Source organism: Peromyscus eremicus, chromosome 23 (genome assembly GCF_949786415.1).
Source record: "Peromyscus eremicus chromosome 23, PerEre_H2_v1, whole genome shotgun sequence".
NCBI lineage: Eukaryota > Metazoa > Chordata > Mammalia > Rodentia > Cricetidae > Peromyscus > Peromyscus eremicus.
The window spans coordinates 41,755,012-41,899,190 of NC_081438.1; the positions used below are offsets into that span (position 1 = coordinate 41,755,012).

Consider the following 144,179-nt stretch of genomic DNA (forward strand, 5'->3'; position numbering starts at 1 on the left):
TGTATCTTCTGACTTTGCTGGGAGATACAACCTCAGAACAAACTACCTGTTCCTCAGGTTCTTAGATTGTTGCCATTCCCTCTTCTTCAATGATTCTCAAGTTTCAGGTTCAGGAGTTGTATTGTAGATATTACCTTGAGACAGGAATCCGCAACTCTTCATTTGTATTGGTTTTGATTTTCTGTAGCAATCTCTGTCTGTTTCCTTCATTAAGGTTTTCTCTGGGGAAAAGAACAAAGATTTAGAGTATAGGTAGGGATTGTGCTGATTTAGTGAAGTGATGCTTATTGGTTCTCTTCCAACATCTATAAGTTCACCAGCCCTGAGTAGTTACCTAGGTTTACATTACCATTTATGGTTTACCTCTTGTTGATCATGTCTGAAGTCTAATTAGACAATTGTTGGCTATCAGCATGATCTATATGCAATTATTGCATCTTTATGATTATTTTTTGTCATGCTGACATTTTGTGTGGTTCATAGTTGGGTAAGATTCTTGGTGTCTTTACTCCTTTGGAAACTTACATAGCACTGAATATAAAAATATAGACTCTTGGTTTCTTTAAAATTAATAGCAAAAGGAACAATTTACTGTACTCTCTTTGCTGTACTTTTTTTGTATTTTTGCTGTTTATTTTTTCTTTTTTTAAATTGAAAGTAAAGTCCTCTTTTATACAATATATCCAGACCACACTTTCCCCTCTTCAATCCTCTCCCTCATATCTACTCCCCTTCCATTTCCTCTTCAGAAAAGATCAGGCCTGTGAGAGTCGGACATTCCAACAGGACAAAACAAGATACACCTAGACAAGGCAAAAGCTCTCACATGGAAGCAGATATATGCTCAGATTTGGAGCTAGAAACCTCAGAAGAGAGAGAATGTACAAGGTTTGTATTTATGGGTCTAGGTTACCTTGTTCAATATGTATTTTTGTAGTTTTATCCAATTTTCTGCAAATTTCATTTTTTAAACAACTGAATATTTTTTCTTTATTTTTTGAAGTTGTAATATAATTAAATCATTTTCTGCCTTACCTTTCTTCTGTCTAAACTTCCACAAACAGCTTTCCTAGCTTTTTCAAATCTACAGCCTCTTTCTTCATTAAATGTTATACAGGCATATATGTATGTATATACACTACCTATATAACCTGCTCAGTTTTTATCATGTTACTTGTCCAGGGCTGACCATTTGATGTTGGATAACTGATAGGTGTGCTCTTCTCTGGGGAAGAATATTTTTCCCACTCTCAACCTTTTTTCATTCCATGTAGATTTTTGAGTAAGGCTAAGGCCTTACTATCTCTCCTTGGACCACTTTGGCATGTGTATTAGCATTTTCCTTGTTCAGTACATGTTTATGTATTCATATTGGTAAGACTTATGAATATAGCTTCTGACATTATTAGAAGACACAGTCTTAGAAAAACCTCTGATCCTCTGCCTTTCACAATCTTTTAGCCCCCTGTTCTGTGTGTTCTGTGAGCCTTAGATGTGGGAATTGTTTTGTAGATGTGTCAGACGTGACTAGGCTCCAGAATTCTGCCATTTGATTGGTTATGGTTTTATCTCAAGAATTGTTGCAAAGAACATTTTTTTTTTTTGGTGTGAGGTGAACTCTACTTATATGTGGATTTAATGATATCTTGGTAAACATTACCCTCTTTTATTAAAGTGATGGTTTTAAGTTTTCCATTTAAACTGCATTTGTATATTTATACTTGAACTTACATATATTATAGGTATTGTTAGGTAGCTAGTTCATAGATTAATTGCTTATGGTTTTCTCAGATATATTTGCAGTAATTACACCTACTGCCTTCTTTTGAATTGATCTACCCTATTCTTATTTAGAGCAGCACTTTTCCTGTTTCCCCAGTCAGATCCCTTGAACCCTGGTACTTCATTCTCCACTGTCCCCACCCTCTTCCCTGGTCTCTACAGTTAGTCTGAGGTGAATACTCACATCTGAAGATTGGAGCCAGATGCCTGAGAATAGAGAGAACATATGACATTTGTCTTTCTTGGTCTGGGTTACCTAACTCAATATAATTTTTTCTATTTCCATCCATTTGTGTGTACAACATTTTACTATCCCTTTATCAGTTGAAGAGGAGCTAGGTGTTTCCATTTTCTACCTATTGTGACTATGACAGCAATTAGAATGTCTGAGCAAGAATCTCTGGAGTGGGATGTTGATTCCTTTGTGCACATGTCCAGGCATGGTATAATTGTCTCATGTGGCAGATTTATTTTTAGCATTCTGAGAATTCTCCACACTTATTTAGGGATTGGCTAGCCCCCTTTCCCAGAGAGCCAATTCTTTGCCTGTCCCACAGAAGAATCTCAATTACCATACAAAGCCTTCTTATGCTCAAAAAAGTAAAGGATTACAAGAAAAAAATTTAGTTCATGTATTATTATTTTCAGTTACTATCATGTAATTGATTTTTAATATGTCTGTTGGCCACAAATTTGTAAGTAACACGAATAACTAAATAAAATGAATTTTCAGCAGTGGCTTCTATTCTGAAATAGATTGTGAGATACAGTGAGGGGCTCTTTTATTTTTGTTTAAATATACATTTCAGAAAAACTTACTGAAAAGTAGTTAAATAAATTAAATTTTTTAAATTTACTATACTAAAGGATTTTTACTAAGAGAAAGACTTAGCTAATTCATTAATATGATCTTTATTTTCTATATTGTGTTTTGTTCTTAAGACATTTTAAAGAGTTCTTATCAGGTCTTAAAAGAATAATGTAGCATTTTGGGAAAAGGATGTATCCTAGCAGTCCTACACTGGAAGCCAAAATGGAGAAGATTTCTGTTCTCCCTGAGCTGTCCTAGCTAGGTGTTTTTCTTTCATCTGATACTGGCCCCAGATCAGATTCACACCTGCCCCATTAGTATGCACAGAGGGGAGCATCCCTAATACCAAAATTCTCTCTGGGCTTGTTCATTTGCCTCAGCCAGTCAGTGAAAAGGAACAAAAGCACTTAAAGTAGAGCTTTCCTGCAGCTCCTTCAGAGAGACTTTCCCTGAAAGATCTTTATCTAGTCCTGCTGGTTCCTTCCTCCCAGAAGCAGAACTTCAGATGCCTCAGGCTGCAGTTCTGTTCCTCTGTTAGCTGCCTCTGGAGGTAGGAGCTTTACTCTGTTTCTGTTTTCAGGGTCTGTGTGGTTTGTGTTCATAAATCAAGCTTCTGCTTTTTTATCAAGGGAAGTTTTTGTAATCCCTAAACTCACATTAGGACAGGTGTACTTCCCTAATCAGAGCTTTCACCTGGATTAGTTCCCCAGTGGTTTGTGTTCATCTGTCCTTGCAATCTTACTCCCAGAGGCAACAGCCCCTGAGGGCTTCACTCCCTCACCTCACTGGGAGTCAGTGGGGGAAACCAAAAGTGCTTGAAACAAAGCTTTTCTCAGAAAGGTCCTTTCTCTGATAGGAAAGAGCTTTACTCCTGAATAGTTCTTCATTCTGTCCTGGCTCAGCTCTTCCCCACAGATGGAGTTTCTGATGCTGCCACTACTGCCTCTGCAGACAGGGCTCAGCTTTATTGCTCTCTCCAAGCCAGGAGCTTCCTCAAGATGCTATGCACTTTCTCGAGCATCTTTGGTTAGGTTCTAATTGTGGAGAGATTTTTGATCACTTTTTACTGGCTAGAAGAGTCAGAACTTTAGCAGAGAGGATTTGCCCTGTTCTAAGAGGTTTGTTGTTTTTTTTCTTAGAGTGAACCACAGGTGAATTCCTGCACTAATATCTCCAGGTGATTCTTATTTTTTGTCCTTACAGAAAGAGAAACTGAGAAAGTTCTGAAAGCTTTTTACTTTTTGGAGAGAGATTAAGTATTTTAAGAAAGCTTTTAGAGAAAGACCACCAAGTTTTTTCCCAGAAAGTTTTAGTTTTAGAGAAGCCAAATTTTGCCAAGACTTCTAAACTTTGGTTTATTTCAACCATGTTTTTACCTCAGGGAGAATTACTTTCTCCTGCCACTAGAGACCAACAGCTACCCACAGGAATCTTTTTCGCCCAATAAGCTTAAGGAAGAGCTTTTATCTGCCTGTTAAGCTCAAAGAAGAGCTTTTTTCTTCCCAGTTTGTGTTCATAGCCCTAAAATTAGAAAATTATAGACTTTGTTTCTCTGTCTTGTAGCTTAATATATTCTAAGTTTTCCTTATGCTATTTTTCTAAATTTTTTCTACACTGCCTTACTCTAAGTTTCTTCCTGCACTGTATTGCTACACTCTACCTTCCTTATATTTCATACATAGAAATTAAGAGAGAGAGAGAGAGAGAGAGAGAGAGAGAGAGAGAGAGAGAGAGAGAGAAATCTTATTAGAGAAGATTCTATGCTACAGCCTTATACTCGAACATCCTTCTAGTCCATTTTTTCTTTTTCTCTTTAGGATAAAACCCCCACTCTAATTAACTTTTTTTTTTTTTTTTTTACTACAAAACCAGGTCAGACCCTCTTTACCTGGCAGGGCCTAACTCTTTCTTTCACCAAGCACTTTGGATATTTCTGTTTGTCTTAATCCCTGTTCAGTGGTGACATCTGTGGGGGTCCATCCATCACCCCCACATTTCCCCCAGAGTACTCTTGAGTAGGAGCAGCAGGAAATATTAGTTAGAAGGATAGAGAGGAGAGAAACAGAGAGAAATGCAGGATAGTCTCATAGGGCCTGGATCCTAATCCATCAGGCCTTGACTGTCTCTGCCCTAGGATTTTTAAAGGAATGCCAAGGGATGGAGCACAAGACCTCTCCCCAGCACAGCCAAGTGCAGACCATCTCAGACACCTGCACTCAGGCCTATGGTCCAATCATCCTCTCTATACAGACCTGCTGGGTAAAGCCACTAGGAAACCTGAAAGTGGGCTCCAACAACCTTTGCTTTGGGAGCCATTTTCTTTTAAACCATCACATTCTACTCACTGGCCTCAAAAATTGTAACAAATTAATGCAAAAATACTTTCAGTCCAACTTCAAAAGTCCGCATAGTCAGTAACACTACCAAACTCATTTAAAAGTCTGAAGATCAAAGTCTCTTCTGAGATTCATTTAATATCTTAACTCTAATCACCTGTAAAAATCAAAATACAAAATCAGATAATATACTTCCATCATGTAATGATGGCACAGGATTTACATTACCATTCCAAAATGTAGAGAATTGAGCACAATGAGGAAATATTGGACCAAAGCAAGATCAAAAACCAGCTGAGCAAACTCCAAACTCTGCATCTCTATGTTTGATGTCAGAAAGCTCTTCAGATCACCAACCATGTTCAACTTTGGTTTTTTTTGTTTTTTGTTTTTTTTGTTTTGTTTTGTTTTGTTTTGTTTTGTTTTTGGTTTGGTTTTTTTTTTTTTTTTTTTGAGACAGGGTTTCTCTGTGTAGCTTTGCGCCTTTCCTGGAACTTGCTTTGTAGACCAGGCTGGCCTCGAACTCACAGAGATCCGCCTGGCTCTGCCTCCCGAGTGCTGGGATTAAAGGCGTGCGCCACCATCGCCCAGCTATGTTCAACTTTGTTGACTGCAACACACTTCTTTCTCTTGGGCCATTTTCAGTCCCTGTTATCAGCTCCCCTAGGCAGGTCTTGCAAGGCTCTGGCATCCCCAACATCTTGGAGTCTCCAACGCAATCCAGGCTTCAACTTCAAAGCTTCGCACAACCTCTCTAGGGACAACACTGACACATGTCTGGACTCAGTGGCTTTCCTTAGTCACATGGGTAATTTCCATTGCTCCTTTCTTCTATCCTTAACTACAGAACCATATGGATGGAGCTGCCAAGTTCTGCTGCTTCCTGGGACTGAAACATGCACCCCATCATTTAAATACATCTACACCAACTTTCTGTTTTTAATGAGTACCTTCACACCTCAATTTGGGTGTTCTGAAACTTACTCTTTGACCAGGCTGGCCTCAAACTGAGAGTTTTGCTAGCCTCTGCCTTCCAGGTGCTAGGATTAAAGGCATGTACCATCATACCTGGATCTAAGCTTTTCTTTAATTTCTTTTCACAAGTTGGAAACTTAGCTGGGTGCGATCTTGCCCTGAGGTCATCACTCAATTTATACCATTACTAAATCTGTGTATCTCTTTGCTCAGCTTGCTCCTCTTTATTATGAATCTTTATTAGAGTTACCACTAATAACCACAGGACAAGAGTCTATACTAGGCTGTTTTTAGATTTTTTTTCTGCCAATGGAATTAATCCAAATTATTTCATATCTCTTCACTTTAGCCTCAGGCAGACTCTTCTGACAAGGGCAAAAATCAAGCACGTTCTTTGCCAAACTATCAAAAGAATAATCTCTTGGCCATATATTAATATTCTTCTATTCTGTAACCTCTTGAGCAAGGCCCCAGAGGTTCATCAAATCATACTAAGCACCACCATGTTCCATGCTCATATTAGTATGCCTCATTAAGCAGGACTTAAAGTTTTCAACTGCTTTTCTAATCCACTGTTCCAAGGTCCATATTTCATCAAACAAAATCATGGTCAGGTCTATCACAGCATTACCTTAGTCCCTGGTACCAACTTCTGTCTTAGTTACAGTTTCTATTTCTGTGAAGAGACACCATGACCACAGCAAGTATTGTAAAGGAAAACATTTAATTGTGGTTCCTCACAATTCTGAGGTTTAGTTCATTATCATAATGGTGGGAAGCAAGGGAGCATGGAGGCAGACATGGTGCTAGAGCAAGAGCTGATATTTTGACTTCACATTTTGACTCACAGGCAACAGGAAGTGGGTATTATCTTGAGAATATATGAGTCTTCAAAGCCTGCCTCCACAGTGACACACTTCCTCCAATAAGGCCACAACCTACTCCAACAATGCTTTGGCTTCTAATAGTCCAATCCCTTCTTTCAAACCATCACACCCTCTAAATTATTTTTCATGCTCCACTTTCTTGTAATGTCTCCTTCTGTCCTTTTATCCAGTAGTGATATCTATCCTTGATGGTAAAGCATTTTTAATAGATAAAGAAGAAGGATGGATCTTATTTTCTAATCCATTATGTTAATCTGTGTCCTTTTATTGGGGAATTGAATCTTTTTAGTTGAGAGTTTTCCATGAACAATGGCTATTGATTCCTGTTATTTTGTTATAGTAGTGTGTATTTTTCTCCAACTTTTGATTTGTCTCTCTGGTGATATTTATTCCCCTTTTCACCTTAGATGTGGTTAACCTCTTCAGACTGAAGTTTTCCTTCTATTGCCTTCTGTAGAGTTGGAGGTATAGATAAATATTGCTTGCATTTGATTTTATCATGGAATTTTTGTATTTCTTCCTTTTTTTCTGATTGAAAGTACTCCTGAAAGTAGTCTGTGTGTCTTTTTTTTTTTTTTTTTTTTTGGTGTTTTTGGTTTTTTGAGACAGAGTTTCTCTGTGTAGCTTTGCGCCTTTCCTGGAACTCACTTGGTAGCCCAGGCTGGCCTCGAACTCACAGAGATCCGCCTGGCTCTGCCTCCTGAGTGCTGGGATTAAAGGCGTGCCCCACCACCGCCCGGCTAGTCTGTGTCTCTTAATGTTTGTATTACATCTATTTAGGCCCTTCTGGGTTTTAGAGTCTCCCTTTAGAGGACAGGTGTTATTCTAATGGGCCTGAATTTGTATATTATTAGTCTTTTCCCCTTACAGCTTCCAATAATCCTTCATTTTTCTGTACACTTACTGTTTGATTATTATGTGTTAATGGTAATTTCTTTTATGGTCCAGTCTTACTTGGTGTTCTGCATGTTCTTGTAACTTTAAGGCCCTCCTTCTTTAGGATGAGGACATTTTCTTCCATCATTTTGTTGAAAATATTTTTTGACCTTAGCATGACTCTAGTCTTCTTCCTTTATCTCTATTAAGCTTAGATTCTTTTTCACACTGTCTTACTGTTCCTGGAGTTTTTCATATATTTTTTTTCAATTAACATTTCCTTTAACTGAAGAATCCCCAATGATAGGAGTCAGAGAAGTAATACAGGCCCCTACAATAGGATCATTTTTTTCTAATTGAATGTCCATTTTTTTTCATTTTTTTTTCTGGAGTTGAGTCCCTTATCATTGAGTTATTATCAAAAGATGGATACTAATCCTTGATTTTTTTTTGGTTCTATGTGTGAGACTTGGTTTTTCTTAATTGATTAAAATTTATTCCTATTTAACTACAGTCACATAGAGCCATTTAGTCTTGTTTTAAATAGAAAATACAGGCCAACAAAGTACAACAAAGAAACTGTGGTAGTTTGAACAGCCATATCCCATTCGGGCTCATATATTAACTGCTTGGTCATTAGTGAGTGGCCCTGTTTGACAGGAATTAGGAGGTGTGGCCTTTTTGGAACAGGTGTCGCCTTGTTGGAGGAGGAGGGATATTGGGTGTAGGCTCTGTCATTTCAGAAGACCAAGCCAGGCTCAGAGGCGCTCGCTCTCTCTCTCTCTCTCTCTCTCTCTCTCTCTCTCTCTCTCTCTCTTTCTCTCTCTCTCTGTCATCCTGCTATCTACAGGTCTCAATGTGGAACTCCCAGTAACTTTCTAATGCCATGCTTGCCTCCATGCTACCACACTACCTGCCATTCTGTAAATGGACTAAACCTCTGAAACTGTAAGCCAACACTAATTAATTTTTTCCCTTGTAAGTGTTGCCATGTCATGGTGTTTCTTAACCGCAGTAGCATACTCATTAAGACAGTAACCAGTTGATTATATTTTTTCCAATATAATTTCCATTTACTCTTTTGGCTGCAAATATAAACAAAAAAATTTTATTCATAATATTTTTATTATTTACTTTTAGAGATTATAATATAATTACATCATTTCTTCCTTTTTAATTTCTTCCTCTGAATCTTCTAATATACCTACTGCTGATTTTATTCAAATTCATCCATGGCCTGTATGGTGATTAATTTTTGTTACATATATATGTGTTTATACACACACAGTGACACACACAAACACACACACAAGTACCATCTGCTCAGTATGTATATTTTTACTTGAAATTACGTTTTCAGGGCTGATCATTGGTAAATGATCATTTAATAATCAATTGATATGTTCTTCCATGGGGAAAAGTGTCACAGAAAATGACACAGAGACTTATAATTAATTATAAAAGAGCAGCCTACTGCTTAGACTTGTCCCCCTAGCTCCTATAACTGAAATTAACCCATGTCTTTTAATCTAATTGATTTTGTGTGGCTCAATTATCTTTACTCTGTAATGTCCATCCTGCTTTCTCTCCATCTGGCTGGTGACCCTGCCTTTCTTATTCCCAGCACTCTCTCTGTACAGAAATCCCTGCTCTAACTCTTACTAGCTATTGGCCATTGAGCTTTTCATCAAACCACAGTGACACATCTACACACAGTGTAAAGGAATATTCTACAATATCCCCTCCCACTTTTTCTAAATAAAAAAAAAGTTTTAACTCTAACACAGTAAGATTATTTACAATAAGAACAATATCAGGTAAGAATTACATTCACAATGTCCTGTCCATTTGTATTTGTCAAATTTAGAGAAAATACTCAATTATCTGTCCTATCTTTGTCCAGTTTTATACCTAAACCATTTTTGTCATAACCTGTGTTACCATCCTAAAAATATCTTTTTAGACTTTAAAACATCTTTTTGGATAAACAGTTTAAGCTTTTATGTTTCTCAACCTTATAAATTTTATGCCTCTTAGATAAGTTTCTTTTCTGAATTTAGTAACAAAGGAAATTGTAAAACTATAACTATCTATATCATAGACTCAAGAAGGACAGAATATTAATTGACTAAAGAGGAAGTGCAGAGAAATCAACTTCCAAAACTAAGGGAAATGACAGAAACAGCTGGCTGCCTAGTCAGTCACCCAAGTTTCCTCTGTAAAGTTGGGTAATTCATCTTTGGCCTACAGGCCTAGCACATGTGACTTTTCTGTAAAGCAGGAATTTTGGAGGATTCCCCTTCCTTGTCTTGACAAAGTTTGGCAGACACTTTCCTTTGTATACAGCTTATCTAGTTTGGACAGTGCACTGTCAGTAGTTGAGGCAAGGGCAGTTTCTTATCCAAATGGCTAGCTTTGCTACAAAGAAAGCAAACTCCATACGGAGGTTCTTCAATATGCATCATCCTTTCCCGCAGTAAATTGAAACTGACAGGAGCAGACATGTCTCACTGTCAAAAAACATCCTTATGTTTTAAAACATATTAAATGCCATATTTGAAGTGTTTGAAGATCATCTATCTACCTAAAATATATTTCTGTATCAACTTGAAACATACATACCATCATTTTATAAATTTGATTTTTATAGAGTATTATTAACCCATATTACTTTATTATGCTAAATATCTTTCAAGGATAAAAACTTTACATTACTATTACAAATGAGCTGCATATGTACAGTACAAGAATAGAAACATATATACAGTATAACAAAAATAATGTTAATTTGTATCAATAAACAAAAATATCTTAAACAATATAGTAGAAACATAAAGTATACATACAGTATAACAAAAACAACCTTAACTTTTTATTAATATACTAAAATTCATAACAATGTGAAATATTTGAGACTAGACATTTTCAAAAGTAGACTCAACAATCCATTTTTTTCCCATGATTTCTATACTATATTCCCTCTTTCCCTTCAGAACGAGATTCCTGAATCTAATCTCCTTTGTTTAGCTTTTTCCCTGGCCATGTCCAGCAGCAATATGTAACTAACCCCCAAAATGGTGACAAACATCCATAACCCATTGAATGGCAAAAAACACCCACCCTACCTCTTGGGAATGTTGGCATCATATTCTCTATACTGCATCCTGTTGTCTGGGGGTGATGGCCTCTTTGGGGGACCCAAGAAAATTAGGATAAGGTGTAAGTCCTAGTTAGAATAGTCTGTGAGTCTGCACAATCACAGCCAGCAGCCCTGAAGCTGTTCTGGATGCAGAACTCTGAGGAAACCACAAGAGAGGTATTATGAAAGGCTGGATAACCTGGACCACCCATTTTCATTTCAAGATCCCCTTGTTCTGAAAACACACAAACTTTCAAAGGTAACATATATATCTACATTAACAAAAGTATAGAATGTGCAGTGTGTACAAAGCAGGCAAAAAATGATTTTTTGTTTTATATTTGAGCAGGTAAAATATACATCAGTATGTTGGGTTTTTTAGGTTTATTTCCTTATGTCTGTAACCAGGATTTTCAAAGAGTGTCCCCTGATGAAATGTGATCTCTATCAACCTTCAATGAATCCACAGCCTTTTGTTTTCTGTGGAAACAAAAGCATAACCTCTTCTCCAATGCAACATATTTTTTTACTTCCATTTTGAAGTTAACACATTTATAAAATATATAAATTGGTTCAGTTTTGCAGTTTCCATAATCCAGTGTCTCTCAGCAGCTATTGTTCACACCTCAGCAATCAAAAAATTTAAAGTCAACAAAACACTACATAGGATTCAGAATCGCTGTATATTTTCTCTCTGTACATGGTTTATGGTTTTATATTATTTTATTTTATTTTAAAGACTTTATTTTATTATTTATTAACTATTTTTCCTTGACTGTCTATACCCATTTTCTTTTCTTTTGAACCCTTCACAGGTTTTTTAAACACACTGTAACCTGTTTAGAGGTCTTTTCCTTTCTGGATGTGTCTTTATTGAGCATCTTAAACTGCTATGTCATCCAATGGTGTGGCTCATTGCTGGAGACACAACCAAACACAAACTACCTGTTCTTCTGGTTCTTAGAATGTTACCATCCCCTCCCCTGTAATGATCCCTGAGTTTTAGGTTCAGGAGTTGTATTGTAGATGTAACCTTGAGACAGGGATACAAAACTCTTCATTTCTGTTGGTTGTGGTTTTCTGTAGTGGTCTCTGTCTGTTTCCTTCATAAGGGTTGATTGCTTTACATTTCTTTGGTGAAAACAACAAAGATTTAGAGTATAGTTAGGGATTATGCTGATTTAGTAAAGTGATGCTTGTAGGTTCCCTTCCAACATCCATAGGTTCATTAGCCATGGGTAGTAGCTAGGTTTACATTACCAGTTATGGTTTCCTTCTTGTTGATCAGATCTTAAGTCTAAGTAGACAATTGTTGGCTATCAGCATGATCTATATGCCTCTATACTCTCTATATAACTTGTTCAGTCTTTATAATGTTATTTGTATGTATGTTTTCAGTGCTGACCATTTGGTATTGGATAACTGATATGTGTGCTTTTTCCAAGGGAAGACTATTTTTCCCACTTCCAGCCTTTATTCATTCAATGTAGATTTTTTTGTATGAAGTTGGGGCCTTAAAGTCTCTTCCTGAACTACTTTGTAATGTCTATTAGCATTTTCTTTGTTCAGTTTATGTTTATGCATCACATTGGTAAAACTTAAGAGTGTAGCTCCTGATATTGGGATACACAGTCTCAGAGAAAAAACTCTGATCCTCTGCCTTTTACAATCTTTTAGACCCCTGTTCAGCATGTTCTCTGAGCTTTAGATGTGGGAATTGTTTTGTAGATGTATCAGACATGACTAGGCTCCAGATTTCTGCCATTTGATTGGTTATGGTTTTCTCCCATAAATTGTTGCAAAGAAATTTTTCTTTGGTGAGGGAAAAACTATATTTATATGTGGGTATAATGATATTTTTGTTAAACATTAGCCTGTTTTATTAAAGTGATGGATGTAGATTTTCCATTTAAACTGCATTTGTATATTTATACCCAAAGTAACATGTATTATAAGTATTTTTAGATAGATAGTTCATAGTATGGCTGCTTAGTATTCTTTCAGATGTATTTGAGTTAATCTTGTATCCTGCCACATTACTAAAGAAGTTTATCAGCTGTAGGAGTTCCCTGGTAGAATTTTTGGGGTTGCTTATATACACTATCATATCATCTACAAATAGGGAAAGTTTGACTTCTTCCTTTTCAATTTCTATCCCTTTGATCTCCTTTTGTTGTCTTATTACTATAGCTAGAACTTCGAGTACTATATTGAATGAATATGGGGAGAGTGAACAACTTTGTCTTGTTCCTGATTTTAGTGGAATCACTTTGAGTTTCTCTCCATTTAATTGGATGTTGGCTATCAGCTTGTTGTAAAATGCCTTTATTATGTTCAGGTATGTTCCTTGTATTCCTGACCTCTCCAAGACCTTTATCATGAAGGGATGTTAGATTTTGTCAAAGGCTTTTTTGACATCTGAGATGATTTATGGTTTTTTTCTTTCAGTTTGTTTATGTGGTGTATTACATGGACAGATCTGTGTATGTTGAATCATCCTTGCATCTTTGGGGTGAGGCCAACTTGGTCATGGTAGATCATTGTTTTGATGTATTTTTGGATTCTGTTTGCCAATATTTTATTCAGTATTTTTGCATCAGTGTTCATGAGAGAGATTGGTCTGTAATTCTTTTTCTTTGTTGCATCTTTGTGTGGTTTGGGTATCAGGGTAACTGATAAAAAGTGTTTGGTAATGTTCCTTCTGTTTCTATTGTGTAGAACAATTTGAAGAGTACTGGAATTAGCCCTTTTTTGAAATTCTGGTAGAATTCTGTGCTGAAACCATCTGGTCCTGGACTGTGTTTGGTTGGAGACTTTTAATGACTGTTTCTATTTCCTTAGGGGTTATTGGCCCATTTAAATTGTTGATCTGGTCTTGATTTAACTTTGGTATATGGTACCTATTTCCATTTCTTTCAGATTTTCCAATTTTGTGGAGTACAGGTTTTCGAAGTATGACCTGATGATTCTCTGGATTTCCTCATTGTCTGTTGTTATATCTCCCTTCTCATTTCTGATTTTGTTGATTTGGATGCTCTCTCTCTGCCTTTTGGTTAATTTGGATAAGGGCTTATCTTCTTGATTTTTTTCAAAGAACCAACTCTTTGTTTTATTTATTGTTTGTATTTTTCTCTTTGTTTCTACTTCATTGATTTTAGTCCTCAATTTGATTATTTCCTGGCATCAATGCCTGCTGGGTGAGTTTTGGTTCTTTCTGTTCTAGAGCTTCCATGTGTGCTGTTAAGTCATGAGTGTTAGATTTCTCCATCTTCATTATGTCGGTATTTAGTGCTATGAATTTTCCTCTTAGCCCTGCTTTCATAGTGTCCCATAAGTTTGGATATGAAGTACTTTCATTTTCATTGAATTCTAGGAAATCTTAATTTCTTTCTTTATTTCTTCCTTGACTCATTGGTGATTCATTTGGGCACTGTCCAGTTTCCATGAGGCTTTCTGTAAATTTTGTTGTTGTTGAAATCTAACTTTGAGCCATGGTGGTCCAAGAGGATACAGGAGGCTATTCCAATTTTTTTTTTATCCATTGAGATTTGCTTTGTGATTGAGCATGTGGTTGATTATAGAGAAGGTTTCATGGGGTACTGAGAAGAAGGTATATTCTTTTGTGTTTCAGTGAAATGTCCTGTATATATCTATTAAGGCAATTTGAGTCATAACTTCTGTTAGGTCCCTTATTTCTCTGTTAAGTTTCAATCTGGCAGATACACCCAGTGGTAAGTTGCGGTGTTGAAATCTCCCACTATTAATGTGTGGGGCTTGATGTGCAATTTAAGCTTTAGTAATGTTTCTTTTATGTATGTGGATGTTCTTGTATTTGGGGCATAAATGTTCAGAATTAAGACTTCATCTTGGTCAATTTTCCCTGTGATGAGTATGTAATGTCCTTCCTGATCTCTTTTGATTTATTTTAGTTTGAAGTCTATTTTCCTAGATATTAGGATAGCTACCCCAGCTTGCTTCTTAAGTCCATTTTATTGGAAAGTCTTTTCCCTGCCTTTTACTCTGAGGTAGTGTCTATCTTTAAAGATGAGGTATGTTTCTTGTATGCAGCAGAAGAATGGATCCTGTTTTTGTATCCATTCGGTCAGCCTGTGTCTTTTAATAGGTGAATTGAGACCATTGATATTAATGTATATTAATGACCAGTGATTGTTAATTCCTGTTATTTTTGTTGGTAATTGTTGTGTGTTTCTCTTCTTTGGTATTTGTTGGTGTGGGATTATCTATTGCCTGTATTTTCAGGGTTGCATCTAACTTCCTTAGGTAGAATTTGTCCTTCTAGTGCTTTCTGTAGGGCTGGATATGTGGATAAGTATTGTTTAAATCTGGTTTTATCCTGGAATATTTTGTTTGCTCCATCTATAGTGATTGAGAGTTTTGCTGGAAATAATAGTCTGGGTTGGCATCCATGGTCTCTTAGTGTCTGCCTAAGGTCTGGCCAGGACCTTCTGGCTTTCAGAATCTCCATTGAGAAATCAGGTGTTTTTCTGATGGGCCTGACTTTATATGTTACTTGGCCTTTTTCCTTTGCAGCTCTTAATATTTTTCTTTATTCTGTATGTTTAGTGGTTTGATTATTATGTGGCAAGGGATTTTTTTTTTTAGATCCAGTACATTTGGTGTTCTGTAAGCTTCTTGTACTTTCATAGGCATTTCCTTCTTTAAGTTGGGAAAGTTTTCTTCTATGATTTTGTTGAATATATTTTCTACATCTTTGAGTTAGTATTCTTCTACTTCTTCTATCCCTGTTATTCTTAGGTTTGATCTTTTCATGGGGTCCAAGATTTCCTGTACATTTTATGTTATGATTTTTTTTACTTTAGTGTTTTCTTTGACTGATGAATCTATTTCCTCTGTTGTATATTCAATGCCAGAGATTGTCTCTTCCATCTCTTGCATTCTGTTAGCTATGCTTGCATCTGTAGTTCCTGTTTGTTTACTCAGGTATTCCATTTCCAGCCTTCCCTCAGTTTGTGTCTTCTTTATTTCTCTATTTCAGTTTTCAAATTTTGGACTTTTTCATTCACCTGTTTAATTGCTTTTTCTTGGCTTTCTTTAAGGGATTTACTCATATCTTCCAATTATTTGTTTGTCTTTTCTTCAAATTCTTTAAGGGTAGTTTTCATTACATCTTTAAAGGACTCTATTATCTTCTTAAAGCCTTTTTAAAGGCCTATTTCTTCTGATTCTTCTGCTTTGGGATGTTCAGGTCTTGCTGATGTAGCACCACTAGGTTCTGATGGTGCCATATTGGTCTTTATATTTACAGTTGTTGACTGTACTTTTGCACTGGTGTCTACCCATCCCTTCCTCCATTCCATGCAAGTGCTGTCTGTTTCTCAGGGAGACTCTTTTGGCTCCATTGATACTTTTGGTCCAATCGGAGGTCTTGGTCTAATCCAGGCTCTTGGACAAATCTGTGCTGATGGATTCTGTGTCTCAGGGAGCAGTACTTAGATCAATGGGCACCAGTGGGCTCTGTCTCAGGGAGCAGCTATTCCCAATGGGTGCAGGGTGGGACCTGTTTTCTGTTCCCAATTGGTGCAGGGTGGGCTTGTGGTTTTCACTGGTGTTGCAGGGGACTGATCTCTTGGCTGTAATTGAACTTTGAATATGTGTATTACCCACAAATTTATAAGTAATAAGAATACCTAAATAAAGTGAATTTTCAGCAGTAGCTTCTATTTGGAAATAGATTCTCTGTATGTGAGACACAGTGAGGGGCTCTTCTATTTTGTTTAAATATATATTTCAGAAAATCTTACTGAAAAGTTAAGTAAGTTCAATTATTACTATACTAAATTAAAAGATTTTATGAGAAAGACTCAATTCATCAAAACAATCAATTTTTTCTAGATTGTGTTTTGTTCTTAAAATATTTTAAAGAGTTCTCATCAGGTTTAACAAGAATAATGTAGCACTTTGGGAAAAAGATGCATCCTAGCAGCCCTGCACTGGAGGCCAAGATGGAGAAGATCTCCACAGCCACCATGGCCTTGTCCTTGGTGCTGTGGTAGACAGGGAGGAAGGTGACCCAGACACTGCAGAACACCAGCATGCTGAATGTCAGGAACTTGGCTTCATTGAATGTGTCAGGCAGGTTCCTGGCCAGGAAAGCCAGAGTGAAGCTCCCTAGGGCCAGGATCCCCAAGTATCCCAGCACACAGTAGAAAGCAGTAAGTGAGCCCTTGTTGCACACAATGATGATGTGACTATGTTCAGAGTGTGCATCTGCCTCAATATAGGGAGGCGAGGTTCCCAGCCAGACTCCAAGAAGAATAAACTGGATCAGGACACAGATGGGGATGACAGAGTTATGGATGCCTGAGACAAGCAGCCTTCTCATTGTCCTTCCTGGTTTCAGGGCTCTAAAGGCCAGAATTACAGTTATAGTTTTGGCCAAAACAGTGGACAGAGCCAGCGTGAACACAAGTGCAAATGTAATTTGCTGCAATATGCAGGAGGCTGTGCTTGGGTGGCCAATGAAGAGGAAGGAACATAGAAAGCAGAGGAGGAGGGAGATGAGCAGGATGAAGCTGAGCGTCCGGTTATTGGCCTTAACAATGGGTGAGTCTTGGTGTTTGAGAAAGATCCCCAAAACTACAGCTGTGCTCACAGAGAAGCACAGAGCTGTACAGGCCAGAGCCATGCCCAGAGAATCCTCAAAGGACAGGAATATCACTGACTTGGGAAGGCAGTTGTTTCTTTCAGGATTTGAATACTCTTCAAGTGGGCAAGGGATACACTCCTGTTGATCTATGGGAAGAAATGAATCAACATTTAAGCTTCTACAATTATTTACATTTTGTACTTCAGCCATGAAGAGCACTGAGGTTGTGTGTAGCCTTGTTAATTCTGCCTTACTATCATGTCAAGAAGGACACTAACTCTTTAGACATCCCCTTCCTAATGTCTGCCATGAATACCTCATGATACACCATGGGCCGACAAGTTTATTCTTGTTTGTCGAAGGCATTGAAAATAAACTTGTAATCTATTTGTTCAATTGAAGTAAAACTGTCAAGTAATCCTTTAAAGAATTCTAAACTTAAGCCACACCAGCTTGATCAGACTTCAACTACTCAGGTGTCTAGTCAGAAAATTTTTTTGTGCGTGTCCCAGCCTGCTGGTGGTAGGGACAAATCTCTCCCACTTGTGTCCCCCAAGTAAACACACAGAGGCTTATATTAATTATAACTGTATGGCCATTAACTCAGGCCTACCATTGACTAGCTCTTACACTTAAACTCAGCCCATTCTTGTTAATCTACATGTTGCCACATGTTCCGTGGCTTTACCTGTGTGCCATTACATGCGGCTCTCTGGACTGTGGGCTGGCTTCTGCTGACTTAGCCTTCCTCTTCCTAGAATTCTTCTTGTCAGTTTATCCCACCTATACTTCCTGCCTGGCTACTGGCCAATCAGTATTTTATTTATCAACCAATCAGAGCAACACATTGACAGCATACAGAAAGATATTCCCCATCACAGATGCAGGCCAAACCAGTCAGAACAGTGATCCCCTGCTACACCAAAGGCCAAGCTAACAGCCAGAAGGACAACTTCCAACTTGAACAGGGATTCCCAACTAGACCAGAGGTCAGACCAGCTGCCAGAAATCCAGGCCAAAAAGACTAGAAAACTAAAGAGCAAACAGAACCGAGAAAGAAAACACCCAATGAATGAAGAGTAATTCAGAATTCAAGGACTAGAACTAATCATTCCAACCCCAGATGCCTAAATGCCAGTGTAAAAATACAATAAACAACAGCTAAAGCAATATGACCCCACAAATCCATCCATCCTGTGATATCAAGACCTAAATATTTCAACATTGCCAAAGCAAAAGAAAATTACCTTGAAACAACTATATTGAATATGATAGAAGTCCTTAAGGAAGAAATGAAAAACTCCTTTAAATAAATTGATGAAAAGCTAATTGAAAAATAAGATGAAATGAACAAATCCCTTAAAGAATATCAAGAAAGTCAAGAATAATACAAGCAGGTGGAGAAAAGTATCCATGGCATGAAAATTGAAAGAGAAGAAATAGCAAAAACACAAACTTAATAATTTCAAGAAAAAGAACAATCTGAATGAGCAAATGTGAACTACAGATACAAGCAGCACCAACAGAATGCAAGAGATACAAGATGTTGAGTGCAAAAGAAGTAGTTTCATTGGGCAAAGAAAATGCTCAATCTAAAAAATTCTTAACACAAAACGTCAAGGAAATCTTGGACACTGTAAAATGACCAAATCTAGCAATAATCAGAAAAGAAAAAGGAGAAGAATCTCAGCATAAAAACCCAGAAAATACATTTAACAAAATCATGGAAGAAAATCTCCATTACTTAAAGAAGGACATGCCTCTAAAGGTACAGGAAGCTTAGAAAAAACACACAACACCACATAGGTTGGATCAGAAAAGAAAGTCCTCATGTCACATAATAATCAAAACACTACATGTCCAGAACAAAGGAAGACTACTAAAAGCTGCAAGGGGAAAAAGGCCAAGTAAAATATAAAGGGTGGCCTATAACAATCACACACGACTTCTCAAATGAGATTCCAAACCACAGAAGGGCATAAACAGATGTTTTGTAGACGTTAAGAGACAACAGGTGACAGCCCAGATTAATACACCCAGTGAAACTATCAATCACCATAGATATAAAAACCAAAAGTCAAATTTAAACAGTACCTACCCACAAATCCAGTCCTATAGACAGTACTCAAAGGAAAACTCTAACCCAAGGAAGTTAAATAACACCCACAAATACACTAGCAATAGTTAATCTTTCACCAACAAAATCAAAAGAAGAAACACACACACACACACACACACACACACACACACACACACACATTACTATCACCAGCACCAACAACATAATAACAACAATTACAATCACTGGTTATTAATATCTCTCAACATCAATGGACTCCATTCCTCAATAAAAACACGCTGTCTGTGTTTTGTATCCATCCATCAAAATGGATACAAAAGAGGATTCATCCTTCTGTTGTATACAAGAAACATGCCTCAACATTAAAGGTAGATATTACCTCTGAGTAAATGATTGAAAGAAATATTTTTCCAGTCAAATAGACCTAAGAAGCAAGCTAGTGTAACTACCTTAATATGTAACAGCATAGGCTCAAACCGAAGTTAATCAAAAGAGATGGAGAAGGAAGTTCATAATTGGAAAAATCCACCAGGATGACATCTCAATTTTGAATATCTGTGCCTCAAATGCATATTTGTGGCATTTGTGAAAGAAACATTTCTAAAGCTTACATCACACATCGAACCCCACACATTAATAGTGGGAAACTTCAACACCACTCTCTTGCTATTAGATAGGCCATCCAGATAGAAACTAAACAAAGAAATAATGGAATTAACAGACATTATGACTCAAATGGGCCTATCAGGTATCTACAAAACATTTCACCCAAACAGAAAAGAATGTATCTTCTTCTCAGCACCTCGTAGAACCTTCTCCAAAATTGACCATATACTTGGGCACAAGGCAAATCTCCATAGCTATAAAAATATTGAAATAACCCTCCGTATCCTATCAAACCACCATGGATTAAGCAAGATAAAGCCTACAAACTGAGGGAAACTGAACAGTTCGCTAAAGATGACCACTGTGTCAAGGAAGAAAGAAATTAAAGCCTTCCTAGAATTCAATGAAAATGAACACACAACATAGGTAAACTGATGGGACACAATGAAAGCAGTACTAAGAGAAAAATTCATATCACCAAGTGCCTGCATAAAGAAACTAGAGAATTTTCATACCAGGGACTTAACAACACACTTGAAAGCTATAGGACAAAGAGAAGAAGGCCTCCCAAGAGGAGTAGATGGCAAGATACATCCAAATATATAGAAGAAGCACAGAGTACACCAATAGACAAAAGCAGAAAAGAAATCCCTACAGCATATCATTACTAAAACACTAACAAAGAAAAATATTTGAGAATAAATTTTAATTATAACAAAAAACATAATAAAAAGGTATGTTAAAAGCTACAAGAGAAAACAAAACACAAGAAAAATATAAATGAAAATCTAAGAGATTAGAAGCTGATTTCTAAATGGAATCCATGGGAGCCAGAAAAGCCTAGAGTAAAGCATGTCAAGTCCTGAAAGACTATGTTGGCCAGCCTAGAGAAATGTACCCAGCAAATTATCTGCCTTACTGAAGGAAAAATATAAACTTTCTAAGACATAAACAGCCTACAAAATCATATCCATCAAACCAGAACTAAAGAAAACATAGGAAATAATATTTATGACTGAAGAAAGCAATGACCATAGCAGAGAGATGGTAGAAAGAAATAAGAAGACATAATTATTACAACATAAAACACCACTGAGACCACAGAAAACAACAAATTTCAACAGCACAGTGACCACAAATAACACAAGTTTCTACAATATCTTAAATATCAATGGCCTCAATTCTTCATTTAAAAATGTGGACTAGCTGAATGGATCATAAAACAAAATTCATCTGCCTGTTCTCTACAAAAAACATATCTTGATTTTAAAGATAAACATCACCTTAGAATAAAATGAAAGACAAAATACTCCAGTTTCATACATTCAGGAAGCAAGCATGCATGCCTACCATAACATCTGGCAAAGTAGATTTTAATTTAAAACTAATTAGAAAAAGTAAAACAGGAAACTACATTCTAATCAAGGGAAGAGTTTATAAAAAAAAAGATATTACAACTCTACACGTGTATGCATCCAATTCTGGGGCAGCTAATTTTATAAAAGTTGTACTACTCTGTTTAGTGACACAGTAACAACAATCTACTAATAGTGTGTGAATTCAAAAGCCCACTATCTCCAAGAGACAGGGCATCTGGGAAAAATAAAGAGAAATATATCAGAATTAGGTCATATCTCAAATCTCCTGGACTCAACAGATATCTACATAGTATCACACACACACTGCAAAGAAAATTTATTCTACTCTTTAAAATATGGGAGCTCTTCAAAAATAACCCAGATCATGGAACACAAAACAGATACTTACAAGTTCAAAAAGATTGAAATACCTGTCCTATCTTAACCCAATACAAGAAAACTTAAACTTGACAGCAAATATATCTCTAGTAAATACACAGACTCCTTGGAGATAAAACAACTCAGTACTTAATGATGAATGAGTCAAAGAAGAAATCAAGACAAATAAAAAATTTCCTGGAACTAGCTGGGCAGTGGTGGCACACACCTTTAATCCCAGGACTCGAGAGGCAGAGGCAGGTAAATCTCTGTGAGTTCAAGGCCAGCCTGGGCTACAGAGTGAGTTCCAGGAAAGGTGCAAAGCTACATCGAGAAACCCTGTCTCAAAAAACACACAAAAAAAAATTTCCTGGAACTAAATGAAAATGAAAACACAAAACAACAAAACTTCTGGAATACATTGATAGGTGTTTTACAAGGGAAACTTACAGCTCTAAGTGCATACATTAAAAGTTATCAGATGGAACACAAGTGGATGGCTTAATGATGAAACTCAAAAATTGCAAAAACAAAAAAATGCAAACACAAACCAAAATAATGGCAAGAAATAATAAAATCAGAGTAGAAATCAATGAAATAGAAACAAAGAAAACAGTACAAAGAAGCAACCAACCTTAGAACTGACTCTTTGAGGAGATAAACAATAAGGACAGACACTTGGCTCAAGTAACCCAAAGAAAGAGATAGAGAAGTCAGATGAAAAATCAGAAATGACAGGGAAATATTACAACAAACACCAAGAAGTATAGACTATTGTAAATGGTCTAATACTGTTTTTAAAAGGAAAAGAAAACCTGTATTCCAGTGTTCTTGAAAACCTATATGAAATGGATAAGTTTCTAGATTTGGCCAAACCATAAAAATTAAAGCACCAAGTCAACAAGCTAAACAAACACATAATACACAGAAGATTGAAACACCAATAAATGCCTTCCAGCTATAAAAATGTCCAGGTCCAGATGAACTCACAGCAGAATTCCACCAGACATTCGAAGAAGATGTACAGTCAGACCTTCTAAAATATTTAAGAAATAGAAGAGAAGGATCATTTCCAAGATCCCTTAGAAAGCCATTTTCATTCTAACACCAAAACCAGGTAATGCCACAACAAAAACAAGAAAACCACATGCCATTATCCCTGATAAACACAGACTCAATAAAATGGTTGCAAATAGAATACAGACTCACATCAAAACTATTTACACCAGCACTAAGATGGCCTTGTCATTGAAATGCAGGAATAGTTCAACATATTCAACTCAATAAGTGTAAAATCCACATAAATGGTTGTATAGATGAAAGACACATTTACATCTCAATAGATAAAAAAGGTGACAAAATTCAAGTGCCTTTATCATAAATGTTCTAGACAATATAAAGAGGGAACATGCCTCAACACAATAAAAGTAATATATAAGAAACCCACAGGCAATATCATTCTCAATGGAGAAAAGCTTAAAACAATTCCACTGAAGTAAGAAATTAGGCAACTAAGTCCACCACTCCCACTCCATTTCAATATTGTTTTCAAAGCATTAGCTGGAGCAATAAGGCAAAAAAAGTAAATTAAAAGAACACAAATAGAGATAGAAGTCAGATGATATGGTATCATACACTAGAGATCTCCCAAAAATACACCACAAAAATTCTTGAAATGATTAACAAATACAGCCATCTCACAGGATACAGAATCATCTTGCACAAATCAATGTCCTTTATTATACACTAACAACAAACATAGAAAGGAGATCATGAACAGACTCCCATTCACAATTTTCCTAAAGAAAATAAATTATTTAGGAATAAATCTAAGCAAGGAAGCAAAGAGCCTTGACAGTAGAATTTTAAACCTCTGAAGAAACCAGGAAAAGACAGTAGAAAATGAACAAACATACCATCTTGTGTTCACAGATTGATAGAATTAACTTTATGAAAATGAACATTGTACCAAAAAAACTATTTATAAATTCGATGCAAACCCAATCAAAATCTTGATCTAATTCATTGCAGATAGAAAAAGACTGTACCAAAATTCAATACACCAAGGAGACCAAAATAATACTGAATAAAAAATAACTATGAAAGTAGGATTACCATTCTGAATTTTATGATATATTATAGAGGCACAATAAAAAAAAATAATACCAAAATACTATGGCACTGGCAGAAAAATATATCTGTAGACCAATGCATAAATACAAAACCCAAACTTGAGCACATGTTAGATTAGTCATTTAATATTCAATAAAGACACTAAAAACAAGATAGAGAATTGAAAGCATCATGAAGACATGTTCTTCGAAAAACTGGAGTTCCACATGTAGAACAATGAAATTACAGCCATATCTAGCACCTTCACAAATTCTAACTCCAAAAGATCAAAGACCTGAACCTGAAAAAGGAACACTGAAACTGTTAGAAGAAAACATAATCAAAAGTCTCCATGATCCAGGTTTAGGAAAAGACTTTCTGAATAGAACTCCATTTGACGAAGAATTAAGGCTAACAACTGAAAAGTAGGACTTCATGAAATAAAATGCCACTTTACAGGCAAAGAAACAATCAACTGAGTGGGGATAAAGCCTGCAGAATGGGAGAGAATCTTTACCAGGTGTATATCTGACAGTGAATTGATATCCAGAATATACAAAGAAGTGAAAAAAACAAAGTCTTAAAAAACAAATGACCTATTCTATAAGAAATGATCCTCGGGTCTGAAAATAAGATTTCAGTTGGAAATAAAATGACTAAGAAATAATTCATAAAAGTTTGTCATCCTTAGCAATTATGGACACATAAATAAAAACGTTAGATTTCATGTTACCCCAGGAAGAATATAAAGATCCACAGAACAACCGACAAATGCTTTAGTGACACAGAGGAAAAGGAAATCTTCATTCATTTATGGTGGGATTGTAACTGGGGCAGCCACTGTGGAAATCACCGTGGGGAAAAGTAATTCTGCCCCATGACCCAGCAGTACCACTCCTTGTCTCACATCCCTAGGACTCCACATCCTGCTCCACAGGTATCTGCTCTGCATGTGCAATGTGGCTTTGTTTACAGCAGTTAGGAAATAGAAAACCATCTAAATAATCTAGAACTGACTAGTGGATAATAAAACTGTGATACACATAATCCATGGAAAACCATTTGAGTATAAAGAAAAATGAAATCATAAACATTGTGGATATGTGGGTGGAACTAGAAAAGATTATATTGAGTCAAAAAACCCTGACCCACCAAGACGTGTTCTTTCTCATCTGAGACTCTTAGCTCCAAATCTTCAGATGTGAGTACATGTCTTGGAGAAACTGCAGAAGACAGGAAACTGAGCAGGACCACTGTGGGAGCTGGGGAATAACAGAATGGAATAGCAGAGAAGGAATGATCAGAAGGGGAAATGCAAAAGAGGGAGACTCTAATCATGGAGGTAAGAGGGAGATAAATACAGGTGAGGGAGGGAAGAGAGTGAAATAACAGTAAGGATGTCTGGAATAAGTGATGTGATCGAAAAGGAAAAATGGGACGGGGGAGCTTTGGGAAAGAGAAAGGGAAGTAAATACAGATGAAGGAGGGAGGTGGTAAAATATCAGTAAGGATGTCTGAAAAGCCACAAAGACTCATAATATTACTATACCTAGAAAAACTCTATAATACCATTAATTCTCTTTATACTGATACGTATAGTTCTAGTAAACCTTTCTCCTCTGGGCTGATGCTCCTCCCTCCAAGTCCAACACTATGAACACAAGCCCAACACCAGATATGAGAAGCTTCCTTTGGAGTTGTTGTCCAGGGTTGGTGAAGGGGTTCCCAAAGCATACCGCCTATCGTTGTTGCCCTTGTTTATCCTGCAGAGTTGAAAAGTGAGTCCCTACTGCTGACGACACCATGAACTTCAGAAACAGAGCCCAGAGACCCTTGAGGTGGAACTTATATGAATGCCCTTTCCCTGAGGACTGGTTTCACAGTACCAGAAGACATCATGCAAGCTTCCAAATGATGGAGACAACCAACAGTCCTACCCTGCTATGTCCACTGAGAGCCATATCAATGACCAGCATAGCACAAAATCCTAAGGGTGCGGTAGTGGCCTGCATACCTTGACAGTAATCAACAGCTCTTTAAATAGGACTCAAGATCCACTCAACAATAAAGAAACCATTCCTATGCCTGAAACCTAAGTACTCAATGATAGTGAAGTCATGATTATTACTAATTTACTAAACTAGCATAATCTGTAACAACAATCTGTAAATGTTTGTCCTGATACCCACAGATAATGGTAGTCTTCACCACACACACCCCCAGCAAGAAAACTTCTCTTCACAACAGATGAGAACATTATGGACCAATCAAATGCAGATTTGTGGAGGCCATCTCCAGTGGATAAATCTCCAATACCATTCCCAAACCAAGGTTCACAGAACATTTTCAGATTAGGGTGTGGAAAGATGGTAAGAATTGAAAGTTCAGGGATTTTTCTGTGAGATTGTGTCTCCTAGTAACATCATAAGCTAAACCCATAAGTCCTATCAACATGACCACCTAGATATGTGGAACTGACCAGGGACAACAGCAGCAGACATGCCAAAGTATTCAGGAGAATGACCACAATGCCCCAACCCTACCCAAAGAACAAGATGCAACCACAAAATGTTGAGAGGGGGAGAAATGGTCTTCCCCAGAGAAGAGCACAGTTTGTCACTCCATACAAAATGGTCAACTCTAAGAACATATATGCAAGTAATGTCCTACAGAACAATCCAGTTATATTAGTAATTCATATGTATACATACATGATTATAACCCAATCAATGAAAAAGAGGCTGTGAACGTGAAAGAGAGTAATGAGGTATATATAACACCTTTCACATCAAGGAAAAGAAAGAGAAATAACACAATTTCTTTATAATTTCAAAATCAAAAGAAAAGGAAACAAAAAACGAATGCTTGATGTAGAAATTGCTCTAAGAATCAGGGTAGGAGTTAGTATAATATATAACTCTGTAGAGAAAAGGGCTTTACCATGCAAACCTAATAACCTGAATTTGAATTCTAAACACATGCCAAAGTCAAGGAAGATGCCCCAGCTTCACAAAAGTGTCCTGTGTCCTCCACATGTGAGCTGTGGCATATACATGCATGCACACATGCACACACACATCAAAATAATTAGAAAGAGTTATTTTAATAACCTTTTCTTTACCTGAAGACATCCACTAAGGAATTAGATATTTCCAATTATCCTGCCCTTATGATGATGACAATCACATAGCACTCTACCAATAATTTAACCTATGGTAATATTACCTCTTAGAAAAATAAATTCTATTTAATTAATCTCCCTGACTTTCATTTGTTGTGATAACATATTCCATTTATTATACAGTTGTTTAAGTGTTGGTTTTATTGAAGCCAGTAGTTAAATAGTAGATTGTCATCATTATCAGAATTTCATATTTTACTTTCACCAATTTTTCTTTATGTTATCTTTCATTATTTAAATTGTAATATAATTACTTCATTACCTCTCTTCTCATTTTTCCTCTAATCTCTCTCCTAGACTCCACATAGTCTTGTTTTCTATTAAATTTATTCCTCTTTTTCATTAATTGTTGATTTGTGTGTATGCATGCATGCATGTATTCCTAAATACCACCTGTTATATCTATATAATATTAGCTGTATGTATTATCTCAGGGCTGACCACCATCCTAGACAAAGATCTATAGGCAGCTAGACCTTCCTTTACAAAGACTTGTTTTTCATACCATGTTTGATATTCTAAATGAAAACTGTAAGTGTTGAAAAATTAATTCTATGTATGGTACATTTAGGAAACAGCCCCACATGTACTTGTCCAGGACTTATTTTCAGGAAAGAATCATTGGATTCATTTATTCAAGAAATACACATGCATCCTGGACACTTGCACACCTCATATTGCCTGGCAGTACATAGCATGGATCACTGCAAGAGCTGAGATGAAACTACCATGTAATAAAAGGCAGTTTTGTAAGTGGAGATGCAGATGACACAATAACATGAGGGCTGCCACTCAAATGTTCACACATTGTGTGGCATCAGCAGTGATTACTAATGAATATGGGGATGAGTGAAAAAGATATGGAGAACGGTACTGCATCACAACACCAGGTCATGTCTCAGTTTTCTCTTTCTACATTCACAAGCAGATTGAGGAAAATATTAATTCTCTACCTGTCTGGTTGGAAATGTAACTCTCTGGACAAAGCACACAAGAAAAACAGCAGATCGGTCTTCCATCTTCTAGAATTTTCCAGAAACCTGGACTACAGCTCTGTGTACATACAGATTGAGGAGTCTGAGGGCAACACAGAAAAAAATCATCATAATTATGTGCATCAGTCACAGCCTTAAAATATTTTTAAGCTAAACTACTTAAACTGCAAGCAGAATCTGAAAATCGTACATATTTATGAGTCACTGTGAAGTCTCCATGTGGTAGTGTGGAATGTAGAGTTGAAATTATCACACTTTCTGATGCTAAAAGTTCAAAATTTCTTTATGGTGTCCCAACTGTGACTAACTTCTGCTAGCTTTTGTAAAATGTGTAGGACATCTATATATTCTCTCCTGTGAGACAGCATGCCAAAAATCCTTCCTTGTATGAATTATGGAACAGCTGAGTTGTCAGACATAAACCCAGTCAGACTTCTTTATCCATTTCTACCTTTACCTTCCCAGCTTGTAGTCACAATCACTCAGTCTGATTTAGATTTCTCATGAAAGAGTGTATAGCCATTGGTGGATGGCCACAGCTTCTCCTGACACCATCATATATTGATAGTCCATAGACACTGAATTATGATCCATTACTGTGACTTTTATCCTTGACTCCTCATATTCAGAATAGTGCTATGTTTTTTCTTCCAAACATTAGTGACATCATCACTTAGAATTTTCATCAATTGCCTTCTTAGTTAATCAATTAATGACTATACTTCTGAGAGTCTACCAGTGCAGATTAGACTAAGAGGTGAATCTTTGTTCTCATACAGATCACCCCAACCTCTAGGCTTTGGGCCCAGGGGCACATTCCTGCACCCCCACACCACCACTCATTGAAGTCCCAGTTTGAGGCGAGCAGGCAGGTCTCTTGCAGGCAGGTCAGACTACCACTATCCCCCACTAGACCCTATAAGTAAAAGCCCCATCCTGCCTCCTAAACCCAGTCACCCTTTGAAACCACAGCTGTTCCCTGAGACACAGAGTCCATCAGCACCAACTGGACCAAGAGCTCTGATTAGAACAAGAGTTCCCATTGGACCAAGAATATCAACTGAACCAAGAGAGTCTCCCTCAGACACAGACACTACTTGCACCAAGTAGAGGAAGAGATGAGTAGACACCAGTGCAAAAATACAGTCAACAATATAAAGACCAATATGGCAACACCAGAACCTAGTGGTTCTACATCAGCAAGACTTGAACATCCCAATGCAGAAGAAGCAGAATAAATTTACCTTAAAAATGATTTTTAAGAAGATGACAGAGGTCTTTAAAGAGGAAATGAAAATTCCCTTAAAGAAATTGAGGAAAGACAAACAAAAAATTGGAAGAAATCAATAAATCCCTTAGAGAAAACCTATAAAAAGCAATTAAACAGGTGAAGGAAACAGTTCAAGATTTGAAAACTGAAATAAAGACAATAAAGAAGACACAAACTGAGGGAATGCTGGAAATAGAAAATCTGAGTAAATGAACAGGAAACAAAGATGCAAGCATAAACAACAGAATACAAGAGATGGAAGAGAGAATCTCTGCCATTGAAGATATGATAAAGGAAATAGATTCCTCAGTCAAAGACAACATTAAAGCCAACAAAGGCATAACACAAAAATGTCCAGGAAATCTAAAACATCATGAAAAGACCTAACCTAAGAATAATAGGGATAGAAGAAGGAGAAGAATATCAACTCAAAGGCACAGAAAATATATTCAACAAAATCATGAAAGAAAACTTTCCCAACATAAAGAAGCAAATACCTATGAAGATACAAGAAGCTTATAGAACACCAAACAGACTAGACCCACAAAAAGTACCCTCAACACATAATAGTTAAATCACTAAACATTCAGAACAGAGAAAGAATATTAAGAGCAGCAAAGGAAAAAGGCCAAGTGGCTTATAAATGCAAACCCCTCAGAATAACACCTGATTTCTCAATGGAGCCTTTGAAAGCCAGAAGGTCCTGGACAGATGTAATGCAGACACAGAGAGACCATAGATGCCAGCCTAGACTAATATACCAGCAAACTTTCAATCACCATAGACGGAGTGAACAAGGCATTTCAAGACAAAACCAGATTTAAACAATACCTATCCACAAATCCTGTTCTACAGAAAGCACTAGAAGGAAAATGTCAATCTAAGGAAGTCAGATATACCCACAAAAACACAGGCAATGGTTAACCCTGCAGCAGTAAATCCCAAAGAAGAGAAATATACACACACTACCACCAAAAGATCGCAGGAATTAACAATCACTGGTCATTAATATCCCTTAATATCAATGGACTTAATGCAACTATAAAAAGACACAGGATAACACAATGGATATGAAGTCAGGAGCCATCCTTCTGCTACATATAAGAAACACACCTCAACTTCAAAGAAGACACTATCTCAGAATAATAAATAAAATAAAAGGCTGGGAAAAGACTTTCCAGTCAATAGGACTTAAGAAGCAAGCTGGTGTAGCTATTCTAGTATCTATTAAAATAGACTTCAAACTAAAGTCAATTAAAAGAGATCAGGAAAGACATTACATATTTATCACTGGAAAATCCACCAAGATGAAGTCTCAATTCTGAACATTAATGCCCACAATACAAGAGCACACACATTTGTAAAAAAAAAAAAATTACTAAAACATAAATCACACATCAATCCCCACACTCTAGTAATGGGAGAGTGCAACACCCCACTCTCACCAATAGACAGGTCTGCCTGACAGAAACTTAACAGAGAAATAAGGGAATTAACAGATATTATGACTCAAATGGACTTAATAGATCTCTATAGAACATTCCACCCTAACACTAAAGAATATATCTTCTTCTCAGCACACCATGGAACCTTCTCTAAAATCAACCACATGCTTGGTCACAAAGCAAATCTCAACAGACACAAAAAAAATTAGAATAACCTCAGGTATTTTCTCAGACTGCCATGGCTTAAAGCTAGATTTCAATAACAAAAATTACAGAAAGCCTACAATCTCATGGAAACTGAATAATGTCCAACTGAATCACCACTGAGTCAAGGAAGAAATAGGAAAGAAATTAAAGACTTCCTAGAATTCAATGAAAATGAATGTACTACATACCCAAACTTATAGGACACCATTAAAGCAGTGCTAAGAAGAAATTCATAGCACTAGCACTAAATGTTCACATAAAGAAGATAGAGAAATCTCATATTAGTGACTTAACACAATACCTGAAAGCTCTAGAACAAAAGAAGCAAACTCACCCAGGAGGAATAGATGCCAGGAAATAATCAAATTGAGAGCTGAAATTAATAAAATAGAAACAAAGAAAACGATACAAAGAATCAATGAAACACAGAGTTAGTTCTTTGAGAAAATCAACAAGATAGACAAACCCTTATCCAGACTAACCAAAAGGCAGAGAGAGAGAGAGCATCCAAATTAACAAAATCAAAAATGAAAAGGGAGACATAACAACAGATAATGAGGAAACCCAGAGAATCATGAGCACATACTTCAAAAACTTGTACTCTACAAAACTGGAAAATCTAAAAGAAATGGACAATTTTCTGGATAGGCACCACATACCAAAGTTAAATCAAGACCAGACAAACAATTTAAATACCTCTATAACCCCTAAGGATATACAAACAGTCATTGAAAGTATCCCAACCTGGCCGGGTGTGGTGGCACATGCCTTTAATCCCAACATTTGGGAGGCAGAGACAGGCAGATCTCTGTGAGTTCGAGGCCAGCCTGGACTACAGAGTGAGTTCCATGACAGGATCCAAAGCTACACAGAAAAATCCTATCTCCAAAATAAGTTCTCCCAATCAAAAAAAAAAAAATTCCAGGACCAGATGGTTTCAGTGGAGAATTCTACCAGATTTTCAAAGAACATTTAATACCAATACTCTTCAAATTGTTCCACATGATAGAAACAAAAGTAACATTACCAAACTCCTTTTATGAGGCTACAGTTAGCCTGATACTCCAACCACACAAAGATGCAACAAAGAAAAAGAATTACAGAGCAATCTCCCTCATGAACATTGATGAAAAAAATACTCAATAAAATATTGGAAAACTAAAGCCAAGAACACATCAAAAAAGTTATCCACCATGACCAAGTAGGCTTTATACCAGGGATGCAAAGATGGTTCCACATATGAAAATCTGTCAATGTAATATGCCATATAAACCAACTGAAAGAAAAAAAAACCAAATGATCATCTCATTGGATACTAAAAAAGCCTTCTACAAAATCTAACACCAATTCATGATAAAGGTCCTGGAGGGATCAGGAATACAAGGAACATACCTAAACATAATAAAGGCAATTTACAGCATGCTGACAGCCAATATCAAATTAAATGGAGAGAAACTCAAAGTGATTCCACTAAAATCAGGAACAAGACAATGCTGTCCACTCTCCCCATATGTATTCAATATAGTACTCAGTTTTACCTATAGTAATAGGACAACAAAGGATATCAATGGGGATACAAATTGGAAAGGAAGAAGTCAAACTTCCACTATTTGCAGATGATACGATAGTATACATAAGTGAACCCAAAATATCTACCAGGGGAACTCCTACAGCTGATAAACCTTCAGTAATGTGGCAAGATACAAGATTAACTCAAAAAAATCAGGAGCTCTTTTATATACAAATGATAAATGGGCTGAGAAAGAAATCAGAGAAACATCACCCTTTACAATAGTCACAAATAATATAAAATACCTTGGGGTAACTCTAACTAAGCAAGTAAAAGACCTAGATCACAAAAACTTTAAATCTCTGAAAAAAGAAATTGAAGAAGATATCAGAAATTGGAAAGATCTCCCATGCTCATGGATAGATAGGATTAACATAGTAAAAATGACAATCTTCCCAAAAGCAATCTACAAATTCAATGCAATCCTCATCAAAATCTCAACACAATTCTTCACAGACCTAGAAAGGACAATACTCAACTTAATATGGAAAAACAAAAAACCCAGGATAGCTGAAAGAATCCTGTACAATAAAGCAACCTCTGGAGGCATCATGATCCTTGACTTCAAACTCTACTATAGAGCTATATTAATAAAAACAGCTTGGTACTGGCATAAAAATTGACATGTGGATTAATGGAATCGAATTGAAGACCCTGACATTAATCCGCACACCTATGAAAAATCTGATTTTTGACAAAGAAGCCAAAACTGTACAATGGAAAAAAAGAAAGCACCTCCAACAAATGGTGCTGGCATAACTGGATGTCAATATATAGAAGATTACAAATAGATCCATATCTGTCACCATGCATAAAATTCAATTCCAAGTGCATCAAAGACCTCAACATAAATCCAGTTACACTGAACTTGATACAAGAAAAAGTAGGAAGTAGTTGTAGTTGTAAATTTTCCTGTGTCCTGACTGGCTGGCAGTAGGGACAAATCTCTCCTACTCATGTCCCCCAAGTAGACACACAGAGGCTTATATTAATTATAACTGCTTGGCCTATGCTCAGGCTTATTACTGACTAGCTCTTACACTTAAATTAACCTATAATTCTTATCTATGTTTAACCATGTGGCTTGGTAACTTTTCTCAGTTCTGCCTTGTCATCTTGCTTCCTTTGTGTCTGGCTGGCAACTCCTGACTCAGCCCTTCCTCTTTCCAGAATTCTCCTCATCTGATTACACTGCCTATACTTCCTGCCTGGTTACTGGCCAATCAGCATTTTATTAAACCAGTATACAAGGGCATTTTCCCACAACAAGTAGTCTTGAATTCATTGGCACAGGAAACCACTTCCTAAATGTAACACCAGAAGCACAGACACTGAGAGCAACAATTAATAAATGGGACCTCCTGAAACTGAAAAGGTTTTGTAGGGCAAAGGACAAGGTATCTCAAATGAATGAAAGACATTTAAGGAATTGTTCAACATCCTTAGTCATCAGGGAAATGCAAATCAAAACCATCTTACACCTGTCAGAATGGCTAAGATAAAAAACACTGATAATAGCTTATGTTGGAGAGGATATGGAGCGAGGGGAACACTCCTCCACTGCTGGTGGGAATGCCACTTGTATAACCACTGTGGAAATCAGTATGGCAGTTTCTCAGAAAATTGGGAATCAATCTTCCTCAAGACCCAGCTATACCACTCTTGGGCATGTACCCAAGGAATGCTCACACATACCACAAGGACACATGCTCAACTATGTTCACAGCAGCATTATTCATAATAGCCAGAACCTGGAAATAACCTAGATGCCCCTCAACTGAAGAATGGATAAATAAAATGTGGCACATAGACACAATGCAGTACTACACAGCAGTAAAAATCAATTACATCATGAGGTTTGCAGGCAAATCGATGGAACTAGAAAATATTACCCTGAGTGAGGTAACCCAGACTCAGAAGGACAAACATGATATGTACTCACTCATAAGTGGATACTAGATGTAAAGCAATGGATAACCAGACTACAAACCAGAGCTCCAGAGAAGCTAGCTAATAAGGAGGACCCTAAGAGGGATGCATGGATCACCCTGTGAAAGAGAAATAGATGAGATCTCCATGAACAAACTGGGGAACCTTCATCCAGTAACTAATGGATGCAGATGCAGAGATCCACAGCCAAGCACCAGGCCAAGCTCTAGAAGTACAGTTGATGAGAGAGAAGAGGGATTCTATGAGCAAGAAGCATCAAGATCATGACAGGAAAATATACAGAGACAACCAAACTAAACTAGTTTGAACTGTGGACTAATAGCTGTGGAGCCCCCATGGAATCACAGTAGGCCTTCTGCATAGGAGAGATAGTTGAATTAATTGAACTGTTTAAGGGGACCCCTGGCAGTGGGATTAGGATCCATCCCCGGTGCATGGTCAGGCCTTTTGGAGCCCAGTACCTATGATAGAACACCTTACACAACCTTGGTGCAGGGGGAGGGCTTTGGACCTGTCTCTACTGAATGTACCAGGCTCTTCTGACTCCCCATTTGAGGGCTTTCCTTGGAGGAGGCAGGAATGGCGGATGGTTAGGAGGGAAGGCTATGGCGTGAGAGGAGAGAGGAGAGGGGGATCTGTGGTTAGTATGTAAAATGAATAGAAAATTTCTGAATAATAAAAAAAGAAGAAGAAAGAAAGAAAAATATATTTATATTAAAAAACAACTATATTTCTAACACAACATTAATATTAATAGTTTTAGAAATTGTGTATGCAAAGATATATTTCTGTCCTTCCCTTAGACATGCTTCTTGCCATGATTGGAAGTCAGTGTCTGTTTCATAAATATCTACATATTAATAGGTTCATGGGGCTGGAGAACTGGCTCAGTGGTTCAGAGTGCAGGCTGTTCTCACAGAGAAACCTGAGTTCAGCTCCACGTATACAAACTAGGCAGCTCACAATCATCAGTTATAATGAGAAATTGCATAAACATTGGTAATTTATTTCCTCTTTATAAAATCTGTGGGCATGTTTGAGTATGAGTTGTCTTAAATTGAGGGAGAATTAAGCATCAGCATGCATATATATAAGGAAAATATGTATATATGTATACACATGATTGTGTGCATGTATGTGAATACTCACAGAAACACACACTCATATATACAGTCATGAATGCTGATTTATTCATTCACTGTAGCATGAATGAACACATCCAAATTGAATTTCAATTTAAACTAATTCTATCTCCAGCATTATCCATCAATATGTGTGTGCTTGTGTGCATATGTATATGTACTTGCACATGTATATATATCAAAGTCAAAATCAAAAGATTGATTCATTTCTAAATTGAAGATATCAAACAGAACTAATGAGATGGCTCAGTACTTAATGTATTTGCAACATAAGCATGAAGTCCTAAATTCGATCATGCAGAAGGGAAGTATAGAAAAATGAGGTTTAGAACTGTGTTCCTGTATTCCCAATATGGCAGTCATGGAGACAAGAGAGACAATCTGGGTGTCACTGTCCAGTTGAGTACAGCTAAATCAGAAAGCAAGGAGTTCAGAGAGAGACCATGTTTAAAATAAAATGGAGAAAAACTGAGGAAGGTAACCAGTGCTGACTGGGGCCTCAACGGGCACAGGCAGTGACATGCATGAGAATTCACATACAAGCTCACAACAGAAGCTAAGAAATTAGAGTATAAAAATAATTTAAAATTTCAAAGAGACATCACACAATCAGTTCTCATAAATCTTTGCAGATATTTGTCTACATATTAAATGTTGAAATTCAGCCAGACCTGATTGAAGTTGCTTGGCCATTTGATCATAACTTCATTGATGAACAAGCCTTGATCTTGTGGACTCCTGGAGACAAACTCTCCTACTTTAACTAGAAATGAATAATGATTTGTATGTCCCATAAAATTTTGTACATCATACTTTTCCACATGATTCTTGTTCTCATCAAAGCATATTTGGTCTCCAGCAGCATTTGTAAATTGAATTTTTCTCAGAAAAGGATGAAGCTGGAGAGAGACATCAGTTGGGTATGAGTAGTGCATACAAATCTCTCACTTATGGTCCCTAAGAGCAGTCCTCTTTCTCTCTCCCTACTCTGGCTTTCTTTTGGAAGAGGCTTCGTGTGAGCAATTTTCTCCCCCACTTGTTCCAGTGAGATGAACTTTTCTCCTTATGAAATTAATGTAGAAGTAGCTGAACACAAAGAAAAATGTTGTCTAAGGGGTGGAACATAGTGCAGGGTGGACCATGTTTTAGTGGGAACAAGGCCCTGTGTCTCTCCCCGGCAAGAGAAAAATGTCTCTAATTAGAAAATATAGGTGTTTTCTGAGTGAATCTGGAGCAAAAGGGAAGCAACACCATGTCTATTGATTTATAGGTGTTAAGATATTTACCTTCTTTATGGCACACCATGAACCTATGTGTGTATGGTTAGGTAGGTAGATAGGTATACATGTAGATAGAGAGAGTGTCTGGACCTGATAATATTAGCAGGAGTTTATGCAAAATTCCAAATTCTTGAAAATATATATTAAATATGCAGAAATTTTGTATGCCATTTGTACTTCAGGAAATTGGAAAGAGAACCACTGTTTGCATCCAATCCTTTATTTAGTTTGGGTCACAATTTTTGTCTTTCAACTTTGATAAGAACAATATTGGAGTCAAAATTAAAACCCAAATGTTCTGTGTTTAAGCTAGATTTTTCAGAAGATTTCTTTATATTTTTATATTAATTTATTTTGTTTTTGTGTATGAATTTCCTTCCTGGACATATGTATGTGCACTACACATGTTCCTGGTGCCCGTTAAGACCAGAAGAAGGTGCTGGATCCAGTGGAAGTGGAGTTGCAGACATTTGTAAGCTGCTATGTAGATATTAGGAATTGAACCTGCATCTTGTCAAGAGCAGCAGAGCCATCATTTGACTTCAGAGCCATCTCTGGTCCCTAGATTTATATTATTTTTAATTCTGTGTATTGCCTATGTGTATGTATATATGTGCGCAAACTGTATGCCTGATGCCTTAGGAGAGCCAAAGAGTGTGTCATATTCCTTAGAACTGGAGTTACAGACAACTGTGAGCTGCCATGTTGGTGCTAACAACCAAACTCTGGTCCTCTGCAGGAGCATCAAGTGCCCCTAACTGCTGAGCCATCCCTCCCGCTTGATTTTATTATGTATTTAAATTAATACAATGGGTTAATAATTCATGTTCTGAGATTCATTATTGTGTTAACTAATTGAAAACTCGTTTCATAAAGAACCATTTTTAGATATTCAGTTATCTGTACAAGAGACACACTAACTTACCTAATACCACATCTCTGGAAGCCATGTTCACAAACAGTGTCAACGTCTATGTCAAATATTATTGTTATCTAACTAAAAACTGCACAGTACACTAAACCTTCAGAGTTCATTTTCTATTTATCTACCTTAGACTGAATGAAAATGAATAAAAATGAAAAGTTTGTTCAACAAACTTCTTGATGATCACCTATTTGAAGGGAAACATGAAGGCTCATATGTATAATTGAGTCCTAAGTTTATATCAGGAGGGTTTAAACCCAAACATACCCACTTGTAACTATAAGAAGGAGATATAACCTAGGCTCATGAGCACCATCAGTATTCTAACATTTAACAATGGAAGCACAGTCTTTGGTTTCTCCTAATTTTATCTTATTTAAGAGTAAATAATCTGTAAAAGCAATTTCTTTCTCTGTTACTTTTGAGGTTATGGCAGCCTACTTTTATTTTCCATAAAAGTTTCTCCCTATGGTCTTGGGTTAAATATATATGATACTTTATGTGAAATAGCTGCTGTTAGATATGGTGACTATGTCTCTATCTGATAGCATCAGACATATTCCATAAAATTGTGTAAATTTTTATTATTGAACTTGCTAATTTTGACAATAATTGATTTTGGATATTTTAACCGAATTTCATCTCATACAAGGAAAACATTTGTTGAAATATGCACAAATTTCATGTCTTGAAATCAAAGCTACAGTAGCCCAAATCATGCACCATAATTACAGACACATACACACCCACGGTGAAAGAACCCTTTCCATTTTGCCTTTTATTTTTATTTTTATTTTTTTATTTTATTTAATTTATTTATCTATCTATTTATTTATTTATTGTTTTGGATTTTTTGAGACAGGGTTTCTCTGTGTAGCTTTGGAGCCTGTCCTCGAACTTGCTTTGTAGACTAGGCTGGCCTCGAACTCACAGAGATCCGCCTACCTCTGATTCCCAAGTACTGGGATTAAAGGCGTGTGCCACCACCACCCGGCTATTTTTAGTATAAGATGAAAATGTGCTGTGCATTTGACCTCAGCGACTCACCTACGAATAAGTTCCCTGTGCTTCCCTTGCTTTTGAGATAGGCTTACCTACCAGGGTAGAAGCCTGTCGTGGGCTTACCTGCCAGGGTAGAAGCCTGTCGTGGTTTATGTATTCATGAGATCCCATTTCTGTTGTCCTCAAAAGCATTTTATGGAGGGCGTGGGCCATTGCATACACTGCATTCCATATAGAAAAACTAGGCTCAGACGTGACCATCATATTTTTTCCTTGCTTTGTCTTTAGGGATGTATTCAGTGGGCAGGGTTTATGATTTCTACATAGCACAGGAGGAGGTGAGCAATAAAAATTGTCAATCCAAAATTTATTAAAGTAAAGCTCATCTGGGTACTTGAAGGGTGTAAGTGCTTCTAGAAAGTGGTTGAAGCCAGGGATATCTCTCTTCTTTGAAAATGAGAAGCTTCCTTCAAAAAAGGCCATCAACTCATTTTGCTCATTGAATACAGACTCTAAGTAAACTAAGTGGGACTTTGCCATGATCCACACCTTCCTTCTGGCTTTCATGATTTTAGTTTTCATGAAGAAAAATACTAAGTCATCTATATCACCATAGAATACATGCACATTTGCTCGTGTATGTTGGATCAAATTCACCAACCCAACCTTAGATGTTAACTGAAAATTCCATTTAGCCTGGAGTTTTTCTGTAAAAGCCACACAGATATCTTCTGATACCATCTCTGCTTTCAGGTCAGAGAGGAACTCCTTTCCTTTCAGATCATCAGACACGATGAGCCCTACCCACTTCCAGCCAAAGTGCAGCAGTAAAGAGGTCACCCCTTGGGTTAGAGCTATGTCTTTAGGAGACATCTGGTAAAGGGATGGGAATGTACCTCTGTCACTTAGCATAGAATCAAAAGTTCCATATGTGACCTGCAGAAGCAAACAAAAAAATTGGATTCTGAATTTCTAGGTATTTGGAGTCTTCACCCTTAGAGAGGAAGTGAGTTCATTATTTGCATAAGGGGATCAGGAAACTGAATGTTGGTAAGGAGACTGTCTTCTGTGATATTAGCTTCTCTCTCATTGTGTGATGGAATACGGTCTTTGTCAAGTACTATGAGCTCTAAAATTACTATGAGTTCTGAAGCAAGTGAGTGAACAATATTCTGTTCATGTTAGATTTGAAAGGCACCATGGATTTCTCTTGTTCCAATAACAATGGAACAGAGTATGGGGTGTAGAGATGGACTGCAGAAGCATTACCAAGTGTTTTACTCTGACCACAGGACATCACCTTCCCTAGAACCTCTGCCTTCAGGAATGCAAATAACACATTTTTTCACAGATTTCGCTCCTGCTTTAGAAAAGAACAAATCATGAATACCTGAGGGAATTTCACCAAGCATTGTTGCATCATACTTCCCAAATGAGAGATTTGACAAAGTCATTACCCAGAAACTAATTTAAATTCAAATCTCTGAGATAAATGGAAATTCCTGTGTATATAATTTTTTCTTACTTTAGGATACAATAAATGTATGAATTGTTTCACTGAGTGATAATAATCAGTTTTACACTGTCTGGTTTTCTAATCTTGATTATCCATGAGTAAGGCACTCACCAAATATTTTCTCTATTTGCAGTGATGCCTACTGATGGTTGCTTTGCTTCAGTAGTGCCTGGCAAGAGCTAAATGTTGGGATGTATCTAAGTGGATGTTCTCTGTGAGTGGTACTCTGAGATCTACTTTCCAGAATATAAAAATAACTCCTTGGAACATTTTCATTTGTGATGGCCCAAGGATTGTCACAGATTTGTTTACATGTCCTGAACTTACTATTCCTCTATCTGTCAGTCATTGAACACAGGATTAACTATAAGATGTTTATACCCCAGCTTGGGCAGTTGGTTATCTGGGTTATATGTTTGCTCCATGAACAGCACTCAGCTATGAGCTGCCACAGTACATCTTGCCAATGACTGGAGATAGAATCATGAATATTACTAAGTGATCTTCTTAGAAATCGACAGTATTTACTGCTCATGTTTTTCACCACACTCCACGGTTGATCATAGCAGGATCCTCATAATTCTTTCACTTACATTTGAAACCACCAGCAGGAAACATAGACAACTTCTCCATTTTCTTTTGGTCAGATTTTTTATGTGATTATGGACACCAAAACTTTGCCAACTTACTTGTGGAACTTTGTAGAGCTCTAAAAGGGTTCCAATTGCAGCCGAAAATTCAGGCCTGGTTCCCGCAATGATTCCAAGAGCTTTGTGTTGAGTTTTGCATTTGTAGTTAGGGATAAACTCACTCCTTCCAGACAACCACATCAGAGGGCCCTCCAAGGTTCTCCGGTGGGAGTTAAAGGCATTGTAGAAGTGGAAACCCAAGGTCACATTGGGAAGCAGGTGGGCATCCTTATTAATCTCCTCCATGGCAAAGTAGAAAGTCAGCAAATGTTGATAGTTTTTCCAACTCTCTCTAAACAGGAGGGGCAGAATATTGTGCACAATCAGGCCACTATTCTCAGTAATTCTTTAGCAAATTCAGGAAATTAGAAATCGTTAAGTCCTGACTTCTTTCCTGATACATAAAGCGTGTGTGAATGAACCCCTGACAGCTCAGAAACATCATGGAATGACTCGTGAAGTCTCAGTACTTGGTTTCTTGAGAAGCATAGTGTGGATTTAGTGTCACTTGTCTGTGTCCTATGTCTGCTGAGTACATGGTGCTTATGATGTTTCTATTCATGGAAGCATTGGGCGAGGGAAGAGTCACTAATGTTTTCTCTATGATTGTGAATAAGAGCTTCATATCTTTTTATTTTGTAATGATTTGATTCCATACTCATTCTTGAAAAGTGTAATAATTTTTTTGCATGCATGCCTAGTGTTAAAGTGTTTCTTATGGAGACAGATAGCTAGGCATTAGGCCTTCTGCCTCCTCTTGTAGAAAACCTTGCAACAATCCCAGAACCTACATGGTGGCTCAGAACCATCTGTAGATCCAGTCAGGAGCTCCTCTTCTAGCATATTTGGGCCTAAGGCACACATGTGGCATACACACATATATAATAAGGAAAGCACTCAAACACCTGCCATAAAAATAAATAAATCCTTTTGGAACTGCTTCTGGGGCTTGAGAAGTGACTGAGAGGTTAAGACTACTTGCTGCTCTTGGGGAGCACTCTAACAGGTCAAAGCAGCTACTCTTTGGGTTACAATAGTGTGCAACACCAGTTTTAGGAAATTATGTGTTCTCCTCTGGCCTCTTCAGTCAGAAGGCACAAACATGGTACACAGATAGACATGTAGGGAAAACACTCTTAGACATAAAATAAAAAAACAACAATCAAAAAACTAATAAAGAAAGAAAAGAGTATTTCTGCTAATCTTGCAGATTAAATGAATGAGTCAAGTCTCCTATGTAAGCCAGTGAAAGAGTCAAAGTAAGTGGAAATAGAATATGAAAAGAGGAAAAGCCCCCAAATCCATGAAGGCAGTGAAGAGTGCTCAGAATGAGAGGAAAGGAAACTTTGGAAGCAGGAATTTGGGCTAAACTGTCTCACATGTCATTCAGTGGTTGGGGAGCAGTCCCCGGGAGCTATTTTCAAAACCGGGTTAGATGGGAGCCTGGCTAGTCCCACTGGAGACAAGTAAGAGAGTTCCTGAGGCTCAAGTCTCCTGGGTTCTGTTGAAGCAGAATCTACCTGGAGGCCTGAAGGCAGAAAGAGGAATGTAGTTTACAATGTGTTAATTTGAGGTCTATGACTAGATGCTATGTTAAGAGAGAATCTGTTGTCCAAAACCTGGCAATTGACAGCTATCGAGAGAGGAAGAAATTATTCTGCCCCAGGGATTATCCAATACCAAATATTCAGCAGTAAAAGTATGGGCATGTGTATAAATGTATACATGTGTATCAATGTATGCATGTGTATAAATGAATATGTGTGCATAAGTGCATCTATGTGTACAAATGTATGCATGTGTACACATGTATGCATGTGTATAAATGAATGCATGTATATAAATGTATGCATGTATATAAATGCATATATTTTAAAAATGGATAGAGGTGTATAAATGTATTCACGTGTAAAAATGCATATGTGTATATTAATGTATTTATGGGTATAAATGCATACATATGTATAAATATATGCATGTATATGCATGCTATAGTATAGTATATGCATGCTTATAAAAGAATACATGTGTATAAATGCATGTATATATGTAAATGAATATTTGTATATGAATGTATGAATTTCTATAAATGCATACTTGTGTACAAAACCATAAATGTGTACAAATGTATACATGTGTATAAATACACATGTGTACAAGTATGTATACATGCATACATGTGAATATAATTGCATGCCTGTGTATAAGTACATACATGTGTATAAATGCATACATGGGTGCAAATTCATAGATTGTATAAATGAATACACATGTATAATTGTATGCATGTTTATAAATGCATACATGAGAATCCCTGGAAAGAGCCGTGTCTGCAGACTGGCTGGACAGAACTTCAGTGATATGGATAGGTTGAAGTGTTGTAGGACTAGAGCCTCATTAACTTATTCCAGGCTAACTGTAGCACCCTGAACAGCCATTACTTGGACATGTCTTCAGGTGAGCTAACCTCCTATAACTAGTTAATTAAATACTTTTGAAAACTACTAACTTATGAGACAACTGACTTCCAACAACCTAAAAGCTAAAAATAACATCACATACCATCTTGGGCCTGTGGGATAAGTTTTCCCATCTTGCCTGTGACTTCCTCTCTGTTGTTTCCACTAATCTTTTGATTTACAAATTTCTTATATTTTACTACAAAAACTTCATGAAACTGCCCCCACCTTGGAACATGGAATCTGGGGTCAGCCAAATCTGTGTTTACCAGCCACAGTCACTCAAATTTGGTTCTAGAATGAATTGTCTCTTCTTCTCTTTGATCTGAGGGCTGAAGACTTTCCTATGACACAAAAGCAATACTCAACATGAAACAATTGATTCAGCTGGTTATATTTGTGTACTTATATATTTAAATACGTGTGCACCCTTCTTCATTAAAATGATAAAACAAAATTAATATGAAAGGGAATGGGACTGGGAGGACAAGATAGAGTTCAAGGTAGAAAATCAAAGAGGAAATGATAGAATTGTATCTTAAATATTGAGGTGTTGGGGAGCAGAAAGATCAAAATATATTGTCTGAGATATTTTTATGAGTACTGTATTTAGTCTGCCACATGTCCTGAGTGATAGAAAGTATAGAACGTGTATGTTAGAGAGCAGGACTGCAGGAAAATTATGGACCAAAGGAATCAAACAGCAGGTAAGCTATTCCAGGAAGGACATAAGAAAGAGAGTCCAGTCCTGGGCAACCACAAAACAGGCTTCTCCCCAAAGAGTTATCCTGGGGTTTGAATGAAACCTCTGAGGCCATGAGGTCAGTAAAAAATACAGAATTGCAAACCTGTTGGTTATTGCAGTGAAGGTCAAGACTGTGACATCATGTTGTCTGTCTGAGAGTCACACAGCAGCCCTCCTGCCTGGTGATTAACACCGAGCAGGTTTTCAAGTGTCAGCGCCTGTACTGTTCTCATGTTATGGTGGCTTCCCAGTCTCAAGTCACAAAGGAGGCATCCTCCAGCTAAACAGCAACCATAGCAGAATTGTTGGGTTGGCCCCAAAGAGTGAGAGAATGGAGCCACCCCCCAGAATTCACAGCTCAAAGTGGCTACATAGCTCTGATGTTCCAGGTGGGAAAATGACTCCTATGAGCACAGGCTGGTGGACATCAGACTCTCATCCATTAACACTTAGGAACAACATAAGCCAAAAAAAGACAAGAGTCCACACTGTCAGCTGACCTCCCTCCATATGTTCAGCTGGCAGTCTGAAATTACTGAGGACAAGGGGGATTCCTTTCTGCTAGTCCTCATCTTCTTTATTTTTATACTTGATTCAGATTTCTCCACTCCATTTAGCAGACTATGTATGCTTAAATTACTTGAGAATATCTTATATGCATAGAATATGTGTTCATCAAATCTGCACCACCCCCATTACCACTTCTTCCTCCCTTATCCTTCCTGACACTTTATCCACCCAATTCAAGTGCATTCTCTGTAATTCCCCATAGAGTCCACTCTGCATTACCAGCATATACATTGTAGTAAGGCCTTCTGCTGCAGTATGGGAATCCTCTCAGTGTTTACACCCTAAAGAAAACTGTATTTCTCATTCCCAGAAGCTATCAAATGCCAAAGGCTCCTCAGGCAGAATGGTATTCATGATCCTCTATCCCATTAATGTGTTTGGCTTCTTTTCCTGCAGGTCCTGTGCAGTAGGTTTGTGTATGTCATGACCATGTGATGTAAGGAATAATTTCACCCCCAATCATGCACTACTTTTGACTCTTAGAAAAGTCTACCTGTTTTCTGATGTGGTCTCTGAGCTTTGGGGAAAGAGTGCATGATAAACATGCCCCATGTAGAGCTGAGCACAGTCTCTTATTATCTGGTTGGTGACCACTTATAGATCGATGTAATAACCAACGGCTATTGGAAAATGAAGCTTCTCTGAAAATGTATGAAGGAAGTATGTATTGAACTGTCTATATAAAGATAAGAACTGAGGAAGCAGGTAATATATATGTCTATTTAGCATAGTAATAATAGTAGGTCTCATTTTGGATCAATGGCATGACTAGCCAGAGTTTCTTAGGTCAGTTAATGGAGTGAGGCATGAGATCTGTCTAATGGAACTGGATTTAAATATGATAAGAATATTATGGGTTACCCTTGTAATATTCATGCCACTATAAAGATATGCCACCAGTTTGCATATCTGTCCCTGCCAGTCATAGTTGTAGGTTTCAGAAATCACCGGTGGGTTAGAGAGTTGATTATGCTTTCTTTTATTAATGTGCATAAAACTTTTCAGCTCTATGGATGCTAGCAGGAAGGAATAAAGTTTTCATGTCAGCCCCAGCTTGATTTCTACAAGTCCTGTAACTTAAGTATGCAAACACCATCAAATTCTGGAGGGTAACCACGAACAACAGAAATAGCTTGTAATGTTTGGGTGTGTATTGACAGCATTTACAAACAACTTGAAACATATCTAGCACTGGGATTTTTGTTTGATAGCCCATGGTGTCTGGGAGAATCACTATTCTGCAGCTATAGAATAACGACATTTAAATTATCTATATATGTATGTACTTTAGGACGATTCTACATTAGTACATTTCCATGTAGTTTTCTCCAAGGTCTTACTGTTAATCTTTCACACACTCCCTCTGCTGATCTGCACTCCCAGCACTCACTGCCTAACCCTACCTGCTCCAGTATTTCCATTCCCCTCTTCATACCACATGTACTCCATTTCTCTGCTAGTGAAATCCCTTCTCCATTGCACCTTACTAGTTCCCTGATTTACATGGGTACACCAGTTAAGTAGAGATACCTGAAGATTCAAAATTAGCATCTGCATATGAGAGAAAGCATCTGGCTTTGTCTCCCTGTGTCTGGGTTACCCCATTAAGAATGGTAATTACTAGCTCCATTCATGACATGTAAATTTCATAATTCTGTTTTTTTGTAGCTGAATAAAACTCAATTGTTTACATGTACCACAGTTTCAATATCCATTCATCAATTGATGGACATCTAGGCTATTCCCATTTCTAGCTATTGTGAATAGACCAACAATGAACACGGATGATCAAAAATTTCTATAGTAGGATATGAAGTCCTTCAGGTATATTTCCAGGATTAATAAACATAAAGAATGTTGTAGATCTCTTTCTACATTTTTAGGAAGGCTCCACACTAATTTACATGGGGCCTACACCAGTTTTTGGTCCCCTTAACCCACATAAGGACCAGTATTTGTTGTAATTTATCTTCTTTGGTAAGATGAAATCGCAAAGAAGCTTTAATGTTCATTTCACTGGTTGCTAAGGAGATTGAACAACTTTAGAATCTTTCTCAGCCATTTGTATTTCATGTTTTCTGAATTCCCCTTTCAACTACATGTGTTTTAAATTGGGTTGTTTGTTTTATCTAGAGTTAAATCGAGGCTTGTTGATAAGACATTGGGATCTCTATTTTCTGTTATCCCAGCTTCTCTGGTTTGAATCAAGTGAGAATGTTTGAGATGCAGTCTTGAGGCCAATCAGAGTTGAATGTGTGAATGAGCTATCTAGAGTGTTTGTATCCTGTGTTCCAGGCAGCCTCTCTCACCCTATTGAGCACCCACCACATAGAAAGGGATGCTGCTCTCTCAGTCCACTTGGAGACACCCATGACTGAAATTCTTGTCACCAGGACATGTACCCATTTCTCTCCCATCCTTGCTCTTACTCCCAGTGTGTTCCCTCCTTACGCCTGGAGCTTGCTCTGCATACTCCTCATGTGCCTTCTCCAATCTCTTTTCCTTCTCAGACTTAGATATTCCATTAACCCTAGTTGTCTTATTTGAAATAGCTTGACCTCAGAGCAGCTCAATGACTGCAGATGGCACACTGGACTTCCAAATGCCCACAGACTGTAACAATTTCTGTCATCATAAGCATATGATCCCAAACTAAATTCTCTCTCTCTCTCTCTCTCTCTCTCTCTCTCTCTCTCTCTCTCTCTCTCTTTTCTCTCAAAAATCTCTTGTCTCTGGGTATTAGCTCCCTGCTCTTGTGTTATCTCAGAGCCCTCTTTCCTCTCTGCTTGCTCCAGTCCCTTCTCTCATCACTGGTACAGTTTTACAAACATTCACATATCTTTGGGGTATGGATAATATTAATATTGTTTCATGCTTTTGTATTCTATAAATAAAGTGTCTGTGGGGTTGGGTTTTAGTTCTCCCCCTCCAGACCTGAGCATTCTGTTTAAAAGTTTCTTTCAAATCTGTCCTGTGTCAGGTGAGCCACCTCCACCTGTGACAAGATAAACAGAGAAAAGAGAATAGCACAGGAAAAGATACTGCATGTTTAAAGACAGCTAAAAAGTAAATTATTCCCGATACAGGTCAGGGCTGCTAATCTGCTCCCCTGTCTTAGATCCCTAAAACTTTTACTAAAGTATAAAGTTTATCTTTATATTTCTAAGACAGGTCTGTAAACTTTCTCTATCTCAGGGTTTGTAAATTCATTGAATGTGGTTTAAAAAATCTGTAAAATCTGTAACAAAAAATTAGGGTAAAATTTATTTTAAAAAAAAGATTGAGAGATATAAAATCTATATCATGCTTCTGTGTAACTTTAACTCTTGTTCTGGAAGATCCATCTGACACAGCACACTGTATATGTGACTTTAATTCAATTACTGTTTGTGGAAAACAGAACTTACAGCAAATGTTTGATGAATCTGCCAGCTCTCATTGGACCAAGAGGTGAGTGACTCTTCTCCCACCCTGCCTCTAGGACCCAGGCCCTGGGACACAGCCAGGCCTGGAAACCCCCACCCATCTTTACCCCAGTTGCTAGCCAGCAGGGAAAATCCTTGCAGGCAGGCTCCCCCACCCACCAAAACACCCCATTGGACTCTGCATTCTATAAGACTCACGCCTTACCCCAATACTTATCCACCTGTGAACCCAGTAACTTCCTAAGACAAGGAATTTGCCAGCTCTCATTGGACCAAGAGGTGAGGGACTCTTCTCCCACCCAGAGAGTCCTGCCTCTAGGACCCAGGCCATGGGATACAGCCAGTCTCCAAGAACCACTACCCAAGTCTGTCCCAGTTGCCGGTTGGCAAGGAAAACTCCTGAGGGCAGGTTCCTCCATCAACCTCCCCCCCACATCAGACCCAGCATTCTACAGGACCCATGCCTTAACACAATACCCATCCACCTGCAACCCCAGTAACTTCCTGATACACGAAAAACACCAGCTCTCATTGGACCAAGAGTTGCTGGCCAAGTGGTAAGATTGCTGCTGGCAGGCTCCTCTACCAAAACCCCCCATAGGATCCAGCAATCTACAAAACCCATGCCCTACCCCAATACCTATCACCCTGAGACACCACCGGCTTCCTGAGACACAAAATCTGCCAGCTCTCATTGGACCAAAAGAGTCTTCCTGAGACACAGAATCTGTCATCTCTGACTGTACCAAGAGCCCTGATAAGACCAAGAGTGGCTCCCTGAATCACAGAATCAGCTAGCTTGGACAGGGCCAAGAGCAGCTCCATGAGATACAGAATCTGCCAGCTCCAATTAGACCAAGATTTCAGATTGGACCCAGAAGGGCCCCCTGAGACACAGACACATCAAGCACAGAGTGGATCAAGAGCAGCTAGATCAGACACAGGCACCTCTTACACCTATTGGAGGAAGAGATGAATAGATGTCAATGCAAAAATACATACAACAACATAAAGAGCAATATGGCATCACTAGAACCTAGCCCTCCTACAACAGCAAGACCTCAACATCACAATGTAGAAGAAGCAGAAGGTGTCTTTAAAAATAACTAAATAGAGCTGGGCAGTGGTGGTGCACACCTTTAATCCCAGCACTCGGGAGGCAGAGGTAGGTGGATCTCTGTGAGTTCGAGGCCAGCCTGGGCTACCAAGTGAGTTCCAGGAAAGGTGCAAAGCTACACAGAGAAACCCTGTCTTGAAAAACAAAAAAACAAAAAAAAATAAATAAATAAATAAATAAATATGCTAGAGATCTTTAAAGAGGAAATGAAAATTTCCCTTAAAGAAATTGAGGGAAAGACAAACAAAAAATTGGAAGAAATCAATAAATCTCTTAAAGAAAGCCAAGAAAACCATGAAAAAGCAATTAAACATGTGAAGAAAACAGTTTAAGACCTGAAAATTTAAATAGAAACAATGAAGAAGACACAAACAGAGGAAATGCTGAAAATAGAAAATCTGAGTGAACAAGCAGAAAACAAAGATACAAGCATACAAGAATACAAGAGACGGAAGATAGAATCTCTGGTGTAGAGGATACAATAGAGGAAATATATTTATTGGTCAAAGAAAACATTAAAGCCAACAAAGTCATAACACAAATTGTCCAGGAAATCTTGGACACCATGAAAAGGACAAACATATCAATAATAGGGATAGAAGAAGGAGAAGAATACCAACTCAAAGGCATAGAAAATATATTCAACAAAATCATGAAAGAAAACTTTCTCAAAATAAAGAAGGAAATGCCTATGAAGATACAAGAAGCTTATAGAACACCAAATAGACTAGACACCCCCTAAAAAAATCTTCTCACCACATAATAATTAAACCACCAAACATACAGAATAAAGAAAGAATATTAAGAGCAGCAAAGTTTCTCCTTTCTCAGCCAAGTGACTTATAAAGGCAGACCCATCAGAATAACATCTGATTTCTCAGTGGAGCCTTTGAAAGCCAGAAGGTCCTGGACAGATGTAATGCAGACAATAAGAGACTATGGATGCCAACCTAGATTAATATACCCAGCAAAACTTTCAATCATAATAGACAGAGTGAACAAGACATACACAAGACAAAACCAGATTTAAATAATACATATCCACAAATCCAGCCCTACAGAAAGCACTAGAAGGAAAACTCTAACCTAAGGAAGTCAGATGCATCCACGAGAACACAAGCAACAGATAACCCCACAGTAGTAAATCCAAAAGAAGGGAAACACACACACACTACAACCAAAAGATAACAGGAATTAACAATCACTGGTTATTAATATCCCTTAATATCAATGGACTCAATTTGCCTACAAAAGACACAGGCTAACAGAATGGATACAACATCAGGAACTATCCTGCTGCATACAAAAAACACACCTCAGTTTCAAAGATAGCCACTACCTCAGAATAAAAAACTGAGAAAAGACTTTCCAATCAAATTGTCTTAAGAAGCAAGCTGGTGTAGCTATCCTAATATCTAACAAAATAGACTTCAAACTAAAATCAGTGAAAAGAGATCAGGAAAGACACTACATATTCATCAAAGGAAAGATCCACCAAGATAAAGTCTCAATTCTGAACACTTATGCCCCAAATACAAAGGCACCTATATATATAAAAGAAACATTACTAAAGCTTAAATCACACATCAAAACCCATACATTAATAGTGGAAGACTTCAACACCCCACTCTCACCACTGAACAGATCTGCCAGAACAAAACTTAAAAGAGATACAAGGGACCTAACAGATGTTATGACTCAAATGGACTTAATTGATATCTACAGAACATTCTATCCTAACAACAAACAGTATACCTTCTTCTCAGCACCACATGGAACCTTCTCTAAAATCAACCAGATACTGGGTCACAAAGCAAATCTAAACAGATACTAAAGAGTTGGAATAATCTCATGTACTCTATCGGACCACCATCGCTTAAAGTTAGATTTCAATAACAACAAAATTTACAGAAAGCCTACAATCTCATGGAAACTGAACAACGCCCAACTAATCACCACTGGGTCAAGGAAGAAATAAGAAAGAAATGAAAAACTTCCTAGAATTCAATGAAAATGAATGTACTACATACCCAAACTTATGGAACACTATGAAATCAGTGCTAGGAGGAAAATTCATAGCACTAAATAACCACATAAATAAGTTGGGGAAATTTCACACTAGTGAATTAACAGCACAATTAAAAGCTCTAGAACAAAAAGAAGCAAAGTCACTCAGGAGGAATAGATGCCAGGAAATAATCAAATTGAGAGCTGAAATCAATAAAACAGAAATAAACAATACAAAGAATCAATGAAACAAAGAGTTGGTTCTTTGAGAAACTCAACAAGATAGACAAACCTTTATCCAAACTAACTAAAAGGCAGAGAGAGAGCATCCAAATTAACAAAATCAGAAATGAAAAGGGAGGCATAACAACAGGCAACAAGGAAGTCCAGAGACTGATCAGGTCGTACTTCAAACACCTGTACTCCACAAAATTGGAAAATCTAAAAGAAATGGACAATTTTCTGGTTAAGTACCACATACCAAAGTTAAACCAAGACCAGATAAACAATTTAAATAGACCAATAACCCCTCAGGAAATAGAAACAGCCATTAAAATTCTCCCAAACAAAAAAAGCACTGCACCAGATGGCTTCAATGCAAAATTCTACCAGATTTTCAAAGAACATTTAATACCAATACTCTTCAAATTGTTCCACACACTAGAAACCGAAGGAACATTACCAAACTCCTTTTATGAGGCTATAGTTACTCTGATTCACAAGCAACACAAAGATGCAACAAAGAAAGAGAGTTACAGACCATCTCCCTCATGAACATTAATGCAAAAATACTCAATAAAATACTGACAAACTGACTCCAAGAACACAACAAAAAAAATTATTCACCATGATTATGTAGGCTTCATCCCAAGATGCAAAGATGGTTCAACACATGAAAATCTGTCAATGTCACCATCTTGGACTGCTGGTGATGGTGCCTGGACTGGTCTACTCTGGTGACCGGTCTAGTGAATACCCTAACTATCATCATAGAGCCTTTGTCCAGTGGCTGATGGAGACACATGCAGAAATCCATGGCCAAGCACCAGGCTGAGCTTAGGTAATCCAATCAATGAGAAAGAGGAGGTATTCTGCAGGCAGGGAATGTCAAGATCATGATGGGAAGAAGTGCAGAGATGACCGGCCACACTACTGGAGGCTCATGAACTGTAGACTAGTGGCTGTGATGCCACTACGGACCTGGACTTAGGCCCTCTGGATACAGAAGACAGTTGTTTGGCTCAAACTGTTTGGGAAGCACCCAAGCAGGGGGATTGGCATCTATCTCTGGTGCATGGGCAGGCTTTTGTGAATCTGGTGCCTGTGGTGTAGTGCCTTGAGCAGCCTTGGTACAGTAGGAAGGAGCTTGGACCTGCCTAGGCTCAGTGGGCTGAGCTATGCTGACTCCCCATGGGAGACCTTGATTGGGGGATGTGGGGATGTGGGGTGGCTTGGGAGGGAGGTCTGGGAGATGGGAAGAGGGAGGAGGTGGGATCTGTGGGTGGTGTGTAGAGTGAGTAGAAAATTTTTAATAAAGAAAAATGGAAAAAAAATAAATATAATATACACATTGATTTAATTTCGCAGTTGTTCTACTAGCCAGTGTTTGTCTGCAGATGCTGGGGTTTTTTTTTTTTGCGTTGGTTTTAAAGAAACTTAAAGCTAGTAAAAAAAGAGAGAGAGAGAAAGAAAATCTGTCAATGTAATACACAATGTAAAAAAAACTGAAAGAAAAAACACATGATCATATCATTAGATGCTGAAAAGGCCTTTGACAAAATCCAACACCTCTTCATGATAAAAGTCTTGGAAAGGTCAGGAATACAAGGAACATACCTACACATAATAAAGGCAATTTACAGCAAGCCAACAGCCAACATCAAATTAAATGGAGAGAAATGCTTAGTGATTCCACTAAAATCAGGAATTGAATATCTGTTCAATATACTACTTGAAGTTCTAGCCAGAGCAATAATACAACAAAAGGAGATCAAGGGGATACAAGAGGAAAGGAAGAAGCCAAACTTTCGCTATTTGCAGATGATATGACAGTATACATAAGTGAACCCAAAAATTCTACCAAGGAACTCCTACAGCTGATAAACCTTCAGTAATGTGGCAGGATACAAGATTAACTCAAAAAAATCAGTAGCCCTCCTATATACAAATGATAAATGGGCTGAGAAAGAAATCAGAGAAAAATTGCTCTTTACAATAGCCACAAATAATATAAAATATAATGGGGTAACTCTAACTAAGCAGGTGAAAGACCTGTATCACAAGAACTTTAAGGCTCTGAAGAAAGAAATTGAAGAAGATATCAAAAAATGGAAAGATATCCCCACTCAGGGATAGGTAGGATTAACATAGATAAATTGGCAATCTTACCAAAAGCAATCTACAGGTTCAATGCAATCCTTATACAACATCTCAACTCAATTCTTCACAAACCTGGAAAGAACAATACTCAACTTCATTTGGAAAAACAAAAAACACAGGATAACTAAAAGTATCCTGTACAGCAAAGCCACCTCTGGAGGCATTGCCATCCCTGAAATCAAGCTCTACTATAGAGCTATAGTAATAAAAACAGGTTGGTATTAGCATAAAAACTGACATGTGGACCAATGGAATCAAATTGAAGACCCTGACATTAACACACATACCTATGAACACATGATTTTTGACAAAGAAGCCAAAATTGTACAATGGAAAAAAGAAAGCATCTTCAATAAATGGTGCTGGCACAACTGGATGTCAACATGTACAAGATTGCAAATAGATCCATATCTATCGCCATGCACAAAACTCAAGTCCAAGTGGATCAAAGACCTCGATATAAAACAAGTTACACTGAACCTGATAGAAGAGAAAGTGGGAAGCAGTTTTGAACACATTGACACAGGAGACCACTTCCTAAATATAACACCAGTAGCACAGACCCTGAGGGCAACAATTAATAAATGGGACCTCCTGAAACTTAGAAGCTTCTGTAAGACAAGGAACACAGTAAATAAGACAAAAAGGACAGTCTACAGAATGGGAAAGATCTTCACCAACCCCAAATCTAACATAGGGCTGATCTCCAAAATATATAAAGAACTCAAGAAACTAGACATCAAAATACCAAACAATCCAATTAAAAAATGGGCTCTGGAGCTAAACAGAGAACTCTCAAGGGAAGACATTTAAGGAATTGCTCAGCATCCTTAGTCATTAGGGAGATGCAAATCAAAATGACTCTGAGATACCATCTTACACCCATCAGAATGGCTAAGATCAAAAGCACTGCAGACAACTTATGTTGGAGAGGATGTGTAGCAAGGGGAACACTCCTCCACTGCTGGTGTGAGTGCAAACTTGTACAGCCACTTTGGTAATCAGTGTGGCAGTTTCTCAGAAAATTGGGAATCAATCTTCCTCAAGACCCAGCTATACCACTCTTGGGCATATACCCAAGAAATGCTCAATCATCCCACAAGGACACATGCTCAACTATGTTCATAGCAGCATTATTCATAATAACCAGAAACTGGAAACAACCTAGATGCCCCTCAACTGAAGAATGGATTAAGAAAATGTGGTACATTTATACAATAGAGTACTACTCAGCAGAGAAAAACAATGACAACATGAAATTTGCAAGCAAATGGATGGAACTAAAAATATCATCCTGAATGAGGTAACCAGATTCAGAAGGACAAACATGGTATGTACCCACTCATAAATGAATACTAGAAGTAAAGAAAAGGATAACCAGACAACAGACCACAACTCCAGAGAAGCTAGCTAACAAGGAAGACCCAAAGAGGGATGCCTGGATCACCCTGGGAAGAGGAAATATATGAGATCTCCATGAGTAAACTGGGAATGAGGGGTAAGCAATGGAGGGTAGAAGATAGGGGATGAGAACATAAGGGAACAAGATGGTTGAGCTGGAACAGAGATGGAGTGGGAATGCAATGAAAGAGATACCATGATAAAGGATGATATCATGGGAATAGAGAGAAACCTGGTGCTAGAAAAGTTGCCAGGAATCCCCAACGATGACCCCAGCTTGGACTACTAGAAATAGTGGAGCGGGTGCCTGAACTGAATTGGCTTACCCCAGGGATCAGACTGGTGAATACCCTAACTGTCATCACAGAGCTTTTCTCCAATGACTAATGGAGGCAGATGCAGAGATCCACAGCCAAACACCAGGCAGATCTCCTAGAGTCCAGTCAAAGGGAGAGAAGAGGGATTCTATTAGCAAGTGCATCCAGATCATGATGGAGAAATCTGCAGAGACAACCAAACCAAACAAGTGGGAACTTATGAAAGTTGGATCAATGGCTGTGGAGCCTACATTGGACTGGACTAGGCCCTCTGCATGGTGAGACAGTTGTGTAGCTTGATCTGCTTGGGGGCCCCCTGGCAGTAAGATCAGAATCCATCCCTGGTGCATGAGCAGGATTTTTGGAGCCCACTACCTATGATGGGATACCTCATGCAACCTTGAGGCAGGGGGAAGGGCTTGGACTTGCTTTACTAGATGTGCCTCTCCATGTGAGGCCTTGCCTTCTTGTGGGGTGGAGTGGAGGGTGGTTTGGCAGGGGGAAGCTGGGGGGAACGAGGAGGGAAGAGGGGGATCTTTGGTGTGTAAAATGAATAAAAAAAATTCTTAATAAAAAGTAATAATAAATAAATTCCTAATGTTATAATAGTCTATTCAGTTATCAGAAACTGACTTAGAGATGTATTTCTAATCAGTTATGTCTTTGCTAACTCTGTTCAACAATAGGCATCTAGAAAATCTAGATAAAGAACAACATGTTTTCAATGGATAAAATAGGTTTGATAAATAAAGTTTATAAATTACTAAAATCTATCCAGACCAGCAGAAACTGATTTGAAGGTAGACATATATACCTCTTTGTCTTCTCTAACTTTGCTAATCTTTAGCTATTTAAATAAACTAAATCAAATAAGAAACTGATATTTGTAAAAAATACACTATGAATGATCACAAAAGAAGTGTTCCTGGTCTCATTTTGGACTGCATTTTTTATTAAGAAAATTTTCATTTATTTTACATACCAACCACAGTTCCCCCACTTCTTCTCTCCTCCCAGGCCCACCCCCCAGCCTTCCCACTCCAACCCGTCTCACATTCTCTTCTCCGAGATAAGGCCTCCCATGGGGAGTCAGCAGAGCCTGGAACATTCAGCTGAAGCAGGTCAAAGACCCTCCCCCTGCATCAAGGCTGTGCAAGGTGACCCACTATATGTAGTGGGCTCCAAAACATACCATATAAACAAATTGAAAGAAAAAACACATGATCATCTCATTAGATGCTGAAAAAGCCTTTGACAAAATCCAACATCCCTTCATGATAAAGGTCTTGGAGAAAGGCCGGGTGGTAGTGGCGCACGCCTTTAATCCCAGCACTTGGGAGGCAGAGCCAGGCGGATCTCTGTGAGTTCGAGGCCAGCCTGGTCTACAAAGTGAGTTCCAGGAAAGGCACAAAGCTACACAGAGAAACCCTGTCTCGAAAAACCAAAAAAAAAAAAAAAAAAAAAGGTCTTGGAGAAATCAGGAATACAAGGAACATACCTACACATAATAAAGGCAAATTACAGCAAGTTGACAGCCAACATGAAATTAAATGGAGAGAAACTCAAAGCAATTCTACTAAAATCAGGAAGAAGACAAGGCTGTCCACTCTCCCTATATCTACATAATATAGTACTTGAAGTTCTAGCCAGAGCAATAAGACAAAAAAAGGAGATCAAGGAAATACAAATTGGAAAGAAAGAAGTCAAACTTTCATCATTTGTGGATGATATGATAGTATACATAAGTGAACCCAAAAATTCTACCAGGGAACTTCTGCAGCTGATAAACACTTTCATTAATGTGGAAGGATACAAGATTAACTAAAAAAACAATTAGCTCTTCTATATACAAATGATAAAAGTGCTGAGAAAGAAATCAGAGAAACATCCCCTACAATACCCACAAATAATATAAAATACCTTGGGGTAACTCTAATTAAGCAAGTGAAAGACCTGTATCACAAGAACTTTAAGCCTTTGAAGAAAGAAACTGAAGGAGATATCAGAAAATAGAAAGATCTCCCATGCTCATGGATAGGTAGGATTAACATAGTTAAAATGACAATCTTACCAAAAGCAAACTACAGATTCAGTGTAGTCTCCATCAAAATCCCAACACAATTCTTCACAGACTTGGAAAGAACAATACTTAACTTCATATGGAAAAACAAAAAACGTAAAACAGCTAAAACAAACCTGTACAATAAAGAAACCTCTGGATGCATCATCATCCTTGACCTCAAGCTCTACTATAGAACTATAGTAATAAAAACAGCTTTGTATTGGCATAAAAACCAATATGTGGACCAATAGAATCAAATTGAAGACCTGACATTAATCCACATGCCTATGAACATCTGATTTCTAACAAAGAAGCCAAAACTGTCCAATGTGGACTGTATTTAAGGTTTAAGGTTTTACTCTGATGCTAAAGGATCTTCAATTAAATCTTCAATTCAAAATTTTAAGACTCAGATTGACAGGGATAAAACTGTAAAATTCTAATCTTATAAAAACTATGAACTTGTTATAAATTGTAGAAGATAATTAAGACATGCAAGTTAATGGCCAGTTGTACTAGGACAGGCCCTTAGGGTCAAGGAAACTGGCTCAGACCAGTAGCTAAGGCAAGCACATAATGTACTTCCTTAAGATCTAACCTGGAGTCTGCCTGAGGGCCTAGCAACAGGAGCTATAAGAGTTCCTGGTCACTGTTAGAGGTCCTGGTCAGTGTCAGAGTTCCTAATCATGCAGAGTCAGACTGAAGGCCTAGCAGTAGTCACTGTCAGAGTTCCTGATCATACAGTCTGCCTGAGGACCTAGCAATAGTCCCTGTCTAAGTTCCTGATCATGCCCTGCCAATGAGGGATGACCACACAGACTAGGCACTGGGAGGAGGGTATATAAGGGCTTCCCTGTTATTAAATAACAGAGTTTGTTATTTGCCCTAAATGGACTCTTGGTTTCTGTGCTGTTGATGCCATGCCTTCTCACCCCCTCCCTCAAAGGAGCCATTAGAATCTAAGCAACAGTCAGTTACTTTATAAATGATCAAACTTTTTACTGTGCTCCAAACTGTGGTTTTGGTAATGCTGAGTATAAATGTAATTCATATACAGAGGGGCAAGCCATAGCCTTCTGTACATGCTATCAAGGACAAGCATGAAGCAAGTAACTGAAAATAAGTAAAGTTTGTTTAAAATCAGGTATAGTTAATAAATTAGATGATGTCCCTCACATTGCTCAGAGAGATCTGCTGAATATGGAATGTAGAATATTTAGCAAAAAAAGCTTCCCCTGATACACACACAAAAAAAAAAAACAGCTTCTAGAATCAGCTTCTAAGACTATTTACAAATACGGTGGAAGAACATACTCCACCTTGACCTTTCCTCAGTTGTGCTAATGTGGACAACTGGGCTCATACTTGGCACACAATTTACTCACCACCAGGTCCCCACAAAAATGTGGACACTGTTGAATTGAATGCCCTACTCTGCCCAGCCAAGGTAGGTCAGTTTTCCCTAGTTCCTCCTTCACAGAAACATCACTTAGACCACATGAGTCTGGTGTTTGAAAGCAGATGCTTCCCTGTGTGGCAGCCAAAGTCTTAATAGTGTCATGTGTGGCATCCAACAAGTAACAACCCTGCTCCCAACAGAGTCATAGAGATCACCATGGAGGATTCCAGATGGATGCTTAGGTATCAGGTAAGTCTCTGTCATTTTAACTGATACAGGGGCAGTTTTGATTACATATATTTCCTCCTCAAGTTTGTCTCTCTGATTTCTGATGGTGCTGCTAACAAGTTGTTGTTTTCTAAGTTTAGCAGAAGCAAGCAGACCTACCAGCTCCTCCCAACAAGGCTGCAGCTGCATGGTCAGTCCACATAATATGTGAAAATTAAGTCCTGTTTATTTTTAAAATAATAGGTCATCTGCTGAAGAAGGCAGACTCACAGACAGGGTTATCTTGCTGACAGGCTTCACACTAAAAAAGATACCCTCATAAACTAGGTTTAAATGAAAACCAAACTGAAGCTATCATGCTATTACTTGGCAATAAAAATACTTTTTACTATTCATTTATTAAAGGAACTTGCTTTTCAATCATTCTTCCCATTAATCATCCATATATGTCTTCTGGTAAATGATTGGATAGAAAAAAAGGATTAAAGTTGATGTAAGTTTGAGGGTCATAGGAAGGGATATATTATGTACACACAAGTTGCAAAGGTCTGAGGAAGTGACTCAAGGTATGTGAAAATAAGACTTAAAGATTTCTAAGTTTCAGAGTTTTATGATAGTAGTATGTGGAGTTCTGATAAGCTAGTAATCTAGCCTTGGTAAAGCACTGGCTACTATTATTATAGTCACAGGCCAAAATTTTTAATTTCCTTTCATTATTTACTAAACATAGACTTAAAAGTGCTGCTGACTGTGCTGCCATGTCATATATGTGGCGTGTGTGTACATAGTGTGTGTGTGTGTGTGTGTGTGTGTGTGTGTGTGTGTGTAAAACTTGCCAGAAGAAAAAGAATTCACATTTGTAACTGAAAACCATTCTTTGGGTCACCAAGTTTTTACTAAGTATAAAGTACAAGTCTATCCCAGCTTTATACAAACACTGGTTTTGTTCTTTTATACAATGAGGATTTAAGCACAGATTACAGACAGTGTTCATGACAATATATCTAAAACTTTTATCTCTGTGAGTAAACTTAAAAAAATTAATGTAAGATTCAGGCAGTCATGACTTGGATCCACCTATGACAGATTAAACAGACTCCCAAAAAGAGCTCCTGTCAATAAACAGTTCCAGCTTTCCTCCCTACTGCCTATCCCTGAGGATGGACTCTCTCCTTCTCCTGGTCTTGGGACTCCCTCCACCTCCTGCTGTAGTGGGATACTGAACTACAGTATTTCCATCTTGTAAAAGCATTCCTAAGAGAACTTTAAGTGCTAAATGAATTAGGCATGTATGTGGGAATTTTTCTTTTCACATACTCCATAATACCACAACTACCAGGACTACAGGCCTAGAAGACTGTTTCCTGCTCACAGAGCAGTCCATGGATTGCACCTTCAAGAAGATACTTCTCAGTAGAGGACCATCTTAATCTAGAATTGATGTTCAAATGAACAAAGGTACTGATGATAGCAACAATTGAAAAAAGGAATAGGAAATATGAAAAAGCAAGGCCATATAACCCCTCACAATATCATAACAAACCAACAAATGAACTCAAAGATACTGAGAGAGAGCAAGTGCCAGATGAGTCGTTCAAAAGGTAAAAAGATGAATGACCTAAAAGAAGATAGAAACAAGCAAGTGAAACCAACAGGGCATTGAGACAACATGTAACACTGTACAGGAAAACAAAGGCTGAGGGACAAGTACAACAGCAATTAAATACATATCAAAGACACAGTACCAAGAAAGACAAATCCTAAATGGAAATTGAGATTCTTTCAGGAGACAGAACAGATAGAAATGTTGGGAATGAAAAACAAAAAACCTCCAATAAAAACACAGAGGAAAGTGACCACAACAGAACTGACTAAGTAGAAGACAGAATATCAAGCCTGAAAGATGTGACTTCAGAACACTGCATTAAAATATCAATAAGGAATTAATAAGTAATAAACATGACCACAGTGTCCAAAATCAGAGATAATTTAAAGAGACCAATGCAAGAACCTGTGGGATAGGAGATGCTAAGATATGTACTAAAGATATGGGGATTTACCAGAAACTCTCCAGGTCTGTAGAAAGAAACAGACATTCCAAGAGGAGTCATTAGATTCTCAAATATATGTGAACAGGGTGGAGCCTCTCCTTGTCATATTAAAGTCAATGTGTGAAAATAATATAAGACTATCCATGGAGTCACAGAATGGACAGACACAAAAGTTGTTTTCCCTCTTTGATCTCTACCTGACTGAAAAATAAACAAGAGGAAAGCAAAGGTCTGTAAGATGCATAATGAAGGAGAAAAGTTTGCAACCGAGTGTCACATTTCTGTGTATACAGTTCATTAAATTCAAAGGAATTACATGTGCACAGAGGAGCACGCACTGTCATGTAGCCAGAATACCCTTAGCACAGTCACACAAATACTTACAGAAAATTATCAAATATATCCGGTTTGATCTCAAAAAATATATGGCTTTTGTAGAATCCTTCTACTGTGGTGTAAATGGGAACAAATGCACCTAGGATTATGTCAGCCTTCATGTAGGTGCTGGGCTTCCAGTAATCAACGCATCTCTGGTGAGTCATTTCCCCTAATGTAAACAAAGATTGCAGGAGTAGGAAGAGACAAAGCAAAGGAAGGGACATGTCAGGGTCTGCACCACACAAAGACAATGTCCTGCAAGGAGGCTGAGCTGTGGAGGAGGTGATTGGCTTAGGTCATGGAACAGGCTCAGACCTCGACAGTATCAGAGGAGACTCCGTATGCTACAGCTGTTCCTGTTGTTGCATCAGGCTCTCAAGCTGCACATAGTCTATTGTTCTCATGCCAGACAGGGCACAGACAGAAGCAAAGTCCAGACAACTGAGGGTAAGTCAGAGTGCTGAGCTTCTCTAACTATAACTAGAGTGGTCCTGAATGTGCTGGCTTTTCTTGCTTCTATTCACCTCTCATGCATGTGCTCTGGGGATCTTAGTCCTGGGGCTCTGCACCTGCATCCTCTATGCTGGTGGAAAACATGTTTGTTTCTTTCCTTCTTCCCCCACCCCTATGATTTCATAATGGTCCACAGTGACTTTTCAAGAGCACCATAGCCTGAGACAGAATTGTGGGTCATCAATCCAGATTGTTTGATTTAGATTGCTGTTTTGGAAGACACAGATAAACATTATAAACACTGAGAAAAAGCCATAGCTGGCCCCCACAAAGCATGCACTTGTAATATTCCATACAATGATTTCACAAGAGGGTGAAGTGGTGATGTCAGTTTCTAGTGTCTGCCATTCAGAAGCACAGTGAACTTGTATCTATCTTGACTCCCTGGTCTGCTCTCTCCTCCTTGTAGAAATAATTATGAAGATGGAGAAAGGAGTAAGGATGTCCAGAAAAAGTACAGAAGATCATTTCCCACCTCAAATATTCAAAATATTAGGGTTCCCAAACAGTAATCTGTATTCTGCTATTAGTGCACTCTGGTACCTCCGCTCTGTATTTTGTAAAAATTCACAATGAAATAGAATCATGCTTAATTTCTACACTTCTTCCTCTCTCCTGTAATACTATTCATCAGAAATACAGTTGATATAATTTCATGATTTTGTTATATATTACAGATAATTATTATATAGTATAAGACAAATCAAATTTTTGTATATGTATATATGTTACTTAGGTAGCAACAATTTATGAAAAAACAGGCCATGGATTCTCAAAGGAGCAATGAGGACTACACTGGAGAATTTGGAGTACATAAATGGAAGGAGAAATCATGTAATTATATTCAATAAATAAATAAATGGATGTCTCTTATGTATAACCTTACAATATTTTGATTATTGGAGTCCTTAAAATATACACAAAGTACTTTTCAATTCAACAATGTATATTATTATTATTATTATTATTATTATTATTATTATTATTATTAGCTGTTCTGCACACACCTTGAAGTATTTCTTTAAATTATCCCTCTTTTGTCACTGAAATATGTTCTTTGACAACTAATTCCTCAACACCCTGATATTCAGCTTCTCACAATCACCATTCAAAATTATGTCAGGGGATTGACTTTAGGATCCAGTTTTGACTGAGGTCAGACAGCATTTGATTTTTTGTGCCTAGCTCATGTCACTGAACATAATCTCCACATTCATCTATATGTTCAAAATAATAGGATTGCCTTTCTTGAAAGGTTGAATACTACTTATATGTATGTAGGAATACATATGTATATACATATACATATATGCATGATGTATGTAATAACAGTTACTGATGATACAACTCCTGATAATCAAAGAGCCCATGGAGGGCTGTATGGGAAAATTTGAAGGGAGGAAAGGGAGGTGAGAGCAGGCATGATTATATTACAATCTCAAAACCAAAAGAAAAATGTTTTCTCTGCATTAAAAAAATCAAATAATACAATATCTTGTATTCATGTGTTGAAGGACAATCAAGTCATTTCTAATTGTGTGCACTCTAAATTAAGCTTCAGTAAACATGAGTGGAGATGTGTCCTTGACCATTACATGTCATGTGTTGTTTTTTATATGTATGATGTTGGATTACTCACTTAGTGTATACAGTGAATACTCTATTTTTAAATGACTGAGGAATTTTTGTGTTATTTTCCCTGCTAACTGTGTAATATTAAATTATTTCTGTCTTAGTTACGGTTTCTATTACTCTTATAAAGGAAAACAATTTTTATGGCTCTCTTATAGTTCAGAGGTTTACTTCATTATCATCATGGTGGGAAGAAAGGCAGCATACAGGTAGACATGGCTCTAGAGCAGAAGCTGAGAGTCCCTACATATTGACTTGGAAACAACATGAAGTGATCTGATTCACTAATCTTGAGCATATATGAGAACTCAAAGCCTGCCTCCACAGTGACACACTTCCCCCAATAAGGCTACACCCATACCAACAAAACCATTCCTCTTAATAGTGCCCCTCTGTGGGGAGCCATCCCTCACTGCCACATTTCCCCCCAGAGTACTCTTGAGTAGGAGCAGCAGGAAATATTAGTTAGAAGGATAGAGAGGAGAGAAACAGAGAGAAATGCAGGATAGTATCAAGAGGGCCTTGACTATCTCTGTCCTAGGGTATATCAAAAAATGCCAAGGGGTGGAGCAAAAGGCCTCCCCTGTGCCCCCACACAGGCAAGTACAGACCATCTCAGACACCTGCACTCAGGCCCATGGTCCAATCATTCTCTCTATGCAGACCTGCTGGGTAAAGCCACTAGGAAACCTAAAAAATGGGCTCCAATAGGTCCCCCTTCTCAATATATAAAAAACAACAACCCCCCATTAAGAGCTCACAGCAATCTCCATACCTCACACCTCCCAGTATGGGAGTAGAGGATGATAAAGATGGCATTTCTTTTTCAAAATGGGACTAAGGTGACTAAAGCAGTCTTGGCTGCACAAGCCCTTTAAATCCAGAAACTCCTGATGCAACTGCATCAGTCTTAAAAACACCAATAGCTTCATCATTAACATTAAAAGGTTAACATAATTCTAATATAAATATTGCTATACACACTTAACAATTCTCTCAATCTTACATCTTAAAGCAAACTCTTAATAGAACCATTTGAATTTCTTGCTAACAAAACATAGGATAAACTTCTGATGTATTCACATCAAACTTAAATACTTGCTTAACTTAATCAAACAATGGTGCATTAATATCAATAGGTTAACATAATAATTCTAACATGAACATTACTATACACCATTATAATTCCTACAAACATACATTCAAACACACTATTCTCACTGTAGCCATTAATACTTTCCTACAAACACTATACAAAAACAGTTTCTTAATAGAACTATACAAAACATAACATTAATTCACTCAAGTAACACTAAAATATTTTTAAATTAAATAGACTGAGGAATATTAACACTCCCTCTTTTCTTTATAATTTTTTAGAAAAAAGAAAAAAACCCAAATTTCTCTATTTAAATAGCTCCATTTTAAGCAGTTCCATTTTTAAATAAACAGTTACATTTTTAACACAAAACAGTTCATGAATCACCACAGTTAGTAAAGCATATATGCATTCACAAAACTGCGTCTTGAGCCTAAGTAAAAAATAAATAAAATTTTCCATTTAAACAGTTCCATTTTTAACACAAATAATTCCATAAAACTGTTCCTAAGTCACCACCATGGATACAATCTATATGCATAAGTAAATTCAAACTGTCCCATTGTAAAGAAATCATTACTGTCCAACTCATTTCTTAAGTCCAAAAATTCAAATAATAAATTATGGTATGAGCCTTCTAAATATGAAGAAACCCATAACCAAAAACTTTTTGTAGTTTTACCTCATTTTTTTGTAAGTTCAAAAAGTTCAAACAAATTCTAGTACTAGAATTCCACTTCCAAATATGAAGAAACATTTCACAGTCAAAAACTTTTTGCAGTTGACAATTTTAGTTCAAACAAGCATCTCTGCAACTTTTGTTCTCAGGCCAGAGACATTTTTAGTTACAGCAGCATTTTATGGCAGTTTTTCCTTCACAGTGAAAGCTGTTAGTTCCATAAGAGCTGGCTGGTACAACACCCTCTCAAAAGAGACTTTCTTTTAGCTATCAAATAGAAACTACAATGTTTTTGCTGCTAGTTCAGGTTTTTCTGTGCTGTGTTCATGTTACACAGGTCTCAGCTGGGGGTGCCTGGCCATGACCATTGGGCTGGCTCTGGCATCTGCCATTCTTAGCAGCTTCTGACGTTTCTGAAACAGCTCAGACTGCTAGCTTGCAGTTCACTATGGATTCTGTTTTCTGTGTCCCAGGTTCCTTCACCATATACATTAAGCATAGACTCACATTTAACATTTACACTTTTTCACAAACTCACATTCAACATATACTTATTTATATTCTTACCAGCTTATATTCTTAAGGGAACTCTACAAGACTACCTTAGCAAATATACTTCTTATATTCATACAAGCTTATATTCTTAAAGAAATTCTATAGGACTACCATACAAGTTTATATTCTTACTACATGTCTTAAAGGAATTCTTTTTTTTTTTTTTTTTTGGTTTTTCAAGACAGGGTTTCTTTGTGAAGCTTTGTGCCTTTTCTGGAACTCACTTTGGAGACCAGGCTGGCCTCAAACTCACAGAGATCCGCCTGCCTCTGCCTCCTGAGTGCTGGGATTAAAGGCGTGCGCCACCACCGCCCAGCTTTTCTTTCTTTTTTTTTGTTAATTTGTTGTCTTAAAGGAATTCTATAGATCTATTTTACAAACTTATATTCATAAGAACTATTAAGCAAACTCTCTATAGGGCTACCACTAGCAAATATCTAACTTACCAAACACCTAAAAAATTTCTTAGCATTTACATTATCTTCCAACAAGACAGAAAATAATTTTTCAAACCTCCCAAAAAAGAATGAGAAGAAAAACCTTCTAAGGGGTATAACATATATCTAAGTGACTTTGTAGTGTCATTGTTAAGGCTGTAATCCTTGGTGTAAAGTTATTTTTTCCTAGTCATCTTTCTCACCAGGCTCTCTCAGATGTCCCTGAACCAGCAGAAAATGTGCTCAGTAGCAAATAGTTTCAAACTAGAGGCTGTCCCTTTATACAAATTCATAGCAGCTTCCCTGTGCCATAATTCAGACAAATGTTCCTGTTACAGCAGAACTTTTGGTTTGCTTTACCAAAAGCTTGGCTTCTGGATGAGGGTGAAATTACCATATTAAACCGCTGTAAGCTCTTAGCAAAAATTTCTTGCACAGCTATTAGGCAATATAAGGCATTTTCTCAAAGGGACCTGTATGTCAGATCTGCTACTGGTCAAAAGCAGAGCAGCTCCGAGCTCACATTCCTTTTAGCTTTTCATAGGAGCTGACATTCAACAATCTCTTAAGACAATTTATCTCCTTAATTTTTTAAAAGCTGTATTTTAAGATTACTATGAGCATTTTTTAATGCTAGCAATGTTTCTCTGGAATCTTAAACACAACTCAATCTCATAAGATTTTTTTTCTTTTAAATTATCTCTTGTGAGGCAAGCTGTTTGTTTGCTCTCAACTTTTTGGAAAGTAAACCTAAGCTTTCTAGCAATGCTTAGGAAAGAAACTTCATTTTGAGTTGGAAAAACTGCCATCTTTAGTGGAAAAACTGCCTTTCTCAGAATGCATTTCTCTTATATCAGCCTGCAGTTATGAGCTACCTTTCAGACTTCATTTCCCATAAATATTTTCAGGTCCAGGAGTCAACTTCTGGTCCCCTTTTACCAGGCTTGTTTTCATACTTTTAGCCTGGGAGATTTGAGTCAATTTTTTTTTTGTTTTTCACCATGGGAGATGGAGAGATTTCTGTTCTTCCTGAGCTTCCCTAGCTATGTGTTTTTCTTTCATCTGATACTGGCCCCAGATCAGATTCACACCTGCCCCATTAGTATGCACAGAGGGGAGCATCCCTAATACCAAAATTCTCTCTGGGCTTGTTCCTTTACCTCAGCCAGTGAAAAGGAACAAAAGCACTTAAAGTAGAGCTTTCCTGCAGCTCCTTCAGAGAGACTTTCCCTGAAAGATCTTTATCGAGTCCTGCTTGTTCCTTCTTCCCAGAAGCAGAGCTTCAGATGCCTCAGGCTGGGGCTCTGTTCCTCTGTTAGCTGCCTCTGGAGGTAGGAGCTTTACTCTGTTTCTGTTTTCAGGGTCTGTGTGGTTTGTGTTCATAAATCAAGCTTCTGCTTTTCATCAAGGGAGGTTTTTGTGATCCCTAAGCTCACATTAGGACAGGTGTACTTCCCTAATCAGACCTTTCACCTGGATTAGTCCCTAATGGTTCCTGTTCATCTTCTGTGCACTCTCAGACAGTGGCTTATTCACAGAGGCAACAACCCCTCAGGGCTTCATTCCCTCACCTCACTGGGAGTCAGTGAGGAAAACCAAAAGTGCTTGAAACAAAGCTTTTCTCAGAAAGGTCCTTTCTCTGATAGAAAAGAGTTTTACTCCTGAATAGTTCTTCATTCTGTCCTGGCTCAGCTCTTCCCCACAGATGGAGTTTCTGATGCTGCCGCTACTGCCTCTGCAGACAGGGCTCAGCTTTATTGCTTTCTCCAAGCCAGGAACTTCCTCAAGCTGCCATACACTTTCTCAAGCATCTTTGGTTAGGTTCTAATGGTTTAGAGACTTTTGATCACTTTTTACTGGCTAGAAGAGACAGAACTTTAGCAGAGAGGATTTGCCCTGTTCTAAGAGGTTTGTTGTTTTTTCTTAGACTGAACCACAGGTGAATTCCTGCACTAATATCTCCAGGTGATTCTTATTTTTTGTCCTTACAGAAAGAGAAACTGAGAGAGAAAGTTCTGAAACCTTTTCAGTTTTTTAGGCAGAGATTAAGGTTTTTTTAAGAAAGCTTTTAGCTTGAGAGAAACACCATCAAGTTTTTTCCTAGAAAGTTTTTAGTTTAAGACAGACCAAATTTTTCCAAGACTTCTAAACTTTGGTTTATATCAACCATGTTTTAACCTCAGGGAGAATTACTTTCTCCTGACACTAGAGACCAACAGCTACCCACAGAAATCTTTTTTCTGTCCAATAATCTTAAGGAAGAGCTTTTTTCTGCCTGTTAAGCTCAAAGAAGAGCTTTTTTCTTCCCAGTTTGTGTTCATAGCCCTAAAATTAGAAAATTAAAGACTTGGTTTCTCTGTCTTGTTGTTTAATATATTCTAAATTTTCTTATGCTATTTTTCTAAATTTTTTCTACACTGCCTTACTCTAAGTTTCTTCCTGCACTATATTGCCACACTCTACCTTCCTAATTTTTCATACATAGAAGTTAAGAGAGAGACAGAAAGAGAGAAATCTTGATAGAGAAGATTCTATGCTACAGCCTTATACTCGAACATCCTTCCAGTCCATTTTTTTCATTTTCTCCTGAGGATAAAATGCCCTGCCTTATTTAACTTTTTTCGCTACAAAACCAGGTCAGACCCTCTTTACCTGGCAGGGCCTAACTCTTTCTTTCACCAAGCACTTTGGATATTTCTGTTGGTCTTAATCCCTGTTCAGTGGAGACATCTGTGGGGGTCCATCCCTCACCCCCACATTTTCCTCAGAGTACTCTTGAGTAGGAGCAGCAGGAAATATTAGTTAGAAAGATAGATAGGAGAGAAACAGGGAGAAATGCAGGATAGTCTCATAGGGCCTGGATCCTAATCCATTGGGCCTTGACTGTCTCTGCCCTAGGGTGTTTAAAGGAATGCCAAGGGGTGGAACAAAAGACCTCTCCCCAACACAGCCAAGTGCAGACCATCTCAGAAACCTGCACTCAGGCCCGTGGTTCAATCATCCTCTCTATACAGACCTGCAGGGTAAAGCCACTAGGAAATCTGAAAATGGGTTCCAAAAACTTTTGCTTTGGGAGCCATTTTCTTTTAAACCATCACATTCTACTCACTGGCCTCAAAAATTGTAACAAATTAATGCAAAAATACTTTCAGTCCAACTTCAAAAGTCCACATAGTCAGTAACACTACCAAACTCATTTAAAAGTCTGAAGTTCAAAGTCTTTTCTGAGATTTATTTAATATCTTAATTCTAATCACCTGTAAAAATCAAAATACAAAATCAGATAATATACTTCCATCATGTAATGATAGCACAGGATATACATTACCATTCCAAAATGTAGAGAATTGAGCGCAATGATGCTGTGGGATGTATGGCAAATGTGTTGCTGATTAATCAATAAAACACTGATTGGCCGTTGGCTAGGCAGGAAGTATAGGCGGGGCAAGGAGGAGAATAAAGCTGGGAAGTGGAAGGCTGAGTCAGAGAGACACTGCCAGCCGCCACCATGACAAGCTACATGTGAAGATCCTGGTAAGCCACGAGCCATGTGGCAAGGGATAGGTTTATGGAAATGAATTAATTTAAACTGTAAGAACAGTTAGCAAGAAGCCTGCCACGGCCATACAGTTTGTAACCAATATAAGTCTCTGTGTTTACTTGGTCGGGTCTGAGTGGCTGTGGGACTGGCAGGTGAGAGAGATTTGCCCTGACTGTGGGCCAGGCAGGAAAACTCTAGCTACAAATGGCGTCCAATGTGGTGGCAAGAGTTTCCATCTAAAACCTGAGAAAAGATTCTAAAATGGAGCTAAAAACAGTTCCTAACTGTCTCTCTCAAATGAGCTGCAGCTGCCGGTTTGAGCTACTTGTGGGTTCCTAGCCTGCGTGCTTGACCTGCCGTGTGGCGAGAATGAGGCCTCTGCAAGTGGCAGATTAAGCTGCATGGTGGATTTAGACTTTGCTAGCACAAAAAAAAAAAAAAAAGAGGTTTCTGGACTACACGCTGCTTGGATAAAAGCATAGACCCACGATAGCTCCCAGAGCTGGTGGTAAACGTAGCCATGTTGGGAAGCTGAGGTGGGCGGAGCCAGCAGCCACAGCTGCTGCAGTTTAAGGCAAGAGATTCACAATAAGACAGATTCAGATGTAATAGTTTACAATGTTTGTAAAAGATACGTAGGCTTGAAAGAGACAAAAAAGGTGATATATAGAGTTATAAAAACAAATACATAGTTTTAAAAAATAAAGTCATTAAAGAGACAGTAAAGGTAGTATAAAAAAATAAGCCACGTAAAAATGGATATTACACAGAGAATCTGGATTGTGTTGTCTTTGGGATTTTTAACTGCAGAAAAACATTTGATTGTAAAAGCTGTTGAGTTATGCCAAAATGTATATTTTAAAGGTACCTTGACTTCAAAATTTGGATATAAGGATATGTTACTTTGGAAAGGAGTCTCTGCTTTGTTCCCACAGAAAGCCAAAGGCTATGGATTTGTTCCAGATTAAGATACATCAGGTTTGACCAGCCAAGACCCCCTGAAAGGTCTCCAATGATACCATGGCCCAGATGATCCAACATCCGTAATGGTTTGAAGGCAACTGGCTCAGACGATACACCCTCATGGACTATTCCATAATCCTAAAATTTTCTTTGTATCCCCATAAGATACAGCGCCCCCCTCCAGCAGGAAGTAGTAAGAGAAGCTACGCCCAAATTCCCAAATTATATGTAATTTTACTTTGTTAAGGTTAAAACCTTCCTTTTTGAAAAAAAAAGGGGGAAGTGCTGTGGGATGTATGGCAAATGTGTTGCTGATTAATCAATAAAACACTGATTAGCCGTTGGCTAGGCAGGAAGTATAGGCGGGGCAAGGAGGAGAATAAAGCTGGGAAGTGGAAGGCTGAGTCAGAGAGACACTGCCAGCCGCCACCATGACAAGCTGCATGTGAAGATCCTGGTAAGCCACGAGCCATGTGGCAAGGGATAGGCTTATGGAAATGAATTAATTTAAACTGTAAGAACAGTTAGCAAGAAGCCTGCCACGGCCATACAGTTTGTAACCAATATAAGTCTCTTTTTTTACTTGGTCGGGTCTGAGTGGCTGTGGGACTGGCAGGTGAGAGAGATTTGCCCTGACTGTGGGCCAGGCAGGAAAACTCTAGCTACACAATGAGGAAATATTGGACCAAAGCAAGATCAAAAACTAGCTGAGCAAACTCCAAACTCTGCATCTCTATGTCTGATGTCAGAAAGCTCTTCAGATCACCAACCATGTTCAACTTTATTGACTGCAACATACTTCTTTCTCTTGGGCCATTTTCAGTCCCTGTTATCAGCTCCCCTAGGCAGGTATTGCAAGGCTCTGGCATCCCCAACATCATAGAGTCTCCAATGCAATCCAGGCTTCAACTTCAAAGCTTCACACAATGGCCTCTCTAGGCCTCCACTCAGGGACAACACTGACACATGTCTGGACTCAGTGGCTTTCCTTTGCACATGGGCAATTCCCATTGCTCCTTTCTTCTATCCTTAACTACAGAACCATATGGATGGAGCTGCCAAGTTCTGCTGCTTCCTGGGACTGAAACATGCACCCCATCATTTAAATACATCTATACCAACTTTCTCTTTTCAACGAGTACCTTCATACCTCAATTTGGGTGTTCTGAAACTTACTCTTTGACCAGGCTGGCCTCAAACTGAGAGTTTTGCTAGCCTCTGCCTTCCAGGTGCTAGGATTAAAGGCATGTACCATCACACCTGGATCTAAGCTTTTCTTTAATTCCTTTTCATAAGTTGGAAACTTAGCTGGGTGGGATCTTGCCCTGAGGTCACCACTCCATTTATACCATTTCTAAATCTGTTTATCTCTTTGCTCAGCTTGCTCCTTTTTATTATGAATCTTTATTAGAGTTTCCACTAATAACCACAGGACAGAGTCTATACTAGGCTATTTTTAGATTTTTTTCTGCCAGTGGAATTAATCCAAATTATTTCAAAACTCTTCACTTTAGCCTCAGTCAGACTCTTCTGACAAGGGCAAAAATCAAGCACATTCTTTGCCAAACCATCAAAAGAATAATCTCTAGGCCACACATTGGTATTTTTCTACTCTGTAACCTCTTGGGCAAGGCCCCAGAGGTTCATCAAATCATACTAAGCACCACCATGTTCCATGCTCATATTAGTATGGCTCATTAAGCAGGACTTAAAGTGTTCAACTGCTTTTCTAATCAACTTCCAAAGTCCATATTCCATCAAACAAAATCATGGTCAGGTCTATCATAGCATTACCTCAGTCCCTGGTACCAACTTCTGTCTTAGTTATAGTTTCTATTTCTGTGAGGAGACACCATGACCACAGCAAATATTGTAAAGGAAAATATTTAATTGTGGTGGCTCACTTACAATTCTGAGGTTTAGTTCTTATCATAATGGTGGGAAGCAAGGGAGCATGGAGGCAGACATGGTGCTAGAGCAAGAGCTGAGAGTCCCTACATATTGACTCACAGGCAACAGGAAGTGGTCTGAGACACTGGGTAGTATCTTGAGGATATGAGACTTCAAAGCCTGTCTGTACAGTGACACACTTCCTCCAATAAGGCCACACCTACTCCAACAAAGCCATGGCTCCTAATAGTGCCACTCCCTTTTGGGGCCATTTTCTCTCAATCCACCACACCCTCTATATTTTTTCATGTTCCACTTTCTTGTAATGTTTCCTTACATACTTTTATCCAGTAGTGATGTCTGTCCTTGATGGTAAGTGTGTTTAGCAGATAAAGCAGAAGGATGGATCTTGTTTTCTAATCTGTTAATCTGTGTTCTTTTATTAGAGAAGTTAGACCATTGTAGCTGAGAGTTGTCAATGAACTATGGTTATTGATTCCTGTTATTTCATTGTTGTGATGTGCATTTTTCTACCACTTTTGACTTGCCTCTCTGGTGATATTTATTCCCTTTTTTCTCCTCTAGGTGTGGTTAACTTCTTCAATTTGAAGTTTTCCTTCTATTGCCCTCTGTAGAGCTGGGCAGATACTGCTTAAATTTGGTTTGATCATGGAATATCTTTCTTTATCCTTCTTTTCTAATTGAAAGTTCTCCTGGGTATAGTAGTCTGTGTCTTGTAATGTTTATATTACATCTGTCTAGGCCCTTCTGGGCTTTAGAGCCTCCCTTGAGAGGTCAGGTGTTATTCTAATGGGCCTAACTTTATATGTTACTGGTCTTTTGCCTTATAGATTTTAATATTACTTCATTGTTTTGTACATTTATTGTCTAATTATTATGTGTTGAGTGTATTTTCTCTTCTGCTCCAGTCTATTTGGTGTTCTGTATGCTTTTTGTACTTTAAAAGGCCCTCCTTCTTTAGGATTATGACAGTTTCTTCTATTATTTTGTTGAAAATATTTTCTGGGCCTATGACCTGGCTCTAGTCTTCTTCCTCTATTTCTATTATTTATAGATCCTTTTTTACACTCAGAATGATTTTTTTCCTAGTTTACCTGCAAATATCCATTTATCTGCAAAATTTATGATTTCATTGTTTTAAATGGCTGGTATTTCATTGTATAATTGTATCATAATTTCTTTTTTTTTATTTACATACCAACCACACACTGGTCTCCCTGCTCTCATCCCATTCTGTCCACCCACCTCCTTTCTACAATCCCTAATCCACTCCTCAAAAATGGTAAGGCCTCCCATGGAAGTCAACAAAGTATGACATACCAGTTTGAGGCAGGACCAAGCTCTCCCCGTGTCAAGGCTGAGCAAAACATCCCACCATCCAAACAGCCAGCTCAAGCACCAAGGACAGATCTTTGCCACTGCTAGGAGCCAAAAACAGACCAAGCTTCAGAACTATCACCCACATGCAGAGGACTTAGGTTCAGTCCCATGCAGGCTCCCTAGCTTTCAGTCTAGAGTCCATGAGCTCCCATGAGCTCCAGTCAGCTGTCTGTATGGGTTTCTCCATCATGATCTTGACCCCCACCTTGCTTATATAATGCCTCCTCCCTCTCTTCATCAGGACTCCCAGAGCTTGGCCTGGTGTTTCAATATGGATATCTGCATCTGCTCCCATCAGCTACTGAATGAAGTTTCTATGATGACAATTAGTCACCAATATGATTAGAGAAGTAGTCCAGTTCAGGCACTCTCTCCTCTATTGCTAGGAGTCTTAGCTGGGGTCATATTTGTGGATTCCTGAGATTTTCCCTGGCAGCAGGTTTATCCATAATCTCATAATGGCTCCCTCTATCAAGATATCTCTTTCATTTTGCTTTCCCTCTCTGTCCCTCACCCAACTCGACCTTCCGAAACTCCCATGTTACCCTTACTCATCCCCTCCCCTCTCCCCCTGCCCCCAGTTTACCCAAGAAATCTCATCTATTTCCCCTTCCCAAGGCAATCCATGAATCCTCCTTAGTGTCCTCCTCATTACCTAGTTTCTCTAAGGCTGTACATTTTAGCCTGATTATCCTTTGCTTTATATCTACTATCTACTTATGAGTGAGTAAATATCCTCTTTGTCTTTCTGGGTCTCAGTTACCTCACTCAGAATTATTTTTCTAATTCTATCCATTTCTCTACAAATATCATGATATCATTGTTTTTGTTTTATTTTTATTTAATAAGCTTTTTATTCATTTTACATATCAAGCACAGATCCCCCTCTCATCCCTCCTCCCACTTTCCCGATGATCCCATCATGCCATCCTCCAAAAGGGAAATGCATCTCATGGGGAGTCAGCAAACCCTGGTACATTCAGATGAGGTAGGACCAAGTGCCTCCCCCACTACATCAAGGGTGAGCAAGGCGTCCTAACATAGGTAACAGGCTCCAAAAAGCCAGCTCATGCACCAAGGATGGATCCTGATCCCATTGCCATAACTCCCTCAAACAAACCAAGCTACCCAACAGTCTGCCATATGCAGAGGACTTAGTCCAGTCCCCTGCAGGCTCCACAGCTGTCAGTCTAAAGTTTGTGAGTTCCCACAAGCTTGACTCAGATGTCTCTATAGATTTCCCCATCATGATCTTGACCCACCCTGGCTCATACACTCAATCTTCCCTCTCTTCAACTGGACTCCCACAGCTCAGCCTGGTGCTTGGCTGTGCATCTCTGCATCTGCTTCCATCAGTTATTGGATGAAGGTTCTATGATGACAGTTAGGGTATTCACCAATATGATTACGGGAGTAAGCCAGTTTATGCACCCTCTCCACTACTGCTAGTAGTCTTATCTGGGGTCATCCTTGGATTCCTGGGAACTTCTCTAGCACCAGGTTTCTACCTATCCCCATGATGTCTCCCTCTATCATAATATCCCATTCCCTCATGTTCTCATCCTCCATCCCCTATCCTCCATTGCTCAACCCCCCATCCCTAGTTTACTCATGGAGATCTCATCTATTTCCCCTTCCCAGGGCAATTCATGTGTCCCTCTTTGGGTCCTCCTTGATAGCTAGCTTCTCTGGAGCTGTGGATTGTAGTCTGGTTATCCTTTGCTTTACATCTAATATCGACTTATATGTGAGTACATACCATATTTGCCCTTCTGAGTCTGGGTTACCTCCCTCAAGATGATATTTTTTAGTTCCATTCATTTGCCTGCAAACTTCAAGATGTCATTATTTTTCACTGCTGTATAGTACTCCATTGTGTATATGTACCACATTTTCTTAATCCATTTTTCGGTTGAGGGGCATCTAGATTGTTTCCAGGTTCTAGCTATTATGAATAATGCTGCTATGAACATAGCTAAGCATGTGTCCTTGTGGTAAGATTGAGCATTCTTTGGGTATATGCCCAAGAGTGGTATAGCTGAGTCTTGAGGTACATAGAGTCCTAATGTTCTGAGAAACCATGATAATGATTTCCAAAATGGCTGTATAAGTTTGTATTCCCACCAGCAGTGGAGGATGTTCCCCTTGCTACACATCCTCTCCAACATAAGCTGTCAACAGTGTTTTTTATCTTAGCCATTCAGACAGATGTAAGATGGTATTTCAGAGTCATTTTGATTTCCATTTCCCTGATAATTAAAGATGTCAAGCAATCCTTAAATATCTTTCAGGCATTTGAGATTCTTCTGTTGAGAATTCTGTTTAGCTCTGTAGCCCATTTTTAATTGGAATGTTCATTATTTTAATGTCTAGCTTCTTGAGTTCTTTATATATTTTGGAGATCAGCCCTCTGCCAGATGTAGGATTGGTGAAAATCTTTTCCCATTATATAGATTGTCGTTTTGTCTTATTTACTGTCTTCTTTGCCTTACAGAAGCTTCTCAGCTTCAGGAGGTCTCATTTATTAATTGTTGCTCTCAGTGTCTGTGCTACTGGTATTATATTTAGGAAGTGGTCTCCTGTGCCAATGTGTTCAAGACTACTTCCCACTTTCTCTTCTATCAGGTTCAGTGTAACTTGTTTTATATTGAGGTCTTTGATCCATTCGGACTTCAATTTTGTGCATGGTGATAGATATGGATCTATTTGCAATCTTGTACATGTTGACATCCAGTTATGCCAGCACCATTTATTAAAGATGCTTTCTTTTTTCCATTGTACAGTTTTGGCTTCTTTGTCAAAAATCAGGTGTTCATAGGCATGTGGATTAATGTCAGGGTCATTTCAATTTCATTGGTCCATATGTCAGTTTTTATGCCAGTAACAATCTATTTTTATTACTATAGCTCTATAGTAAAGCTTGAGGTCAGGGATGGTGATGCCTCCAGAGGTGGCTTTATTGTACAGGATTCTTTTAGCTATCCTTGGCTTTTTATTTTTCCATATGAAGTTGAGTATTGTTCTTTCCATGTCTGTGAAGAATTGTGTTGAAATTTTGATGGGTACTGCATTGAATCTGTAGATTGCTTTTGGTAGGATTGCCATTTTTACTATGTTAATCCTATATATCCCTGAGTATGGGAGATCTTTCCATTTTCTGATATCTTCTTCAATTTCCTTCTTCAGAGACTTAAAAATTCTTGTTGTACAGGTCCTTCACTTGCTTGGTTAGAGTTACCCCAAGGCATTTTATATTATTTGTGGCTATCAGAAAGAGTGATGTTTCTCTGATTTCTTTCTCAGCCCATTTATCATTTGTATATAGGAGGGCTACTGATTTTTTTGAGTTACTCTTGTATCCTGCCACATTAATGAAGGTTTATCAGCTGTAGGAGTTCCTTGGTAGAATTTTTGGGTTCACTTATGTATACTATCATATCATCTGCAAATAGTGAAAGTTTGACTTCTTCCTTTCTAATTTGTATCCCCTTGATCTCCTTTTGTTGTCTTTTTGCTGTGGCTAGATCTTCAAGTACTATATTGTAATAGGTATGGAGAGAATGGACAGTCTTGCCTTGTTCCTGATTTTAATGGAATCACTTTGAGTTTCTCTCCATTTAATTTGATGTTGGCTGTTGGTTTGCTGTAAATTGTCTTTATTATGTTTAGGTATGTTCCTTGTATTCCTGGTCTTTCCAAGACCTTTATCATAAAGGGATGTTGGATTTTGTCAAAGGCTTCTTCAGCATCTAATGAGATGATCATGTGGTTTTCTTCCTTCAGTTTGCTTATGTGGTGTATTACATTAATAGATTTTTGTGTGTTGAACCATCCTTGCATCTCTAAGATGATGCCAGGAAATAATCAAATTAAGAGCTGAAATCAATAAAATAGAAACAAGGAGAACAATACAAAGAATCAATGAAACTAAGAGTTGGTTTTTTGAGAAACTCAACAAGATAGACAAGCCCTGGGTTGAAGCCTATTGGGTCATGGTGGACAATTTCTTTGATGGGTTCTTGGATTCAGTTTGTCAATATTTTGTTGAGTATCTTTGCATCAATGTTCATGAGGGAGATTGGTCAGTAATTCTGTTTCTCTGTTGCATCTTTGTGTGGTTTGGGAACCAAGAATAACTGTAGCCTCATAAAAGGAATTTGTAATGTTTCTTCTGTTACTAATGTGTGGAACAATTTGAAGAGTATTGGTATTATCTTTGAAAATCTGGTACAATTCTGTGCTCAAACTATCTGGTCCTGTAGCTAGAGTTTTCCTGCCTGGCCCACAGTCAGGACAAATCTCTCTCACCTGCCAGTCCCACAGCCGCTCAGACCCGATCAAGTAAACACAGAGACTTATATTGGTTACAAACTGTATGGCCGTGGCAGGCTTCTTGCTAACTGTTCTTACAGCTTAAATTAATCCATTTCTATCAATCTATACCTTGCCACATGGCTCGTGGCTTACCGGCATCTTCACATGCTGTTTGTCATCGTGGTGGCTGGCAGTGTCTCTCTGACTCAGCCTTCCACTTCCCAGCTTTATTCTCCTCCTTGTCCTGCCTACACTTTCTCCTGCCTGACTACTGGCCAATCAGTGTTTTATTTACCAACCAATCAGAGTAACACAATTGCCATACAGAACATCCCACAGCATGGTCCTGTGCTTTTTTTGGTTCAGAGACTTTTAATGGCTGTAAAAAATAAAAATGTTTTATTTTCTTAGTGGTTATTGGTCTATTTAAATTGTTTATCTGGTCTTGGTTTAACTTTGGTATGTGGTACCTATCCAGAAAATTGTCCATTTCTTTTAGATTTTCCAATTTTGTGGAGTAAATGTTTTTGAAGTATAACCTGATGATACTCTGGATTTCCTCATTGTCTGTTGTTATGTCTCCCATTTCATTTTTGTTTTGTTAATTTGGATGCTCTCTTTCTCTGCCTTTTGGTTAGCTTCGATAAGGGCTTGTATATCTTGTTGATTTTCTCAAAGAACCAACTCTGTGTTTCATTGATTCTTTGTATTGTTTTCTCTTTGTTTCTATTTCATTGATTTCAGTCCTCAATTTGATTATTTCCTGGCATCTATTCCTCCTGGGTGTCTTTGCTCCTTTTTGTTCTAGTGCTTTCAGGTGTTCTGTTAAGTAGCTAGTATGAGATTTCTCTAACTTCTTTATGTGGGCATCTAGTGCTATAAATTTTCTTCTTAGCACTGCTTTCATAGTGTCCCATAAGTTTGGGTATGTAGTACATTCATTTTCATTGAATTCCAGGAAGTCTTTAATTTCTTTTTTTATTTCTTCTTTGGCCCATTGGTGATTCAGTTGAGCATTATTCAGTTTCCATGAGATTGTAGGCTTTCTGTAAATTTTGTTGTTGTTGAAATCTAACTTTAAGCCCTGGTGGTTTGATAAAATACAGGAGGTTATTTCAATTTTTTGTGTTCATTGAGATTTGCTTTGTGACCGTGTATGTGATCAGTTTTAGAGAAGGTTCCATGGGGTGCTGAGAAGGTATATTATTTTGTGTTAGGATGGAATGTTCATTAAGTCTATTTCAGTCATAATATTTTTAGTTCCTTTATTTCTCTGTTATGTTTCTGTGTGGCAGACCTGTCCATTGGTGAGAGTGGGGTGTTGAAGTCTCCCACTACTAGTGTGTGGAGTTTGATGTGTGATTTAATCTTTAATAATATTTCTTTTACATATGTGGGTGCCTTTGTATTTGGGGCATGTGTTCAGAATTGAGGGTTCATCTTGGTGGATCTCTCCTGTAATGAATATGTAGTGTTCTTCCCAATCTCTTTAGACTGATTTTAGTTTGAAGTCTATTTTGTTAGATATTAGGATAGCTACACCAGCTTGCTTCTTAAGACCATTTGATTGGAAAGTCTTTTCTCAGTTTTTTATTCTGAGGTAGTGGCTATCTTTGAAACTGAGGTGTGTTTTTTGTATGTAGCAGAAGGATGGATCCTGTTTTCATATCCATTCTGTTAGCCTGTGTCTTTTGTAGGCAAATTGAGTCCATTGATATTAAGGGATATTAATAACCAGTGATTGTTAATTCCTGTTATCTTTTGGTTGTAGTGTGTGTGTGTTTCCCTTCTTTTGGATTTACTACTGTGGGGTTATCTGTTGCTTGTGTTTTCGTGGGTGCATCTGACTTCCTTAGGTTAGAGTTTTCCTTCTAGTGCTTTCTGTAGGGCTGGATTTGTGGATAGGTATTATTTAAATCTGGTTTTGTCTTGGAATGTCTTGTTCACTCCGTCTATGGTGATTGAAAGTTTGGCTGAATATATTAATCTAGGCTGGCATCCATGGTCTCTTAGTGTCTGCATTACATCTGTCCAGGTCCTTCCGGCTTTCAGTGTCCATTGAGATGTCAGGTGTTATGCTCATGGGTCTGCCTTTGTAAGTCACTTGGCCTTTTTCCTTTGCTGCTCTTAATAGTCTGTCTTTATTCTGTATGTTTGGTGGTTTAATTATTATGTGGCGAGGGGACTTGTTTGGGGGAGTCTAGTCTATTTGGTTTTTTATAAACTTCTTGTATCTTCATAGGTATTTCCTTCTTTAAGTTGGGAAAGTTTTCTTTCATGACTTTGTTGAATATATTTTATGTGCCTTTGAGTTGGTATTCTTCTCCTTCTTCTATCCCTATTATTTGTAGGTTTGGCCTTTTCACGGTGTCTCAGATTTCTTGGACATTTTGTGTTATGACATTTTTGGCTTTGCTGTTTTCTTTGACTGATGAATCTATTTTCTCTATTGTATCCTCTGCACCAGAGATTCTCTCTTCCATCTCTTGTATTCTGTTGGTTATGCTTGCATCTGTAGTTCTTGTTCATTTACTCAGACTTCCTATTTCCAGCATTCCATCTGTTTGTGTCTTCTTCATTGTTTCTATTTAAATTTTCAGGTCTTGAATTGTTTCCTTCACATGTTTAATTGCTTTTTCATGGTTTTCTTGGCTTTCTTTAAGGGATTTATTGATTTCTTCCAATTTTTTGTTTGTCTTTTCCTCAGTTTCTTTAAGGGGATTTTTCATTTTCTCCTTAACGGCCTCCGCCATCTTTATAAAGTTATTTTTAAGGTCACTTTCTTCTGCTTCTTAGGTTCTAGTGATGCAAGATTGCTCTTTATGTTTTTGTATGTATTTTTGCATTGGTGTCCACCCATCTCCTCCTCCAATAGGTGCAAGAGGTGCCTGTGCCTGAGCAAGCTGCTCTTGGTCCAATCTGTGCTTGCTGTGTCTGTGTCTCAGGGGGCCACTCTGGGTCCAATCTTAGCTCTTGGTCTAATTGGAGCTGGTGGAATCTGTGTCTCAAGGAGCTGCTCTTGGTCCAATCCAAGCTGGCTGATTCTGTATCTCAAGGATCTGCTCTTGGTCTTATCAGGGCTCTTGGTTCAATGAGAGCTGGCAGATTCTCTGTCTCAGGAAGCCTCTCTTAGTCGAATGAAAGCTTTAGTCCAATGAGAGATGGCAGATTCTTTGTCTCAGGAAGCCACTGGGGTCACAGGGGTTATGGGTAGTTTTGGAGTAGTGCATGGGTCTTGTAGATTGCAGGTTCCAATGGGGGGTTTTGTTTGGGGAGCCTGCCCACAGGAGTCTTTCCTGCTGGCCAGAAACTGGGGCAGAGATGGGTGGAGGTTTCCAGGGGCTGGTTGTATCCCAGGGCCTAGGTCCTAGAGGCAGGACTCTCTGGGTAGGAAAAGAGTCACTCACCTCTTGATCCAATGAGAGCTGGTGGATTCCGTGTATCAGGAAGCCAAAGGGGCTACAGGGGGGTAGGTATGTTTGGAGTAGGGCATGGGTCTTGTATATTGCAGGGTCTGATGGGGGGGTTGGTGGGGGTCCTGCCCACAGGAGTATTCCCTGCTGGCCAGCAACTGGGGCAAAGACTGTTGAATGTATTCTTACATTGCTGTTTACCCATCCGAGTTTGGGATAGTTATAGATACATACATTGCTTCTTGTGATGTCTTTGTCAGATGGGTCTTTTATTCCTTTATTGTGTTTCCTTTGTTGTCTTTTGGCCTGAATGGTAAGGGTTCTGGTGATTGGTTGGTTGTTAGGTCGAGTAGGGTTGTCTCAGCTAAGGTTTTCGGGGGTTTGGGTATCTAGATCCAGCATGTTGTACTTCTCTTCTGGCTGGTGTGGATTTTACTTGTGCCTCTAGGGTCTGTTCTTCCAACTGGTGTAGATTGTGCCTATGCCTATGAAGTCTCTTCTTCCATCTGGTATAGGTTTTGCTTCTGCCTGTTCTTCTGATTGGTATGGTGGTATTTGTGCCTCTAGAGGCTGCTGATGTTGCAGGAGATAGTTGGCCAGGGGAATAATGGTGGGTTTGTTGGGTTTGGGCATTGGAGTGGATCTTGTAGGTTACAGCATCCAATGGGTGGCAGTGGTGGTGGAGAGGCCTACCTGCAGGACTATTACCTGTTGACTGGCTGCTCTTCTTCCAATTGGTGTACCATAATTTCTTTATACATTATCCTGTTGATGGACATCCAGGTTGTTTCCAATTTTGGCTATGTTGAATAGGACAGCAATGAACATGTTTGAACAAATGTCTCTGTGGTAGGACAAAGCATCCTTTGGGTATATGCACAAGATTGGTATAGCTGAATCTTTAGGAAGATAATTTCCATCTTGTTGAGGAACAACCATAATGATTTTCATAGTGTCTTTACAGGTTTGCACTCCTACCAGCAATGTATGAATATTTCCAGTTACTCTAGTTCCTTGCTAGCATTAACTGCAATTTGTTTCATTAATCTTAACAATTCTGACTGTTGCTAGGTGAAATCTCAAAGTAGCTTTGCTTTGCATTTCCCTGGTGGCTAAGAATCTTGAATATCTCTTTAAATGTTTCTCAGCCATTTGAATTTCTTCTTTTAAGAATTTTCTGTTTTGATCTGTACCTGAGTTTATTTGGGTATGTGTTTTCTTGATATCTGTTTTGTTTTCTTTTGTTTTTACCTCTTTATATATTTTGAAATTAGCCCTCTGTATAGGTGGTAAAAATATTTTCCCAGTCTTAAGGCCACTACTTCGTTGTGCAGAAACTTTTCAGTTTTATGTGGTCTTTTTTGTTAATTGTTGATCTTAATGCCTGTGCTAAACTTGGAAAAAATCTCCCATGATGATGGATCAGACAGATTAATATAATATAACTGGCCACCCTACCAAAAGCAATTTATAGATTCAATGCTATCCCCATCAAAATTCTAGCACAATTATTCATGATTATCAAGGAAGAATATTCAGTTTCATATGGGAACACAAAAAATGATAGATAAAACATTCCTGAATAACAACATCTTGGGGTATCACCATCACCAGCCTTAAATTGAACTATAGAACTATATTTTAAAAAACAGCATGGTATTGGTAGAGAAACAGACACTTTGGCTAATGACTGGTGTCTAGGTATCTGGGTTTCAGATGATTGTAGCTGAAGTTTTCCTGGTCAGACCCAAATGAACACACAGAGGCTTATATTAATTATGAATCATGTGGCCTAATGGCTCAGGCTTCTTGCTAGCTAGCTCTTACATCTTAAATTAACCCATTTCTATAAATGTATACTTTGTCACATGGCTCATGGCTTGCCAGTATCTTTACATCTTGCTTCTCATGGCATCGGCTGGCAGTATCTCCTCTGTTCTGCCTTTCTTCTTCCTCCTCTCTAGTTAGAATGTCCCTCCTAACCCTATTCTGCCTCACCATTGGCCAAACAGCTTTATTTATCAACCAATAAGAGCAACACATATTCACAGCATACAGAACGACATCACCCATCAGGTGATTGTGATTCTAGATGTTTTCTGGACTTGTCTTTGTTGGGTTTGAGGTTTTTCATTTCTTGGTTTCTATTTCCATCTCTGAATCTTAGGAAAGTGTGTTGGCCTTGCAGGGAGTGCTTCCAAGTCACTACCAGGTGTGAACAATAAGGGTCATGGGTAAGAAGTGGTTCTAGGTACTGGGGCTGACACTAAAGAATGGGGATGGACTAGAAAGGGTGTTTGATGTTTGAAAGGGTGCTCAGGAAGGAGAAATAGGGGTCCACCACAATGTATGGTAGTGTTCTCATTGTTTGGAGGTGGGGTGGAGAACAGACTCCTGAAAAGGCTGTACTGCAGGGCTGTGGAGGAGACTGAAGTGGTGGTACTTGAGCACAAGTAGGACAGTAGGAAGCACTTACCTGTGCCCAGTTTTGATGTGGCTACCTGGGATTCCAGATATAGTGTTTTTATTTATTGGTCATTAACACAAAGCAATGGTAGTGGGCTAGAATAGGAGACTGAAAAGGTCCTCAGGAAGGAGAAAATCTGGTCCACAGCAATATCTGCAGAAACGTAGGTAGAGTAGGGAACAGGAACCTGCAAATGGTCTGCTACAGGGATGGGGATGAGACTTAGGAATTTGCAATGGAGGGCAGGAAGGAGGTACAGATGACCTACCTGATTCCTAGGCTGGAGTTGGCAGAGGATTCCCTGGTAGAGAGTGTCTCCAGGTATTGGTGGCTGATACAAAGGAAAGGTCATAGGCTAGCGGGGAGTGGGACAGGGTCCACAGGAAAGAGGAAACCTGAGTCTGCTATGAGAACCCCTTTGTAGTACACAACTGCCATCCCAGTACTTAGGAGGTGGAGGCAGGGGGATGAAGGGTTTCAAAGTCATTCTCAGCTACATGGTGAGTTTGAGACCATCTTAGGCTATAATGAGACCTTGTCTCAAAAGTCAAAAGCAACACAAAACACCCCATTGTCCCTGTGTTTTTGCCAGAGTGTGTCTTCATCTATACCTCTCTTCCAACTGGAGAGGTTAACCAAGAAAATGAGAGAGAGAGAGAGAGAGGATCTGCACACACACACACACACACACACACACACACACACACACACACACACTTGCACATGCACACGCACGTACATATACATTGCCCAGTCCCTAAACTGAAGTTCAAGGCCAGCCTAGGCTACAGGAGAACCTCTCAAATAAACAAAGTAATTAATTAAATAAAATCCCTCAATATTTAAATGGCCCAATGCCAACATTCTACACCCCTCCCTCTTGTGGATTTAGAGTACTTGGTATTTTCTGTAACTAGTCCTTTTCCTATGCTGTCTGTCTTGGTAAGTGCCTCTACAGTACAACTTATTTTTTCATTTTCTGAGATGAAACTCTCTCTGTATTTTCTAGCCTGGTCTTGGGTTTCTGGTCTCAAGCAATTCTTTTGCTTCAGTATCCCAAGTAGCTCAGACTGATAGACACGTTCTACCATGGCTGGTTTTCTCAACTGCTTTTGGTGTGTGTGTGTGTGTGTGTGTGTGTGTGTGTGTGTGTGTGTGTGTGTGTGTGTTCCACAGAGCATATGTGAAGTCAGCAATCTTGTGAGTGTGTGCTCTCCTTCCACCTTGCTGGGGAAGACTGTTTTGTTTCTGCTGAGCTCTTAGAAGTCCTCTCTGAGAACTGGCCAGCAGCAGCTCATCTATCTTGGCCTCTCATCTCCCCACTATAGTGACATTATTACAGATGTGTATCACCACATCTGGGTGGATGAAGCTGGGGTTGTCAAGCATGCACAGTGATCACATTTACTGGCTGAGTCATCTCACTAGCCCCTCAACAGCTTTTAGAACTTTTGTAGTTGTGTCCAATTTTCCACCATTTTTTGAGACAGCACTTTTATTTTTATTTTTTTTTATTTTTTTCCTCTTTTTTCTTTATTAAGAAATTTTTTATTCATTTTACATACCAACAACAAATCTGCCTCTCATCCCCCCTCCTGCTTCCCTCCAACTTCTCCCCTCAACCCACCCCCATCCCCTCCTCCGAAAAGGTAAGGTCTGCCATTGGGAGCAAAGCCTGGTACATTCAGCTGAGGCAGGTCCAAGCCTCTCCCCCCGAATCAAGACTCTGCAAGGTGTCCCACCATAGGTAATGAACTCCAAAAAGCCAGTTCATGCACCAGGGATAGATCCTGATCACACTGTCAGGGGCCCCTTAAATAGACCAAGCTACACAACTGTTTCACTTATGCAGAGGGCCTAGTCCAGTCCCAGACAGGCTCCACAGTTGTTGGTATAAAGTTCATGAGTTCTGGACCACACCAATTGATTACTCAATGATCATTTACAAATCATCAGCTCTGAAAACATGATTTCAAGTAACATTATACAGGCTGAGCAGGTTGTACTTTTGTATGTGCGTGTCTCTGTGTATGTATGTGTGACTATATAAAAACAATTAATGACCATACAGGCAATGAATGAATTCAAATAAAAACAGCAACAGGTGTATGGGAAGTTTCAGAGAGGGAAATGGAAAGAAGAAAATGATGTAATTACGTTATAATCTCAAAAGGTGAATAATAAAAATATTGTCAATAACATTTCATTTGTAGCTGACTAGTTAGTTAAAATGGAAATCATGTTGGGTATGGTCTTGTGGAGGAAGTGTGTCACTGTGGGGACAGGTTTTGAGGTCTCTTTTCCTCTAGCTTTGCTCAGTGTGACAGTCAGTTGACTTCCTGTTGCCTGCAAGATGTAGGACTCTCAGCTATTCCTCCAGCACCATGTCTGACTACACGCCACTATGCCCCCTGCCATGATGAGAGTGGACTAAACCTCTGAAACTGTAAGTGAGCATCTCAATTAAATGTTTTCTTTATAAGAGCTGCTATGGTCATGGTGTCTCTTCACAGCAATAGAAACCCTAACTAAGACATGAACTACCATATTATCTCCTACATCCATAAAAGAGCCCACTACAGGTGACTCATCATAGCAGCATTTGTGTACACCACACTGGATCTGCCACAGCACCTACTCAATACTTGATGTATTCACTACAATACTCACCTCAGTGAGCCCAGCACAGTGCCTGCTACACTCATTATAGTCTACTCCAATGGATCCATCATGGCTTCCAGTTCACTGAAGTCACCACAGCATCAGAACAGTAAATTACAACATGCACAGTAGTAGCATCCTTTGTGCAGATTGTTGGAACTGCTTCACAAGTGAGTTAGCAGCCTTCATAGCAGCTGGTGATGGACAGTTGTGAGGGAACTGGTAGGAAGTAATTAGGTCATTGGGGTGACTCCCAGAGCAGGGGTAAGTGGTACTCTCATGTGGTGAGTTAGGTTGGTGAGAATAAATTATGATAAATCAGCAAGACTCTTTCCCATCCCCAGTCTCTGGCTTCTGGTCTTGTTATGTGATCTCTTCCTCTTGCAAATACTTCCACATGTCATTTTCCCTTTTATGATATAGCCAAGAGAACCACCAGAGCAGGGCCAATGCCTATGCACCGAACTTTCCCCACCCAAATTCCCTCTGCCTAGCACACATGTAAACAGAGAGAGAGGAGGAGGAGGGGGAAAGAGATGAGAAGGAGAGAGAGAGAGAGAGAGAGAGAGAGAGAGAGAGAGAGAGAGAGAGAGAGAGAGAGAGATTCTGGATTTGGTTATATGATTTGCTTTAGGGCAAGTGGGCAGTAACAAATGCCACACAGTACATGTTTGGAAAGTGTTTGAATATTGACGTTTACTAACTTCCCACTTGGAACCTTAGGAAAAGCCTGAAGTGACCTGTGGAAGATGAGTGATCTCAGCTATACCAGCAAAAGCCTCAAGCCACAGGCAATTCAAGACGCAGGAAATGAAAGTTTGGTGCAGGGCTCTGGCTATAGCTCAGAATATATATATCAGAGGCAGGGTATTTTGCCTAGCATGCACAGGGCCCTGGGTTCTATGCCCGGCACTACAAGGAAAAGAAAACATTTGACTCAATAATCTCACTCTTGGATATACATCTGTGACAGATAGTGTTTTAATTGTCAACTAAGCAGAGCCTAGACTTACTTAGGAAGAATACCTCAATGAGGGCATCTACAGTGAATTGACATGTGGACATGTCTGGAGGGGACTGTCTTAATTAAGACAATTGAGGTAGGAAGAGCCCACTATGGGTGCCACCATTCCCTAGTCAGGAGTCCTGGCTGTGTAAGAGTGGAGAAATCAAGCTGAGCAGAAGTGAGCATACAGCATCCACACATTCATTCTCTTTTCACTCTTGATTGACCGCAAATGAAAGGTGACCAGCTGCTTCAGGGCCCTGCTGCTGTAACGTCTCTGCTATAATGAACCGTAGCCTGTAATTATGAGCGAAAATAAACCCCTTCTCTTACGTTGTTTTTTGTCAGGTTATTTTTATTACAACAACAGGAATAAAACTAAAAATTCAAAGAATGGACACTGCCAATTTCAGAGCAGCACTATTCACAACAACCCAGAAGTGACTGCAGCCCAACTGTCCGACAGTGAGACTGATGAGGGACATCTCAGAGAGGAGGCAGGAAGATGGGCCAGTCAGTAAAATGTCGGCAGCACAAGCGTGAGGACCTCAGTTCAGGGCTCAGCTCCCATGAAAAAGCCAGGCATGCTGATGCACATTTGTAATCCTAGCGACAGGAAGTAGGAGAAAGGAGGAGCCCTGAGGCTCACTGGCTGGCCAGCCTAGCCTAATCAGGGACCTCTAGGACCCAACAAGAAGTTTTGTCACATGGGAACTTGCTGCTCTTGCAGATGACCTGAGTTTGGTTCTCAGCATCCATACCAGATGGCTTGCAACTGCCTGTAACTCCAGTTACAGGAGATCCAACACCCTCTTCACACATATAAACACTCACAAACACATACACAAAACTACAATAAATACTTTTAAAAAATAACAAGGTAGATAGCCTCCCACATGCACACAAAAGAAAAACCACTCACGCTTGAGCTATGGCCCCACACTTCACACACATTTATGCATGTGCACACATACAAGCACACTCCATCACATGTACTCTCACCTTATACACATATATGCATGCACAATGGAATATTATTCAACAAAAAAAACCCCTTATTTCAATTACAACAACTTGGTGCATCTCAAGCTCATTAGGAGAAATACCTCAGGCACAGAACTATGAATACTGCATGGTCTCACTCACATTTGGTATCTTAACAAGGTCGGGCTGGCAAGATGGTGCAGCAGGTAATGGTTCTTGCTGCCAAGCTCAATGACCTGAATTTAATTCCTGGAACCCACATAGTGGGAGGAGAGAATCAATTCATGCAAACTACCCTCTGACTTCCATATGCACACATGGCACATGCATATCACACACACACACACACACACACACACACACACACACACATTTTAAAAAAACAAAACCAATCTCATAAAAGTTGAGAATGAAATGGTGGTCACCAGAGCCTGAGAGGGCATGGGGAAACTTTGACAGACAGGTCGAAGTAGACAAGGGCAGGCCATTCTGCTGTGTTCTCGCATAGTAAGATGCCTATAGACGATTTTATACTGTGCATTTCAAAAAGCTGGATGGGCCAGGCAAGGTGCTGCATACCATTAATCTTTGTATTCAGGAGGCTGAATCAGAGAAATCTCAGTGAGTTCAGAGTCAGGCTGATCTAAACAGTGAATTCCAGGAGACTGGGGGTACATGGTGAAAAAAAAAAAACTGGCAGGTTTTCACCATAAATAAATAAATGTTTGAGGAAACAGGTATGTTTAACTTGACTTAAATTATGCAATGGATACATGCATTGAATATAGCACAGTATTACATTAAAAATACAATTTGTACATTTTAAGTATCAGCTAAGAGTATTTTTTAAAAGACATAGGGCCAGGGAGAGAACCATATTGGTAAAGTCCTTACCTTGCAAACACAAGGACCTGAGTTTTAGCCCCAGAACCCATGTGAAAAGACCCAAGGATGGTGGTGGTACAAGACTAATCCAGCACTGGAGAGGCAGAGACAAGTGCATCCCGGGAGCTTGCTGGTCAACCAGTCTGGCCTACACAGTGAGTTCTGAGCAGAGAGACTCTGTCTCAGAATAGGAGGAGCATGGACAGCACCTGAGGAACACCACCAAAGGTTCTCTGACTTCCTCATACATGCATTCATACATACATATGCATGCATACTCACATGGACATGTGCTCCTGCACAAGTAAAAACACTGTCACACACATATATACACAAATAAATAGTTTGATGTTTTAAGCCATTAAGTTCTGGGGGTATTTGTTACATAATAAAAAAAACTATCATGTGAAATTATATCTCATTGAAAGCCACAGAAAGAGTTAAAAATGGGGACTCTTTGCTCATCCTCACATGCATGTGTGTGTGTGTGTGTGTTATATACATATGTATGCATGGTATGCTGGCACACACACACACATGAATGTGCAGGTGTGTGCACCTATGCACATGCGTTCAGAGACCAGAGTAGGATGTCATATGGCTTGTCTATCAGGCTCCACCTTAGCGCCAGACAGGGTGTGACTGAGCAGAAGTTCACCACTTCTGCTAGGCTGGTTGGCTAGCAAGCTGCCATAATCTGTCTGTCTCCACCTCCTCCCCAAACTGGGGTTATAGATACACATGGCCAGGCTTCCTACTGGGGTCCAGGAGATCTGACATCCTCTTCTGAACTCCACAGGCACTTCACATACATGGTGCACAGACACACAAGCAGACAAAGTATTCATACACATAAAAAATAAAATGGAAAATTTTTAACTTCCAGTTTTTTGTGCTAAAGATCTAGAAGCCTCCTCTCAGAACCCACTACTCTGGCTAGGGATGGCTCAGTGAATAAAGTCATTGCTTTGTGTGTTTGCTTCTTTTTCTTTTGTCACGATAAACACCCTGACCAAAAGCAACCAGTGAGAAAAGTGTTTATTTAAGCTTAAAGTTTAGTCCATCATCAAGGGAAACTGAGGCAGGAACTCAAAGCAAGAGCTTGAGGCAAAAACCATGAAGAAATTCTGCCTAGTGGTTTACTCACTGGTGGCTTCTGCTCAGCTATCTTATTTATACATACCAGGCCCACCTGTCTAGGGAGTGTACTGCCCACAGTGTGCTTCCTTTTGCCCTATCAACCAGCAATCTATAATGACAACCAAGAGCAGCCATCACACTTTCCAAGCACGAAGACCTGAGTTACACATTACTTGTGTTATGGTTTGAATAAAAATGGCTCCCATAGGCTCATATATTTAAATGCTTAGTCACCAGGGAATGAGTGACACTATTTGAAAGGATTAAAAGAACTAGGAGGTATGGCTTTTTGGAGGAAGTTTGTCACTGATGGTGGACTTTGAGATTTCAAAAGCCTATGCCAAGCCCAGGGTCTCTCTCTGCCCACTGATCATGATATGGCTCTCAGCTACTGCTCCAGAGCATGCCTGCATGCCACCATGCTTCCTGCCATGATGATAATGAACTAAACCTCTGAAACTATAAACAAATCCCCAATTAAATACTTTCTTTTATAAAAGCTGCCTTGGTCATGGTGTCTCTTCTCAGCAATGGAATAGTGACTAAGACAGAAACTGGTGCCAGGGACTGGTGTATTGCTGTGACAGGCCTGACCATGATGTTTGTTGGAAGAATATGGAAGACTTTGGGACTTTGGACTAGAAAAATGGTTGGATACTTTAGGTGGGGCTTAATGGGTCGTCCTAGTGGAAGCGTGGAAGAGCGCTCAGGGTGATTTGAACTGTGGAAGCCAAGCTCAAAAAAGTTTCAGAGGGTAAGTGGTCTATTGACCATTCTTGTGGTGTTTTGGCAAAGAATATGGCTTCTTTTTGCCCTTGTCCTAAAATCGGTCTGAAGCTAAACTGAAGACTTTTGAATTAACGGCCTTGAGAGAGGAGATTTCAAGGCAGTCTGCAATGCTTTCCAAGATGTGGTTATTAGTGGCCAGTCTTAAGCAGATCTGCAATGAAAAGGAGCAGCTGAGCAAGGAAAAATACAAAATGTACAGTTTGAGGAGATAAGAACACCATGAAATGTAATGTTGGAGCCAAGTCCAGTGTTCAAGAAGATAAAAAGTTTAAAGAAAAGCCTGCTGATAAATGGAATCAGGGAAGTGGTGACCTCAGGGGAAGACCCCACCAAGCTAAGCTTCTAACTTGTGAAAAGGAATTAAAGTAAATCTTAAGCAGTGAAGGAAACCATGAACAACAGAAAGCTAGTGAAGATGTAATGAAAGGAGGGGGCCAAGTTCCAGTCCCACCAAGCAGCAGAATTTGGCAACTTCAGCCACATGGTTCTGGCTTTAGAGTCAAGAAAGAATCTCCCTCTACAGCTAAGGAAACTGCTGAAGCCAGGTGTGTGTCATGGGTATCCCTTCATGGAGGCCCAGAGAGGACACTTCATCAAGCTATGAAGGTGAAACCTGGATGGTATAGGAGACTCCAAGATGTTGGAGATGCTAGAGTCATGAGATACCTGCCAAGGAAAGCTTCAGATTCGAAGTAGAACCAGCCCAAGAGAGAAAAGTGTGTTGCAGTAAACAAAGCTGAAAGAAGTTGGAGATCTGAAGAGCGTCTTGACATCAGACACAGATATGCAGAGTTTGGAGTTTGCCCAGCTTTGGTCCAATATTTCCTCACTATACTCCCTTTCCTCTTTTTTTGAAATGGTAATGTATGTCCTGTGCCATTGTATATTGAAAGTAGGATATGCTTTTTTATTTTGATTTCACACAAAGTTAGAGTTAAGAGACTGCCATGAGTCTCAGAAGAGACTTTAGACTTTTAAGGAGTCTTAAGACTGTGAAAGACTATGGGGACCTCTGAAGTTAGACTAAAAGCATTTCGCATTATAGTACAGCTATAAGCACTTGTTAGCCCCCTTTAAATGTTTAATCCCAAAAACCAACATTAAAAAAAAAAGTCAGCCATGGTGGTATGTGCTTATAACCCCAGCACTAGAGAGGCAGAAACAGGAAGATCACCAAGTTCATTGGTTAGAGAGCTATGAGAAATCCTGTCTCAAAAATAATGGTGGACAGCACCTGAGAGACAATATCTGAAGCTGTCCTCTGGACACATGCTTCCACTTGCAAACATGAGCACTCATACACATATGTAACTGCATACATGAACACACACACACACACACACACACAAACATGCATACACACAAAGAACTCACAATTTCCCAGGTTTTTGCTTAATATAGAAAGTCTCAAAGCCACAGCCCCACCCAGACCAACCCGGATATCACATAAAAAACAGTCTCAGATAATTTATTCCAAATTTTAATATAAACAAGTAATTAGCCTGTATTGTACATGCAGAACAATTTCAGTCCCTCCCCTCACCTCACAAAAAAAAAAAGGCATATTCTGTACATGATGCTACTTGGCTCTTGTAGGAAAACATCATTGTGTGTTGGGAGGGTTTTGTGTTTCTGAGTTTTCTGCAGCACTGTGGCAGATTTGATCCCACACTGCTTACATAGGGGGTGTAGCTACCCAGGCACATAAAGGGGCAAGGAGCAGCAACTTTGATACAAAGGATAAGGCCCAAACAAGCCATTCCTGGACATGTTCATGGACACACACACACACACACACAGTTGAGGGCCCTTCCTTCCTTCCCTCTCAAATGGTAACAAGAATCCCAGGTTCACAATCCAGTTTTTAACAAATTTTTGTTTTGTTTTATTTTTATAATGGCCCACATACAGATAAAAATTTGACCAGAGACTGATTCTGGACCCTGACTATTATCAAGTGGATCCCCATTTCTTGAGGACCACCTGAGGATAAATATTTCTTCAGTCATGGCCTCTTAAAAGGCCATATTACTGTGTGTAGTTCAAACAGCAAGTGATAATCTGGTATTCCTGTTCCCCAATCTCATCTCTTGTGTAAATTCATATTCTGAGGAACATTCTGGAAGGTTTTCTAAAATGGCTCTACCCTATGTGTGTCATTTACACAAAATCAGCATTATTCTTTTCCCATGTCCAACAAAATCATAATTTTTGAAGAGTCTATGTTCTCAAGAATTCACCAGCTAGCATCCAGAACACAACCACCTGTCACGAAGCAGAAAAACCACTGCTAGAATGACAGCCACTCATTTACCAAGATTGCCAATATGAACCAGATTTGCACAGTGATACTGCCCTTTGGCCAGCGTTAGAGTGGACTTGAAATAAATGTATAGTCCTTAACACAGTAATCAATATGTCCTGGTAAGAGAACAAGGGTGATCTGTGCTTGTCTTGGTGGCATCACTCCCAACAGCCACAGAAATAGACATGCAGCTCTTCCCACCAATCTCCACCTTCTCCCAATTTGTGCTCTTCCCCTCCAGGTAGCCTCAGATGACAGGGAAGCATCCAGAAGGGCTCCAAGAACATGAGCACTTCCTGGTGTGTGCTTGCTATCAATGAACAGACAGAGAACATGTCAGCTATTATCCTGGAAGAAATGACTCTGTGGCTCTCACCATGATCATAAAAAGGGTTTTAAAATAATGAGACACACAACAAAGTGCCAACGTAACCTGGTTTTGTCTCTTTATCTCTCTCTCACCCATCACTACAAACTCTCAGGATAGCCATGATCTTCTAGGTCCCAAGGTTCTTTTCTTACAAAGCTAACATCTTCTGAAGCCAAAAGTATCATGACCCAATGGCTACTTGTTTCCTCCCCAGCAACAGCCGATATCAAATGGAACTGGTGAAGTCCTTTTTCATAGGGTCACCCCACGTTGGCACATCTCTCCAGAGAAGATGGAGAAAGTGAGTTTTCAAGGACAGTGTCCTAAAGTGAGCAAGAATGGTGAAGCTTAAAAACAGGTGCCATGCTGGCCCTGCCTTGACTTCCAGAGTTCTCACAACCACACAGGGCCAAACAGTGTCAGCTCAAGGTCAACCAAACCCCAGCATAGGGTTCCTCTCATTGCTTAAAATACGTTCAAGAAACTGATGGGGTTTAGATTAGGGTTTCCCTCAAATGCCCTCATACTGGCTTTTTGTGTAGGAGGTGCCCACAAACACCCAAAGCCTCATACGCCTGAAAAGGGCAAGGAGGAATAATGGTTAGAGAACTCCGAGTGCCTCTGCATTCATGTCTGGGGACTTCCTGTGACACCTGTAGGTGCTGGCTCACAGTCTCCTCACCTCTCATCAAAAGACCTGAGATGAGGGGCCTCACAGAGAGGCTAAACCCAGACAGACTGAGGAGCGGCTTGTTGTGGGAGGAGTGTGCATCAACGAACAGACTTCATACGGAGGTTAAGTTCAGGAGACTATTAGCAAAGAGAAGAATCGGGGGTCACAGGAAGGCTCTAATTTCTTCATCCCAACTCCCTCTCTCAAAATTGTTCCTAGTCCCTGGTATTCAGAAATCAACTGGTACACAGCTCCCCAACTCAAAGCACGATCCAGCCAGAATTCCCAAGCCTCGACGTCTGTTGCTGAACCTCATCCTAACAAGACTGAGGTAGACTGTGCTGTGAGAAATAAAAACATGACCCACACTCACCTGTTTTTATTTTTCCTTGATAAAAAAAATGTTACATGCACACCATTTTTTTACAAAAGTGATTTTCAAGAGTGATTTTATATATTAAAATAAATACTTTCCCCAGTAATATAAGAAAACCTTTTGAATTAGAAAAAATGTGGAAATTCCTGCTAGTGTAGCATCTGACCACTACAAATTTACTGTGAAAAGGAAAAATAAACAACAAATACCAGAGCTCCATGTCTTCCATTGATGCACAGACCCTCTATTTACAAAGTGATCTGGGTGAAAAAACTGTGACTCTTGCTTCTTGTACCAATCACTGAGTTCCCTGGTAACATTTTTACATCTGCCATTTTTCTAATACAAACTGGACAGTAACTGGCAATCAGGATTCGTGTCTACTCATGTTCTCAACCAAGAATAAGAGGGTTTGGGGGTGGACACTGGGTCTTTATCTCACATCTCCTAGAGAAGGGTTTCAAATATCTGTGGGGAAATGCACACAGGGAAGAATGTGTGGGAGGATTTTGAGCCCCAGTCCATGAGTTCACCATGGTTGTTTGTTTCTTTCACTTGAGCAGCTGTGGTTTTTATGCAAAGAGAAGAAGCTGTGGGTTCACATCCTTTCACAAGTTCTTAGCGGTGGGAAGAAAGTCTCTGATGTTGCCTCCTCCAGACTGAGGCATACTCAGGAGCCACACCTGGCCCGAGCTGAGGTTCCTGGAACCAGGAGCAGCTGTGGGAGGTTAGTGTGGAGGATAGGAGATGTCCCAAGGGTGGAGGAGACCAACAGCTATCCCAGGGCACATCTCCTTATATATTGCTTAGTGTTCTCAAAGTCCATCTGTGTCATTGGTCTTTGGGATGAGTTTGCTGTGTTTAATACAATAACTGAGCAACATGTAGGCCTTGAAGAGGTGAGGTACACAAGCAGAGAAGAACCCGAAGATGAACACAGGTGTTCTGGAAGGCCAGCTCAGTTCCAGGTAACCACCAGTGTATCCAAGCAAGAAACATCCAGTCCATCTTGCTAGCAGAACCAGTCAAAAATCCAGTTTCTCACATACTCCACAAGACCTCACCGTGTCCTGAAGGGCTAGCAGCTAATGTGGTATAATTCTCAGAAAAACGTGTGCTTCAAAGACCAAACACAGAGGCGACTCACGCACTGTCCTGTCTCCCCACATAGGCAGGTGTGCCTACTAGGAAATAATAACTTATTAGGCTCATGCCAGAGATTCCTTAAGCATTAAATATGTTACAAATATATTCTCAAAACTGTCATCTGACTTCTACTTCCCGTGTGTGTGTGTGTGTGTGTGTGTGTGTGTGTGTGTGTGTGTGTTTGTGTGTGTGTCCTTTGCTTTGTTTGGTCTTCCAAACACCCCTGATGAATCCAGACCAAACGGTCCTCCCTTGGTTTTTGGAAAACATTGCCAAAGGGAGGGAAAGAAGACCCCTGAGCAAGACTTCTGACTGACTGAGAAGCATCTCTGGAGGGACAGACGCTGAGTTAGTAAGAAGGAAGGACAATGTGAGGTCACCTACTCCAAGCATCAGGAGCTTCCTGAGCCAGTTCCCCAAGCATCTGTCCAGATAATATTTTACACACACACAACCCCCACCCCACCCTGTGTTCTCTAACCTGGACACAACGCACACACAGATGCACACTAGTGTGCACATGAACACACACTTAGGACTACACACCCTTTCCCAAAATAAAATATGAAAGCAGCAGCTATTGGTCAATTTGAGGAACTGATTTTGTGAATGAGAAAAAAAAAAAAACTAAAATAAAATAAAATCCTTCTCTCAGATTAATGAAACCTTCTCAAAGCCCAAGCTAAAACAGGGTTCTGGGTTGGGCTTTTTGTTTTTGTTTTTTTTCTGTCTCTTCTTTGCTTTCTGACTTGTGCTCCATAAATAAATTCTGTCTTTGACAACTAACTGTAACTCCGACACTAGCAAGAAAAGAAAAACACCTGTAAAAACAGGTGCGTTCTTTCAATCTATGAGGAAAACAACAGCAACAACAAAATCCTGGTTTGAAACCGTGGCCGGGGGAGGGGCAGAGCCACGGAAAGCCCAACCCCTAGAGGTTCACAGTTAGCCCTCCGCCGCCGGCTTGCAGGGTTGGCAATCACATGTGTATATTTGTAGGTCAAAAGACAAACAGAAATGTGTATGAACTATCTCTGAGCTCAGTTTCACATCTGGGTCGAGTCCTGATAATCCTGAGTTTCCTGGAGGCGGTCAAACTAGAGAAGAGTTTAAAAACAGAAAGACTCCTCCCCCAGCAGGCGCTGTTAGGAAGGGTTTGACCTGGGCAGGGTGAGCACGCGCCCATTCTTCTTGCCCCCGTTCATGTGGGTGTACGGGATGTGTTCGTCATAGGTCCGTTTAATGCTCAGAGAGGACCCTCCCTCCCGGCTGCCAGCCTCTTCCCTCTGACAGTGAGAGGACCTATCCAAGGGGACATTCTCCATGTCCTCGAACTCCATCTCCAGCTCCTCACTCTCAGGAGCCTTGTTCTCTTCACTGTAGAAGAAGGAAACTTCTGGAAAGCTGGGGTGGAGGTCATCCTTGAGCAGGTTGACGATTTCCAGGAAGGTTGGCCTCATCTTGGGGTTGAAATGCCAGCACATGCGCATCAGGTCAGTACTGTGGGGACAGGGACCAGGGTGGATGAGTCTCTATGTGTGACGAAGCAGCTCCCTCCCTCCCCGCCCCACCACAGACCGCATCCAAGTAGAAGGAGCCTTGGTTGTGGCTGCACATATGACAGCCAAGGCTGGACTGACAATTCCTGCAGGACTGGAAGACAGCTTTGAAAAGCAAGCCAGGAAAACTCAGTAGTGAGGCCTGTCATCCCAGCTCTCGGGAGGCTGGGGTAGGAGGACCATAAATTCAAGGCCTGCCAGGTTAGGGTGACTTTCAGACCAGCCTGGGCAATTTAGTGAGACCAGTGCCTCTAAATTAAAAGTACAAAGGGGGACAGTGCTCGGTGGAGGAAGAGGGAGGGCAGGGGGAAAGGAAGAGAAGGGAAAGAGAAAGGAAAGGAAATGATAAGGAAAGAAAGGAGTGGGGAGGGAGAGGGAAGGAGGTGGGGCGAGGAGGAGAAAATGACGTAATGGAGCCCAAGAAGCTGTCAACTGGGAAAAGAGCCCCAACTGGGGAAACTTTAGAGGAGGCTGGGCTGCCAACATGCTGTGGGGGTTGTCTTGACTGTCAACTGATGTGGGGAGATCTGGCTGTGTGGAGAACGTTACATGCTGGGCAGGGGCTCCTACACGTCACAAGAGTGTGGAAAGCAAGCCGCTGCCGAGACAAACAAGCAAACATCACACACTTCTCTCTGCTCTGGCAACGATGTGCCATGACCAGCTGCTGCCTACTTTGACTTCCCCATCCGTGACCCAAATATAACCTTCCTCCCCTTAATCGCTTTTGGTCAGTTTTTACCATGGTAACAGAGGTAAGAAACTGAACAGACATTGTATTGTACATATTTATCACCTTACACATTCCCAGTCTCCTGTGCCTCAGGAGTCGTGTGTTTTATACCCCTGCCTGGAGCTGCTTGCTGAGGCTTGCCTGTACCCAACAGTCATTCTAGGCCTTCAGAGCTGGTATCCTCATATGTCAAAAGAAAATGTCAGGAGGAGCCTTAGTCACAGAGCCAGCCTGGTGGCCATGCAGCATTTGCAGGACTGAGGTACACTAGTGCCTAACGTCATATAAGAGTCCATTTCTCATCCTTACAGACTCCCCAAGACTCCCCAAAGACTCTACTCGGCCCGAAGCACTCAAAACGGGAGCTGAGGGCTTGCATTTTCATTTTGACCTTCTCCTTTCTCCCATGTAACTTGCCCTAGAGCAAATTTCAGACCTTGAATCAAATCTGGCCCCCTGCATGTGTTTATAAAGTTTTATTGTCACAGGGTATTGCGTTGTTTCTTAGATGCCCACTAAACACTGAGCTATTGACACAACAGTGGTTCAAGGTTTGGCTCTGGAGAAGTGACCGGGTCATGAGGGCACTAACCTAGTCAATGGCTGAAACCACCCATGGAGTGAGAGAGTCTCTAAGAGGAGGGGCTTTGTTGTAGGAAGTAGGTCGCCAGAGGCGCGTAGATCAAGGGTGTGTTTTACTCCCAGTCTCAGTCCTCCTCTTCTCCCTACCACCCTTGGCCTTCTGCCTCGCCACAGCTCTAAGCGGCTGAGTCAAGTGAGCCACAGTAAGTCTTTCCTCCTTCGAGCCGAACTTCTCAGGCATTTCCTAGCAGTGACAGCCAATGCCCATGGTCTCATCCATATGCAAGGCCTATGACTGTATTCAAGCCACGACTGCACAAGGACATCATGCTGTCAGTATTTATAATAGAGCCTTTAGGGAAAGGTTGTGAACCTCTGCCCTGGGGCTTAGGTTCCTTTCCAGTGCTAGGATGACCAAATGCCCCAACAAAGGACACCTGAGGAGACAGAATCGATTTGAGCTCCCAGGCTGCAGTCCATCAGAGTGGGGAAGCCAAGGCAGCGGGAACCTAAAGCAGCGCGTCACGTCCCATGTGCAGCCAACAGCAGCCAGAGAGTGAGTGTGCATGCCTGCTCAGCTTGCTGTCTCCACTTCATACAGTTCAGGTCTCGCTGCCTAGGAAATGGTGCCACCCACAGTGGGCTGGTAGGTGACCTCAGCTAACATAACCAAGACAATCCCCCCAGACATGCCCACAGGCCAGTGTTGCCTAGAGTATCGGTGATACTCTCCTCCCAGACAATTCTAGATCATGTCAAGTTGGTAATTAAAACTAATCATCGCAGGTAAATTCCCCAGTTCTCAACCAGTCACAAACTGGTCTGGTTAGGAAAGGGCCTTGATGAGGCAATGTTCAGAAAGCTTTGAATGTGAAGAGAAAATACAAGACAAATGCAAGCATGCACATGAAGACATGGATACGAACACACACACGGCTATAGAGATTTGATAGGCAAGGCTGGGAGATGGCTCAGTCAGGAAAGTGCTCGCCCCTCAAGCCTGAGGACCTGAGTGGGGCCCTCAGAACCTACATAAAAATATACACGTTTACAATCCCAGTGCTCGGGAGGTAGAGTCGGGGGATGCTGGGGACTCACTGGCTGGCTATCCAGCCTAGCTGACTCAGTGAGTGCCACACCCATGAAAGCCCATGTCTCAGTGGAGGTGAATGGTACTTCTGAGGACGATGTCCTCTGGCCTCCACACGTGTATATAAAACAGGTATGCACAAGTGCATTTAAAAAAATTTAAGGAGCTAAAGAGATGGCTCAGTGGTTAAGAGCACTTGCCCCTCTTGAAGATGACAAAAGTTTAGCTCCCAGCACCCATGTGTTGGTTCACAACCACCTGTAAGTCCAGGTCCAGGGATCTAACACCCTCTTCTGGTGTCCTTGGACACCAAGCATGTAAGTTATGCACATACATACATACATAGAGGAAAACACTCATATACCTAAGATTAAAAATAAATCTTTAAAGCAGATTTGATGTGCAAATGTATACATGTAGACTGCATGACACATGCAGAGGCATAAACATATGTGAACATAAGCACATATGTAGACACCTGTGAAAATGTAAGTGTGCATCCAAAATGCAATATGCAAACACAAGCCTACATGTAAGGGCATGCTATACAAACATACATGTAGGCATAAGGCCTGTCCCCCACACATATATACCTGGAATATACAGACACAAAACACATATAAAGTGCAAAGCCTTTTGAATAAACTCATGCTCTCCACCTCTTCTCTATACTTACAGTCTCTCAGGACAATTATCAGGTGGCTCCAGATAGCCTCCATCCATGACAAATTTCAACACCTGTTCGTTAGACAGGCCTTGGTAAGGTTGCTCAGCCAGGCTAGTGATTTCCCAAAGGACCACCCCAAAGGACCTGCCAATGACAATTGAGAACAGTTAACAAAGAAGCCAAAGAAACACACACACACACACACACACACACACACACACACACACACACACAGTCTCTCTCTCAGACACATTTATTCATACCTCCTTTGCCTTACTAGAACTTGGTTGTCCAACTAAAAAAACAATTGACAGACTGAAGCAATAGCTCAGATTGGCAAGGTGCTTTCCATCAAAACATGAGTACCTCAGTTCAGTGCCCAGAACCCAAGTAAAGAGCCGGATGTGCAGGCCAGCAAGATATCTCCGTGGGCAAAGGCTCTTGCTGCCAAGCCTAATGACCCGAGTTAGATCTCCAAGGACCCACGAGGAGAGAACTGACTTCTATAAGTTGTCCTCTGACCTCCACAAATGTGCTATGGCATAGTCACCTCAACAGACACACACAGACACACACAACCACGCATCTATCTATCTATCTACGTGTGTGTGTGTGTGTGTGTGTGTGTGTGTGTGTGTGTGTGCTGTGTGTGTTTTATTTAAAGTGGGGCTAGCTGGGGAGATGACTCAGTGGCTTATGTGCTTGCTCCACAAGTCTGAGGATAGAAGTTCAAATCCCCAGAAAAATCATGTAAATGCCAAGTGGGCATAGTAACCTAGCTGCAATTCCAACCTCAGAAGGTAGAGACAAGGGATCCCTAGAACAAGCTGGCTAGCAAGAGTAGCCATTGCATTCTGACTAGCTCTGGGTTTGATTGAGAGACCCTTCCTCAGTGAATAAGGTGGAAGAGCAGTCAAGGATAATTTCTGACAGCAACCTCAGACCCCTACAGGCATGAACACACACATGAATGCATGCTTGTTATACATACACAGGCAAAAATCATACACACATACACATAAAAATGGGACCGGGAGGCGGGGAGACTGGGTGTGCTGGTGGTGAGTACTAGTAATCCCAGCACAGGGGAGACAGAGACAGGAGGATCCCAAGATCTCTGGCCAGCAAGCCTAGACAACTTAGCAAATTCCAGGCCAGTGAGAGACACTATTTAAAAAACAAGGTAGATGGCGCCTGAGAAGGAACGATGCCCAAGGCTTTCATCTGCCTTCCACATGGACACATGTGTGTGCACTGATTTGCACACACGGTGTGATATATTGCTGTGATTGGTTTAATAAAGAGCTGAACAGCCAATAGCTAGGCAGGAAGTATATGTCTGGGGAGAGAAAGGAAGAGGAGGAGGAATCAAGAGGCAGGAGAAGCCAGGAGACATGGAGAGGAAACAGGAGATAGAAGATGAAAGAGAGCTAACACCATGTGATAGAACGTACATTAATAGAAATGGGCTAATTTGTTATAAGAGCTAGTTAGGAACAAGCCTAAGCTATAGGCTAAGCTTTCACAATTAATAAGAAGTCTCCATGTCATTATTTGGGAGCTGGCTGGAAGGACAGAGAAAGACTCTTTACAGGACGTGAAAACACACAGAAACACACACACACACACACACACACACACACACACACACACACGTAGGCATGCATGCAACGATTTACGTTATAATTCATAAATAAATTCTTCTAAAATCATTCTCAGTCAATACATAAGGGTAGACATGTAAGAGAATCCAGAACAAACCACCTCCATTTCAATACGTGAAAGGCAGGCTTCCTCTACCACCTCCTGCTGACCACATTAGTAGGACTCCTGCAGAAGTTCAATCCCAGTACAGACATCCACCCATGCATGCATAACTTACCACATATCAGAAGAGGCGGTGAAGACTCCATCCTTCAGGGACTCAGGTGACATCCACCGCACGGGCAGCAGGCCCTTACCCCCTTTCCGATAGTAATCTGTCTCGTAGATGTCTCTCGTCATCCCAAAGTCTGACAACAAACAGGTCACATGTTTTCAGTTCATCATCCTAGCATGGAGTGTAGAACCACTACAGGGGGTAGGCAAATTCACCAGGAGGGGGTTATGAGGCTGTACCTGAGGCTGTGGATGGAGAACAGGGGCTACCACGTAAGGAAGGGGAAGAGGTCCCCAGTGATAAAGAACCAACCATCTGGCCTGAAGCTCTCAACAACTCATCCTTCCCACCTACTCCTTCCCCAGTGTCCCAGACTTCTTTCCTTTTTCCAGCCAACCTTCTGTTCCCTTGACTCAGCTGCTCAGCCAAAAACCAAAAGCTGGGGGGTCTCTTTTGACCCTGCCTTTTGCTCACATCCCCAGTATGCAACCAAGCCTTTCTGCCTCTACATCTCTCTCCAATGCATCTCACTTCTCATTCCTTTGCACAATCCAGGCTAACCTCCAACTCTCCCCTGTGCGTCCTCCCACACGGCAACACCCCACCACATAAGGGTGGCCATGTGAACAGAGTCATACCCCTTCCTGTTCCCATTGCTTTTGCTTCTTTGGGTTTTGAGACAGTCTCGCATACTCCAAGAGAGCCTTGCCCTTGCTATGTTGCTGAGAATGACATTGAAAAGCTTTTGATCTTCCTTCCGCTACCTCCCTCAAGTGTCGGGATACATGCACCACCACACCTGGGTTTTGTGGGGGGTTTTCTCACTGTTAATGTAGAAGGTCTTTGGGATCATAAATACAGAATCATGTCCCATCTTCCTTCAAACAGTTCATGCAGGATGTCGTCTTTGGGTCACATTCCTGCATAACTCCCATTCTTATGTAAAAGAATATCTCTCAGAATCACATATAGGTTCAACTCCCTCCCTGCTCCCATAACTGTTGGAGAGGGGGAGGGTCTTGTAGGATCTTTATGGGACCTTGCCTCTTTCGGATTCTCACTGGTTTTGTAGAGGAGAGGCGAGTCCTATGAGTTATGAAGCTCTTACAAGCCTGCTTCTTGGCTTTCAGCTCACATCACATCTTACTGTCCTGGGTCCTCTCATCCTATCCACACACTCCAGCCAGACATCTAGGCACTTGGCATCTCCTTCTGCATTCTCTGGCTCAAGCTTTGGTCTTGTACTGGTAAGTGTTAACTGCTGCCTGGACACAGGCTAGAGTCACCTGAGAGGAAAGCCTCCATTAAGATCCGCCTCTGGCCATGTCTGTGGAGGACTGTCTTGAGTGCTAATTGAGATAGGAGGGCCCAGTCCACGATGGCAGCACCATTTCTTTGGCAGGGACTCCTGAGCTATATGTGAAAGCTACCTAAGCATGAGCCAGAGCAAACCAGAAGCAGCATTCTTCCATGGTTTCTGTTTCAAGTTCCTACCCTGACTTCCCTTGGTGATGGATGACAAGTTGAAACAAACTCCTTCCTCCCCAAGTTGCTTTATTTATTTGTTTGTTTGTTTACTTACTTACAATAGAAACAGACAGGAAACTAGAGCAGAAATGCTGACTTCTGGGCTAGGAAAGTGCACACACACACACACACACACACACACACACACACACATACACACACATACACACACTCACACTCACTAAAGGATTCCGAGACACACCTCCAATTTTGACGGTAAAATCATGAGCAACCATGCAGTTTCGAGCTGCCAGGTCCCGGTGCACAAACTTCTTGGCATTCAAGTATGCCATGCCATCAGCAATTTCTGCTGTCATCTGAATCATTTCTTGCAAGGTAGGGGGAGGACGGCCTGGGTTATTCTAAAATCAAAACATGGGTTGCAATTAGCTCTCTGCTGCCATCTAAATCATCTCTTTCAGAGTAAGGGGAGAGTAGCCAGGGTTATGTCAAAATATGGGTTTGCACTTAGCGAGGTTGGTACACTTAAAAGCAGGTGCCCTGCTGGGGACCTAGAGGCAGCTCACCTCAGCATCCGGTCGCAGAGAACGGAGGTGGCTTTTCAGGTCTCCATGAGCCATCAATTCCATCACTACCAGTGTTGGCTGGCCCTTGGACACCACCCCAAGGAGGCGGACCTGCAGAACAAGCATGGAGGTGATTCAAAGAGGGTCTAGGAATTATTTCAACTCACCATAGCACAGAGGCTACCCTGTGCCCAGATGAAGCATAGCCAGCTCTAGTAAGGGGAAGCAAATAGACCCACTCATGTATAGGTCCTCCCAATCAAATCTTATCTACTTAATGTTCCTCAGTATATAAACCATGTTCTTACCTCCAAACCTTTGCAGCTCCTGCTCTCCTTGGCCTGTCCCCTCTCATGTACACATGGTTCGGTCTCACATCCTTTAAGACTTTCCTCAAATATATTCCACAGTCCTCTTCCTCTCTCTTTTTCAATTTCTCCTAGCATTTTCCCCCTAATATGCCACTCATTTACCTAGTTTGGGAAATGTCTTCCCTGCAATAGACTATCTAAAAGGGAGGTCAGGAACCTGCTCCTACATCAGCAAGAGCAGGGCTTTTAGGAGCTGATACATAGCAATATTTTCTGAATTGAAACATTCCATCCTGGAGGGAAGCTCCTTAAGACTGAAGAAGTAAGCAAAACTTACAAGGTTCAGGAAATAAACAATTCACAAGTCTAAGAAAGTTCCTAAAATTTACAAGATTCATAAGACCACCACCACTCCTTTCCAAGGTTATATAACCAGTAAAAGCTCTAGGAAGAATAGATTCTCAATCTCTCCAGCTGTCTGCAAGTTGTGCAGAGAGCTCTGAGATTCCAGTTTTCATGAGTTATCACTCATGCTAGGGTGGGCTTTTTGGAGATATAGCTACCTATGCTCACTGTCCATGTTCCTATAAGTAAACCCATACTCTTGCAAGTTATAATAAACTCATTGATTCAACAAGTAGAGTTCTAATGTAATCTTTTCTTTGGTTTGTCATAAATACCCTATCAGAGGTGAGTAAATTTTGTTCACCTCTCTGCAGTAGAAGTCACACAAAAGGGGCCCCTAAATATGCCTGATAAGGATAAAAAAAAAAATGTAAGGCTCAACAAGAAATAAAGAGCCCACTCTGGGAACAGAAAGGCAGGGAAGGTTTGTTTTGGCTTTGGGGAGAAGAGAGAATAGGGGCAGGTACTTCCATGTGTTTAAGGGTTACAGGGAAGCCAAAAAGAGGAAAGAAATATAATAATACAAAAATCAGTGGGAAAGTCTGAAAAGCAAAGGAAGATTCTAAAAAGTGACACAACAGTTATAGAGTTTGATTCTAGGTAAGTTGGGAAAAGATGAGGTGGAGAAGGGAGATGTCACTTCCCCACTCTGTTTTGTTTGCTTGTTTGTTTGTTTTGTTTTGTTTTTCCAGAGCTGAGGACCAAACCCAGGGCCTTGTGCTTGCTAGGCAAGCGCTTTACCACTGAGCTAAATCCCCAACCTCGACTTCCCCACTCTTTAGGATGGGAGGCTTAACACAGTGGAGGGTGGACATCAGTCTACACCCAGGTTCCTGGGTAGCTCTAGGGAGTGAAGGCATAGTTATCAAGGAGCATGAAAGGAAGCCTCTGTCCAGCCCAGCCATACTCACCACATGATGGCAGGTGAATCCCTTCATGACTGATGCCTCGTTGAGGAACTCGATCCGTTCTCGGAGACTGGCTGACTCATTGACAGTCTTCACTGCAACACGGGTCTCTGCCTCGCCCTTGATGATATCCTTGGCCTTGCCCTCATACACCATACCAAAGGATCCCTGCCCCAGCTCTTGCAGGAGGGTGATCTTCTCTCGAGGCACCTCCCACTCGTCCGGCACGTACACAGAAGAAGGAAACACTACTTTTCACTTATCTACACAGCATTCTCGGCCAACCTCTGAAGGGCCCCCAGACACCTCCCACCACAACTTTTTCTTGAGCTGCATACAAATATTCACTCATTCTGTGACTTAAGACTTCTTCTGGGCATTGGGTATACAAACCAGAACAGGACAAGCTTCTGCCATCATCAAGGAGATGGCAGAGGCGAGGGAATGAGCTATAGCTGGTCCAGGATCCTGCTTAGAAGCACTAAGATGGTCCTGTAACCCCATCTTTCCTGTTCTGACTCCGGATCCCTGCTACTGGATGATGTCTCTTCCTGTGATAGTTAATACTCTGAATGCCATAGAATCTAGAGTCACCTAGGAGACAAGCCTTGGGGAATGTCTATGAAGGAAGCTTTTAGATAAAGTTAATTGAAGTACAAAGACCCACCCTAAAAGTGGCAGATCATCCCACAGGCTGGAATTCTGACCGAATAACAAGTGTGCCGCTCTCTGCTTCCTGATAGTGGATACACCATAAGGCACTGCACCCTCAAACTGTGAGCCAAAATAAACCCTTCCTCCCTTAAGATGCCTTTGTCAAGTATTCTGTTACAGTAATGACTAGAAATAACTTAGACATTTTCCACTGGAGATGTCTGACCAAGTACCAATAGAATGGTGGAGGAAAGGGGGTAGGTTAAAATAGACTGGGGGAAAAATTTTCTACAATGCTTAGCAATCCTTCCTAGAAAGTAGTAGGTGCTCTGTCCCCACCCCCTGACTCCTTCATGGCCTTCAGATTCTCTTCAGTCCATAAGACCCAGCAAGAAGATGCTTTGTAGCCCACTTTTACTGACATAAACCCACAGAGCATGCTAGGGAAGGGCACCAGGCAAGAGACCACATAGAAGGAGAGACTTAGCCACCTGTAGCTGTGGTTACTCCTTGGGACCACCTAGACTGCTAACCAACACACAAGTGAGTGGGGCTATCCAAGACAACAACCTACAGGCCCAATACTTTCATGTCCTGAAACTCAAACTTTGATTGTGCTATGTGAGGTACTTTTAAGAAGACATGCCATATTATGAAATTCTTAAGAAACAGGCATGCCTTCTCTCTAGAGAGCAGCTGGGGTGGTGTGGGTGCCAAGGCGAAGAGCCATCAGCATCAGTTCACACTCAGTTCCACCACCAGCAAATGTCTCCCTGGCACTCACCCGGCCCCTACCTGCCCCATCCTATCTCCACTTCCTTTCTGTCTATGTGCGCATGTGTGTTTACATTTGTGTGTGTGTGCGTGCATGCATTTATGTGCAAGTACACATGTGTGCTCATGCACACACAGGCCAGAGGCTGACATCAGGTGTCTTCCTTGATCACTCTCTATCTTCTATTTGATGCAGGATCTCTCACTGACCTGGAACTCACAGATTGAGCCAGGCTGATGTGCTACTGAACCTCATGTCTCTGCTTCCCCAGTGCAGGAATGACAGGTACATATCACAGCACCCAGATTTTTACATAGACACTATGGGTCATACTCGGTCCTCAGGTGTGGACAGCAACATTTACTCACTGAGCCTTTTCACGTTATTATCTCCACCTCTCTTCCCTCAGTATCCTGTCATGGCTTCTAAATTTCATGGTAGGTTTCTGGCTCTGACTTTAACACACTCCTGTGGCTGTGACACAAGGATTTTAGCCTCACATTCCAGCCTGAATATCCCAAGTGGGTGATATCAACCCACCCAAGCAGGTCCTGATAACAGGTCTAACATCTCATAGTAGCTGAGTCTCTGCAGCAAGAGCAGATGGGCAAGCTCAGCACTCAAGGGGGCTTCTCTCAGCCTCTTTGGGATGGCTTTTCCTCCTCCCTGTGATGCTGGCCAACCCTCAGATCTGACTTAACAGTGTGGCACAGGAAACCAAAGGCAGGGTTCTGGCTTCCCACAGAAAAGGAAGTGGTGCTCACCATCACTGGCACTGAGGTACTCAGGGTTTGAAGATGCATACAATGGTCCCATTGGCCCATCCGGCTGCCTAAAGGAGGAAAAGATAGACACACCAGCTTGAGCATCCCATGGCATTCTGGACACGAGAAATAGGCAAACACTACAAATCATGGATAGATTCAGTGTTCTACACTTTGTCCAACTTAGAGAAAGTGAGAGACAAAAACGTTAATTGGTGTCCAGGTTAGCCTTCATTGTCAACCTGACACAGCCTAGAGTCACCTAAGAAAAGCCTCAATTGAGGAACTGCCTAGAGCAGGTCTGTGGACGTGTATAGGAGGGGATGTCGTGTTAAATAGTAACACAGGGGGGCCCAGCCCACTGTAGGTGGCATCATGCCTCGGCAGGTGGTCTTGAGCTGTATGAGAAAGCAAGCTGAGCAGGAGCCAGTGAAACAGCAAGCAAACCTTCCTCCATGGCTTCTGCTTCAAGTTCCTACTTAAGTTCCTGACTGTGCCTGTAAGTGTAAACTAAAATAAGCCCTTCCCCAGGTTGCTTTTGGTAAGAGTGTTTTATCACAGCAATAGAAAGGAGCCTGGAACCACAAAGCCGACTGAATTTAAAGTCTGTCAGTTCTGCAGCGATGACGTGATAGATGACACAGAAAACTGCTCGGCTCCCTTTAAAAAGTACCTGGCTTGGCAAAGGTACTGGCTGTGGTTTTCAAATGTGTGTGTCTCACTTAACTCTTGTCTTACTCTTTAATGAAAGGGGGGGGGGGGCATGAAGCTAATGCATACCTGTAGGTGAGGTGTAACACACCTGTAATCCTAGCATTTGGGAAGCTGAGGCAGGGTAATCACAAGTTTAAGGCCGACCTTGGCTATACAGCAAGACCCTGACTGAGAAAACAGGGAAAAGACAGAACTGGATGTCAACAGGTTAAACAAGCTAATCCAGACTCAGAGAGACAAAGACAGCTATAAATTATACAACAGTAGACAGGGGACTGGAGGGGAGAGGAAGAGTTCAAAGGGGAGGGAGATGATAGAACAAGAGGCTAACGGGGGATAAAGACAAAATAGTGTGCAATGTCTTTCACATATATATATGTAAATTGTGTGTGTGTGTGTGTGTGTGTGTGTGTGTGTGTGTGTGTCCCACATAGATGGGACATGAAAACAGAAAGGGGGATGATTCCTGGGGAGGAAAGAGACCAGTAAAGAAGGGGAGGAACAAGGAATGGTATATATAAGGAAGTATAGTGCTATATAAGTATAAAAACATAATAAAACCCATTATTCTGTAAGCTATCTACAACAGTAAAACAAAATCAACCAATGTTTATGCTTCATTGTGGTCTGAATATGAAGTGATCGAACATGAAATGTGTGAACACTCAGCCCCTCTGTGGTGCTGTTTTGGAAGGTTATAGTATTTTTAGGAGGTAGAGCCTTGATGAGGAAGTGTGTCACTGAGGACCAGCTTTGCAGTTTGCCAGCCCAGGCCACTTTCTGTTCTCTCTCTACTTCCTGGGTTCAGAGCAAGTGAACCACTGCCCTCATAGTCCTGTAGGCAGGTCCTCCCTGTCACGGTGGACTGAAAACCCTCTGGGTCCTCCCTGTCACGGTGGACTGAAAACCCTCTGGGTCCTCCCTGCCATGGTGGACTGAATCCCCTCTGGGTCCTCCCTGTCACGGTGGACTGAATCCCCTCTGGGTCCTCCCTGCCATGGTGGACTGAATCCCTGCTGGGTCCTCCCTGCCATGGTGGACTGAATGCCCTCTGGAACTGTAAGACAAAATCAACTTTTCCTCCCCAAAGTTGCTTTTTGTCAAGGTTTTCTATCACAGCATCAGGAAACTAATGCATGTTTGAACCACACTTCGTCATCAGTTATACCTCTAGGTTGGCCACAGATATTAAGCTCTGGGTAAAATATATCAGTGGTAGCATGCAGGGAGAATCAGTGAACTAGAAGGAATCTGTAATCAAGAGTATATTATAGTATTATACAATAAACTTATTGCCATGAGTATTGCATGTAGCACATCCATATGAGTAAAATTTATATGAAACTTACCTCAGTCTAATTCAATATTTATGTGTTATTTGTTTGTTTTTTCCCAAGAGAGTCAGTTGTTAGCCATTTGCCAGCATACCACCTTGCTTACCTCTTTCTCAGGAATAGATAAATACTTCCAATCACAACACTGAAGAGGAAGACGAAGATGAGGGGCCCAATGATAATTTTGGCAATATTTGATGGGACATCTACTGCAACAGAATGAGAAGGTACGTGTTTAGCATCACAATGTACTGATAACAAAAATTACACCATTAAACACTGGCTGTTGTTACCTCAGCACCTGGTGTTGGGGTAGGGACTGAGGCAGGAGGATTGTGAGTTCAAGACCACCCTGGGCTATAAAGCAAAATCCTAGGCTATTTCCAAACAAGACAGGGCCATTACATACATGAACTCACAGCACGTGGGAGCCATGGCAACGGATGGCTGCTCGGAGAGGAAGCGTTTCCTTCAGGTACACGGCCAGTGAGAAGGTACTCTATTTCAGTAGGTGACCTATACCTGAGGCCCACAGTGGCAACACTAAGTGGACTCAGTGTTTTTGTTTATTTTTTATAAAAAGCACAGGAAGTTGAAGAGAAAAAGTAGTGAGAGATGGCTCAGTCAATAGAGTGCTGACGTTGTAAACATGAGGACCTCAGTTAGAGCCCCACATAAAACCACGTGGAAAACCTGGGCATGGTGGTACAGACTTGTATTCAAAGTCCTTGGGGCGGGGGAAAACCTGGGCATGGTGGTACAGACTTGTATTCAAAGTCCCGGGCTGGGGGGGGGGGGGTGGACAGAGACAGCAGATCCCTGGGGCTTGCTGGTCAATGCAAGCCCTTCACTGACTGAGCCCTCTCCCAGCTCGTACGTCAGGTCTCGGCTGTTGCTTCATCATGGCCTCCATCTCCAGGTCTGTCCTGAGGAATCTCACTTGGAGCTTCCCTGTGGATTGCAGCAAACTGCTTCCCTGCACTTGCTGACTCCTGGCCCATAGGATAGATTTGTAAATACTGGTGGTCGAATTAAACTCAGGAAATGAAAGTGGTCTGGTTGCAAACCTTGTGTCCCTGCCTCCTCTCTTTAAGGAAGCCTAGAATCAAAGGACAAAGTGCTCTCTGAAAAGTTCAGAAATCGTAAGTTTTCATTTTTTAGAATTTTAATGTATTATTTAACAATTTTATACATGTATATAATGTATCTTAATCATACACACCCTGATGATTTATGACTTTAAAGTATATGCTTTATTATTAATATCAGAGTGTGTGTGTGTGTGTGTGTGTGTGTGTGTGTGTGTGTGTGTGTGTACACATGTGTACTACCCGCCTGTGGAGGCCAGGAGGTCTATATCAAGTGTCTTCCTCTATCACGTTGCATCTTTTTTTTTGGTTTGTTTGTTGTTTCTTTTGTTTGTTTTTAGAGACAAGATCTTAGTACTCAGCCCTCACTAGCCTGAAATTCACTCTGTAGACCAGGCTGGCCTGGAACTCTGCCTGTCTCTGCCTCCCTCGCGCTGAGTCATTTCTTCTTCCATTTCTTTTCAAGATTATAATGTGATTACATCACTTCCCACACCTTTCCCCCTTCACGCCCTCCGATATATCCCTCCTTGCTCTTCACCTGATTTTTTGAGGCAGAGTCTTTCAGTGAACAAAGATCTCACTGGTTGGCTAGAGACTGGCTGGCCAGCAAGCCCCAGGGATCTGCCTGTCTCCATCTTCTCAAGTTGGGGTTACAGTCTGCGCATGGGCACGCCCAGATTTTCATGCGAGTGATGAGGATGTGAATGGCTGGTAGAAAGGGCTGGTTACATTACAGTTTCTGGTAGACCCCAAGTTAAAGCGCCTGTCGCTTCCTTCCCTCGGGGCCTTTCTCTAAAATGTTCTACCGTTCCTAGTGCACGGGGCACAGAGCCAACCACTTGAGGTTGCTATGGAGACTTACAATAATCGGTCACATAAAAGTAGGTGGGTTCTGTCCAGGAGCCATTGCCTGCCAGCGATGTGGCCCGGACTCGAACACTGTAGTTTCCTGGGGAGAGCCCTCGCAGCCTGCAGCCCCGCTCCAGGGCAAAATGCTTCCGGGAGACACAGAGGTGAAGCTCCTGGAAGAAATGAGAAGGTGGTTAGTCGAGTTTTGCACATCGGGTGAAGCAGAGAGAGTAAAAAGGAAGGCAGGAGTCCGACCTGTCAGAGGCTCTGGGAGTTCTTTTGTTTCTTTCAGTTTTTATTTGTGGGCAGGGTGGGGTTGTTCTTTTGCTTTCTTAAGACAGGGTCTCATGTACCTCAGGTTGGTCTCCAACTCACAGGTGATTTGGAGGCCAGTTCTACCTAGCCAGGTCCCCAGCCCCTCAATGTAGTTGTAAAGCAATAATGGGGCTATGGTTCAGGAGGCAGAGAGCTTACAATTTAATACATACATTTTTTATATATATATATAATATATATATAATGTATGTATGTATGTATGTATGTATATACATATATATGGAGAGAGAGATGCAGAACACACACACACACAAAGAAAGATGAGCAGGGACACTTGATCAAAAGCAAAGAAGACTGGAGAGATGGCTCAGCAGTTGAGAGCACTGTTTCCTCCTGCAGAGGACCTGGTTTGGTTTTCAATACCCATGTTGGGAGGCTTACAACTACCTGCAAGTCCAGCTCCAGAAGATCCAGGTGTCTGCACACAGGTGGCACACATTCACACAGATACACACACACACACACACACACACACACACACACACACACACGGTATATATTCATAAAATAAGTTGAGAGAAAGAAAAAGAGAGAGAGACAGGCAAGCAGGCAAGCAGACAGACCAAGCTGCAGATTTGTCCTGCAGGCCATAGGGTGCTGACTCTATGTTCTGAGTCACTGTTAAAGTTCCCACCTTTGGGTGCCAAAAAGCGATACAGTCCCAGGAGGAAAGGGTCTTCAGAGAAGTCCTTTTTTCTTATGAGGATTTATAATACGTTACTAGAACTTGCAAAGTTCCATGAAGTCAGTTTTTCTATATTAAGGGCACAGAGATAAACGTGGCCCACCATCGGTTTTTATAAAGTTTTATTGGCACACAATGACATTTACATAGTATTTATGTTGCCTTCAGGGTACAATGGCAAAGTTCAGTATCTAAAAATAAATCATAGTTCCATCATAAAATTATATTCTCTGCCTATGTAGCTATTGTGAATTCTAATTCCAAAGGCTATGGAGAGAGACACCATGAGACAAAGCAATTTATGACTATAGAGTCGATGTATATGTAAAACACATGTGAATGTGTGAGCATGTTTGCAAATCTAAAAAACTAGCTGAATTCTGACTACAGAGCCTAGCGTGTCCCCCCAAAAAGTGAGGGTTTAGGGCCTAGAGGGGTGGCACACTTAGTAAAGCCCTTGCTGCAGACACACGAGTTCCCCGGTTCAGACCTGGGCTCTCTGGCAGCTTAGAGGCAGCTGGAATCACTGAGTGTCAGCTCAAAGTGAGCCCTCAGGTAGCTTAGGTAAGACTTGAGAGTTTCTACTGGATTCTTACTATCTGTGCATGTTCACATCAAACACCCAGTGTCTGGTGTGGCAAGGAGGCACATGACAAAGTTTTAGGTGATGCATTCCCAGACTGAGATGGATCTCTCTCTAAAGTGGAATGAGCCTCATCCTGTGATAAAGGACACACATGTAAGCAGCCCATCAACCAGCTTGAAGGAAACAGCTGAAAATCCACACACAAATATGATCAGACTGGGTCAGCAAGATCGTTCAGCAAGTAAAGCACTTGAAGCACAGCCCAGAGACCTGAGTTCAATCCCCAGCACCCACATAATGGAAGGAGCAAGCTCTCAAAACCTGTCCTCTGACCTCCTCAACCAGAGCGGGCTATGGCATGGACTTCTTCATAAACAATAAATAAATTTAATTTTTAAAAAACTTAAGTGATAAAAGATTTTAAATTGGAATTTCTGTCCATCTCCCTGGGGAAGATGTGCATCAAAGTTTTAAACTCTAATAACACAGAATCTGATGTGGGAAGCGTTGGGTAACTTGAGAAACTTAGGAGGTTCCTGTCCAGTATTGTACAGCAACTTCCAACAAAACATTCCAATCTGGAAGGAAGTTCCTTAAGACTCAGAAAATTCTAAAGGGAGGCTCTTTAAGGCTCAGGAAGTCAACAACTCACAAGTCTCAGGAAGTCCCTGAAACTTCTGGGGTTCACAGGCCTCACCTTCCCTGAGGTTATACAGGCAGGACTGCTAAAGACAGGAGAATGACTGGGCAAGCTGCCTGCAAAGTCCTGCAGAGAGCTCCAGGGTTCCAGCTTTCATGAGTTATCATCTATGCCGGGGCGGGTGGGGGGCGGGGGTAAGGGGATGGTAGGATGGAGTGGGGGGGCTTTGGTGATGCATCTGCTTTGAGTCATCCCCATGCCTATTAGTAAGCCCTCAGCCATACCACTGTAAATAACCCCAATAGAAAGTCACTGGCTGACCGAGTTGGACTTCAGTCACATCCTCACTTTGGTCTGTCATTGGTCTCTATCTGTTCACCTCTCCCCCGGAAAAGCACCATCCACCACGAAGACCTGGAATCCTTACCTCATCGCCATATCGCCGATAGCTCACTTCATACAGCACAATCAGACCATTGGGTTCCTTTGGCTCTTGCCACATTAAGTGTACAACATTGTTCTCAAAGATTTCATGGGTCACAGGGCCAACGATGTCATCTGCCTTAGCTATGAGAAGCAATTAAAGGCTCAGATAATAACTCCTGAATCAAATTCCATCCCTGCCACCCATCAGCTGAGATGCCTGATTGGAGCTGGCTACGTAATTTTCCCATGTCTTATTTTCTTTAGCATAAAAATAATATAAAACTCATGGAGTAAGACAACAGCTCAGTCAATAAAACCCAAGTTCAATCCCCAGAACCCACATAAAAGAGCTGGAACATAGTGGTAATCTCAGCGTTGGAAAGACAGAGACAGGGGGAACTCACTGGCCAGCTAGCCAGACCTAATCAAGTACCAGGACCATGGGAGATCTTATCTCAAAAAACCAGAGTGGATGGCACCTGAAACAAGATGCCCAAGGTTGATTTTGGCTTCAATATACACAGACACACACATACAGGAAAAACTGGGATATGATGTGTGATGTTTAGTGTTAGTTGCCAACCTGATAGGATCTAGAATCAAGCGAGAGATGGGAATCTTGTGTGTGGTGATTATCTTGATTCTGTTAAGTGAGTTGGGAAGACCCACTTTGGGCGGCACCACTCCTTGCTCGGGATCTAGATTGTATAAATGGAGAACGGGAGCTGAGCACCAGCATGCACTTGCTGTTCTCATCTCTGACTTGGACGGGATGGAACCGGCTGTTCCAAGCTCCTTCCGCACTGACTTCCCAGCCACAGTGAAATGTGCCTTGAACTGTGAGCTGAAATAAACCCTTTATCCCTTAAGTTGATTTGTCAGAGGGCTTTCATTACAACAAAAGGAAAAGCCACTAAGACAGGACGGCAAGTCCCAGCTACTCAGGAAACACCCGACTAGGCAGGAGGACTCCTTAAGCTCAGGAGTTCAATGCCAACCTAGGTAACAAAGGAAGAGCTCCATCTTAGAGCAAAAACAGTAAAAGAACAATTTTAAGAACACACCTACACTGTGTCGTGAGGGGTTGTCTGTGGCCAACCTTGTGAAGTGTAAGCCCAGAGGAAACAAACCCACCTTCAGGCATGGTCCGCGCACTGACGTAAGCAGCCACGCTGCACCTCTCATCTGGGGAGTCTTGGTTGCATGCCTGCAGCTCAATGCGGTAGCCAGTGAAGTGTCTCAGGCCAGAGATGACAAGCGACTCCTTGTTCACCACTTTCTCAAACGGCCTGTGCTCCTCCTGACTCGTGGGCACAATGGTGGATGAAATATTGGGAAAATCTGGAAGTGTAGGCATGGTGGCCGTCATATTCCCCACCTCCTCAAGGGATCTCCGCTTTCGAGATGGCCTGTAGGAAGAGAGCATGTGTGGGGGTCATGACATCACCATCTTAAAATAAAATGATACTGGAGAAAGCAATGCTTAATTAATTAAAGAGAAAGAGACTAGGGTGGAGGAGAGGTGCAGGGGAACAGATTAATTTCCACATAGACGCCCCTGTCAGAGACACTGACTATGAAGGCACACCCACTCTGAGTGTTCTTGGCTCCAGGGCCACCCCCAAGTCTCCTCAACATGCTTGATTGAAGGTTTCCAATTTTCTGAAGAATGGGCCATCATGGCAGAGTTACTAAGATTTGGAAAGAATGTAAGAGTGTAGCTGTTTGTGTGATGTTTGTGTGTGCATATGCATGTGTATGTTCACAAGTATGCAGCTTCACAAGGAGGCCAGGGGACAACCTCGAGGGTTGTTCCTCAAGTGCTGGTCATCTTTTGTTTTTCTTTACAACAGTGTCTCTCCTTGGCCTGGAACTCACTGAGTAGGCCAGGTTGACTGGTCACCAAGTCCCTGGGAACCACCTAGCTTGGTTTCCCCAGCACTGGGAAACATGACTCAGCAAGCTGGGCCTTTTTTTTTTTTTTTTTTTTTTTTTTTTTTTTTTTAAATTTTGGGTTGTTTTTCTTTTTAAGCATTTGTATATGTGTGTGGGTATATGCATGTAAGTGGAGATACCCTCAGAGTCCAGAAGAGGTCGTCAGATCCCCTAGAGCGGGAGTTACAGGCATGCGTGAGGCACTTGGTGTGGACGCTGGAAACTGAACTCAGGTCCTCTGCAAGAGCAGCAAGCACTTTTAACCATTGAGCCATCTCTCCAGCCTCCAGGCTTTTTTTACTCAATTCCTCACGCTTGCAAGGCAAGCATTTCACTAACTGACCCCAGGCCCCACACTGTCAGTCAAACATGCACTGTACGTACAGGACACTGTGGAACTTAAGAGATGAAGCATCTATTCTTGGTAATAAAATTTTATCACTGGGGTTAGAGCAAAAAAAGGAAATAACCATCCAGTGGGCAAATGCCCCCTACACATCGAAAATAAACGCTGAGAGATGACACACTAAAAACTGCAGAAAGGAAGTATATGAGGAAAACAGAAATTCTTCCTAACTCCCATAGCCCCCTGCTCCCTCTGCACAATTACTACAACCCGTGGGAGTGTGACGATGATCCTGTCAGCTGCATACTACACCTGTTAGATGAGAAACAACCCTAAAACGTGGTTAAGAGAGCTTCCTGAACTTCCAGAGGACCTGAGTTAGTTTCGAAGAACCCAGATCAGGCTGCTCACAAGAGCCCCATGGGTCCCACACCCTCTTCTGGCCTCTGCAGGCACCTGCACACACATGGCATATGCTCACACAGACACACAGAAATAAAAAATAAACTCTTTTAAAGTGTCAAGAAGAAGATTTCTGTTTTGGTTTGGCTTTTGTATTTGCTTAACATTAGGATTTTCTCTTCTCAGCTACAAATGGGGTATGTGCTCCTTTATATGTGTGTGTGTGTGTGTGTGTGTGTGTGTGTGTGTGTGTGTATACACATATATATGTAGTTTTCTGAGAATTCCATGAGTACTGTATTTACATCATTCCCATCAGCTCCTCCCCTGTCACCCACTCCCTCAAGACCTTTTCTTCTCTAATTATTATTCACACACACACACACACATTGTATATATACATATATATAAAACCTATGTCAATTATTATTGACACGCACATAGATTATATAAATGTGCATGTATATGTATAAACACACATCTTTTTTTTTTTTAGGAACTGTCAGCACTGGATTTACTCCACAAAGAAACTTAGCACACGCTGTTGTTTTTCTTGATCAGAAGCTGTAAGGGGCTTTCTTAATTCCAGTTGCTTACAGGCACATATCTCCCCACTTCTCAATTCCGAACCTTTCTAAGTAGCTGAAACTTTTGAAGAAATTGTTTCTGCAGATCAGAAGCAAGCGTCCTTACTGCTCTGTGGAATGGTTCCCATCCACAGGATGATGAAGTATTCGGGGCTGCAGGACCATTTTTCATACGAGTAGAGTTTCTTCTTAGACTGCTCAAGGTCACCCAGCAAGAGGCAAAATCATGACAGAAGCCAAGGAATACTCAGTTCCAAAGCTTCTAAAGTTCCATTTTCTGTTGTCTGCTTCTGTGTCAGTGTATATGAGAATGTTACACTAGTGTCTCAAGCACCAATCTCCACATTATCACTAGTGATGCAGAGGTGAATACTTTTTCCATGCTTCTTTGTACTCATTTCTGATCACTTCCTTTATACAAAATGCTCTTTAAAAATTACAAAAAAAAAAAAAAAACAAAACAAAACAAAAAAACAAACCATGGCCTAATATGTGAAATTTGCTTAGTAGGAACTTGTGTACCCCAGGCTGGCCTTGAATTTCCTACGTAGACAAGGATGACTTTGCACTTGGGATCCTCCCGTCTCTATCTGCTGAGTGCTAGGATTATGGAAGGGCTCCACAATACCTTGTGTATACAGTTCTGGGGTAGAATCTAGGGCTTTGTGTATGCTGAGAAAGCATTTTATGAAATGAAACTACACTCTCCACTCTATCCTTACATTATTTATATACAAAGTATATATTATATTTCTATTAGCAATGATGAGAATCTCAATTTATCTCTGCCTTCACTACTTCTTACCTTGGAAAGAAACGACAGTCTGTCAAGAAAATAACGACACCACATTTTTTTCCATGAAAAACATAGTCTGTAAACACATATCTTACGGAGTTCATTTAGTGTTGCTCATAGGTACTTGTATGTAGGGCTGACAATCTGGGACTGCATAACCTATCAGGGGGCTCATCCTGGGAAAAGCCATCTCTCCGGCCCTAGAATATGCCCTTGCCGAAAATTTATTGGCTCCAAAATATCAGTTAATGCATGATCTGTCTTTCACTTAACTATTTTCCATTTTTCAAATAAGGGTATCCCCTAGGTACAACTCAATGATACAGTATATGCTTAGCTTGCATGAGACCTTAAGTTTGATCCAAAAAGAAAAAACAAAAAACAAAAAAAAAAAAAACAAAAAAACACTCCTATCCTTTTTTCAGTATAGTTTTGATTATTGTGTGTCTTACTATTCCCCAAAGTAGATCCCCAAGGAACTGCTGCAGGTTGAGAGGACTCTGACACTCTGGAAACTTCGTGTGTCTGACAGTACTGCAAACTGGACAGGATATTGACCCATAGCCTCACCTACCACCAGTGACACTGGACTGTGGAACAACATTAGCAAGCTGAGGGTTAAAAGCTGGATTTTGTTTTTTTTTCCATATTTTTCAACCTGAGAGATTACAAATATGGAACCAGATAGTGGTGTGCTCAGTCCTCACTAGGACATTTATACTCTCCCCATAAAGGCCCAGGGAACATCACAGAAGAGGAGATGTAGCCCAGGCTGGCCTCAAACTCCTAGCACCTTCTATCTCGCATCTCACTTAAGACACTTGGATCCAAAGCCACAAAGCCAAGTCTAGGGATATTATCCTTTCATTCCTCATTTTGTACAATGGCCTTCTTAAGTGAAAAGGAAAACAGCTTCCTTATTAAGCCTCAGTTAGATCCATTTCAGTGGGACTGAGACAATTTCTGTGCAGTTACAAATGAACCTGACCAAAAATAACCAGATACTCATGCCTCACAACTAACACTGGGAGATTCACATCTGCACACCTAACACAATGTGGACTCATCAAACATGCCAATAGGCAGGGCCTGTATTTTCTTTTATTAAAGATTTTGTTTTATTTTAATGTTTATTGTTATGATTATTATTTTATGTATATGGCTATTTTTCATTTGCAGCCATCTCTCCAACCCCTGAAGTTTTTAAAATTGAAGATCTCTAGCAACTTTGCTTTGAGCAAGCCTACAAGCTGCACGTTGGCATTTTCCAAAAGGAAAAGGTTTTGTTTTTTATTTTGTTTTGTAGTGTTGGGAATTAAATTTTACTTTTGCAGCGCTGGATACTGAGCCTTTACTCTGTTGCATTCACTCTTTTATTTTTTCAGCACTGTGGGCTCAGCCATTCATCTACTTTGCATTTCATCTCATTTCTGCAGTGAGAGAGACTGAACCTATTGCTTTATGTATTTATTTATTTTGGTTTTTCAAGACAGGGTTTCTCTGTGTAGCCCTGGCTGTCCTAGAACTCGCTCTGTAGACCAGGCTGGCCTCAAACTCAGAGATTCACTTGCCTCTACCTCTCGAGTGCTGGGATTAAAGATGTGCACCACCACCATCTGGCTAATTGTTGTTTGCAGCATCAGATATTGAACTCTTGTTTTTCCTTTCTTTTTATTTTATTTTATTTAACTCTTAGGTACTGGAGGTTGAACTCAAGCCTGGCACATGCTGCACAAGCAATCTACCAATGCCCTGAGACCCCCGGCTCAACGAAGTATTTTAAATAAATCTAACAGATAATTAACAGTTTCTAAAAAGATATCTGCAATTGCATACTGACTGCAGTACAGTCTGAACATAACTTTTTAAAGATTTATTTTTATTATTTTAAGGGGAGGGCATGCATGTGCGTGCAGTGCCCACAGAGGCCAGAAGAAGGCAACAGATCCCCTGGATCTGCAGTTATCGGTAGCTGTGAGCCAATATGGGTGCTGGAAACTGAACCCCAATCCTCTGCAAGGGTAGCGAGTGCTCTTAGCCACTGAGCCATCTCTCCAACCCCAACATAATTTTTATATGCACCAGAAAACCAAAACTTTTGTTTGACTTACTTAAATACTACATTGACTTGAATGCTTTACCCACAAGATCTCTGAGGTATGCCTCCATTCCAATAGAATGCTATAAACATAAAATAAGGGGCTGGAGAGATGGCTCAGTGGTTAGTAGCACTGACTGCTCCTGCAGAGACAGTTCAGTTCCCAGCATCTACACAGCAGCTCACAACTGTCCATAACTCCAGTTCCAGAGAATCTGATGCCCTCTTTCCGGCATCTGCAGGCACCAGGCATGTACAGGGTGCACAGACATACATGCGGGCAAAATATCCATCCACATTAAAATAAAAACAAGTAAATCCGTAACCATTATATTAAATGTAAAGCCACTGTGTTAAAGAATGACTCCTGATAAAGAATAGCAATTGAGCCCTCTACTCCATTCAGAAACATGACTTCATTATCCAGCAATCTCATACTAAATCAGTGACTGACCTCAACCAGAGAATGCCTCCATCACTACTTTGGAAGGCTGAGATGTTCCTGCTGTGGAGTGGGAAGAGTTCAGGGATGCTCGTCAGCATCCAACCATGCCCAGAATGTTCCTCACCCCACTGAGTAATCTAGTCCCAAATATCAATTGGGGATAAAATGAGAAATCCAGCTTAGGGTGTGGGCCACAAAATTCTAGACCTTCACTGACAACGGATTATATTCCAATTGGCCACTAGAGGTCAGATCTAGCCTGGAAATAAATAGATGGATAGCCAGGCGACAGACAATGCTAGGAATTCTTGCCCTCAGCTAATGAAGGCCATCACAGACAAAAAAAAAAACCAAAAAACTAGTGATGCTGCTTTTCTGAATTATCATGTTGTCAAACGGCCTTCTACGTGTTTATGTTTAGATGCTCCATTGATCTGTGCTGATCTCGGCCTTGGTCAGAAAAGCTTCTCACTGCCGAGAGCATTAGTTAATGCAGAGACTTATCACTGTTCAAAGTGACTGGGTGCTCAGCACTAGCTGGGACATTCTATCAGCCCCACCCTGTAAGAGTGAACAGTGGGGAACGCTGTCCTCTGGGCATGACATGGTCGTTGTGCTCACAGACCCACAGCAGCTGTGGTTACTTAGACACGATCAGGCCAGTGGGGTTGCGGGGGACCACTGAGGAACTATGGCAGCTGATGGCTGCTGGGGAAGGAGGGCCACTTTCCTTTGGGGTTGTGACCAGTGGCAGGCTGCACATACATCAAAGGAAGGCCCCACACCTGTTCACAAATGGGTAGCACTGACCGGATTCGGGGGGTTAGATAAAATACGTATTTTATTAAACCCTTCAAAGCAGCCCCCACCTGTCTCTCCTGTCCTGCTTCCTGCGCCAACAAGAGCTAATCATGTCTCTTCTCCCTGTCCGCCCTCATTTGCCCCTTGATGGCCTCCCTAAGACCTGAGGGAAATGGTCCCTCAGGCTCCTGCTGAAATTGACAACACTGTATTCCTTTAACCAGTCGCCTTCTTTGGTCATGTTGCATTGTCTGAAGACCCAGAGGATGATCATTAGGAACGATGAAACTGGGTTTAATAAAAAGCGGAATACCCTACCACCTGAAGCTGGAGCATCAAGCCTCAGACATGGGTCTGTGTGCACAACCAGCTACTTGTAGACAGATATTTAGTGAGCAATGGTGGGAAAATGACCCACTGGGGAAGGACCCAGGAAGTGCACCTCTTGATTGCATATTTTAGAAAGAGCGTGTTAGTTAAGAATTTTCCCCACATTCATGCCCAGATTCCATTTCCCAGTGAAGGCATTTAATTGGAGAATTTGTGAAGCATCCAGTCTCAAGAGCTGCAGTTTACCACATGCAAAAAATAAATAAATAAATGAAAGCCCCAGAAATCCCTGATTTTGGGCTTAACACCCCCAACACTGACTGGACAGCCACAGGGGCCATGCGGATGTCCCATGGCTGAGTCATACCTAGTGTCCTCGGCACCATTGCCTGAAGAGGTTTTTCTGTGAAAACAAAATTCATCACTTTGAAGACAGAATTTCAACCAAAGGACCATTTGACGCTGACACCCTGGAGGCAGCACTCCCTCCAAGAAAGAGCACTGTATGTCTGGGGTGTGGTTTGACTCTGTTCCCCAAGGTTCACCTACTGGAGATTTGGTCCTTGGAGTGGTAATAAGAGGTAGCAGCAGGAGAGGAGTAATGGAAGAGGACCAGGAAGCTCGTTACTGGCTCCTCCCTAGTCTAACCACTTCCTGTCTCATAATACGATACCCCTCCCACTCTGATGCCATCCCCTTTGGTATATCACCGAAGTTGCCCAGATCCAAAACTGTGAGCTAAACCAATCTTTTCTTTCTTCATAATGCGTCCGGTCTCAGGTATTTCATCACAGTAACAGAAAGGAGACTAATACAAGTCCTGCCCATCACAGTGGAAAAGAACTATACTTTTCCTGAAGTGCCGGGAATCCAGGAAAAGTGAGAGGAAATGACTTCACCTACTGCTGTTCCCATGAATGTCAAACATGACTATACCTAACCATAAGCAACTCAGCCATCTCCCCAAGTCCAGCTGCACTGAAATCTTTACTGTTCAGTGTGTGTGTGTGTGTCCATGAGACCTGCATTCTTGGGTCCAACCAACCGTGGATCGAAACTGTTTGTAGACCTGTCAGACAAGCTGTGCCCACTAATGCAACTGTGGCATGAGCATTACAAGACATAACCACCTGCTCTCAGGGAGCTGAGGCCTGCTCCACAGGAGGGAATTCCCATGATTCAGGAGGTCATGGGTCCTAATGGGGACCTACCACTGTTGCTTTGCTAAATGACATAGCGTCAAACTACCCTCAAAACGTTTATGTTTATGCACATAAACTAGTGCTGTTCTCAACCCTGGTCAAAGAAGCTTCTTTTTGCACTTGGCAGGGACTCACAGCTGATTGAAGTGCTGAGAGTAAGTGACCGCTGAGCACCCAGCCCTGCCTGGGAGGTCTATCAACCCCACTGCCGTGGCTCAAGAAATGAAATACGCAGCAGAACAGAGAGTAAAAAGGATGTAAGACCCGGAGGGCGGGGAGGAGAGCTGGGAAACGCCGTCCTCTGGACACGGCACGGGCAGTGCACTCACGGACTCAATGCAGCCGTGCTACCTGAACAAGACCTGCACAAGGTCAAGCCAAGGTCACTCGACATTCCAGCAGGCATCACTAGCTGGGCTCAGTGAGTCATAATAATAAAAAGGAGGAGGAGGAGGACAGCAACACGGAGGAGGCAGACATGTCGATGGGAGTATAAGGGGAAACTGAGGGTCACTGTGATCAAGACACATGTATACACGTAGGAAACTGCGAAGGGATGACTGGAAAGCTGTGTCACAGGGAACACACGGGCTTTTTTCTCGTTGTGGTGTCCGTGTCACACAATACGGTGTAACACTTATATAGTACGTGCACTGTCTGAAGATGTGACAAGTTATCTAAGGATGATTTAATATGGGAAGGTGTGAGGGGCTCTGTGCAGACAGCATGACCTAAGAGACCTGAGAATCCGTGGGTCACCCTCAGGATCCTGGAGCCAATCCACTGCGGACATCAAAGGTCAACTGTGTGTGTCCACTGTGCAGATGAGAAAACTGGGGCACAGAGCACCATGGCAACTTGCTCAAACCGGTACATCTAAGAGTGGAGAGCCTAAACAGACAGCTTCCAGAGTCCCTGCTATCAACTGCTCTGCCATTCTCTAAGACATACACATGGGACAGGCCCTGGATCCAGGCACGCCTGCTGCTGTTTTCAGCTCGAATCAGGCACAAGAAAAAGAAGAAACTTGTAACCCACAGGTGTATTGGTGTGTATGTGTGTGTGTGTGTGTGCGCGCACATGTGTAAGTGCACATGTGTCCCAGAGGCATATTTGTGTCTGTGCACATGCATGTGTACACGCACATGTGACCCACAGGTGTACTTGTGTGTGAAAGTATACATGTGTGAGCAACTGAGTGTGGATGTGAGGCAGCGGACAGCCTTGGCTGTAGCTCCTTAGATGCCATCCCACTTTGCTTTTCACAACAGTCTCTCGTTGGCCCAGATGTTACTAGGTAGACCAATCTGGCTGGTAGCAAGGCCCAGCGATCCCCCTGTCTCTGCCTCCCCAGTGCTGAGAATATTAGCATACACCTGGCTTTTTGTGTGGGTTCTGGGAACAAAACTCAGTCCCTGTGCTTTTAAAGCAAACACTTTCCTAACTGAGCCACCTCCCCAACAAACAAGACTGTTTCTCCTCCAACCACCTCCCCACACACAGTCTCTGGAGCTCACTTCACCTCAATCCCTGGGTAATGGCACCCTCTCCAACAGCAAGCTGAGAGACAGAAGGAGAGCCGGCCCGTGCAAAGTTCTGACCTGGGCACAAAGACCACGTTGTGCAGGTAATCCTCGAAGGTCTTCCTGAATGAAGACTCCTCCAGCTCCTTCAGGATCTGAGAGTCAGTCTTAGGGCACGAGCAGCACTCACTGGCCGAGTCCTCATATTCGCTCTGATTGTGCTTCTGAGAATCGTCGGATTCAAAAGGCGGGGACCAGGTCCGCGAGGGGAGCTTCAGCCCTAGGGAGAGGCAGAGCAGAGGGCTCGAATCTCCCCCAGAACACACACACACACCATATACACACACATGTAAACGCATATACACCTGACAGGAAGCACACTCCACACACATACACACACACAGACAGTGCACTGTCAGAAAGGCAGGGCAGATGAACAGAGCCTAGATTCAAGTTTTACACACACACATGCTGAGGCCAGAGGCCCACCTTGGGAGTCATTCCTTAGGCCACAGCCCTTCACTGTGAGTTCCAGGCAAGCACTCTATCATAGGTCAGGTCTCCAGACTTCTCTCACTTTTCCGGACAGGGCTTCGATGTGTTATCTAGTCTGGCCCCGTGCTCACTCTGCACCCTAGACTGGCCTGGCCTCTCATTCTTCCTCACCCTCCCAAAGGGTCAAATTCCAGTCTTCTGACACCAGGAGTTAGAAGTTGCTGTGTGTGTCTGCATTCTGTGTGTATGTGTTTGTATTACCTGTATCTGTGTACTCTCACCATATGGGTGAATACAGATGCCAGAGGTTGTTATCACATCTTCTACAGTCATTTCTCCATCTTTTTCACTATTATTATTAAACTAATTTATAGGGGAGGTGAACAAGCCAGGGTGCACATGTGGGGGTCAGAGGACAACTTTCTCCTTCCACCATGTGGATTCTGGGATTAAAGTCAGTCTGTTAGGCTTGGCAGCACACGCCTTTACCACGGACACATCTGCCAGTCCTCCATCTTATTTACTGAGACAGTCTCTCACTTAACGTGGACTTCCTGCCTTGCTAGCCTGGCTGGCCAGCACACTCCAGGGATCTGCCTGTCTCTGCCTCCCCAGCATGGTGGTTACAGATGCATGACGCCACACCCAACTTTTTTTCTACATGGGTGTCGGGATCCAAACTCAGGCCCTTGTGCTTATACAGCAAACATTTTATCCAGCATCATTTCCTCAGCCCCAAATTTACCGCAGTAAAAAGAAATCAATTGGTGGCACTAACAGAAAGCTACTACTGGTCATTTACTGTATGTACTATTGAAATTATGATTAAATAACATAAATGTTACCATTGAAACCATGTGTTGGTATAGAGTTAATGGCACTGTCTGTCTACAGGGTGGCACAATCATTGCTTCTACCCATTTCCAGAACTTTCTCATCTAACCAAACTGAAGCCCTGTCCTCATTCAACACTGACTTCCCAGTTCCTCCTAAACTGGCCTCCACACTCTGCCTTCATCCACATAAACTTGACTACTGTTAGGCCTCCCCATGAGATAAGCTCTTGTGGGCTGGCGAAATGGCTCCATGGGTAAGGTGGCTGCCACTCAAGCGTGAGGACCTGAGTTCGATCCCCAGCACCCACATAAGAACCAGACATAATAACACACATCTTACTCCCCAGTGCTGGGAAAGTAGAGACAGGAGGATCCCTGGAACTCGCTGGCCAGCCAGGCTAGCCAAATCAGTGAGCATCAAATTCAGGGATATGCCCTGCCTCAAAAAATAAGGTGGAAAGCCACAGAGCAAGACGCCAACATCAACCTCAAACACAGCCCTATGTATGTTTCCAGCAGAGTGTGGATCTGTGTGTACTGTTTAAAAATGTGTGTGTGAACACTGGGGACATGGCTCAGTCAGACTCCAAACACGCAACTAGAAATGTCTACACCTTCACACAAACATATACGTGCATGTGCAAATAAATTCTGTGATGATCAAATATTTAAACATTTTTAAACAGTCCTGTTGTATTCATGGATTTAAAGTGGTTTTATGTTTGTTCTGAGACAGGGTCTCATATAGCTCTGAATGGTCTCAAACTTGCTATGTAGGCAGGGATGATGTTAAACACCCAACCTTCCTGCCTCCACCTCCCAAATGCTACAGTTACAGGCCTGTGCCACCACACCGGCTCTGTGTGCTGCTGAGAATGGAGCCCTCTACCAACCAAGCTATAGCCTCAGCCCTGAAAGTTTGCTGTGGTTAGCCTGACATAGTAGAAAACACCTGTCATCTTAGCACTCCAGCCGTGGAGACAGGATGATCAGGGTCATCCTCGGGCTACATTGTGAGTTTGAGGCCCACCTGGGTCACGTGAAACCTTGTTTAAAAACAAACAACAAAAACAAAATCAAACTTTTTTTAAGTCAGTGGGTTTTTTTAAAAACAAAACAAAACAACAAACTAAAATTGTGGCGTTGCTGGAAGCATGGAGAGCAGGTGGTTTCTTATACTCAAACGCAGAGCCAACAGGTCAGAGCCGAGCCCAGGACTGGACTTGCTCTCAAGTTCTATAAAGAATGCAAGGAGATAAATCAAGCTGGTGTCCTGGCCCGGGCAGGCATGATGTCACCGGCATGCATATACCACATGATCTTAGAGTTGGGACTGTTCCCAGGAATCATCTGTCCTCCGCCCCTTCTCCACAAAAGGAGACAGACTACTTGCTGTGTGACTTGGCCAAAACCAGATGCCAGGGCCGGGGTGGATCAGAGCACAGACCTCAGCCACACCTCTCCAGCAGCCCCCCCCTCCCCCACCAGCCTGCTTCTGCAAGGTCACAGGCTAAGACACTGCTGGCTGAAAACGAGTCAGAGACAAAGGCAACAACTAAGTGAACAGAACATTTTCACCTCCGCTGATCTGATGGCGGGTTGTGGTGTTTTGTTTTGTTTTAATAAATTCAGTGTGTCTGTGGCAGCGGGGCAGGGCAGGGGGGTGTCAGATGATAACTTTTGGCAGTGAGTTCTCTCTTTGTACCATGTAGGTCCTAGGGAGCAGACTCGGGTCATCAGGCTTGGCAGCAAGCGCCTCCATCCACTGAGCCAGCTTGCTGCCCCGCCAGGGTTCTTTTTTGATAACCCACTTTTAGCTGTTTTGAGATACACACTACAGTGACCATGAACGGCAACTCCAGGACAGTCGATATAACTGCTGCTTCGTAAACTCGGTCCATTGTGCTTGTGCACACACACATACACCTCAGCCACTGTAACCAGTGCTGAAAAGATTCTGAATGTTTCCACCACAGGGAAGGAGTGAAGACAGTCACTACTCAGATTTTCTTTTTACACATTTTATATATGTCTGTGCACTGTGTGGTTCACAGCTGAATGAAACACTGAATGTGTTCCACCGTTGTATCTAGTCCTTGTTTGTGCTGCAGACCTGGGGACTGAACCCAGGGCTTCGGACACTCGGAAAGTGCTCGTCACACAGCATTGTCTGGGATTTTCAGCAGCCTCCAAAGTGTGGATCCATGTGCAATGTCCAAAAATGTGTGTGTGCGCACTGGGGAGATGGTGAGTGTGGATCCATGTGCAATGTCTAAAGATGTGTCTGCGCACTGGAGAGATGGTGAGTGTGGATCCATGTGCAATGTCTAAAGATGTGTCTGCGCACTGGAGAGATGGTGAGTGTGGATCCATGTGCAATGTCTAAAGATGTGTCTGCGCACTGGAGAGATGGTGAGTGTGGATCCATGTGCAATGTCTAAAGATGTGTGTGCACTGGGGAGATGGTGAGTGTGGATCCATGTGCAATGTCTAAAGATGTGTGTGCACTGGGGAGATGGTGAGTGTGGATCCATGTGCAATGTCTAAAGATGTGTCTGCGCACTGGAGAGATGGCTCAGACAGGGACCTGAGTTTGATCCCCAGAACCCATGTGAGAAGCTGGTTGTGGTGGTGTACATTTGTAATCCCAGTGCTGGGGAGGTGGAGAAAGGGGGAATCTTGAGGGTCACTCATTAGCCAGATTAGCCTGCTTACCCAAACAGTGAAATACCCTGTCTCAAATAAAAATAAAAATCCACAAGGTGAGGGCTGGGCTATAGCTCAGTGGCAACACTTGCCTGGTACGCATGAGGCCCTGGGTTCAATGCACGGTACTGAAATCTTAAAAACAGAGGGGCTAGAGAGACAACTTAGCAGGTGAAGGAGCTTGCCCCCACGCCTGATCACTTGAGTTTGATCCCTGGTACCCACATGTCTGACAAGACAACAGACTCCTGTGAGCTGTCCTCTGACCTCCACACATGCCATAGCACATGTGTGTCCACACAGAGAGAGACTAGGTAAATAAATAAATGAAATAAAGTATTTTTAATTCAGAGAAAACATGGGATGGGGGTGTGGCTCTGGTGGTGTAATGTTAGCACCCACTCAGCCCTGGGTTTGAATCTCTGGCCCTACACAAACTCAGCCTGGTGGTATAGTCCTGTAGCTCCAACACTCAGGAGGTAGAGACAGGAGGAGCAAGAAATGCAGTGTCTTCCTCAGCTAAACAGTGAGTTTAAGTCCACTGTGGTCTCTGTGAGACCCTGTCTCAAAAACCAAGAAAAAATTTAAAAACAAGGTATACAGCATTCTTGGACATACACCCAAAGTTCTTCTGACCTCTACACATACATGCACACACAAACCTGCACACACAAACACACACACACACACACACACACACACACACACACACACACACAAGTATGAGACAGAATGGAGTATGAGTTTGTGTGCACATGTATGTGTGTACATGTGCAGGCACCCTGGAAAACAGGGGCTTGTGTCCCCATGAGAGAACCGGGACACAGCCAACCCCACGACAACTGCCGGTGCTCACCTTTGAGACAATAATCCAACTCAGACAGCTCGCTGTCCTCGGCCTGCCTCTCCCAGTAGACCAGGTAGTGCGTGATGTTGCCATTGGGGTCGGAGGGGGGCTTCCACTTTAAGATAATCTGAGAGGAGGAGTTAGAAACCGAGATGGGGTCCAGGGGGACAGAAGGATCTGTAGAGGAGAAAAGAAACAAGCTGCCGTGAGGGAGAGTGTGTAAGCTGTCGGGGGCACCTGAGCAGTGGGCAGCGGCCCAGCTGAATCCACAGCTTTGTGGGCTGGAGTTCTTTAACACCAGAGAAAAGCAGACACTGTTAAATGCTTGCCTAGCCCGGGCAGGAGTGACTGTCCGTCCATTCATGCTGTGGATTATGTGCCCACCATGTGTCATTTACTCCACAGACTTTGGCTCTGACGGATGCCAAAGCTCTTGCTGTTGTGGGCACTAGAAAGATGTTCCTGGGGCCAAAAGAGAATCAACGGAAGAGATGAATTTTGGTTAACATGGGCACAAAATCAAACCCAGTCACTGAAAGCACTTGAAATCATCGAACTGTATCTGTTTGTTTGTTTTTAAGACAGGCTGTCATGTAGCCCAGGCTAGCCTCAAACTTGATAAGGTAGCCAAGGATGTGCTTGAACTCCTGATCCTCCTACCTACCTCCTGCATGCTGGGAAGAAAGACATGCACCACCATACCTGGTTTATGTGGTTCTGGGGATTTAACCTAGGGCTTCATACAAGCTAGGCAAGCACTCTACCAACCAAGCCACATACCCAGATGGTGCTATTCGGCTGTCCTGCAACAGCCTTCAAATCACCCTAAACTCTCCCTCTGAAGAACGGTGCTGCCTGAGGCTAGCGAGATGGCCCAATGGTAAAGCGCTTGCTACAGAAGCATGAGGACAGTTCAGATCCGCAGCACCCACAGAAACGCCCAGCTGCGAGGGCTGTAGCAGCCGACCTGTAACCCAGGCAGAGATCAGCACCCCCTGGCTTTGTTGAAAGACCCTGCCACAATACATAAGGTAGAAAACAACTGTGGAAGACTCCAACGTCGACCTCCAGCATGTGCCACACACAGAATGTTGGAGGCTGAGAGAGCTGGAGAGGAAGAGCACGGAGCTCTCAAGGCAAAAGCAAAAAGTGTGCAAAGACCAGGAAGGTAGAAGTTTCTGGAAACTAAACTCGGTAGATACAAGGTGAGAGCATCTAGAGAAGTGTCTGGTGAAGAAGCTGGAGCAACAGAGCCTGTGAGCTGTGAGGGGCTGCTTACTCTCTGCATCATTTGGGGCAGACAACTCCTTGTCAGCCACTCCACTTCCCAGCTGTGACCGGACATTGCCAGGTGTCCTCCCTTCCTTGGGAGGCACAGAATTTTCCCTACTTGAAGACTACTTAGCTAAGAAGAGGAGTTAATCCTGACAGAAAAATAACTAAATTGCTATGAGTCACTATCATCCTAAAGAAAAAACATAGGAAACTAAAGGAGAGTGAAATTACACCACGTGGAGGTGAGGCGCTCACACGAAGGCACTCTCTCCACGTTAGACAAGATTACACCATGTAGAAGTGAGGTGCTCACATGAAGGCATTATTTTCATGTTTGAAGTTTTTATGACAGCATAGAAAAACCATGCAGTAGTCCCCTTATCTACGTGGCACATTGTATAACTGCAGTGGATATCTGAAACCACATGAAGCACTGAACCATCAGTTCCCCCATATGATAAAACTTCATAACTAACAGAAAATAACAACAGCCATAATAAAACAGGACACGTAAAGTAACAGACAGTAAGAGAAGCTTCTTTTGTGGCTATTTCCTGCGAGTTTCTCCTTGGTTTGGATGTGCTTGCACTAAATCTCACACAGTCCAGTTGGCTTCAAACCTAATACGTAGATAGAGAAGACCCCGAGCTCCCGATCCACCTGCCTGCATCTCCCAAGCATTTCACTGTTACTTTGTGCTGTGTTGAGGTTGTAAGAAGGCTTTGCTATGTAGCCCAGCCCGGCCTCAAACACACAGCAATTCTCTTGCCTCAGCATCCCAAGTGATAAGACTACAGGTGTGTATAACCAGGTCTAGCTCTCGTTTTTAATTATTTGCTGATTGACAGTTCTCACTGTGTAGCCCAGGATGGCCTAGAAGTCACTACTTAGACCAGGCTGGGCTTGAACTCACAGACATCCGTCTACCTCTGCCTCTCAAAGACAAGATTAAAGGTGTGCACCACCATGCTCGGCCTCTCCCTCCCCGTGACAGATGTCAAAGACAGTCCTGTGCAGGTAATCACAGCTGGTCTGAGTTCAAGAAGGTATGTGCTACATGTGTATGGTGTTATATGTGTATGTGCATGTTATATGTGTGTACATGTGTTATGTGTATATATGTACATGCATGTGTTTATGTGTGTGCATGTGTGGTGTGTGTGCATGTGTGCTAATGTGTGTGTACATGTATGTCATATGTGGTGTGTGAGCACATTATATGTGGTGGTTATACACATACATGTGTGTTACATGTGGTGTCTATGTGAGTGTTACATGCAGTATGTGGTGTGTGTGCGTGTGTGTTATATGTAATGTGTTATATGTGGTATGTGAGCATTTACATGAGATGGATAGGTGTGCATGTGTAAATATGTGTTACATATAGTATTGTGTTATATGTGCTGTGTGTGTGTTAATTGTAGTGAGTGTGTTATATGTGGGGTATGTATGTGTGCATGTGTGTGTTAGATGTGTAGTGTCTGTGCACGTGCTGAGGTCAGAGGAGGAAGTCAGGCACCTTATTCTATCACTGTCTACCTTCTCTCTCAAAACAGGATCCTGGGGTTACAGACATGCACATGGTCACACCTGGGCCACAGTGCTCTGGGGTTACAGACATGCATATGGTCACCCCTGGGCCACAGTGCTCTGGGGTTACAGACATACACATGGTCACCCTTAGGCCACAGTGCTCTGGGGTTACAGACATGCACATGGCCATCCCCTGGTGCCCAGGACTCTGAGGCATGAACATGGCCACACCCAGCTTTCAATGTCTTTGATGGGAACAGCATACAATCTTACTCACTGAGCCATCTTCCCTGCCCAAGCATGAACTCCTGAACTCTTGAGGTAGTTCATAGCTACCAGATTATCCTCTGAAAATATAAGCCTCAGCCCTTAGCTCCTCCAGACGCCGACCACAGAAGAAAGCCTGTCACAGGACATCACCAAGTTGCCTACCAAAGGCCAGAGAGTCAGTTCCACAGCAAACCCATATTCACAGGACACACTTACTGGTGGCATCTGTCTGCACATAGATGATGTCACTTTTGGCTCCGTAGGTCCGGCGTTCATCGGAGAAGGTAACCAAGGTCTTCACAAAGATGGCATATTGAGTCCAGGGCTTGAGGCCTCGCATTAGCCACCCAGGGTGGCTCGGGGTCTGAGACTTGGGGTCGTTGGACCTCTGGGGTGGGTCAATATCTACCACAGTCCAGCTATTGGAGCCACAAGCATCCTGTCCATCAAACTCCGTCACGTTCTGATAAGGGCTTTGAAAAACAAGAGGGAGAGGTAAGCTACCACTGTGTAAATGTCAATCTCAGTACTAAAAGGAGTGGGGGCCTTGGAGGGTTACGAGATAGAGACTCACTTCTTTTCTCTTTGGTTTGGTGTGCGTGTGTGTGTGTGTGTGTGTGTGTGTGTGTGTGTGTGTGTGTAATGCACGTTATAAGTGTATGTGCATGGACCTGGAAGATACCATCAGGTGCCATCTATCTTGTTTTTTGTTTTTTGTTTTGTTTTGTTTTTCTTGTTGAGACAGACTCTAGTCCTGGCTGTCCTCAAACTCACAGAAGTCTGCCGGCCTCTTGTCTCCTCAGTGTTGGGATTAATGGCATTCACATTTGATTCCAACCTTGTGTTTTGAGACAGAGTGATCAGGTCTGGACTGAAATTAACCTCATAGGCTAGGCTAACTAGCCAGAGACCCCAAAGATCTGCCCATTTCGGCTTCCTCAGAGATGGGATTTCAAGTACATTCCAAAATTCATGGCTTTCTGAAAAGTGTGAATGTGTATTCGAGTGTGTGTAATTGTATGCATGTGCCTTCGGGGGACAGAGAACACTGGATGATGGGTAGGAGAGCTGTGAAATGCTGAGTTCTGGACATGGTATGGCTGCTGCACACATCACTCAGACCAGCTGTGGTTGCCTGTACCAGTCAACATTCCAGCATGGGTGGTGGAGTAGCTGCTAAGGGAGGCTAAGTCACTCCCCTTTGGGAACACAGACACTGGTAGGTTGCTCGGGCTCCAGCAGATGGCTCCACACGCATGCACACATGGGCAGCACTAACCGGATTTAGGGGGTCGCCAACACCAGAGAGGACATGAAGTTAGGAGGGAAATGGAGTGGACATACCAGGGAATGTTGGAGGAAGAAAGTAGTAGATGGATATGATCAAAATACACTGCATAAATACATGGAAACTTAAAATCATACACTTAGACTAGTATCTAATTTTAAAGGAGAGTGTGAACTGAGCACCAGTTCATCTCTCCACATCCTGACTGCGGATACAATGTATCCAGCTGCTTCATGCTACCACGACATCCCCACCACACAAGCTGTGAGCCAAGACAAACCCTTCCTTAAGGGCTGTGTCTGTCCCTGCAACAAGGAGCATAATGAATAGTCCACCTCCTTTACTTACGCCTCTTTGTAGAAGAGCATGAATCCCAGGAGGTCTCGGAAGTCGGGAGGCCAGTAGGGCTCCCACCTCAGCAAGATCTTGTCAAAAGATGTCCGAATGAAAGAAAATTTAAGTAACTCATTTTCACCTAGAAAAGGTCAAGAGGAAAAAAAAAAAAAGTCAGGCAATTGGATAATTCTCTTCAGAGCAAAGTATTCAGCCTCCCGCCTCTTGGAGGGATTCGATTGAGGGATGGAGGGAAACGACCTAGTTTCACTTTGTAATACAAGACTGGGACAAAAGCAGCTCGAGGGAGAAGAGTTGTTTGGCTACAGTTCCGGGTCAGAATCTGTCATTTCGGGGGAACCAGGCAGGAACTCAAGCCCTTAGTCACAGCTCGTCATCCACTAACAGCAAGAGAGATGAACGCACGGTGATGCCTGCTTGCTGCCTGTACTTAGCAAGCTTTCTCTGCTCTCACATTGTTCAAGATCCAGTCCATAAAATGGCTCTTCTCACTTCAATTAACAGTCAAAGCAAACCCCAAGCCAGCAAATCCTCCTTGATGAGCTCCGGGCCAGCGAGAAACCACCAAAATGACCAACTGTCAACCAAGAAAATGCTCCACAGACATGCCTACAGGCCAACCTGATCTGGACAATTCCTCAGTTACAATTATCTTTCCAGGCGATTCTAGATTGTGTCAAGCTGAAAATTAAAACGGGGGAGGGGGAGTTGTATATAATCTGCTTTCATGGGTCTCATCCACGAAAACAGAGAACTGGTCTTGCTGAGTTTGAAAGGTAGGAAGTCAGCAGATCAATTAGGTGTTGAAGACGCAACCAAATGAGATGCTCAAGTGACTCATGGACGATCCATGCCAATGCAAAAAGGACACCTAGTCAGCCATTTTTGAGCTCTTTTTTATGTGTATGTGTGCAAGTTTATGCATGCTCATGTATGTGCAGGTATGATGGCTAATCTTGGTTGTCAACTTGACATATCTGGGAAGAGGGACTCTCAATTGAAGAACTTCCTCCATCAGATTGGCCTGTGGTCGTATCTATGAAGCTTTTTTTTTTTTTTTTTTTTGGATTGATGATTGATGTGAAGGGCCCAGCCCACTGTGGACAGAGCCATCCCTAGGTAGGTGGCCCTGGACTACATAAGAAAATGAGTTGACAACAAACAGCACTCTTCCATAGTCTCTGCTTCAGTTCCTGCCTCCAGGTTTCTGCCTTGACCTCACTGAATGATGGGTTGTGCCTTAGAAATGTAAGATAAAATAGACACTTTCTCCCCCAAGATGCTTTTCGTCAGAGCAACAGAACAGAACCATCTCTCCAGCCCCAAACTTCACCTTGTCATTGCTTTCCAGGTGACCGAGACTGCCGCAGATGTCATCAACCTTGACACCCTCACACATAGTTTTATGTTTATGCGGCATCACACACTGCACTTTGTGCACTGACTCACATGAGACACATAAAGCCTGCCTCTTGCGGGCTGGGAAGACAGTTTACTTGGCGAATGCTCTCTTTGTAGGACTAAGGGCCTGAGTTCCATCCCCAGAACCCTCACTAAAAAAAAGGAAAAAAAAAAAACAACTCCAGTCGTCACGGCTGTGGTGGTTTGAATGAGAATGGCCCCCACAGGTTCGTAGGATTGAATGCCTGGTCCCCAGTTAGTGAAACTGGGGAGTCCCTGCATGGAGGCCAGGACAGGCCATTGTGTGGAACTGTGAGGATGAAGTCTAAATGGCACTGGAGACCCCAAGATGTTGGAGATGCTAGAGCCGTGGGACATCTGCCCGAGAGAGAGAAGTGTGCTGCGTTCAGCAAAGCTGCAAAGGAAGAGCCATCTAACACAGAGTTTGGAGTTTGCCCAGCCAGTTTTCAGGCTTGCTTTGGTCCCGTATTTCCTCAATATGCTCCCTTTCCTCCCTTTTGGAATGGTAACAATATCCTCTGTCACTGTATGCTGCAAGTATGTGATATGCTTTTTTTATTTTGATTTTACGGGGGGTTAAAGTTCAGAGACTGCCTTGAGTCTCAGGAGAGACTTGGCATTTTTAAACAGAGTTGAGACTGTGGAAAATCATGGAGGCTTTTGATCTGCATTATGATATGGCTACAAACCTATGGGGGACAGGAAGTGGAATATGATGGTTTGAATAAGAATGGTCCCATAGACTCATATGTTTGAATGCTTGGTCCCCAGTGGAAGTATTTGGGAAGGATTAGGAGGTGTGGCCTTGTTGGAGGAGTTGTGTCACTGGGGGTGGGGTTTGAGGTTAAAAAGCCCATGTCAGGCCCAGTTTCTCTCTTCTCTCTACTGCTGCCTATGGATCAGGATGTAAGCTCTCAGCCCCATGCCTGCCTGTCTGCCCCCATGCTCCCCACCATGATGATAATGAACTGAGCTTCTGAAATTGTAAGCCAGCCCCAGTTAAATGCTTCCCTTTACAAGAATTGCCTTGGTCATGTGTCTCTTCACAGCAATAGGACACTGACTAAGACAGTGATGTACACTCTTAACCCTAGCACTGAAAAAGTTGGAAAGACAGATCCCTGTGGTTCTCTGCAGCCCACAAAGCCTATTGGTGCGCTCTAGGCAGCAAGAAACCCTATCTACTAAAAAAGGAAAACAGTGGCTGATGCCTAGGGATGACAGCTGAGGTTGTCCTCTGTCCTCCACAGACACGTACACACACACACACACACACACACACACACACACACACACACACCTGTACACAGACATGCATGCACACACACACCTGTACACACAGACATGCACATGTGCACATGCATGCACACGCGCACACACACACACGTGCACACACACATACACACCTGCCTTTGGTATTTTAAAACTCCTCTTACAGAAAGCTGTAGCTCAAGAAAGGACAATGGCACTTTCCTGGACGCTGGGGCAGTGGCTGGCAGAGGGCGGGCACTGGGGACAGAAGGATGAACGGACTTACAGGATGCCTGGTCCCCATTGGTCTTCAGGGCAATGTCGTTCTTCTCCTGGCGGCCCTTAGTTCCGGAAACTTCTTCCATCTTGTGAATCTCCGACAAGCAGAGTTTGGGGTTGTAGTGGAAGAACAGCTTGCCCTGAGTGATGGTGAGGTTGTGTTTGCTCCAGTCCCAGAGCTGCCTGAGGTTCTGGTTGTCCAAGGCGTAGAAGGAATAGTTCCTACAGAGACACACACACTGCCAGTCACACCAAGGCCATCTTCTTCTATTCCAAGATGGCGGGGGCCACAAAGTACACTCAATGGGTTGTAATTTTGTTTTTAAAAAAAAAAAGAAGAAATGAACTTGAGAGGGAGTCAGGGTGGGGTGGGTCTATGAGGAGTAAGAGGGAGGTCTAGGGGCTGGTTGTGATAAAAATATACTATATGTGTATAAGAAATTCTCAAAAATGTTAAATATCATAGTTACATAAAAATGAAAAACTAGGTAACAAGGGCCATGCCTGGAGGTGACCCTCTTCGGTGCTAAAGGCCTAGTTCTAGCCACTTGTTTAGCACAGACTCAAAAATTATCTTTGGAAAAAAAAAATTATCTTTGGGACTGTGGAGAACAAGGAAGTGGACAAATCTTCATGGCTAGGAATGTGTACAACACTCTCCTAGAATCCCCTAGTGAGGGACTAGGGGTGTGGCTAAGGGGTAAATCCCCTGCCTAGAATCCCCCAGTGAAGGGCTGGAGGCATGGGTCAGGAGCAGAGCACCTACCTAGCATCCCCCAGTGAGAGGCTGGAATGTGGCTCAGTGGTAGAGCACCTGCCTAGCATCCCCCAGTGAGGGGCTGGGGTGTGGCTCAGGGGTAGAGCACTTGCCTTGAATCCCCCAGTGAGGGGCTGGGGTGTGACTCAGGGGTAGAGTGCTTGCTTAGCATGCACCAGGCACCAGATTTAATTCCCAATATGGCAAAATAAGGGAGAAGAAAAGGAGCTGAAGAAGAAAGAAGAGGCAAAGACAGAGGAAGATGTAGCATGAATCTGGCCAACTTCTCAGCTGATCTTGTTTCCTCAGACTGGAAGCCTCTGTGTCCTCATATCTGAATGGTTCTCAGCTGAACTGTGCTGCTCAAAACCTAAAAGTTTAACCAGCCAAATGCTTCTAGTTTCTGGTCCTCACACCTTATATATCTTTCTGCCTTCTACCATCACTCCCTGGGATTAAAGGCTCGCTTTCTGGGATTAAAGGCGTGAGTCACCATGCCTGGCCATTTCCAATGTGGCCTTGAACTCATAAAGATCCAGAGGGATTTCTACCTCTGGAGTGCTAGGATTAAAGGTATGAGTGCCACCACTTTCTAGCCTTTGTATCTAATGGCTGTTCTGTCTCTGACCCCAGATAAGTTTATTAGGGTGCACAATATTTTGGGGAACACAATACCACAGGAAAAGGTAGAGGGGAAGCGGGGGTGAGGGTCAGACTGGGTTTTGGATGGGGATGGGGGGCTATGACCCAGGTCTGACAATAAAAATAGAAATAGAAATCAAGTTTGGGAACAAAAAGTATGGAAGTTTTCAAGCATGTTTGGTTTGGTTTTGTGTTGTGCTCCTGTCTGTCTGTCTGTCTGTTTTTAAATGGTTTTGAGACACAGTCTCACTCTGTAGCCTGGGCTGGCCTTAGAAATCACTGCACAGACCAGGCCAGGCTGGCCTTGAGATTAGCGTGCTTCCACCTCCCAGGTGCCCAGCTGGGTGGCTCTGCTTTACGACGCAGCGTGGACTGGCAGAGTCACCCAGAGTGGCCTTCTGCCCCTGTCCCTAGTTGCTGCTCCTTTGACAGCTACAGGACTGGGGACAAGGCACCCGTCTGTGCCCTGAGAAACACAGAATCTAACTTCTCCATTGCATTTCTCAATGATCCTCGTGCTCATGAGTCTACCTCTACTTTTCAAAGCACCACACGCTGGATTTGTTTGGTTGATCAACCTAGGCGGGGTCTGTGGGATGTGGAGAGTCCCAGAAACAAGGACGGATAACGGGTCAGAAGGGCACTTGCTGTACCTGAGGTTCCCAGAGGTCACCTGAGGCAAGCTACAGAGACAGGCTTGGGGTGGTGGGGAAGAAGAGAATCAGGACTCAATATTTTGGCTTACGTAGGGCAAGATCCCAAGACACGGGCCACGGCTGAGAGCCCACACTCCAGCTCAGAAATTAAATGGGGACTGAGAGGGAAATGAGAAAGGACACCTGGGGTGGCTGGGAGGAAGCCTCGAGGAGGTGGGATTCCAGGGGCCAGGAAAGATGAACATCTCAACGCAGGTGCAGTCTCCATTAAGAGGCTGGTGAAAAAAGTTCCTGGGGGGAGGGAGGCGGGGACACCATGGACACAACACCTGATGTTGAACCTTCTACAGGGCTGGTTAATCGATTAAAATTTTAATAACTGTGGAGAGGTTGGAGTGTTGCAGGTCCAAAGCCTAATTACAGTTCATCCTGGTCTGCCTTTAACCCCCTTAACAGCCACTCCTTGCCCACCTCTGTGCCTGACCTAACATCCTTGTGACTGGCATGTAAACCTTTTGGAATGTACTAGCATATTGGACCATTAGCTTCCATCAACCAAAGACCAAGAATGCCATCAGATGACATCTGAACAGAGACTTCTTGGTTTATTGCTACTCATCTCTTTGATGTTTCTACCACAGTCCTTTCAAAGTGCCTTGGTTTGTGACTTTGTTCTATTAGTATAAAAACTTCATGAGACTGTTACTACATTGGAATATGTAGCTTGGGATTACCTTTATCAGTGTTCCTGGGCCATGCTACCAATAATTGGCTCCAAAATAAATTATCTCTTATCCCTTTGAGGTCAGAGTAGGAGTTTTGTGTTAACAGAACCAAGAAGTTTTCAAACATGGCCGTGACCGGGTATTTATCACACTCCATCCTCAGAGCAATTCTGACAGATGCACACGCCATTAGCAAACCCCAGCCAGCACCCTCTGGCTCCCACAGGAAGACTGTAAAGTAGACTCTGTGTTTCTCGGCTGGATGAGGATCAGGAATGTCACAGGGACTATCACCTAAAAGACGCTTCATTTTGGTTCAGCTGGGTTTTCAAAAAGTCCTGGGCTGGAGAAATGGCTCAGCAGTCAAGAGCACTGGCTGCTCTTCCAGAGGTCCTGAGTTCAATTCCCAGCAACCACATGGTGGCTTACACCCATCTATAATGAGATCTGGTGCCCTCTTCTGGCCTGCACGTATATATGCAGGCAGGACACTGTATACGTAATAAATAAATAAATCTTTTTAAAAAAAAAGTCCTAAATTTTGAGTGTGTGTGTGAGTGTGTGTGTGTGTGTGTGTGTGTGTATGTATGTATGTCTGTGTGTGCATCCACACATGCATGGCTACATTTACATGTATGTGCTCATGAGTGTGGAGGACGGAAGAAAACCTGGCTGCCATCCCTTACGCCTCATCCACCGTTCCACCGTGGTTTTCTGAGCCAGGGTCTCTCACTGGCCTCCAACCTGATAAGAAGGTGAGGACTGGCTGGCCAGGAGCCCCAGGGATCCACCTGTTTTGTGTCCCCAACACTAGTAGCCCCCCCTTTTTTTTAAACTTGGGACCAAATTCAGGTCTCAATGTCGCAAAGTAAGCAGTTCACCCAGCGAGCCATCTCCTCATCCCTGTGCTGCCTCATTCGTAAGTTTCTTGGTTGGCAGCCACAAACACAGCCAGGTGCACATACCCGATTTCCAAGGTCTCTCCTCGAATCAGATGTAGCTTCCGGAAGAAAGAAAGTGATACTAGAGCATAGGAGCGCCGGATTTTTAGGAACCCTGAGATTTCTTCAATGAGGCCAAGGTTAGCCTCCAGCTCAGCTGCCAGGTTGTCTACAAAAAGGAGGAAGCACCCATGAGTGACTGCAGGAATTTTTATCCAGCCCGTGTGTGTGTGTGTGTGTGTGTGTGTGTGTGTGTGTGTGTGTGTGTGTCTGTGTGTCTGTGTGTGTGTCTGTGTTCCTGTCCTCCTGTTGTGTGTATGTGTGTATGTTCCTGCCTTCCTAGTCTGTGTGTGTGTGTGTGTGTGTGTGTGTGTGTGTGTGTGTATGTGTGTGTGTTCCTGTTTTCCTGGTCTGTGTGTCTGTGTGTCTGTCTGTGTGTCTGTGTGTTCATACCCTTCTGTTGTGTGTGTGTGTGCATGTGTGTGTGTGTGTGTGTGTTCCTGCCTTTCTGGTCTCTGTGTGTGTGTGTGTGTGTGTGTGTGTGTGTGTGTCTGTGTGTCTGTGTGTCTGTGTGTCTGTGTTCCTGTCCTCCTGTTGTGTATATGTTCCTGCCTTCCTAGTCTGTGTGTGTGTGTGTGTGTGTGTGTGTGTGTGTGTGTGTGTTCCTGCCTTCCTGGTCTGTGTGTCTGTCTGTGTGTTCATGCCCTCCTGGAGTGTGTGTGTATATGTGTGTGTGTGTGTGTGTGTGTGTGTGTGTGTGTGTATGTGTGTGTTCCTGCCTTCCTGGTCTGTGTGTCTGTCTGTGTGTCTGTCTGTGTGTCTGTGTGTTCATGCCCTTCTGTTTTGTGTGTGTGTGTGTGTGTGTGTGTGTGTGTGTGTGTTCCTGCCCTCCTTTTATCCCAGCACTCAGAATGTGATGACAGGAAGATTAGGCATTGAAAGTCACCTATGGCTACATAGTGAGTTTGAAGCAAATGTACAATACAGCATGCTTGCTTTTATTTTATTTATTTCTTTTTATTTTTGAAACAAAGTCTCATGTAGCCCAAGTTGGCCTCAAATTTACTATCTAACCAAAGACATCCTTGAACTTCTGACTTTCGTGGCCTCTGCTTTCCCAGTGTGCCCTAGAGACATAGTACTGAGGACTGAACCTGTGGGTGCTAGGCAAGCACTCTACCTACTGACCTGCAGACCTACCCAGAGTAAAGTTTTTCCAGCTTGGAGGCTTTTTCTTTATTTCTTCAGATTCACACTGTAGCCACGGATGAACCTGAACTCCTCCTCCCTCCAGCTCCTGAGTGCTGGGATAACAAGTGTGAGCCAGCAGACTCAGTGCATATCGGTAAGAACACAGACTCCCGGGGCTAGAGACGGCTCAGTAGTAGTTAAGAGAATTTGCTGCTCCTGCAGAGGACCTGAGTTCAGTTCCCAGCACCCACACAGCAGCTCACTACCATCTGTAACTGCAGTGCCCA

At 41.4% G+C, this 144,179-nt stretch overlaps 2 protein-coding genes across 3 annotated transcripts in view; both read right to left on the minus strand.

The window, feature by feature from the left end:
• Window positions 1-16,666: 16,666 nt before the first annotated feature.
• LOC131897954 (vomeronasal type-2 receptor 116-like) lies at window positions 16,667-61,902 on the minus strand. Its single transcript, XM_059248983.1, has 6 exons — window positions 61,685-61,902; window positions 41,141-41,432; window positions 39,059-39,871; window positions 36,400-36,627; window positions 28,103-28,226; window positions 16,667-17,580 (listed from the first exon to the last, which is right to left on the minus strand). Exons 1-6 carry the CDS (start codon window positions 61,900-61,902, stop codon window positions 16,667-16,669), a joined length of 2,589 nt encoding a protein of 862 aa, XP_059104966.1.
• A 33,857-nt stretch (window positions 61,903-95,759) lies between these two features.
• The window catches only part of Insr (insulin receptor), a 113,430-nt gene continuing 65,010 nt past the window's right edge, over window positions 95,760-144,179 (minus strand). Inside the window, exons 5-22 of one of the 2 annotated variants that reach the window (XM_059248920.1) lie at window positions 142,726-142,870; window positions 138,988-139,202; window positions 136,023-136,149; window positions 134,603-134,859; window positions 131,318-131,485; window positions 126,503-126,704; window positions 124,067-124,102; window positions 117,094-117,368; window positions 115,961-116,100; window positions 113,300-113,459; window positions 111,453-111,555; window positions 109,299-109,366; window positions 107,109-107,353; window positions 105,482-105,592; window positions 105,157-105,316; window positions 103,431-103,560; window positions 101,558-101,692; window positions 95,760-98,417 (exon numbers count right to left, since the gene is read on the minus strand). In XM_059248920.1, coding sequence (XP_059104903.1) covers window positions 98,063-98,417; window positions 101,558-101,692; window positions 103,431-103,560; window positions 105,157-105,316; window positions 105,482-105,592; window positions 107,109-107,353; window positions 109,299-109,366; window positions 111,453-111,555; window positions 113,300-113,459; window positions 115,961-116,100; window positions 117,094-117,368; window positions 124,067-124,102; window positions 126,503-126,704; window positions 131,318-131,485; window positions 134,603-134,859; window positions 136,023-136,149; window positions 138,988-139,202; window positions 142,726-142,870 — 3,032 coding nt within the window. In that variant the 3' untranslated portion in view covers window positions 95,760-98,062. The remainder of the gene's footprint in view (window positions 98,418-101,557; window positions 101,693-103,430; window positions 103,561-105,156; window positions 105,317-105,481; window positions 105,593-107,108; window positions 107,354-109,298; window positions 109,367-111,452; window positions 111,556-113,299; window positions 113,460-115,960; window positions 116,101-117,093; window positions 117,369-124,066; window positions 124,103-126,502; window positions 126,705-131,317; window positions 131,486-134,602; window positions 134,860-136,022; window positions 136,150-138,987; window positions 139,203-142,725; window positions 142,871-144,179) is intronic. The other variant, XM_059248921.1, reaches the window with a different exon arrangement.

Excerpts from the sequence above, each read along its gene's own strand:
- LOC131897954 (XM_059248983.1), bottom strand. The coding sequence starts at position 61,902 with ATGTCCCTTCCTTTGCTTTGTCTCTTCCTACTCCTGCAATCTTTGTTT. Across the intron at positions 41,433-61,684 it reads GATATATTTGATAATTTTCT|AGAGAGTTGGAAAAACTATC; the intron begins GTAAGTATTTGT and ends CCTCCTGTTTAG. Across the intron at positions 36,628-39,058 it reads ACAGGCTTCTACCCTGGCAG|CTTCATCCTTTTCTGAGAAA; the intron begins GTAAGCCCACGA and ends GTCTCTCTCCAG.